The sequence below is a fragment of the Primulina tabacum genome, chromosome 1, assembly GCF_025594145.1.
Source record: "Primulina tabacum isolate GXHZ01 chromosome 1, ASM2559414v2, whole genome shotgun sequence".
NCBI lineage: Eukaryota > Viridiplantae > Streptophyta > Magnoliopsida > Lamiales > Gesneriaceae > Primulina > Primulina tabacum.
In genome coordinates this window covers 32,586,030-32,730,208 of record NC_134550.1, presented here as the reverse complement: position 1 = coordinate 32,730,208, position 144,179 = coordinate 32,586,030, and the positions used below count along the sequence as shown (strand labels likewise).

The window sequence follows — 144,179 nt, the reverse complement described above, 5'->3', positions numbered from 1 at the left end:
CTACCAATCAAACAATTGTCATGCACCTCAATATCAAACAACAACTCATGCGAGGGGTGTAGGATGAAAAATTTATTCTCTTTAAACAGATATTCATCATGAACAAAGAAATAATCATATTCATCTTTGCACCTCTCAAAACCATCATCAAACCAACACATACATCATGCAAATAGAACACACTAAATGTACTACCCATGTAATCTTCACAACCATCACCACTCAAATATAAATCATGGAAATAAGACACGTCCCATGTACTATCAATGCAATATCTCATCTCATCAAAAAAATCTAAGTCTAATGTATATAAACCATTGTAGCAAGAAAACCCCATCAACTTAGTAAATAGTGAGACATCAAAATTCATAGTAGGTACATGCAATTCATCCATGGTCTCAAATTCATAACAATCAAGGAATAAGGGTAAATTTACATCCGACCCCTTAACCACCACATTTTCAACATGCTTTCCAAGTTCTTGAAAACGGTACATCAAAGAAGTAAGATAAGGACGGAAGTCATACCTCATGGTTGTTGCGTTGGCAACTAACTTTACCTCACCTTGATTGCTCTTGAAGTCATATAAATCATCCCATGGCTTTCCAAAATCATCAACACTTGCTCTTCTCCTCATCATGAGGGCGCCCAAGTCCTGCAAAGAAGAATAAATACCGCTCGGAATTGAACCGGCTATATCATCACTAGATATATAAATCTCATCTTTGTACAAAGGTACATGGAGAGATTTAGAAAAAATTAAATCACGCTCATTTTCACTCTTTTGGGCCTTTAATTTATTTTTCTTTTCTTTTTCTTTGGCCTCTTTTTCTTTCATCTCATTTCTTTCATATTTTTTTCTTTTCATGGCCATCTCACTCTTTTGATCACTCATTCTTTCGGCCATTTTAAATTCTTTTTCACTCTCACAATTAAATTGCAGTTGATCATCAGTAATTACAACTGAAATAAATGGATCAATAAAGGTACATGATGAATCATAACATGCGTGCAACAAATTATTACCACTTTCTTCTTTCTCCTCCATAGCACACACATTAGAAGCAAATTCACCATCTAAGAATTCACCCTCCACTGCACAACATTCTATGCTCAAGTCAGAAATCAGTGGATTACCAACCTCCTCAATTCTCTCAACCTCCACTTTAGGTTCAACAACAATGCTCACATCAACTCCACACTCGACTGCATTCTTAGATTCACATTCAACTTTAGACTCCAGTACATTCATCTCCTCCTTTGTACATTGGCTAATATCATGTCCAAACTCTAGACACCAAATACATTGAATATCATAAGTACTAACATTTGAAATTTTAGATGTACCTTGATACCCATGCTTCAAAACCAACTTCGGTCTAGTTATGACCTTCTTCTCTTCACTCAACCTTCGTGCGGATGTCAAAAACTCCTTCCACAAGTCAATTCCCTGCCTACCACTCGATTGGCACTTCCTATCATCACGATCCAAATGCCATGCTCTATCCCCACCAAATCTACTACCTCGTCTCTTCTCATTAGCTAGTCCCTCAAGCCTATCCAACCTTTCATGTAAAGGCTTAAGCTCCTTCTCCCATATTCTATCAAACCCCCTTAACATTGTTTGAAATTGAAGATCGTCAACCATTATACCTGCAAGAAAAGGATAGTTTAAAACAATAAAAGTATAAAGTTTCCTCACCACAAATTCTCACTAGTCACTCCAAGGAAAATTCACTCGCACTCGTCTTTTTCCCTCACCACAAAACCTCACAAATCACTCCAATGAAAATTCACTCGCACTCGTCTTTTTCCCTCACCACAAAAGCTCACAAATCACTCCAATGAAAATTCACTCCACTCAAATATTTTTCACTCAAGTGAGAATCCTCAAGGGGGCGCCTTAAGTCTCGTGGCTTCCACGTATCAAACTTATGAGATCAATCATGTGACGCTTGAAACTCGACTCACTTAGACCACACAAGGATAAGCAACTTTGGAAATTGACTAGAATGCGACTAAATGACAAGGACAAACTTAAACGCTGAAATATAAGCGCTAAAATTCCAACAAACACCCGATTCAAATTTTTTTTTCTTCTCTCTTTTTTTTTTTTCGGGTGAACAGTACACTACAGTAAATCCGACGATGAACAGTTACGTGAACAGTAAATTCAGTCGTGAACAGTAACTTCAGCCGCGAACAGTAATTCCGATAAGATGAATAGTAAATCCGGGACGCGTGAATAGTAATTCCGATGAATGAACAGTAACTCGGGGCGTCTCCGAAGCATCGGTGACATCCGGCATTGTTTAACAATTACTTGAAAACAATTAAGCCTCGTATCGAAATACCAAAAACCACTCTTTTTCATAAATAAAACATTGTCTTTACATTAACAATAGAATAAAATACATCAGAGTTGCAAATCCGGAAGCTGAACAAAAGGAAAATAAAGTCTTGATTTCTTGTATCTTGCTCATCGGCTACCATCCCCAGAAGGCTTCTTGTTCCTCCTCATTCAGTTGCTCTTCATTTTAATCTGAAATTTGTAAGGGGTGAGTGTTTTGGGAAACACTCAGCAAGTGGGGGGTCAATCGATTTCAAATGATACATATAGAACTTAATCTTTAAAACATTTCTTTAACAAACTTTCAAATCTTATTACTTTAAACTCATCATAACAGAAACGAAACAAATATGAGACAGAGGTTACCAGACGATTCAGAGCAGTTCAGAAACAGATCAGAACAATTCAAAACAGAACAGATCGGAACAGATAGAACACTGTTACTCATCTCATTTCCATGGTAAAATTGTCCCCAATATGTTAGTCCTCTAAGGGGTGAGGCCAGAACATGGTTTTATACCCACCGGTGGGGACCAGACAGAAATGGTTTTATACCTACCATTGGGGGCCAAACGTAAATGGTTTTATACCCACCATTGGGGGCCAGACAGAATCACAATTCTCGTCCCATTTCAAATTGAATCGTAACAGTGTAACAAAGATTTCAGATTTTTATCGAACAGAACTTATCAGATTTCTCAGAGTTCAGATTTTCAGACATACACAGCGGAATCAAAGGAATTCGAAGCGTAGAAAAGAACACATAATCGATCAAAATTTTAAACAAAACAGATAGCAATTCTCGAAAATGAAGACACATATACATGCATGTCATGATATACATATTCAAGTTTAAAAATACAAACGAATATATATCAAAAGCCCACTTACTGTATTTGCAGATTTTTTTATACAACACGTCTTCTCGAAAAATCGGGCAGCACTTCGGCGTAACTTTAACGAATGTTGTTGTTGATCGAGCAGCACTTCGACGCAAGGTTCTTGTAATGGACTGCACGAACTTCCCTTCTTTCTTCCTTGCTTGCTTGGCCGAAATTTTTGAGAGTGAGGGGAAGAGGGAGCCGAATTTTCTCAAGGATTTTTGGTGCACTTTTCTATCATCCTTGAGTTGGTATTTATAGAAAAAAAGACCTTCCACCTTGCCTTGGCCGATTTCTTGGGCTCCAAGGTTGCCATCAATGTGGTTCCAAAATCTCATGTATCCTCCAAGTCCAAGACTAGTCTATATTGTGATCCAAAATACCATGCATTCTTTAAATGTTAACTTGGTTTTTTAAAGGGTCATTTCCTGTATCATCAATATGTCCTAGTCCTTAGCTCCTCCCGCAGCTCCCTCATGGGTTAACGCGAAGGTTAGTTCTTGCATATTTAATTTGTCCAAACCTTTAGCTCATCCCTTAGCTCCCTTTTTTGTCTTTTTAGGACAAGCGTGGTTGAGCTTCTTTGAGTTGAAAAATCGAGCTCATGAGCTAGGGGTTTTCTCCCCAAGAATGAATGAACTTCCTTGAGCTGAGGGTTTTAGCTTTTGAGCTGAGAGTTTCTTTTCCAAGAATCTTGGAGCTTCCTCGAGCTGAGGGTTTTAGCTTGTGAGCTGAGGTTTTCCTCATCCGAGCGACGTACCCTCAATTCTCAAGGTTTTGCATTGCCTCGGCTTCTTTTTGAGCTACTTTCCGAGCTTTTTGAGGTGCTTTGCTTCGAAAAATCCGTGTTCTCACATCCCACCCTCCTTATTGGAAGTTTCGTCCTCGAAACTTTAGTTAGCTAGACCTTTAAAGAGGTGAGGGTACCGAGTGCGCATATGTTCTTCAAATTCCTAAGTTGATTCTTGTTTCATATGATTTGACTATTGTATCTAGACATATGGAATTGTTTGGCGTCTCAGCACTTGGTCTTTGGTGTCCATTATTCAAATAGGGACTTCTTCATATTTCATTTCCTCGTTCACATTTCCTTTTATTAGTAGCTATTTTCAAGGAAAAACGCAAGGCAGCTCATGATCGACAAAAGAGCTGGGATGATTTAAAGTGAAAACCGTTGGAGTTTTAAAATGGTGCAAGAACTAACCTTTGCGTTAACCCATGAGGGAGCTGCGGGAGGAGCTAAGAACTAGGACATATTGATGATGCAGGAAATGACCCTTTAGAAAACCAAGTTAACATTTAAAGAATGCATGGTATTTTGGATCACAATAATGACTAGTCTTGGACTTGGAGGATACGTGAGATTTTGGAACCACATTGATGGCAACCTTGGAGCCCAAGAAATCGGCCAAGGCAAGGTGGAAGGTCTTTTCTTCTATAAATACCAACTCAAGGATGATAGAAAAGTGCACCAAAAAGCCTTGAGAAAATTTGGCTCCCTCTTCCCCTCACTCTCCAAAATTTCGGCCAAGCAAGCAAGGAAGAAAGAAGGGAAGTTCGTGCAGTACATTACAAGAACCTTGCGTCGAAGTGCTGCTCGATCAGCAACAGCATTCGTTAAAGTTACGCCGAAGTGTTGCCCGATTTTTGAGAAGACGTGTTGTATAAAAAAATCTGCAAATACAGTAAGTGGGCTTTTGTTACATATTTGTTTGTATTTTAAACTTTGATATACATAATATGACATGCTTATATGTATGGTCATATTTTCGAAAATTGCTATATGTTCTGTTTAAAAATTTCGATCGATTATGTGTTTCTTCTATGTTTCGAAATTCGTTGATTCCGCTGAATTCGTTTGAAAATCTGATATCTGAAAATTGTGATAAGTTCTGTTCGATAAAAATCTGAAATCTTTGTTACAGTGTTACGATACAATTTGAAATGGGACGAGAATTGTGATTCTGTTCGGCCCCCAATGGTGGGTATAAAATAATTTCTGTTTGGCCTCCAATCGTGGGTATAAAACCATTTCTGTCTGGCCCCCACCAGTGGGTATAAAATCGAGTTCTGGCCTCACCCCTTGGAGGACTAACATATTGGGGAAAATTTGACCAAGGAAATGAAATCAGTATGTCGAGGCCCGAAAATCCTTGCTTGAAAATTTGCGGAAAATTAAAAATTGGCAAGTGCTGAAACTGAGGTCCTCGGGTGCCACTACTGCCGACCCAAGCTGGCTCACTGGTCCCCGCCCTCGGCCCTGGCCTCATCAGTACCTACAACAATCAAGTCTAGTGAGCCTAAAGACTCAGCATGCAAATATCGTAGGTAACGAGTAAATACTGAAGTAAAATGTGCATGGGATAAAATATCATGTCATGAGGCATACTGAAAATAACTTGTACTGAGCAATTATAATACGTGCATAACTGAACTGAAATCATAGTAAAAATGTTTGCTCCTTGGAGCCCTGTACTGAAATAACTGGTAAAAATTTTCTGTTGAGATTATGGTCTACGCCTGTGGCCTCTGCACTGAACTGAACTGATCGGTAACTGGCTACCGGGGAGTGTAAAACTGAACTGAGCTGGCCGGTCACTGGCGACCGGGTGGTACCAAACTGAACTGATCGGTCACTGGCGACTGTATAAAATAATGCTCCCATAATAGTGAATTGACCACAAGCCATATCGCATAAATCTCAAAAATAAGTATTTTCTATTTTTCATGCACGTAATATAATTAACTGGCATAATGAAAAATCCTGTAATTTTACCAACTTGATTGGATTGGATCGTTCCCAGGCTCGCTGCAACCTAACTGTCATGAAAAATATGCAATAGCTTAAACTTGACCAACCATGCAAATTTACGTTTGAAAATGCGACAATTACGTCTACCGACTTCGTATTTAATCATGACTCCGAACTAACCCGAACCAACACTGAACCGACGTATAGTCATGATTAAAATACGCTTAAAATTATGAACTAAGTAAAATGATGAGGGTCGAAATCTAGGTGAAATGGAGGCCAAAACAAGAAACGCACTTTCGAGAGTCAATTTGGCACATCGCACCGTAAATTCTCGTACGACCTCAAAAATGATCCGAATCACAAACGGTCAAAAACACGACCTTCCTAACTCGATGAGGCACTGTTCAGTCCAAGGCCATAGGCTAAAAGCCAACCAAGAACTCAAACGAGCCTCCGAACCGACACAGCAACTTGCTGTAAATTTCCAGCAGCTGCAACCTTGCTTGCATCGCGTCGTTTGCGAGACTTTTGGCCATTGGGGCTTGAACCACCGACCAAAGCCTCTCCACAACGTCCCAAGGAATGATTTGAACCATGGCTAAGTGATGCGAACATGGATGGTCAGGCGCCAAGGAAAGCATGGGACCCTTTGGAGTTGCCGGAGGGACCAATCACGAGGGGACGATTGAAGAAGTTCAAGGAAGCGTTGCACGGACTTATGAGCAATGAAGAAGGTCTTACAAGCAAGGTGCAAAGTGCTGGAGGGTTTTTGATGCATGGAAGTGAGTTTGGAAGTCACAAGAACATTATTCAAGTGATAGATGAAGTTGAGTCCAGCAGCATCGGCGCCCGAGCGGTCAAATATTACCGCCCAAGAGCCATACTTACTGTCCGAGCGCGAGTAGTACAGAAGCCTTGGTGCTCGAGCGGTAATATTCTACCGCCCGAGCGCGAGTCAGTTTCGGGAAGAATCCTAGTTTCCTAGTTAGAGTTTTAATTATTATGGCAACTAGATTTTTTTTGTTATCTTTTGATATAAACATATGTTGCACAAAATTTTGGAGAACTTTTCAGATTCATTATTTGATATTTTTATCAAAGTTTAGAGTTTTCTCTCAAACTTTTCAAAGCTTCGCTTTGTTATTCAAAAATCAAACTTATCAAAGTTTTTAACTTTGTGGCGTTTGTCGATCGTGCTTGTGCGGATTGTCGTCGACTTGTTCTTCGAAGGTTCGTTATAATCTCGGTTGTTTATCTCGTGATTATTTGTTGCTAGACTTTTCATAGTTTAGAGGTGAAAATCACAACACACACGCTTGATTCAAAAGATCGGGACAACAACGATTCTTTGTTCGTCAGTGAATTGAGGGCGCGATTTGATTTTAATCGTGTTTGCTATTCGTTCGTACAAAGATTCACATCATTTGGTATCAGAGCTTAGGTTCATTGAAATTCAAGCAAGTTATCTTGTTATTAAATTAGCAGATCTGTATTATTTCTTCGTTTGTTTTCAGATCTGTTTTGGTCTATCGTTCTTCGTAGATTTTTTCGTGAATCTGTGATTCTCGAAATTTGTTGGTGTCTTTTTTTTTTTGGGATTTTCGAGTAGTACTCAGCAAAAAAAAAAAAAATCCCGAAAATCCACAATTATTTCTTTTTGATATTTTGTTCTATTCCTTTTTGTGAGTCATACACACTTGCCTCACACAGTAAAAAAAAAAAATTATTATTATTGATCTTCAAATTACTTCTCTACGCAGTCCAAGTGAGTCGATCACATTTGTTCACAAGCTTAAACTTGATTGTTTGATAAATTCAAATACAAAGCTTGAGCACCTTGAGAGGACTCTCGATCTTGAGTGACATTACTTGAGTGTGAGTGAATTTTCTTTGGAGTGATTATTGAGTATTTGTTGTGAGCAAAAAATAAAAAAATAAAAATTTGTGAGAAAAGACGAGTGAATTTCTTTGGAGTGACCGTGAGCATTTGGGTGAGGATTTTTTTGTTTGTACTAACGTTTTCTTGCAGGTACAAGTTTGAAATTAGATGGAGAGCGAGATAGGAGATAGTTCGAACCCGGGGTTGTCTAAGGTTCAAATGGAGGCGTTATTTGGGCATTTTAGTAGGATGATGTCGACCCAAATGGAGTCGTTACATGAAAGGTTGGATAAGCTTGAGGTTGGTGTTAGTGGGAGTAAGTCTAAACCTGAGGATTTGAGTAGAGAGGATGAGGAGTATGACTTGGGTGGAGATGAGGAGAGTCAAAATTAAAATTGGGGTAGGAATGGAAGAGGTAGAAGATACGGTAGAGGAAAAAGAGGAGAGCCGTACGGGGTAGATATGATGGGGATAGGGAAGATGGTAACATGGGTAGCATTAAGATGAAAATTCCATCGTTCCATGGGAAATCTGACCCGGAGGCGTATTTAGAGTGGGAAAAGAGGGTAGAGTTTGTGTTTGAGTGTCACCACTACTCCGAACAAAAGAAGGTGAGGTTGGCGGTGGTGGAATTCTTAGATTATGCTCTCATTTGGTGGGATCAACTAGTGACCACTAGAAGGAGGTATAATGAGAGACCTATTGAATCTTGGGATGAGATGAAGAGGGTCATGAGGAAAAGGTTTGTGCCCAATCACTACTATAGGGAGATATTTAAGAGGTTACAAACTTTGAGGCAAGGGTTGAAGAGTGTCGAGGAGGAGGTGTTAAAGGTGCCATAATATATATTAAGTTGGGAGGTTACAAGTCAAGAAGTTGAATGGATTTGAATGGCTTCTTCTTCTCTTGTTTTATTGTTGCTGTTTTTCACGATTTTGCTCAGCTGTTCCCTTCTGATTTTTCGAGCATATTAGTGTAGGACATGTGGGTAAGGAAGAGGAATGTTATAGGTGGTGTTAAAGGGTCATAATATACATTAAAATGGGAGTTACAAGTGAAGGAGTTGAATGGATTCAAATTGTTTCTTCTCTCCTTGTTAGCCGATTATTTTCCTCATTTTTGCTGCATGTTTTCGTTTATTTACTAGCATGATGGGTTAAGGAAGAATTAAGGTATGTTATTGTGTTTGAATTCACTAATAACTAATGAATTAAAGGTGAGGAATTGTATTCACTTTAAAGGCTAATGAGGTGATTTGAATGAGGTTTACCACACATGTAAAATGGGAAGATTGAACCGAAAGTGATCAACAATTTTACATGGTATAACATTGATTAAATCTTGTATTTTAAATTCTTAAGGTTTTAAATACCCATTATACATTTTATTGAATTTACACTTTAATTTAAAATGAACTCTTGTATGGCATTGCATGGTTAACAATTTAAGTATTTAAATGTTATATTTAATTTCTTGAATATTTTATACCTAAATTAATTCATCCACATTTGTTCACATATTTTAATTTAAGCTTTAATTAAATATTAACATAAAGAATTTTATTTAATAATTTAGCTCTTAATTAATTTAAATAAATCCTAAAACATTCTATTTCTTTAAATTAAATTATTCCTTGACTTAAAATAAATTTAGGAATATTTTCTTATTATTAATCTTATCTCTAATCTCCAAACTCCGGCCCGGCCTTGCGTATTTATCCTGAAAAGATAAACTAAACATCTACTTTTAAAATAAATAATCATGACTCAACAATTACAAAAAAATGCATTAAACACTTCATATATTTATAAGAATTCATTTTTTATTTAAATAATAGTAATTATGCATGGCTTATATTTTGAGTTACTAAATGATTAATTGTGTAATTTTGTTTGATTCATGATTTAAAGATTTTCAAATAAATATCGGTGGTTGGCCGGAACGGAAGACCGGAGGCGACTAAGTTGTTAAAATTTTAAAAGCTAAATTTTTATTTTTACTTAAGAAAATATTTATTTTAAATATTTTAAGAATTATTGCATTTTAAGACAAGTTTACATTAATTGGTGGGAACAATGAATTTTATGTATTTTATAAGAGTGTTTTTTGAAGTATATATTTTAAATCTTTTAATTTAAGCCAATTGATTTTATTAATTTTAATTGGCCTAATTTATTAATTAAAAAAATTAGTGTTGATTAAGCCCATTAAATAAAAAGTTAAAAACTTTTTTCTTTTTTTATTTGTTTAAACCTAAACCTACACACACCCCTAAACACCTGCACACACAAATACACAGAAACACTCACTAAGTTGCGTGAAAAGTGAATTGAAGAGAGTGCAGCGGCTAAAAAAAATTATCCTTGGGCAAGGGAAGTTATGATTTTTTACTCATTCGTTCTTCGACTTTAGTCATCATTCTTCCTCCCAGCAACGATAACCTGACTCCGTGCATATTGTTGCGTATTTTCACTACCGCAAGTATACGGTGTCAATTTTTTTACTGGTTTGAATACAGATATCGATCCCACGAAGAGTAATTATTTAAAATTATATATTAAGTACCATAATTGACATAGCAAAACTTTATTTAGAAAATCAAGGGGTTGGTTTATAATCAATTCAAAGAAAATAACAATTCCTGTAATTCTAGCCCGCAGTAGAAATTCAATGAGTAAATAAATCTAGAGATATGATTTCATCTGTTTCCCATATGCTAAATTAAAATTTACTAACATTTAATTAAATTGCACCATATTTATTAACCAAGAACTCACAATATTTTATATTCCATTTTTCAAGTGCTAAATAGAACTGTATGACCTATTACCGATTTTAATATGTCTATTCAAAATCATGTAACATGTAATAAATGCAAACAAGGTTTTCTTATGGTTTCGCCAAAGTTATTCGTCTTTTGCACGTTATAAACATTTGACGATGCGATTTCCCATGTCCTAATTTCGATCACCTCTCTCGAGTGTTAGATCTCAATTATTAAATCAGTCGAATTATGGCCAGTAATCCAAAAGCATTAAAGACAAGAAATCACAAATAAACACGATGAATTAATTCAATGAAAATTCAAAACGTCAATAACATAGGTTCGACCACGACTACGTCAATCTCTATAAAATAGAATTAGTTCATACTCGAATCTAAATTGATACAAAACCTGTTTGTATTCATTAAAAACGTAAAAGTAAAGAACTGAATTAAGAATATGTTGGCGAGAGATGAAAGTGCGTCTCCGTGTCCGGATCCAGCGTCTTCTATCTCTGTTCTTCGCGTCCCGTGCTCCGTGCGCTCTCACTTTTCTCCTTTTTTCGAGTGATATGTCGGCCACTGCAAGAAATTTTCGAACCCCCTTTTAAAAACCACGTGGTGACCTATTTGATTCTGAAAAATCGCGCCGCGCGCATATGCGCGCCCTAACACGGCGCATATCTGTGCCTATTTCTGTCTTGCTGGGGACTCTACTTCTTGCGCGCACATGCGCGCCAGATGCGCGGAGCCTTCTGCCTGTGTCGCGCATGTGCGCGCCTTGAGTGGCGCAGATGCGCCGAGCTTACTGTCATAGTCGCGCATGTGAGCGAAAATAAATCGCGCATATGCGCGGGTCTTACTGCCCTCAGTGCTTGCTTTGCTCACACTTCTTCTCCTAAGCTCCATTTTAATTCATTTTCACGCCCATGTTGAAAGGGGATTGGTTACGGTGACCGGAAGCGCAACGGAAGTTTAAAAATCGAAATTTTGCTTGGAATTTTCGGCCACCCCACATTTTGTGTAGAAAATACAAAAATAACACATGTCATACATAGGGTGTTTAATAGATATACCTATCAATCTTTAAAAGATTGATTGTGGCTCCAACTTTGTTGTTAAACAACAAAGCTCTTGAATGGCAAGAAGATCTACAAGCTTCCTTCTTGAGCACACCTTTCTCAAAATTAGGCCCACCACTTGCTAAGAGGATCCCTTCTTGTTTTGCACTAGAAAAACAAAAGGATTTTCAAAGAGAAGTGTGTATTTTTCTTCAACAATTGAAGAGCAAAATGGAGAGAAAAATTTTGAGAGAATTTCCCACAAAAATTTCGGCCAAGAGAGATCCTCGAATGGGAGTGAATGTTGTGTCATGGTCTTGCAAAAAGCAAAAAGCAAAAGTTGCATGCCATGCAATATTTTATTCAAAAGTATTCACAACTCCTCACCTCCCAAGCATGCAAACCCTAGTGGGCTTGTAACATTTACAAAGGGCCCATGGACTTTTTAATTGTCTCAAACATATTTGAGCCCAAATAGACTTTACTTGATTTTACTCAAGCCCACTAGTTAAATAATTATTTCCAATTGGGCTCTACAAGGCCCAATGTTATTTAATTAATTCAACACTTGAATTAATTTGATTATTTGGACTCTACTAGGCCCACTAGTGTTTATTTAATTCAACACTTGAATTAATTTAATTTAGTCCATAATAATGTTTATGAAAATCACAATTTTCAAATACATTATTCATTTGGCCTACTTTTAATTTAGGAACACATTCATAAATTAAAAGTTACATTTCTCTCATAGAAGTCATACTTCTATTTTTCTCTACGCTTATAAACTCATTTATAAGCCGTTCAACACATTGAACTATTTTTACTTCTCAACGGGATCTAGAAAGCTAGTACTTGTGTGGCCCTTAATGGTTCATTGATACAACTAGCCGTGGGTTCACATCTCCATGTGATTCGGACTAAACATGTCCTTATATGAGCATACCCCAATAGCTCCATTCTTACTTATCAACTCCTTGATAACAAGAACGTCAGAACTTAAGTCTGATAGTACCAAACCAATCATGTTAAACGCCTAGCAGCATCGCTTACATGATTCCCTAGGTATCAAATGATAGTGCCTGCAAGAACCATTCAATTATGGTTAGCGTACAGTACGGTCCCTTCAACTCATATATCCCGACCGATTCGACAACCATTGGTTTATCGAGAGTTGTCAATGAATCGATACTATGTGTCATGTCGTAGTTGCATCGATGGTGTGATCTATGAAACCCTTTTCATAATTACCACCATACTCTGATCAGAGATTTCAAACTACAAATACATGAAAAACACATAGGATATCCATACCTGTAGGTAAGCGGTGAATCCCCGACTACAATGCATCTACTCCTATATGTTTCGTCAGAACACCCAACCTTGCCATCTGATGACCCCATGAGAGTCGGTAAACAAGTCAAAGTGTAATTCTAGCACATAGAGTCTCAATGTTGTCCCGGTTCTTTCTACTATTTGTATATTCAAGGGCTTTATCTATGCAACTAGCATGAGTATACAGATAAAGAAGTGCCAAAATGATAAATTCAAATATTATTAAAATAAAGACTGTTTATACATAGAGTTTAATCATGAACCCTCGGCCAACACTTGGCTCGACGGGCACCTACTCTAACAATCTCCCACTTGCACTAGAGCCAACTACCCTTATGCTTCAAACCCATCGATTCGCGATGCTTCTCGAACAATGGTCCAGGTAAAGGCTTAGTTAGTGGATCAGCAACATTATCTGCGGAGCCGACTTTGTCAATCGTGACATCTTCTCTCTCCACGATCTCTCTGAGGATGTGGTACTTTCTATATACGTGTTTGGACTTCTGATGAGACCTCGGCTCCTTTGCTTGAGCAACGGCTCCCGTGTTGTCACAAAACACCGGGACAGGAGCAACTCCATTAGGAATGACGCCCAACTGTTGGACGAAATTCCTTATCCAAACTGCCTCCTTTGCTGCAGCTGATGCAGCAATATATTCCGCCTCAGTGGTGATATCCGCAGTACCGTCTTGCATGGAACTCTGCCAAGAGACAGCACTACCATTGAGCATGAATATGAATCCAGAGGTTGACTTCGAGTCATCGATATCGCTTTGGAAGCTAGAGTCGGTATAGCCTTCCAATTTCAGTTCTCCACCCCCATAGACCAAGAACAATTTATTGGTCCTTCTCAAATACTTGAGGATGTCTTTCACAACTCCAGTGTTGAAGACCAGGGTTGGATTGATATCTACTCACTACACTTAGTGCAAAAGCCACGTCAGGACGTGTAGATATCATCTCATACATGATGCTACCAATCGCAGATGCATAAGGAATGCTCGTCATCACCGCTATCTCTGCATCAGTCTTGGGAGACATAGACTTGGATAGGGACACGCCATGACACATTGGTAGATGTCCTCTCTTGGACTCATCTATCGAGAACCGCTTCACGATGGTATCAATGTATGTGGACTGGGTGAGACCAAGCAATCTTTTTGATCTATTTCTATATATCTGTATTCCCAATACAAAAGATGCTTCACCCAAGTCCTGCATCGAGAACTTACTCGCTAACCATATCTTCGTTGATTGCAACATTCCTACATCATTCCCAATGAGTAGAATGTCATCAACATACAACACCAGGAATGTCACATCACTCCCACTAACCTTCTTATACACACAGGGTTCCTCAGGATTCTTAGCAAAACCAAACTCTTTGATTGTACTATCGAATATGAGGTTCCAACTCCTAGAAGCCTGCTTTAGACCATAAATAGATCTTTGAAGTTTGCATACCATATGCTCACTTTCGATAGATGTAAACCCTTCGGGTTGAGACATGTAAATCTCTTCCTTAATATCCCCATTAAGAAAGGTTGTCTTAACATCCATCTGCTATATCTCATAGTCATACCATGCAGCTATGGCTAGCAAAATCCTTATGGACTTGAACATTGCAACTGGAGAAAAGGTTTCGTCATAATAAACTCCTTGTCTTTGAGTATATCCTTTTGCCACCAATCACGCCTTGAAGGTCAATACCTTCCCATCCGCCCCAAGTTTCCTCTTGTAAATCCATTTACACCCTATGGGAACAATTGCCTCAGGTGGATCCACGAGATTCCACACTTGGTTCGGATGCTTGGAATTCATCTCAGATTCCATCGCTTCAAGCCACTGGGATGAATCGGCATCAGATAATGCTTCCTTGAAGGTCCTTGGATCACATCCATGGTTAGGCTCATCATGGTCGTCTTCAAGAAGTAGACCATACCTCATAGGTGGTCTCGAGACTCTCTCGGATCTTCTAGGAGCTTGTATCTCCTCTCTTGGCTCTTCGGGTGTGGGTTCTACAATTGTGGTTGTCTCTCAAACCTTTTCGAGTTCTATCATCTCGCCTTTTATATCTAATAGAAATTCCTTTTCCAAAAAGGTTGCATTCCTAGAAACAAACACCTTTGTTTCTTGGGGATGATAGAAGTAGTATCCAACCGAATTCTTTGGATATCCCACAAAGTAACATAAAATGGATCGACTATCCAATTTATCTCCCACTACCTGCTTCACATAAGCAGGGCACCCCCATATTCTAAGATAAGAATATTTGGGTGGCTTACCCATCCATATCTCATATGGTTTCTTATCAACTGCCTTTGTATGGACATTGTTCAACAACATTGCCGCTGTCTCAAGCGCATATCCCCAAAAGGATGGCGGCAACTCCGTGAACCCCATCATAGACCGAACCATGTCCATCAAAGTCCGGTTACGACGCTCCGAAACACCATTCAACTGTGGTGTAGCGGGCGGAGTCCACTGCGAGAGAATCTCATTCTCCCTAAGATACTCTTGGAACTCGGCACTCAAGTACTCACCACCTCGATCCGATCGAAGTGTCTTGTTGAATCGTCCCAATTGCTTCTCTACTTCACTTCTGAATTCTTTTAACCTTTCAAAGGCTTCAGACCTGTATTTCATCAAATACACATACCCATACCTCGAAAAGTCATCGGTAAAGGTGATGAAGTAGGCATGTCCATGCTTAGTGGTGATGCTAAGCGGACTGCACACATCAGTATGGATCAAATCCAATAACCCTTTGGCTCGCTCCATATGGCCCTTAAAGGGAATCTTGGTCATCTTTCCTTTTAGACAGGATTCACAAGTCGTGAGAGCATTAATATCAGACATATCAAACATGCCAACTCCCACTAGCTTGTTCATCCTTCTTAGGGAAATATGTCCTAATCGAGCATGCCATAATTGTGCCATATTAAGAGTATCTTGTTTGCGCTTGTTTGTTGTTGTTACAGCTTAGACATTGTTAAGTGGAATATCTTTCAATTTTAAGGTGTAGAGATCGTTTTCAAGTTCTCCAGTACCAATTAAACATTCATTCTTGTAAATATTGCAAACACCTTTGCTAAATAAATAAGAAAATCCATCTTTATCTAACATAGAAATGGAAATAATGTTTTTCACCAACTCAGGTACAAATAAAACGTCTCTTAACATTAACTTAAAATCATTGTTCAAAAGTAAAGTAACATCTCCAACAGCTTTGGCAGCAACCCTTGCCCCATTGCCCATCCTCAAGAAGGTCTCACCTTCCCTGAGCCTCCTACTTCTTCCCATCACCTGCAAATCATTACAGAGATGTGAGCCACAGCCGGTATCCAATACCCAAGAAGTAGAGTTAATTGAAATGTTTACTTCGATATAGAACATACCGTTACCAGAACTCTTCTGAGCAAGATATTCCCTGCAATTGCGCCTCCAATGTCCATGCTTCTTGTAGTGATGACAGATGTCAACAGTCTTGTCAGCCTTCACTGGTGTGGCTGCCACTACGGGACCCGGAGTCTGCCTCTTCAAGGGCACGCTTTTCTTGGGACGTTGGAAAGAATGCTTCTTTCCCTTCCCAGGTGGACTGGTCTTCGTACCAGATGAAGAGCCCACAAAAAGAACCGGCTTCTCTTTCTTGATAATGGACTCAAAGGTCACAAGCATATTCACCAACTCCTCAAGGGTCGGCTCCATCTTGTTCATGTTGAAGTTCACCACAAAAGGATCAAATGAGCTAGGCAGCGATAAGAGCAACACGTCGGTGGTCAACTCCGAAGGCAAGATCAGATCCATGCCAACGAGCTTGTCCACGAGCCCAATCATCTTCAAGCCATGCTCATGGACCGAGGCCCCATCTCGCATGCGCATAGTGATCAGCTCCTTGACGGTAGCATGCCTAAGAGGCCGAGTCTCCTCACCAAAGAGCTCCTTGAGATGCAAATGAATGTCAGCAGCATTCTTTGCATCCTCAAAACGCCTCTGCAGCTCATCGTTCATAGAAGCCTGCATATAATACCTAGCCTTCAAGTCATGGTCACACCAATCCTTGTAGGTCTGCAATTCCTCAGGAATGCAGCTAGTCGGAGCCTCAACAGGGGGCGAATCAGTCAGTGTATATGCAATCTTTTCCGAGTTTAGGACGATTTTCAGATTTCTTAGCCAAGTGAGATAGTTAGGTCCGGTTAACACATGTTTTTCGAGTATGGCAGAAAGCGGATTGCGAATTGAAGACATTGTCAATTTTTTGTACTGAAAAGTAAAACAGATAAATGTTAATGTCTATTTTAAAATATTTAATAAGATATAAAGTTTGGACTTTAACTTTATAAGTTTTCGCTCCCACTATTTTGACATTTCCACTACCCTCTAGTGAAAACGGGAAACTCTTTTCCTCAGTAGGTACGTAAGATCCAATTAGCGAATTATGATTACGAATAATATCAGCCAATCACAATTCCTAAAAGGTAGTTTCCAATTGCATCACAATGCAACCCTTACGTAAACTTTTGTCTCACGTTTGATTAGGACCCAATAATATGACGTCGTTCATCTTTACGTGTCAAGCCTTACCCATCGATGTTGAACCTTAATGGACGGTCGCCATGAGTTCCCTCAATAATACGAGCCGAAATCATGGGAGTTTCACGTAGTTCACATTACCATGTCAATGGATGTCACAGCTTTCCGGTACCCAGGGCCCCCCCAATAATATGAGCCGAGCCCCGAGTACGGGTAGCGATCATCATGCACCCATTGTCGATGGAAGACATGGAAATTATAAACAAATTTATAATTCCCTTTTCGGGCTTGATATTAATTTTGAATCTTATTCAAAATGAGGGTTTTTTAATTTTGAAATGTCTCATCATTAATTTTATTTAAAAACTCGCCATGTTTGATCATATGTTTGCCGGATTCATGCAACTTTGTTATTATCATAATAATAACGCACATACTCATTATTTATAACATATCATGCATATATTATAAACAGTAAACAAAGAAGGATGATCAATCGCCTCAATACTAATGGCCCGTGTGAGCTAAACACGGGCCTAGGTCCAATCCTAGGGTAATGCAAGGGATGCAAATGCAACTATTACATTAGCTTCCAATATTTACATGTCTTTGATCTTCATAACCATCATGGCCACCATCTTCCAATCTTGATCATCCACTATACTAATATTTACAAATAAATATCCATGGCAAATAGGGATACATCTCATGGGGGGTGGGAATGATCCATAAACCAAGCCCACTTTATAAATTGATAATTAATACAATCATTCAACACAAAATATCCTAACTTACACCTAGCAAATTGGGCTTAGGCTTTTGATCATCCTTCATGCATAATATCACATATCATACACCATCAATTAATTATCACAATAATTAATTGATCCAATATTATATATCTTGATCCAATCAATAACCGCCACGATTATAAACTAAACTAACAAAGTATACAAACACATTTGTCTACTTTCAAATTAATTTATTTATAACCGAATTTCTTGTAAATCACCATTTACTATAAATATTTAAAGTCCAACTAAAAATATTTATTTCATGAGAAAATATTTGCAACTTTTGTAATTTTAAACTTAAGGGCCCAAAAATTTATTTTTTCACCAAAAACATTTTGGCCCATTCAAAATTCACAAATATGTTAGCCATCCAATGGCTCAACAACTCAAGGCCCATGACACTTTGATAATCCAAAACACTTTTGGAAACCCTAGTCGTCATCGCGGTCGCCGGAGCTCCGTCGCCGAATTCCGGCAACAAAATTTTTTTTTTTTAATTTTTAATGGGGCTGTTCGGGTAGCCCCTCGGGCTGCCCTAGCTGCCCGAAACGGGCAGCCTCTCGGGCAGCCCGAAACGGGCAGCCTCTCGGGCAGCCCGAGCTGCCCGAAGTTCCCCACAATAAGCCTCGGTTTTTGGTTGCAAAAATACACTCATGCGGTTAGAAATCAATCTCAACATAATATCTTGTAATTGCTACACAAAATCGTAACCATAGCTCGGATACCACTTGAAAGGGGATCGATTACGGTGACCGAAAGCGCAACAGAAGTTTAAAAATCGAAATTTTTCTTGGAATTTTCGGGCACCCCACATTTTGTGTAGAAAATACAAAAACAAACACATGTCATACATAGGGTGTTTGAGAGATATACCTATCAATCTTTAAAAGATTGATTGTGGCTCCAACTTTGTTGTTAAACAACAAAGCTCTTGAATGGCAAGAAGATCTACAAGCTTCCTTCTTGAGCACACCTTGCTCAAAATTAGGCCACCACTTGCTAAGAAGATCCCTTCTTGTTTTGCACTAGAAAAACAAAAGGATTTTCAAAGAGAAGTGTGTATTTTTCTTCAACAATTGAAGAGCAAAATGGAGAGAAAAATTTTGAGAGAATTTCCCACAAAAATTTCGGCCAAGAGAGATCCTCGAATGGGAGTGAATGTTTTGTCTTGGTCTTGCAAAAAGCAAAAAGCAAAAGTTGCATGCCATGCAATATTTTATTCAAAAGTATTCACAACTCCTCACCTCCCAAGCATGCAAACCCTAGTGGGCTTGTAACATTTACAAAGGGCCCATGGACTTTTTAATTGTCTCAAACATATTTGAGCCCAAATAGACTTTACTTGATTTTACTCAAGCCCACTAGTTAAATAATTATTTCCAATTGGGCTCTACAAGGCCCAATGTTATTTAATTAATTCAACACTTGAATTAATTTGATTATTTGGACTCTACTAGGCCCACTAGTGTTTAATTAATTCAACACTTGAATTAATTTAATTTAGTCCATAATAATGTTTATGAAAATCACAATTTTCAAATACATTATTCATTTGGCCTACTTTTAATTTAGGAACACATTCATAAATTAAAAGTTACATTTCTCTCATAGAAGTCATACTTCTATTTTTCTCTACGCTTATAAACTCATTTATAAGTCGTTCAACACATTGAACTATTTTTACTTCTCAACGGGATCTAGAAAGCTAGTACTTGTGTGGCCCTTAATGGTTCATTGATACAACTAGCCGTGGGTTCACATCTCCATGTGATTCGGACTAAACATGTCCTTATATGAGCATACCCCCAATTGCTCCATTCTTACTTATCAACTCCTTGATAACAAGAACGTCAGAACTTAAGTCTGATAGTACCAAACCAATCATGTTAAACGCCTAGCAGCATCGCTTACATGATTCCCTAGGTATCAAATGATAGTGCCTGCAAGAACCATTCAATTATGGTTAGCGTACAGTACGGTCCCTTCAACTCATATATCCCGACCGATTCGACAACCATTGGTTTATCGAGAGTTGTCAATGAATCGATACTATGTGTCATGTCGTAGTTGCATCGATGGTGTGATCTATGAAACCCTTTTCATAAACCCTTTTCATAATTACCATCATACTCTGATCAGAGATTTCAAACTACATATACATGAAAAACACATAGGATATCCATACCCGTAGGTAAGCGGTGAATCCCCGACTACAATGCATCGACTCCTATATGTTTCGACAGAACACCCAACCTTGCCACCTGATGACCCCATGAGAGTCGGTAAACAAGTCAAAGTATAATTCTAGCACATAGAGTCTCAATGTTGTCCCGGGTCATAAGGACTAATGGTGTACAACCATAAACTAGGACTTTTCCACTCGATAAGTGAGAATCACTTGGAAAGTCCTTTTATGGAGGATTGTTCAGTGCACTCTACAAGGAGCACTTATCTGCATGCTCGGACTTCACAATGTCCCCTACCAATGAAACATGGTACTTAAATCGGAGATACTAGTCTCGAACTCGAGCGGCCTATATCCTTCTTAGTGGCGGCTGAATCGACTAAGAACTGATTAGAATATACAGTATTACAAATATGAGTTTCATGATACTCATCATATGAGCATCTCATATTCTTTCTACTATTTGTATATTCAAGGGCTTTATCTATGCAACTAGCATGAGTATACAGATAAAGAAGTGCCAAAATGATAAATTCAAATATTATTAAAATAAAGACTGTTTATACATAGAGTTTAATCATGAACTCTCGGCCAACACTTGGCTCGACGGGCACCTACTCTAATACATGTCGTAGCCGTACATAAATTCCTGCAATCACAACAAAAATAACAAAAACGCATAATTCTGCCCAAGAAAACTAACAATCTATATGAATTGTAAGGATAATTTAAGTGCACAAAATGCACTTATCAAACCCCCCCCCCCCCCCCCCCCCCAAACTTAAAGTTTTGCTAGTCCCGAGCAAATTAAAATAAAACTTTGACTAAACTAGCCTCAACACATCCTAAAGAAAATAACTGGACGAACAAGATTTTTGGAATGAAAGGATAACCACTAGCCTCAGAGATTACTGTCCCCATTATATTGAAGCAAACACATGCCACATTACTCACAGTTCACGTGCGTGTGTGTTCTGCTATTCTCGTTTACCCACTACAAATGCCAAGATAAGTTCATAACTTTTCATCTCATAAAATTCTGGACTCCTCGACACACATGTAATTAGCAAAATCAATTAGACACACATTTACCTTCACAAATCAACAGGACTTATAGGGTAACATTTGGCTAAACAAAATGACAATATGAAGATAATAATTAACCAAACAAAGTCCAATATCATGAGATGCGCACATGTACACAATCGAAATCTAAGTCTATCGACGGCATTTTTCAAGTGTCCATAGGCTTAACTTTGGCAACTCTTCTCCACTAGTATATTGGGTACGTGTGACTCGGTTAATAGGTCTTTTAAGCTGATAACGTTAGGCTATGGCTAATGGCTATAAATGAATATAGGGAATCAAAAGTGAGAGAAACAACCCAATTTATTTTTCAACACCTATCTCGCATTTCTCATCTTTCACCTCCACTTGGATCGTCACAACATATTCACCAGTTTGTCCTCTCTGTCACATCAATACGTCATACTCTTTTATTCTTTATTCAACTTTTTTTTTCTCCCTTTCTCAACATCTCATCTTTTTTTTTCTTTTTCTTTTTTTTTTCTTTTCATAGAAACTCATTTCTTTCATTTCATCTTTTTTCTTTTTTTTTTCGATGATATTCTCATACGCGCACAAGGGAGAAGAACTTTTGTAGTGATACACAGGTTCGTTTTCTCTCAATTTTCGGTAGGTACTGGTGTATATGCTCAAAAGTTGGTAGTTGACGTAGGGATTTAGAATTGATACGAATGGGGGCTTTTGTGTGCCTTGGCACACTCCATTCGATTTTCATTAAACTCAAACATGGGACACTAAGGTATAATATGATGTTATGGGTAGGCTTGAAAGGCTCAAACGTTCCAAAAATCGCCTAAATATTCCCTAAGTTATACAATACCCGTATCTCGCCTCGAAGAGTGCCAAACCAAGTTCTAGACTACTTTCAATTTACCAATCAACAAACACAGATAGATCATGTTTTTGGGTATTCAAACAGAATGAATTACACATCTCATTCTCATTTAGGCTCAAAGAGCTAACAATTGACTAATTATTCAAGGAAAAACATGCCCAACATAATTCAAAGGCTGCCTGAATCATTTTTGTGTTAGTTAATATGTAACTCAACAACAAGCAATCACATGCAGGTTTTGGAGTCCATTCATACATTCCAAATCACAAATCACATGAACACTCTCTTGACATCAGATGTATCAACAATCATAGCAATCGTGAATTAGTGTGTAAACGGTAAAGTAAAGATAGCATGCGTTTAGATTTGTAATCAAGAAACAACATGTGTTTCGGGTCAACTCTCATCATTGTTTGGTTATTACCTTAATTCCACAACTCTAAAAAAAACAATTTAACGACTAAAAATGAACATAAAGACTAAAGTAAAATTTTTTTTAAAGCATCAAATCACCCCCCCGAACTTAAAGTATGCATTGTCCTCAATGTATAAACAGGAAAGAACGGAACAAGCATACCTCCTACGATGAGCGTCAGTGCTCGCCATCACCATCGTTGTCATCCTCGTCCATGTTCTGGGGTGGGGGCTGGTAAGGGGCTCCAGGATACTGGGGTAGCCATGCAGGTGGCAGGGGAAACATCGGATCCTCTGGACCTATAGATGGGAACCGCTGAGCAAGCACGGACGTGAAGTCCATCATGTATCCCATGAAATGATCGGTGCGGTGCTGAAGCGAATCTAGCACCTAGCGCTGCTCTACTAGTAACCTCCTCTGATCCTCCATCTTCATCCCAAGTCTACGAAATCGGTCTCCCCTGCGCTGTCTGGCTGCCTCAGGTGGTGGTGGCGGTGGAAGTTGTGGATGTGGGAGCTCCTCGTCATCTGGATACTCGTGAGGAATATAAGAGGCAGCTCCAAAGAAGGCAACAATGGAAGCCTTCGGCTTAAGCACTTGCTCATCAGGAGACAAGGACACGCCGGCCTGTCTGCATAGCTCGGTAACAATGTGAGGGCATAGAAGGGCGACCGTGGCTAATCCTGTGCCGGCTCTCATGATCGATCCATAAATTATTTTCCCCAAGTCAACAGATTTGCCCATCAAAATAGCAAAGACAAGTGCAACTTTGTCTATGATTACATCATGGTAGTGCGAGGATGGGAGAACCCGGGCCAATATGAATGATGTCCACGCACTTGCATTGGGGCCCATATCGGATTTCTTTAGATAAATTGGACCGCTCGAGCTCATTTTCCATACAGCACCTGCCTGACATACGGTTCGAATGACCTCTGAATAGTTAACCCCATCTTCTAGAAATTCACTGTACTCCTCTTCTTCGAGGCTTGGCATCTGATAGATCATGTTTATTGTTTGAGAGTCAAACAATACCAATTTACCTCGCACCAATACTTTTGACTCGTCATAGCGTATCCGCAGATTAGCATAGAACTCCCGCACAACTGAGATCACAGCATCTAGAGGAGGGTGAGAAAATTCAACCCATTGTCTTCGTTCCAGTTCGTTCACAATCACACCACGTGTTATTGATAAATTAAATCCTCTCTCCGGATGATAGACCGAGTCATAGAGCTCTCATAGATTTGCTGGGCTTCCTCATTCCAAAATCTGTGAGAATCGAAGCTTGAAGAGGAGGAAGCGCCCTTCTTTGATTTCTTTTTCGGTGCCATCAACTCAATAATCAAATATGACAACCATACACTAAACTCAACCAACAGAAACGCCAAAATCAAAGCTAATCGGACCCCAAACTTGAACGCTATAATTTCACCACACCAATTAATCCAGTAAGCAATGCAACATACAACCAGTTACATAATACTTTAGTTTAGAACACCCACTGCACAATCTCACAAATTTCCCATATCGATTGACACCAATTCTAACCAATCTCGGAAGATTTGAACAAAATTGGAATAAAAACCTTACTTGCACGAGAGAGTGACTAAAGGTCAGAGTGCGTTTGGAGTTTAGGGCTGTGGGCAGAAGTGGCGGTCAGCTGTCGGCGAGATGAGGCGACGGCGGCGGATTTCTGACGCGGAGGGTGGTGTTTTTTTGTGAGGGGGAGCGGCTGTTTTCTGATGAGGGTTCGCAAGTCCTCGTTTTTTTTAAATCTGGTCCCGCGCATATGCGCCGAAGATACTGAATCGCTTGTGAACATAACGCGAATATGCGCGTCCACGACTGGCGCATATGCGCCTAGGTCTCTACCTTCCGAGTGTCATTGACTTGTCTTCTCGCGCATATGCGCGCCCTAAGCGGCGCATATGCGCGGTGCCCTCTGTCTGTGTCGCGCTTGTGCGCGAAAATAAATCGCGCATATGGGCGAAGGCACTGTCCGTAATTTCTTCGAAATTTTTTTTTAAAAAACCTGCAAAAATAAAACAATTCAAATTAATACTTGAACAAAGAAAATTAAAATTAACAACTAAGAATTAAAATAAAATAATAAAAACGGATGCGAAAAATAAATGTGGGTTGCCTCCCACACAGCGCTTGGTTTATTGTCATCAGCAGACTGTCACTAATCCTGTTCATGGTGGGTCGTATGATTTCTTGGATGCCCTTATTGCCACCAGTTGACCTTCAACTTCCATGGTCATCTTTCCTCATTTCACATCAATGATGGCTCCAACAGCAGCCAATAATGGTCGTCCTAGAATGACGTGGACGTCCTAACTATTCTCCATATCGAGTACCACGAATTCTGCTAGAACTTTCAATTTGTCAATCTTAAGTTCAACATCTTCCACAATGCCCAATGGCACCTTCACCGATTTACCTGCCAGCTGCAAGCTTAATTTTGTGGGTTTTATCCTACTCAATCCAAGTTTCTCATGGATAGAACTTGGCATTATATTTATGCTCGCTCCTTAGTCACATATAGCTTTTTCCACTAAATGACCCCCTATTTCACATGGTACAATAAATTCACCGGGATCTAGCAACTTCTGAGGAAGATTTCTTTGTGTTCCTTCGGTAAATTCACCTTTCACCTGATCTGCAAACTCATTATTAGCATGTAGGTTCTGGAGATCTTCAAGACCTTTTTTCTTTTGAAATTCATCTTGTAATTGTAAAAATATCTAGGGGTAGGGAAGTAAAGAAATATCAATGCATTGATTTAAATCATACCTCTCAGATTTCTTACCTCGGGCTCTTTTGGTTGGAATTAGCTTTTCATCCCGAACAGGTGTGAGTTCAACCTCCTTCTCTTCTCTGCCTAACACACCAATCTCTTCATGATGTATAAAAATGGCATTCACTTCTCTTAGGTTTGGGTCTGCAGTCTTTTGAACTGCGCCTGACAGTTGAGACGTGACTTACTTCGTTATCTGCCCCACTTGCGATTCAAGGATTTTTAATGTAGCACCAATACTTGCCATATGGGTTTCTAGGTTGTCAAGCCTAGACTCAGTCCTAGCCATTCTCTTGCCAGATTCAGCAACAAAAGTCCCAACTAAATCCTCAAATGATGGCTTCCCTTCTCCATTTGATGTATTGAACCCAGGTGGAAGATTCAATACATTCTTATTATTTGCATATGAAAAATTCTCATGATTTCTCAATCCAGGGTGATAAGTATTAGGGGAAGGGTTACCTCGATATCCTCCATAGCCTCCAAAGTTCCTGTTGTTGATGTATTGGACTTCTTCAGGAAAATGTGGTTCTTCAACAACCGATGGTCCCTCAGTGTTTGATGTATCCACTTTATTCATAGTCACTATCTGTGTAGTCAATGCTGATACTTGCGCAGTGAGTGATGTGATAGGACCCACAGCATAAACTCCAGCAGTCCTATGTACTCCTGACCTCTCAGAGGCCATTGGTAGCTATTAATATTCATCTGCTCAAACAAGTCGTAGGCTTGAACAGGAGATTTGGCAAAGATCGTGCCACCTGCCGCTGCATCCACTGTTGTCTATGTCTGACCATTCAACCCATTATAGAAAAGCTCAATCTGTACCCAGTCTTCAAAACCATGATTCGGGCACCTCCGCAACAACTCCTTGTACCTCTCCCAGGCCTCATAAAGCTGTTCAATGTCAGTTTGCCTGAAAGTACTAACCGTGCAGAATTCGCAGGGGGAAAATAATTAGATAGAAATTTCATTGCCAACTCTTGCCACGTTGTGATGCTCCCCAGCGGCAATGATTGTAGCCATCCTCTTGCTTGGTCCCTGAGAGAAAATGGAAACAAACGCAGTCTAATAATATCATCAGAAACATTATTAATTTTTACCGTGTCCGTGATCTCCAGGAAAGTTCTTAAATGAACGTGAGGATCAGCAGTGGCAGTTCCTGCAAATTAGTTCTGTTGAACCATATTTATCAGTGCATGCTTCAACTCGAAATTGTTGGCGTTTATGGTCCCTCAAGCCATGCCAGAATAATGTGTGTTGATTACTGGTCTGAAGTGGTCTCTGATAGGTATGGCATCTGGCGGGTTATATCTCGCGTCCTCTCTGTTTTCAGCCATTGTTTGGATTTCTTCCCTTCTCGCTTTTCTTAGTCTTCTCGCTGTTCTTTCAATCTCCGGATCAAAGATAAGCAAATCATGACTGTGCGAATCTTAGCATGCACTGCAAAACAGAAGAGATTATAACGTAACAAAATAAATAAATAAAATAAAATATAAATTAAAGTCAAGACTACTTAGTAACGATATTAATAAGCAATTAAACAGTTTACTCCCCGGCAACGGCGCCAAAAACTTGATGCGTATTTTCACTACCGCAAGTATACGGTGTCAAGTTTTATTACTGATTTGAGTACAGATATCGATCCCACGAAGAGTAATTATTTAAAATAGTATATTAAGTACCATAATTGACATAGCTCAACTCTATTTAGAAAATCAAGGGATTGGTTTATAATCAATTCAAAGAAAATAACAATTCCTGCAATTCTAGCACGCAGTAGAAATTCAATGAGTAAATAAATCTAGTGATACGATTTCATCTAGTTTCCCCTAAGCTAAATTAAAATTGACTAACATTTAATTAAATTGCACCATATTTATTAACCAAGAACTCACAATATTTTCTATTTTCTTTTTCAAGTGATAAATAGAACTGTATTACCTATTACTGATTTTAATATCTCTATTCAAAATCATGTAACACGTAATAAATGCAAACAAGGTTCTCTTATGGTTTCATCAAAATTATACGTCTTTTGCACGTTATAAACTTTGACGATGGGATTTCTGAAAGGGATCGATTTTAGGTGTTCAAATACGCAACGGAAGTTCAAAATTATTTTCAAGAAGAAAAACCGAACACCTCTACTAAGATGTGTTGCAAATACAAAACACGAAATGTCATACATAGGGTGTTAGAGATTTTTACCTATCAATCTCTTGAGATTGATGTAATGGCTCCAACTTAGTTGTCAAACAACTAAACTCTTCAATGGATGACCAAATCTACAAGCTTCCTTGTTCTTGAAATCTTTCCTTCAAATTAGGTCCACCACCAACAAGCTAAATCCACTCTAATTTTGCACTAGAAAAATTAAAGCATTTTTCATTTGAGAAGAGGGTGTTTCCTCAACAATTGAAGAACAAAATTTTGGTGAGAATATAGAGTGAAATTTCGGCCATGACAACTTGGGAGAGAAGGAGGAAGACTTTTTTTGGTTTTTGGAAAAAGCAAAAGCAAAAAGGTGCATGTGCATACCATGCAATTAACTCAAAAGTTGTCTCCAACCCTTCACCATCCTAGCATGCTTTTTACTTGGGCTTGTAACAGTTAAAAGTCCCATGGACTTTAATTTAAATGTCTCAAACATATTTGAGCCCAATTAAACATTACTTGATTTTACTCAAGCCCACTAGTTTAATAATTATTTCTAATTTGGCTCTACAAGGCCCAATGTTGTTTAATTAATCTAACACTTGAATTAATTTAATTATTTGGACTCTACTAGGTCCACTAGTGTTTAATTAATTCAACACTTGAATTAATTTAATTTAGTCCATAATAATGTATATGAAAATCACAATTTTCAAATACATTACTCGTTTGGCCAACTTTTAATTTGAGGAAGTACACTTCCTCAAATTAAAAGTTACATTCTCCTTATAGAAGTCATACTTCTATTTTTATTTACGCTTATAAACTCCTTTATAAGCCGTTCAACACATTGAACTATTTTACTTCTCAACGAGATCTAGAAAGTTAGCACTTGTGTGACCCTCAATGGTTCATTGATACAACTAGCCGTGGGTTCAAATCTCCATGTGATTTGGACTAAACATGTCCTTATACGAGCATACCCCAATTGCTCCATTCTTACTTATCACCTCCTTGATAACAAGAACGTCAGAACTCAAGTCTGATAGTACCCAACCAATCATGTTAAACGCCTAGCAGCATCGCTTACATGATTCCCTAGGTATCAAATGATAGTGCCTGCACTTCTCCATTCCATTATGGTTAGCGTACAGTACGGTCCCTTCAACTCATATATCCCGACCGATTCGACAACCATTGGTATATTTGAGAGTTGTCAATGAATCGATACTATGTGTCATGTTGTAGTTGCATCGATGGTGTAATCTATGAAAGCCCTTTCATAATTACCACCATACTCTGTCCAGAGATTTCATACTACATACACATAGGAAATTCATACCCGAAGGTAAGCGGTGAATCCCCGACTACAATGCATGGACTCCTATATGTTTCGACAAAACATCCAACCTTGCCACCTGATGACCCTTGAGAGTCGGTAAACAAGTCAAAGTGTAATGCTAGCACATAGATTCTCAATGTTGTCCCGGGTCATAAGCACTAATGGTGTACAACCTATAAACTAGGACGTTTCCACTCTATAAGTGAGAACAACTTGGAAAGTCCTTTATGGAGGGTTGTTCAGTGCACTCTACAAGGAGCACCTATCTGCATGCTCGGACATCACAATGTCCCCTACCAATGAAACATGGTACTCACATCGCGGATACTAGTCTCGAACTCGAGCGGCCTATATCCTTCTTAGCGGCGGCTGAATCGACTAGTAACTTTTTAGAATATACAATATACCAAATATGAGTTTCATGATACTCATCATATGAGCATCTCATATTCTTTCTACTATTTGTATATTCAAGGGCTTTATCTATGCAACTAGCATGTGTATACAGATTAAGATGTGCAAAATAATAATTTCAAATATTATTAAAATAAAGATCGTTTATACATAGAGTTTCATTGTGAACACTCGGCCAAAACTTGGCTCGACGGGCACCTTCTCTAACAATTTCCCCTGTCCTAATTTCGATCACCTCTCTCGAGTGTTAGATCTCAATTATTAAATTAGTCGAATTATGGCCAGTAATCGAAAAGCATTAAAGACAAGAAATCACAAATAAACACGATGAATTAATTCAATAAAAATTCAAAACGTCAATAACATAGGTTCGACCACGACTACGTCAATCTCTATAAAATAGAATTAGTTCATACTCGAATCGAAATTGATACAAAACCTGTTTGTATTCATTAAAAACGTAAAAGTAAAGAACCGAATTAAGAACGTGTTGGCGAGAGATGAAAGTGCGTCTCCGTGTCCGGATCCAGCGTCTTCTATCTCTGTTCTTCGAGTCTCGTGCTCCGTGCGCTCTCACTTTTTCTCCTTTTTTCGAGTAATATGTCGGCCACTGCAAGAAATTTTCGAACCCCCTTTTAAAAACCACGTGGTGACCTATTTGATTCTGAAAAATCGCGCCGCGCGCATTTGCGCGCCCTAACACGACGCATATGCGCGTCTATTTCTGTCTTGCTGTGGAGTCTACTTCTTGTGCGCACATGCGCGGAGCCTTCTGCCTGTGTCGCGCATGTGCGCGCCTTGAGTGGCGCATATGCGCCGAGCTTACTTTCATAGTCGCGCATGTGCGCGAAAATAAATCGCGCATATGCGCGAGTCTTACTGCCCTCAGTGCTTGCTTTGCTCACACTTCTTCTCCTAAGCGCCATTTTAGTTCATTTTTACGCCCATGTCGTAGTCGTAAGTGCACATCATAATGCACTTATCACATACCAAGGATAATTTAAGTGCACATCATAATGCACTTATCACATACCAAGGTGGGTTTTTGGTGGGGTTTTGACAAGAGAAAAGGTTAGAAAAAAATAAAAATCGTCCTCCATTCTTCGCCGATTTTCAACGCTGCGGTATTCATATTTCGAGCATTTTAAACGCCAAGGCACGCCTTAATCTTCTTTTTTCTCATATATCACACCAAATTATATGTGAATGTTTGCATGAAAAATATGAAACACTACCTTTTATTTTCGTTTTTATGACTTGTTATGCATAAAAATAGAGTTTTATTTAAAAAAACTATTCATAATGATGTACAAAGGGGCTGCCATGGTATGGGTACTTGAAGGGATGTTTTTTCACATATTTAAGGGTCCCTAGGTGTACGTCTAAAGGTTGGAAAAGTTAGGGTAAGTGGAATGAACGAAAATTGGGTTTACATGGGCTAGGGTTAGCGTTTTTCATCCTAGGAAAGGGAGGCTGCTAGATGCTGTTTGGGTGGTGTTCAAGGGTCCTAAGGGAGGCTAGTCATGGTTCTAGACTTGTGGTGCAAGGGCTGGACATGGGGCACATAGTGTTCTTGTCGTTTTTGGAACGTATAGTGCATGAAGGGGAGCGGCTTAGGGCTGGAGGTTCTAGGCATTATAGGCTCATTCCATTAGGGTCCCTAGGGTGTGATCTAGGTCCTAGGATTGTTGGTTAGGGTCTGGACGTGATGGTTATGGCATAGGCTTGAAGGAAACCTTGGTAGGATAGATTAGGGTTTTCCAAAAATGAGAAGAATTTTCCAGCAAGGTTTAAGCTTGTTCAAGGGTTATAGTTGGCTTGATTTGGGCTGAACATAGGTTATTTAGGTGTTATTAAGCTTTGGTTCAAGTTTGGTTAAGTTTCGAGTCCATACAAGTCAAAATCGAGTTGTACATCTATGTTTAAAAACGAATCGAGGAACCAATCGAAAAGCTGTGTTAAGCCTAAGAAATATTTATGGGAGAATTCTAAGGTTATATGTTAAGTTTTGAAAGATTTGGCATATCTTTTCGAGGTCTAAGGATAAATACGAAAAATTATGCTTCTAGGGGTAAAACAGTCATTTTACACCTGAAAAATAGTTAACGTCGTGGCATTGCTCTGATTCTGTTTTATATGTTAAATTTTATATTTTAAATCTTTATGAATTTTTATGATAGAATGTTGACGCTAAAAGATATATTGCATGTTTGGTAATTGCGATTAATACGAATACGATTATATGTTAATACGTAGGCCAAGGCTCAGTAGACAGGTGAGAGTGTCGCTGATGTCCTCTCCGCTCAGTAATGTGGTTGCATGTAGATGGATCCATCATCCCAATACGAATACGAATACAAAAGTCACAATTAACGATCTGAATTCAACGAAAACGAATACGAATATGAATATGATGAATACGAATATGTTTATGATTAATATGAATATGTTTATGATAATGTGAAAATGTTTATGTTTAAGTTTATGCATCATCATGAAAATGTTATTTTACGTAAAAGTATTTTCACTGTTGCATGTGATCTTTATACGCTTTATTTGTTATCAAGATTATGGTTTGCTGAGTCTTTACACTCACTAGGTGTGATTGATGCAGGTGATTATGATAATAATGATAATGGAGGTCTTGGTGGTTGATCTGATTGGACTGAAAGTGCACATAACCCGATGACCAGCACTAGTTTTACGCACTAGACTTATGATTATGAATTATGATTTTAGGATTATGTTAAAAATGTTTTTATGACTTTTATTATGATTTTGAGTGATTTTTGAGAGGTTGTTAGTTTTAGCAATTTTTCTAAGTTATCGTTTGCAAACGATTGACAATTTAATGTTTTGAACTATTTCCTTTTGATTTTCAAATATAGGTGGTTGTTTATTTTTAAAATGTCGCAAGGCATTTTAAAGTGTATATATATATGTATCTATTTTATTTCGGCTGAATCTTGTAGGAGAAAAAAAATTTTAGTACTTTTAAGAAAACGAGTAATGGACATTTCAATATTGAAGACAAATTTAATTGGCATTGAGGAGACATGAGGACGACCTAACACTTATTTTATCAGAGTGACGCAACGGAAGCGTGGATTATTGGGATACTAGAATTAAGAGTCTAAACTTTTTTATTATAGATGATAAGAAAATTTCGGGAACGAATTCAATTTAAGGGGGATAGATCGTAACTTCTCAGAAATTTGAAAGTCCACATGAAGCACATGCATGCAAGTTATCAAATTTCTTATGTATTTTAATTAATTAATTTTTAACGCTTTAATGCATGATTTTAACATGAATATATATGTTTAATTCTAGGTTCATTAGGATTCATGATATAAGGCTTTTAGCAGTATTTCACGTTCGAACGAGGAACATAGACCGAAGACAATTTAGGAAAAAATATTTATTAAATAATTAATTTTAGTTATTTAATTTATGGTGATAATAAGTGTGATTATCGAAAATGGGTTTTAGTTGGGTATTTTTACTCGTCGGGTCATAGTTTTAATCGGTACACAAATTTTAGCGAGTCAGAAGACTTTTTTAGGATTCGGACAATATTTTTAAAAACGTACCTAAACGAAATATTTTTTTGGCGTGTTATTGGGCTTGATGGGATTATTTTATTGCTTAATGGGCCTAAGATCCTTTTAACCCCTTTTAATTTTTATTAAGGGCTCATTAGTGCATTAATATACCACTTAAACACCATTATCCAACCCTAAACCTACCTCTCAATCCCATAGACGCCCCTCCCCTCAGCAGCAGCAGCTTTTTGAAAGTTTCACCAGCTCCTTCTTCGATTTTCTCTAAAACTTTTCAAGAAAACTGTCCCCGCCTCTCCAATGCAGTTCTACGCGCATATCTCAAGGTTTTCGAACATTTAAACTCAAAGGCAAGCCTTATACCTCGTTTTTCTCATCATTCACATCATTATATGTTTCTTTGTGCGTTCATGAATGGAAAACATCATATTTAATATGTTATGTGCATGAGGACCGAAATTTCATGGAAAAACTTATTTTTTTCTTTTTAAATTATAAATGCGGAAACATAACAGTAATCTATCTATTATACATGTCAATATTAAAGTACAAGTTATGTACTACAAGCCTTTATCTCAACTAGGTTCAACAACTATACATCCAGTGCTGAATCCTATTCTGCTTCTGGGTCCGGATCTCCACGCTAACTATAATCTCTCATCCTTTTCCTGATCCTGATCCTGTCGCACCTGTTGTCAAGCACACATACAAACAAGACAACAGCCGGATAACTCCGGTGAGAATTACATTCCCAGTATAAATCATGTATACATGCATGTCATATAAACAAATATACAAGCATGAAACAAATAGTCATAACATGTATCCCAATCAGCAACATGAATCAATACAAACTCTAAATAACATGAATGAATACAAACTCCGAATCACACTCCGTGATTCTTAGACTCTAACTCGACTCTTCCTAGTCTAGGGATCCCGATCTGAATAAGAACATACACCCACCTACACTCCCGATCAGGGTGGTGGCACATTCTTATTCACGGACTTTGGCTTTTTCCATGTCGAACATCAGTAATAGAAGAAACTCCAATTATATCCACTTCGATATAACCAAACCTCCGGTGTCTTGGCGAATCAGCCACAGACTAGGCACATCAGCCCTGGCATATCGGCCAAACCTCTATGACAATGTGCAATGGCCCAGTGACGATTCCATCACTATCGGGTACCTCTGTCACGAGATCAATCGTCTACGACTAGGCGTATCAGCCCATGACTCAATTCATAAATCAATATACCAAAAATAAAAATCACATCAATTGCAATTTATCAATGCAATAAGATGAAGTATGTGATTTTGGGAAACTCAAGTCGAATCGAACTCGAGTTGTGCAATCCCGCATCAACATCAATTTATACCTTTCTCTTCTCGGTCTGACGAAGTCGAAGTCTCGAAGTAAAATCTGTCCATATCAAATCTGAAATGACAATATCAAATACATTGTATCAATGTATAACTCAATTCAAAACCTTTTCTGATCAATACTCAAATCAAACATAATCTGATCCATATCAACGATATCATGATACAATCTCAATCAATACTGAATCTGATCACAATCAATCTACTGATGTTTCCGCGGCATAACAATACAGTCTTGATAGCCCCGTCAATCTCAACATCACATATATAATACCACAACTCATAATCGATATCAATACGAATCATAATCTTCAACAATAACAAGTCGTAACATCAAATCTGTGCAATCTCAATCATATCACTTCTAAAAATCATAACAATTACATAAACGGTTCGTTCTTCGATCTGACTTCAATTATATACTGATCAGTATACCCAGAACACATAATACCAGTCAAATCACAATTTCCTCAATATCATAATTTCAAACGATATCAGAATTCAATAAAACTTACGTCCTGTTGTAGCTGTCGTTGCTAGGAACTCGGTGTTGTACTCAGATTTAAAATCGAACGGACGAATCTTGCGTAACGTTCAAATTCTCGCACGCAAGGAACTTGGAGCTTTTTCCCCTCGGTTTCCTTTCTTTATTTTCTTTTCGGATAAATGAATTGCTTGTAATATATATATATATATATATACACGTTGCATGGTTAAGGGCAAGTGGCAATTTTTCATTCTGCATGACTCGCGCATATGCGAGCCCAATCCCCGCGCATATGCGCGAGACCTACTGTCTCGGTGCATTACAACTGGTGCATATGCGCGCCTCCATCCGGCGTATATGCGCCAACTTCTCTGCCATGCCCGCGCATATGCGCCCATCCATGTCGCGCATATGCGCCAACTATTGTGGACTCAGCACTCCCTTTATGCACAGCTCGCGCATATGCGCGACCACTTCTCGTTCTGCCCTCGCACATATTCCGTGTTTTCTTTCGTCTTTTCAGTCTAAGTCATTCTATATATAATCCTTTCAATTATCACCAAATCATTTCAGATTACGGTAATCAAATTCTCGGGCCTTACATTTCTCCCCCCCTAAGATTTGATTTCGTCCCCGAACGAAATCACAAGCAATCACTCGTATCTCACAGGTAATCATATCAGATACCAAATCAGGTATAAGAAGGAGGTATAAACATGGATTAAGTAGAAAACTTACTTCAATGAAACAATTCTAGAATCTTTATCTCATCTCGGATTCTGTCTTCCAAATACATTCTTCGATATTCTAACAACTTTATTGAACAGCAGAATAGTCTTCATTCTGAATTATCTTTCTTTTTCTGAATTCTGATTTCAATCTGGAATAATACTTCAAGAAATATAATGTCATAGTACTACTTGAAGTAACTCTGATAGAATCAATCTCAGAATACTGGCTATACAACATCCGTATATATCCATCAATAGCTCATAACAAATCAACATCAACAGCTGTTATCAACTCTGTTTAATTTCAGTTAATTAATTATTCAATTTTCTGCCTCAACTATCAACGGTCATCTTCTGACGTTGGCATATTTAGTCTATCTATTCACCTGTCGTCATTCTTTTCTGAATCAGCTTCACTTCCTCAGTCATATCTCTGATCATATCAGGTCCAATTTCAAGTATCTCAGAGATATCATTACAATAACAAGGGGATCTACATTTCTTGTCGTACAACGCTTCAAACGGTGTTATCTTCATACTCGTCTGATAGCTATTTCTGTACGACAAATCACATCGTGACAATGAATCCTGCCAATTAGTGCTAAAATCAAGCACTACAACTCTAAACAAATTCTCCAGAATCCGGAAAATCTACTCTGACTATCCGTCAATTGGTGATTGATATGCAGTACTCGGATATAATCTTGTACCCAACTCTAGCTGTATGCTCTGCCAAACGTTCAAAGTCAACCAAAATCACGGTCAAATATATCAACTCTCGACACTCTGTGTGATCTGATCACTTTTCTGACAGAATCTCAGTAATATAATCATATCTATACATCTTCATGTACGAGCTAGCACTTGCAGACTGGTCAGTCTGTCACTCCTAACTCCATCAATGCTCAATTCCGAGAGGAATGCGGTAACTTCATCACGATATCCCTAGAAATTTAATCTCATTTCCATTCAGGAATCGATAAGTTATATAACCAATCTCCTGGTTTCATTCTTTTAGTATTTATCTGCCGGTAATTCAGACATTTCAATACAGATTCTGCCACATATGATCTCATCTGTTTCTATCAGGATAAATGCTGAATCAACTATTGTGCATTTCTGACAACATCAGTCATTTCAAATCCAAAATATCTGGCACAACCCATCGGCTATTCATATACAATGCAGTATCACATACCTAATATTCTGATCGATACTTTGTTCTGACTATTGATAATCAAATTCTGCCCATTCTGATCAACTTTCTGAAATGTTTTATCTTTCAAAATCAGCTCTGGTTCGGTTTGGACGGTATTGAATCTCAACTGTATAGATCTGTATCACATGCTGCTCCCAGAAAATAACAATTCTCAATCAGATTTAAACAACAGTCAGATTTAATAGCCTACTGAACTCATAGGACTGTAAATCTCTGACACGGATATCAATCTCAGCCAACTGATCGCGGTCTCAACTGTGCTAGAATCAATAAATATGTCATCTTCAGATATAACAAACCCTGCATACAATCTGTCTCAATCAAGATGCACATTTCAACAGTTTCTGTATACCACTCTCCCGTTCCCAGAATATTCAATACAATACTCAGATATTCAACAAAATCAGTCATAATCTTCGAATATATCAGAATATCATAGATCAACAAATCAGAGAATCATCAAAATATTCTGAACACAGAGTTTATCAACTCACCAATATAGCTGATACATCCCGAACGAGAAACATTCAATCAGATGTAACTCTCAGGCCGTAAATCTTTTAACTGATCTTTCAATTCTTTCAATTCAATTAGTATCATTCGGCACAAAGTTCAAGAGATAATAACAGTACCTGATATCGAGTCAAGGCTGAAATCAATCTTCCTGATTAAAGGCAAACCCGGAAGCTCATCTAGGACGACTTTAGCAACGCTTCTGTCACTAGCAATTCAGTCGATGATACGCTCCATCTTAGTAAATCAACTGAATACATAAGGAATCACTCCGTTCCTTTCGATAATCATCGAGTCATGAACATTACATATATCAAAGGTATTCTAAATCCATAATCCTTACCGTACCATGTTCATTCTTCGGCCGTTTCAGGTCCGAATCTTACCATTTCCTGGAAATCATCTGCGATAGCTCTGTACTTGGCCAACACATCAATATCAAGAATGTAGTCACAATTAGACAACACCAGTACAACACAAGCTAACTCAATCTCATTCTTATCCTATTGCAGTATCCAATGTCTCACGGAATTCACTAATATCAAACCTCTTTCCCAAAAGGTAATGAGACAAATATTACAGCAGATACGGACTCAATAGATAAAGCATATATCAATGCAATTCATTCAGAAATCATACACAGGATGTACTAATACTTCTCAATATATATATATATACGCATAATAATCATAAAAGATCGATTACCTGCCACTACATCCTCAAGTGCATCTTGGATTCATTCCTCGGTTACTACCACTACTCTAGCTTCTGGCCCTGGTTGTGTCTGAGTAGAGGATGGTTGGAAAGTGCGAACAACAGAAGATGATCTATCAATCTGAGTCACTGATCCAGATGATTCTGCTACCTGGAATCTTCGGGAACCTCTCTGTGGACAAACTCTAGCAAAGTGTCCTTGCTGTTTGCAAATGTTGCAACTACCATACACTCCTTGGCATTGCTCTGTGAGATGTCTTCCTCCACAGGTTCTACAATAGACCCCGGTATAACTCGGGCTAGAACTACTGGAGCTAGATGAACCGCTCCCTATCTTCTTGAACTGCTTCTTTCGAGCTTTCAACTGTTCTTTCTTCCCAATACTACTACTACCAACCTCCAATTTCAAAGGGGCATGTAGGAATTGGACTGGAGGTTTTTGGTGTTTTTGAGATTGGATCACATATAGCCTTTCTTGTTGTCGAATCAAACTTGCCTCGGCTCTCTTTGCTCTATTCAAGACGTTAGAAAAAGTATAGGGTCGCTCCACATTTACCAATGCAAGCATTCCAGGATTCAATCCATTGATAAACCTGTCAATTAAAACTTCATCACTCCCAGCAACGTGAGGTGCAAAACGTAGCAAAGTAGAGAATTTAGCAACATATTCTTCAATGTTTAGCTGTCCCTGTTTCAAATTTTCAATCTCTGCCCTCTTGTCCTCTCGATACGCACCCGGGAAAAACCTTTTATAGAATTCAACTTTAAAGGCTTTCCACGTAATCATTGTACCATGCAGTTCTAAGGCTTCTTTGGTTGCGATCCACCAACTCTTTGCGACTTCCCGTAACTGGTTCCCAATCAGTTTAACTCTCCGTTCAACTGGGTAATCGAGTGAATCAAATAGCATCTCGATATCGTCAAGCCAACTCTCACAATCAGTCGTCGTCTCAATACCCCTCAAAATCTGCGGTTGCAAGGACTGAAACCTTATCAACTGTGTTTCCTATCAAAGTTTCTGACACATCCATCTGATCGGTCAAAGTATTTCCTCGTTCTGGAATTCGTCGAGGAGGGATATCTGATGATCACTAGAGTTAGCAATCACATGAGACAAATCCGTCTCAGTCCCTTTCTGATCAGCTTACCTTTGATCAAGAATTGGTTCTGATTCATTCTCAAATAATATACATTACCAAATCAAATCAGATATTCAGGTAACATGTATCTTTAAAAATAGTAAACACATATTGCAATATTAGCATATACAATGTAATTCAACATTATAATAAATTACATGCTACCAATCAAATGCAAGGAAAGAAAACTCATTCTACCCCGCTCACTAGCTTCTGTCTTAGTCTCAAGAACCTACAGTTCTAGACCTATTGCTCTGATACCACCTGCTGTGGGGACCCGGATGCTAATTCATGTCTTAATCATTATTAATGTCAAATATAACAATTAAGAAAAGTGGGACTAAATTTTTTTCTTTTTAAATTATAAATGCGGAAACGTAACAGTAATTCTATCTAATATACATGTCAATATCAAAGTACAAGTTATGTACTACAAGCCTCTATCTCAACTAGGTTGAACAACTATACATCCAGTGCTAAATCCTATTCGGCTTCTGGGCCCGGATCTCCACGCTAACTATAGTCTCTCATCCTCTTCCTGATCCTGATCCTGTCCCACCTGTTGTCAAGCACACATACAAACAAGACAACAGCCGGATAACTCTGGTGAGAATTACATTCCCAGTATAAATCATGTATACATGCATGTCATATAAACAAATATACAAGCATGAAACAAATAGTCATAACATGTATCCCAATCAGAAACATGAATCAATACAAACTCTGAATCACATGAATCAATACAAACTCCGAATCACACTCCGTGATTCTTAGACTCTAACTCGACTCTTCCTAGTCTAGGGATCCCGATCTGAATAAGAACATACACCCACCTACACTCCCGATCAGGTGGTGGCACGTTCTTATTCACGGACTTTGGCTCTTTCCATATCGAACATCAGTAATAGAAGAAACTCCAATGCTATCCACTTCGATATAACCAAACGTCCGGTGTCTTGGCGAATCAGCCACAGACTAGGCACATCAGCCCTGGCATATCGGCCAAACCTCTATGACAATGTGCAATGGCCCAGTGACGATTCCATCACTATTGGGTACCTCTGTCACGAGATCAATCGTCTACGACTAGGCGTATCAGCCCATCATGACTCAATGCATAAATCAATATACCAAAAATAACAATCACATCAATTGCAATTAATCAATGCAATAATATGAAGTATGTGATTTTGGGAAACTCAAGTCGAATCGAACTCGAGTTGTGCAATCCCGCATCAACATCAATTTATACCTTTCTCTTCTCGGTCTGACGAAGTCGAAGTCTCGAAGTCAAATCTGTCCATATCAAATCTGAAATGACAATATCGAATACATTGTATCAATGTATAACTCAATTCAAAACCTGTTCTGATCAGTACTCAAATCAAACATAATCTGATCCATATCAACGATATCATGATACAATATCAATCAATACTGAATCTGATCACAATCAATCTACTGATGTTTCGAGGGCATAACAATACAATCTTGATAGCCCCGTCAATCTCAACATCACAGATATAATACCACAACTCATAATCGATATCAATAAGAATCATAATCTTCAATAATAACAAGTCATAACATCAAATCTGCGCAATCTCAATCATATCACTTCCGAAAATCATAACAATTACATAAATGGTCCATTCTTCGATCTGACTTCAATTATATACTGATCAGTATACCCAGAACACATAATACCAGTCAAATCACAATTTCCTCAATATCATAATTTCAAACGATATCTGAATTCAATAAAACTTACGTCATGTTGTAGCTGTCGTCGCTAGGAACTCGGTGCTGTACTCAGTTTTAAAATCGAACGGACGAATCTTGCGTAACGTTCAAATTCTCGAACGTAAGGAACTTGGAGCTTCTGTCCCTCGGTTTCCTTTCTTTCTTTTCTTTTTGATAAATGAATTGCTTGTAATATATATATATACACGTTGCATGGTTAAGGGCAAGTGGCAATTTTTCATTCTGCATGACTCGCGCATATGCGCGCCCAAGCCCCGCGTATATGCGCGAGACCTACTAGTCTTGGTGCATTACAACTCGCGCATATGCGCGCCTCCATCCGGCGCATATGCGCCAACTTCTCTGCCATACTTGTGCATATGCGCCCATCCATGTCGCGCATATGCGCCAACTATTCTGGACTCGGCACTCCCTTTATGCATAGCTCGCGCATATGCGCGACCACTTCTCGCGCATATGCGCGAGAGTGGCAAAAGACCTCGCGCATATGCGCTGCTCCTTGTCGCGCATATGCGCGAGGTGTTCTGCCCTCGCACATATTCCGTGTTTTCTTTCGTCTTTTCAGTCTAATTCATTCTGTGTATAATCCTATCAATTATCTCCAAATCATTTCAGATTACAGTAATCAAATTCTCGGGCCTTACATGTTAAGAGACGATTTACAGCAGGATTAGGGAAGTTTTAAGGGTTGAGACCAGGTCTGAAGCGTGCGGCTTAGGGTCGACCGGATTGTGTTCTTGGTGGTTGTTATGGCTAGATCGGGTAAAGGCGGAGAGAGCAGCGTACATGGGCTTAGTCCAGCCATGGTACAGATTGTTAGAGTAGGTGCCCGTCGAGCCAAGTGTTGGCCGAGGGTTCATGTTTAAACTCTATGTATGAACAGTCTTTATTTTAATAATATTTGAAATTATTATTTTGGTACTTCTTTATCTGTATACCCATGCTAGTTGCATAGATAAAGTTCTTGAATATACAAATAGTAGAAAGAATATGAGATGCTCATATGATAAGTATCATGAAACTCATATTTGGAATACTATATATTCTAAACAGTTCCTAGACGTTTCAGCCGCCGCGAAGAAGGATATATGCCGCTCGAGTTCGAGACTAGTATCTGCGATGTGAGTACCATGTTTCATTGGTAGGGGACATTGTGATGTTCGAGCATGCAGATAGGTGCTCCTTGTAGAGTGTACTGAACAACCCTCCATAAAGGACTTTCCAAGTGGTTCTCACTTATCGAGTGGAAACGTCCTAGTTTATGGTTGTACACCATTAGTCCTTATGACCCGGGACAACGTTGAGACTCTATGTGCTAGCACTACACTTTGACTTGTTTACCGACTCTCAAGGGGTCATCAGGTGGCAAGGTTGGGTGTTCTGTCGAAACATATAGGAGTCGATGCATTGTAGTCGGGGATTCACCGCTTACCTTCGGGTATGGATATCCTATGTGATTTCATGTGTATATAATTTGAAATCTCTGATCAAGTATGGTGGTAAATATGAAAGGGGTTTCATAGATTACACCATCGATGCAACTACAACATGACACATAGTATCGATTCATTGATAACTCTCGATATATCAATGGTTGTCGAATCGTTCGGGATATATGTGTTGAAGGGACCGTACTGTACGCTAACCATAATTGAATGGTTCTTGTATGCACTATCATTTGATACCTAGGGAATCATGTAAGCGATGCTGCTAGGCATTTAACATGATTGGTTGAGTACTATCAGACTTGAGTTCTGACATTCTTGTTATCAAGTAGTTGATGAGTAAGAATGGAGCAATTGGGGCATGCTCATATAAGGACATGTTTTGTTCGAATCACATGGAGATGTGAACCCACGGCTAGTTGTATCAATGATCCATAGAGGGCCACACAAGTACTAGCTTTCTAGATCCCGTTGAGAAGTAAAATATAGTTCAATGTGTTGAACGGCTTATAAATAAGTTTATAAGCGTAAGAAAAAATAGAAGTATGACTTCTATGAGGGAAATATAATTTTAATTTATGAATGTTTTCCTAAATTAAAAGTTGGTCAAATAAATAATGTATTTGGAAATTGTGATTTTCATAAACATTATTATGGATTAAATTAATTTAATTCAAGTGTTGAATTAATTTAACACTAATAGGCCTAGTAGAGTCCGAATAATTAAATTAATTCAAGTGTTAAATTAATTAAATAACATTGGGCCTTGTAGAGCTCAATTGGAAATAATTATTCAAATATGTTTGAGACAATTAAATTAAAGTCCACGGGCCTTGTAATTGTTACAAGCTCACTCAAATTGCATGCTTGGGAGGTGAAGAGTTGGGGAATACTTTTCATTAAAAAAAATTGTATGGCATGAAACTTTTGCTTTTAGCTTTTTACAACCCCAAGGAAACTCATCCTCCCATTATTCTAGATGCATATGGCCGAAACTTCATAGTTGTTTTCTCCCTCATTTTTGTTCTTCAATTGTTGAAAGAACAATTCTCTTCTCCAAAGAAAAATGCCCTACATTTTCTAGTGCAAGTGTAAGGTGGATCTTTTAAGTTTGGTTGTAAGGCCCCAGATTTTATTACCGTAATCTGAGATTAATCTGAAATGATTTAATTATTAATTGAGATGATTATGGATAAAACGGATCAGATCGGGAGAGCCGAAAAGAAGATTTGACATTTTGTGCAAGAAGAGTTCGGCGCATATGCGCGACGTGTATGGGCGCACATGCGCGAGGAAGACAGAACCATGCGCGCACATGTGCGGCAGGAATGCGCGCACATGCGCGGAACGTCAGAGAGTTCGGCGCACATGCGCGGCGGAAGGCGCACATTTGCGCGAGCCATGTGAGAAGCCGAGGGAGAACTCCAGAGAGTTCGGTGCATATGCGCGATGTGGATGGGCGCATATGCGCGAGGTAGGCAGAACATTGCGCGCACATGCACGACTTGAAGGCGCGCACATGCGCGGGGTGTCCAGAATGTTGGGCGCATATGCGCCGAGATATTACGCGCATATGCGCGAGAGCCACTGTGAAGACACGCGCGGAGACTTAGTGTCTCGCGCATATGCGCCAATGTTATTCGCGCATATGCGCGAGACGTGTTATTGAAAGAAGCAAGCCACGTTTTATAGAATGCATGAGGTGTATATATATATATAAATACAAGCATTCATCGTAGAAAATGAAAGAAATTGAGAGAAAGAGTGAAGTTTTCTTCGACGTGAAGGATTTGTGATTTACGGAAAATCCGTCCGTCAGATTTTGAATCCGACTTCAGTACTATGTTCCTATCAATGCAGGCTACCACTGGACGTAAGTTTTGTTACGTTTAGATACAGTTTGAAATTATGATGTTGTCAGAATTGAATAGGAATCATATATGGTGTTTCTGATACAGTGGACATCGTATAATCAAAGTCAGATTAAAGAACAGACTGGTTATGTAATTGTTATGATTTTTGGAATTTATTAATTGAGATTTGATATCAGATTTGTTTTGTTATTGAAATTATGAGTTGCATCGATATTGATTATGAGTTCTGGTTTATTTCTGAGATATTGGGATTTACAAGGTTATTGAGACTGCATTGTTATGTCGTCGAAACCTCAGTAGATTGATATTGATCAGATTTACGATTGACTGAGATTGTATTGTTGTACTCTATGTCGATTGACATTGAGCAGATAGTATGTTGATTTGAGTATTGATCAGAACATGTTCTGAATTGAGTTACATATTGATATTGTGACTGTTTGGTATTGTTATTACCCGATTGAGAATGGATAGAGTTGAATTCAGGACTTCGTCTTCGTCAGAGCGAGAAGATAAAGGTATAAATTAATGTTAAGTTGGGATTGCACAACTCGAGTGAGGTTTGTCTCGAGTCTCCCTAAATCACATACTTTACCTTATTGCATTGATATTTGCATTGATTTGACTGATGTACTTGTTCTCTTGCTTTATAGATAGCAGGTATTAGACGAGTAATCTTGTGACAGAAGTGCATGATAGTGGTGGGATCGCCACGGGCACATTGCACGATGTCACAAGATAGTGTATTGGCGATAGTGCCAAAGTCTGTCACCGGATGTTTGGCTATCGATGTGGATAGAATTGTAGCTTCTTCTATTACTAGGTGATCGGTACTGTATCGATGTGGATAGAATCGTAACTCTTCTATTACTGATAATCGATATCATATCGATGTGGATAGAATCGGAGTTTATTCTATTACTGGTGATCGATACTCTATCGATGTGGATAGAATCAGAGCTTCTTCTATTACTGGTGATCGATACCCTATCGACGTGGATAGAACTGGAGTTTTTTCTATTACTGTTGGTCGATATGGGAATGCCAACTTCTGAAAACCGGGATCCCTAGACTAGAATTGAGTCTAGTCTTAAATTTGACGTCATGAGTTTAATTGACAGTTTATATCGAGTTATGTTGATTATGTTCATGAATATGGTACATGGTGAATTATGTTCCTGATGATGGAACATGTTTAGAATAGGATTTATTCTTGATATGGATTTATATTCTGATTTGAATACATGTTAGACATATCTGTTATATGCTTTTATATTGTTTTATGATTGCATGTATACATGATTTATACTGAGAATGTAATTCTCACCGGAGTATCCGGCTGTTGTCTTGTTTGTATGTGTGCATGGCAACAGGTGGGATAGGATCAGGGTCAAGAAGAGAACGAGGCTGGACTAGATAGCGTAGAGATCCGGGCTTCGAAGCAACTTAGGATTCAGCACTGATATATAGTTGAACCTAGTTGAATTCTTGTAGATAATATAAGATTTATATGTTTATGTTTAGTATGTAATCTGAATTATATTACATTACGTTTCCGCTTTGTATTTTTTAAAAATAAATTTAGACCCTGTTTATTATAATTGTTTAAATTATTCCTAAAGACGATTAAGGAATGAATTAGCGTCTGGGTCCCCACAACAGGTGGTATCAGAGCATTAGGTTCCAGAACAGTAGGTTCTAGAACTGTAGGTTCTTGAGATTGAGATAGAAGAGAGTGAGCGGGGTAGATTGAGTTTTCCTTCCTGCATGTGATTGGTAGCATGTGATTTACTTATAATGTGGAGTTACATTGTATATGCTAGCATGATATTATGTTTACTGCTTTTAAATACATGTTACCTGAATACTTGAGTTGATTTGGTAATGTATTTGATTTGAAAATGAATCAGAACCAATTCTTGATCAGAAGGTAAGCTGATCAGGAAGGGACTGAGAATTGATTTATCTCATGTGGTACTAACCCTTGTGTTAATCAGATATCCCTCCAAGAAGAATTCGAGAATTGGGTAGTACTTCGATTGATCAGATGGATGAGACAGAAACTCTGATGGAAACACAGTTGAAGAAATTTCAGTCGTTTCAACCGCCGATTTTGAGGGGTACTGAGATGTCAGAAGAGTGTGAGAATTGGTTAGATGATATGGAGATACTGTTTGATTCACTTGATTATCCAAATGAACGGAGAATTAAACTGGTGCCCAATCAGTTACACGAGGTCGCTAGGAGTTGGTGGATTACAACCAAAAGTGTATTAGAACAGCGGGGTACGGTGATTACGTGGGAAGTCTTTAAAGCTGAATTTTATCGAATATTCTTCTCAGGATCGTACCGAGAGGACAAGAGAGCAGAGTTTGAGAATTTGAGACAAGGCCAACTGAATATTGAAGAATATGTTGCTGAAATTCTCTACTCTACTGCGTTTTGTTCCTCAGATAGCTGGGAATGATGAAGCTGTAACTGAGCAGTTCATCAAAGGATTGAATTTAGAGATAGTTGCATTGATAAATATGCAGCGACCTTACCATTTTGTTGATACTTTGAATAAAGCAAAAAGAGTTGAGGCGAGTCTGATTAGACAACAAGAAAGGTTGTGTGCAATGCAACCCCAGACACAACAATCCCCTCTCCGATTGGATAGTGGCAGTACGAGTGGGAAGAAAGATTTGCTGAAAGCTCGAAAGAAACAGTTCAAGAAGTTAGGGAGCGATTCATCTAGCTCCAGTGGTTCTAGTCCCGAGTTATACTGGAGTTTATTGCAGGACTTGCGGAGGGAGACATCCCATGGAGCAGTGCCAGGGAGTGACTGGTAGGTGCAATATCTGTAAACAGCAAGGACACTTTGGTAAAGTCTGTCCACAGAAAGGTTCCCGAAGATTTCAGGGAGCAGAATCATCTGGTGGTAGTGATCGAGGAACAGACCCAGGACACACGTGATGATATAGTGGCAGGTAATAATCTTTTATGATTATGTTGCATATGTATTGATATATATTAATGCATTCCCTACGATTATCTTTGACTGAGTTTTATTGATATATGTTGTACCTGCTGGGTCTGTATTACTGTAGTATTGATCTTTTGACCTTTTGGGGAGAGGAATTGATATCAGTGAATTCTGGGATATATTGTGTACTGCAGTAAAAAGAGAATGAGATTGAATTAGATTGTATTGTACTTGTGTTATATTATTCTGATTACATTATTGATATTAATATGCTAACAAGTACAGAACTATTATAGATTCTTGCCAGGAGATGGTAAGATTCGGACCTGAAATGGCCGATGAACGAATGATGCACGGTAAGGATTCTCGATTTTGAATTCTTTGATATCCGTATTATGTATGATTCGATGATTATCGAAAAGAATGGAGTAATTCCTTATGTATTCAGTTGATTACTGAAGTTGAGCCTATCTGGGAATGATTTGTAAGTAGCAAGAGAGTTGCTATAGTCGTTCCAGATGAAATTCCGGGTTTGTCTTATATCAGAGAGAGCGACTTCAGCCTTGATTTGATATCAGGTATGAATTTCATTTTAGACTTCTATACAGAATGATATTGATTGAATTGAAAGAATTGAAATGTAAGTTAGAAGATTTACTGCATGAGAGTTAGAGTTACATCTGATTATGTGTTCCTCTGCGAAATACTTCAGTTCTGTGTATGGGTTAATAAATCCTGTGTTCCGAAGTATTCTGATGACCTTATGCTCGTTTTATCTATGATATTTTGATATATTCGCAGCGTATGATTGATTGAATCGAACAGTTGAAATTTGTATTGAATATTCTGGGAACTGAGATTGTTGTATACAGAATTGTTCGGCTATGAATCCAGATTGCAACAGATTGTATTCAGAGTCTGTGATATCTGAAGATAGTATACTGATTGATTGTAGCACAGTTGAGACAGTGATCACTGGATGAAAACGACATTGATAATGGCAGAACTTCAGCACGTTTAAGCCGGCTCAGAGCTGATGTTGAAAATTACAGCATTTCCGAAGTTTGATCAGATTGTTCAGCACTTGATTTCGATAGTCAGAACAGTGTGTCAATCAGAATACCATGTAAGTAACGCTTTATTTTATATAATTAGCTGATTTGTTTGTGCCAGATATTTCGAATTTGAAATAACAGGTATTGTCAGAGGCACACAGTAGTAGATTCAGTATTATTCTGGTAACAGGAAATGTGTGATAATTCGAACGGACAGTTTTGATGTAAATAAACGAAATCAGTTATGTCAGAATTTGTATTGAAATGTCTAAATCGCTGACAGATGAAGACAGGAAGATAGAAACCAGGAGATTGAATATACAGATTATTGATCCCTGAATAGAAATAGGAGTATAATTCTATGGATCTGGTGATAGACTTACCGAAATCGTGCCAAGAATGTACCAGGATGTGGTTATGATTGAACGATTGTTCAAATCGGCATATGTATATTGTACAGGATGACGTACAGATATGACAAGACGACTGAGAGGTATGTCAGAAAAGGGGTCAGATGGTATTGAATGCCAGAGTTAATTATATCATACCGTGATTTTTGGTTGATTTAGTACTGTTGGCAGAATGTATAGCATGATTTTTTATCTATGGTTTATAGATTGACGCATAGTCGGAGCGAACTATCTAGATACTGGAGGATATCCAGGAACTGTAGTGCTGGATTTTAGCACTAGTGACCTGATGTCTTGTCACTTTATGAATTATTGTATAATGATAGCTATCAAACGAGTATTGAGATAGCTACAGACGAGACATTGTACATTGAGTACTGCAGATTTCCGCTTAATGGTAATGATATTACGGTGATATCTGAGATTGAATTTGATAACAGCTAATGATATTGATTTGGTATGAGCTGTTGATTGGTATATACGGATGTTGTATAGCCAGTATTTGCAAGTAATTTTATCAGAATGGTTTGATAGAATGAATTTTCGGAAGTAACCTCTAGTATACATTTCTTCTTTATATGATTTGATTGCCTGTTATTTCGAGGACGAAATCATATCTTAGAGGGGGAGAAATGTAAGGCCCGAGATTTTATTACCGTAATCCGAGATTAATCTGAAATGATTTAATTATTAATTGAGATGATTATGGATAAAACGGATCAGACCTGAGAGAGCCGAAAGAAGATTTGACATTTTGTGCAAGAAGAGTTCGGCAGCATATGCGCGACGTGTATGGGCGCACATGCGCAAGGAAGACAGAACCATGCGCGCACATGCGCGGCGGAATGCGCGCACATGCGCAGAACGTCCAGAGAGTTCGGCGCACATGCGCGGCGGAAGGCGCGCATCTGCGCGAGCCATGTGAGAAGCCGAGGGAAGAACTCCAGAGAGTTCAGGCGAATATGCGCGACGTAAATGGGCGCATATGCGCGTAGGTAAGCAGAACATTGTGCGCACATGCGCGACTTGAAGACGCGCACATGCGCGGGGTGTCCAGAACATTGGGTGCATATGTGCCGAGATAGTACGCGCATATGCGCGAGAGCCACTGTGAAGACACGCGCGGAGACTTAGTGACTCGCGCATATGCGCTGATGGTATTCGCGCATATGCGCGAGACGTGTTATTGAAAGAAGCAAGCCACGTTTCTTAGAATGCATGAGGTGTATATATATATATATAAATACAAGCATTCATCCGTAGAAAATGAACGAAATTGAGAGAAAGAGTGAAGTTTTCTTCGATGTGAAAGATTTGTGATTTACGGGAAATCCGTCTGTCAGATTTTGAATCCGACTTCAGTACTGTGTTCCTATCAACGCAGGCTACAACTGGACGTAAGTTTTCTTACATTTAGATACAGTTTGAAATTATGATGTTGTCAGAATTGAATATAAATCATATATGGTGTTTCTTATACAGTGGACATCGTATAATCAAAGTCAGATTAAAGAACAAACTGGTTATGTAATTGTTATGATTTTTGGAATTGATTAATTGAGATTTGATATCAGATTTGTTTTGTTATTGAAATTATGAGTTGCATCGATATTGATTATGAGTTCTGGTTTATTTCTGAGATATTGGGATTTACGGGGTTATTGAGACTGCATTGTTATGTCGTCGAAACCTCAGTAGATTGATATTGATCAGATTTACGATTGACTGAGATTGTATTGTTGTACTCTATGTCGATTGACATTGAGCAGATAGTATGTTGATTTGAGTATTGATCAGAACATGTTCTGAATTGAGTTACATATTGATATTGTGACTGTTTGGTATTGTTATTACCCGATTGAGAATGGACAGAGTTGAATTCAGGACTTCGTCTTCGTCAGAGCGAGAATATAAAGGTATAAATTAATGTTGAGTTGGTATTGCACAACTCGAGTGAGGTTTGTCTCGAGTCTCCCTAAATCACATACTTTACCTTATTGCATTGATATTTGCATTGATTTGACTGATGTATTTGTTCTCTTGCTTTATAGATAGCAGGTATTAGACGAGTAATCTTGTGACAGAAGTGCATGATAGTGGTGGGATCGCCACGGGCACATTGCACAATGTCACAAGATAGTGTATTGGCGATAGTGCCAAAGTCTGTCACCGGATGTTTGGCTATCGATGTGGATAGAATTGTAGCTTCTTCTATTACTGGTGATCGGTACTGTATCGATGTGGATAGAATCGTAACTCTTCTATTACTGATAATCGATATCATATCGATGTGGATAGAATCGGAGTTTATTCTATTACTGGTGATCGATACTCTATCGATGTGGATAGAATCAGAGCTTCTTCTATTACTGGTGATCGATACCCTATCGACGTGGATAGAACTGGAGTCTTTTCTATTACTGTTTGTCGATATGGGAATGCCAACTTCTGAAAACCGGGATCTCTAGACTAGGATTGAGTCTAGTCTTAAATTTGACGTCATGAGTTTAATTGACAGTCTATATCGAGTTATGTTGATTATGTTCCTGAATATGGTATATGGTGAATTATATTCCTGATGATGGTACATGTTTAGAATAGGATTTATTCTTGATATGGATTTATATTCTGATTTGAATACATGTTAGATATATCTGTTATATGCTTTTATATTGTTTTATGATTGCATGTATACATGATTTATACTGAGAATGTAATTCTCACCGGAGTTATCCGGCTGTTGTCTTGTTTGTATGTGTGCATGGCAACAGGTGGGATAGGATCAGGGTCAAGAAGAGAACGAGGCTGGACTAGATAGCGTGAAGATCCGGGCTTCGAAGCAACTTAGGATTCAGCACTGATATATAGTTGAACCTAGTTGAATTCTTGTAGATAATACAAGATTTATATGTTTATGTTTAGTATGTAATCTGAATTAAAGTACATTACGTTTCCGCTTTGTATTTTAAAAAAAAAAATTAGACCCTGTTTATTATAATTGTTTAAATTATTCCTAAAGACGATTAAGGAATGAATTAGCGTCCAGTTCTCCACATTGGTGGTGGGCTTGATTTTGAAGTAAGGAAGCTTGTAGATTGTCTTGCCTTTGAAGAGCTTAGTTGTATTTCAACTAAGTGGAGACATCATCAATCTCAAGAGATTGATAGGTAACGATTCCTCAACACCCTATTAATGTCATAGTTGTGTTTTTGTATATGTTACATGCTAGTACATGAGCTGTTCAAATTTTTCTTTAAAAATTTTCCGTTTTCATGCCTTGAAAACATTTTGAACTTCCGTTGCACATTTGAACACCCTAAAACCGATCCCCTTTCAAGTGGTATCAGAGCTAAGGGTACTAGTTTGTGTAGCATATACATAATATTATATTGAGGTCGATTTCTTACCGCATGAGATGAAATTTTTGCAACAAAATCAAGGAATTGTGGGGGCAATTTCGGGCAGCATGTTTCTGCCCGTTTCTGGCAGCTCGGGCTGCCCGAGGGTCTGCCCATTAAGGGTAGCAAGGGCAGCCCGAGGGGCTGCCCGAACGTCCTCCTCAAAAATAAAAAAAAATTTTGTTGGCCGGAATCCGGCGACGGCGATGACGACTAGGGTTTCCAAAAGTGTTTTAGATTATCAAAGTGTCATGGACCTTATATTGTTGGGCCATTAGATGGCTAACATATTTGTGAATTTTAAATGGGCCAAAATGTTTTTGGTGAAACATGTGTTTTTGGGCCCTTAAGTTTAAAATTACAAAAGTTGCAAATATTTTCTCATGAAATAAATAATTGAAGTTGGACTTTAGTTATTTATAGTAAATAGTGATTTACAAGAAATTCGGTTATAAATAAATTAATTAGAAAGTAGACAAATGTGTTTGTATACTTTGTTAATTTAGTTTATAATCGTGGCGGTTAGTGATTGGATTAAGATATATAATATTGGATCAATTAAGTATCACAATAATTAATTGATGGTGTATGATATGTGATATTATGCATGAAAGATGATCAAAAGCTCAAACCCAATTTGCTAGGTGTATGCTAGGATAATTTGTGTTGAATGATTATAATAATTATCAATTTATAAAGTGGGCTAGGTTTATGGCCCGTTCCCACCCCCATGAGATGTATCCCTATTTGCCTTGGATATTTATTTGTAAGTATTAGTATAGTGGATGATCAAGATTGAAAGATGGTGGCCATGATGATTATGAAGAACGAAGACCTGTAAATATTGGAAGCTAATGTAATAGTTGCATTTGCATCCCTTGCATTTCTCTAGGATTGGACCTAGGCCCGTGTTTAGCTCACACGGGCCATTAGTTTTGGGGCGATTGATCATCCTTGTTTTTTTTACTGTTTATAATATATGCATGATATGTTATAAATAATGAGTATGTGCGTTATTATTATGATAATAACAAAGTTGCATGAATCCGACAAACATACGATCAAACATGGCGATTTTTAAATAAAATTAATGATGAGACCTTTCAAAATTAAAAACCCTCATTTTGAATAATATTCAAAATTAATATCAAACCCGAAAAGGGGAATTATAAATTTGTTTATAATTTCCATGTCTTCCATCGACAATGGGTGCATGATGAACGCTACCCGTGCTCGGGCTCGGCTCATATTATTGGGGGAGCCCTGGGTGCCGGAAAGCTGTGACATCCATTGACATGGTGATGTGAACTACGTGGAACTCCCATGATTTCGGCTCATATTATTGGGGAACTCATGGCGACCGTCCATTAAGGTTCAACATCGATGGGTAAGGCTTGACACGTGAAGATGAATGACGTCATATTATTGGGTCCTAATCAAACGTGAGACAAAATTTTACGTAAAGGGTTGCATGGTGATGCAATTGGAAACTACCTTTTAGGGATTGTGATTGGCTGATATTATTCGGGATCATAATTCCCTAATTGGACCTTGCGTACCTACTGAGGAAAGGAGTTTTCCGTTTTCACTAGATTGTAGTGAAAATGTCAAAGCAGTGGGAGTGAAAATTTATAAAGTAAAAGTTCATACTTTATATCTTACTAAAATATTTTAAAATAGTCATTAACATTTATCTATTTTACTTTTCAGTACAAATTTGACAATGTCTTTGATTCGCAATCCGCAGTCTGTTATTCTAGAAAAACACGTATTAACCGGACCTAATTACCTCACTTGGCTAAGAAACCTGAAAATCGTCCTGAACTCGGAAAAAATTGCATACACACTGACTGAGTCACCCCCTGTTGAGGCTCCGACTAGCTGCACTCCTGAGGAATTGCAGACTTACAAGGAATGGTGTGACCATGACTTGAAGGCCAGGTGTGATATGCAGGCTTCTATGAATGATGAGCTGCAGAGGCGTTTTGAAGATGCAAAGAGTGCTGGTGACATTCATTTGCACCACAAGGAGCTCTTTGGTGAGCAGACTCGGCCTCTTACGCATGCTACAGTCAAGGAGCTGATAACCTTGCGCATTCGAGATGGGGCCTCGGTCCATGAGCATGGACTGAAGATGATTGGGCTCGTGGACAAGCTCGTTGGCATGGATTTGATGTTGCCTTCGGAGCTGACCACCGACGTGTTGCTATTGTCATTGCCTAGCTCATTTGATCCTTTTGTGGTGAACTTCAACATGAACAAGATGGAGCCGACCCTTGAGGAGTGTGTGAACATGCTTGTGACCTTTGAGTCCACCATCAAGAAAGAGAAGCCGGTTCTTTTTGTGGGCTCTTCATCTGGTACGAAGACTGGTCCACCTGGGAACGGAAAGAAGCGTTATTTCCAACGTCCCAAGAAGAACGTGGCCTTGAAGAGGCAGACTCCGAGTACCGTTGTGGCAGCCACACCAGTGAAAGCTGACAAGACTGTTGACATCTATCATCACTACAAGAAGCCAGGACATTGGAGGCGTAACTGCAGGGAATATCTTGCCCAGAAGAGTTCTGGAAATGGTATGTTCTATATTGAAGTAAACATTTCAATTAACTCTACTTCTTGGGTATTGGATACGGCTAGTGGCTAACATCTCTGTAATGATTTGCAGGCGATGGGAAGAAGTAGGAGGCTCAGGGAAAGTGAGACCTTCTTGAGGATGGGCAATGGAGCAAGGTTTTGCTGCCAAGGCCGTAGGAGATGTTTGCTTGCATTTAAACAATGATTTTAAATTAATGTTAAGAGACGTTTTGTTTGTACCTGAATTGGTTAAAAACATTATTTCCATTTCTATGCTTGATAAAGATGGATTTTCTTGTTTATTTAGCAAAGGTGTTTGCAACATTTACAAGAATGAATGTTTAATTGGTACTGGAGAACGTGAAAACGATCTCTACACCTTAAAATTGAAAGATATTCCACTAAACAATATCCAAGCAATAACAACAACAAACAAGCGAAAACAAGATACTCTAAATTCGGCACAATTATGGCATGCTCGATTAGGACATATTTCCCTAAGAAGGATGAACAAGTTAGTGGGAGTGGGCATGTTTGATATGTCTGATATTAATGCTCTCACGACTTGTGAATCCTGTCTTAAAATAAATATGACCAAAATTCCCTTTAAGGGCCATGTGGAGCGAGCCAAAGGGTTATTAGATTTGATCCATACCGATGTGTGCGGTCCGCTTAGCATCACCACTATGCATGGACATGCCTACTTCATCACCTTTACCGATGACTTTTTGAGGTATGGGTATGTGTATTTGATGAAATACAAGTCTGAAGCCTTTGAAAGGTTCAAAGAATTCAGAAGTGAAGTAGAGAAGCAATTGGGACGAAGCATCAAGACACTTCGATCGGATCGAGGTGGTGAGTACTTGAGTGCCGAGTTCCAAGAGTATCTTAGGGAGAATGTGATTCTCTCACAGTGGACTCCACCCGCTACACCACAGTTGAATGGTGTTTCGGAGCGTCGTAACCGGACTTTGATGGACATGGTTCGGTCTATGATGGGGTTCGCGGAGTTGCCGCCATCCTTTTGGGGATATGCGCTTGAGACAGCGGCACTGTTGTTGAACAATGCCCATACAAAGGCAGTTGATACGACACGATATGAGATGTGGATGGGTAAGCCACCCAAATATTCTTATCTTAGAATATGGGGGTGCCCTGCTTATGTGAAGCAGGTAGTGGGAGATAAATTGGATAGTCAATCCATTTTATGTTACTTTGTGGGATATCCAACGAATTCGGTTGGATACTACCTCTATCATCCCCAAGAAACAAAAGTGTTTGTTTCTAGGAATGCAACCTTTTTGGAAAAGGAATTTCTATTGGATAGAAAATGGGAGATGATAGAAATCGAAGAGGTTCGAGAGACACTCAAAATTATAGAACCCACACCCGAAGAGCCAAGAGAGGAGATACAAGCTCCTAGAAGATCCGAGAGAGTCTCGAGACCACCTATGAGGTATGGTCTGCTTCTTGAAGAAAGCCATGATGAGCCTAACCATGGATTTGATCCAAGGACCTTCAAGGAAGCGTTATCTGATGCCGATTCATCTAGGTGGCTTGAAGCGATGGAATCTGAGATAAATTCCATGCATTCGAACCAAGTGTGAAATCTCGTGGATCCACCTGAGAGAATTGTTCCCATAGGGTGTAAATGGATTTACAAGAGGAAACTTGGGGCGGATGGGAAGGTATTAACCTTCAAAGCGCGATTGGTGGCAAAAGGATATACTCAAAGACAAGGAGTTGACTTTGAGGAAACCTTTTCTCCCAGTTGCAATGTTCAAGTCCATAAGGATATTGCTAGCCATAGCTGCAAGGTATTACTATGAGATATGGCATATGGATATCAAGACATCCTTTCTTAATGGGGATATTAAGGAAGAGATTTACATGTCTCAACCCGAAGGGTTTACATCTGTCGGAATTGAGCATATGGTATGCAAACTTCAGAGATCTATTTATGGTCTAAAGCAGGCATCTAGGAGTTGGAACCTTAGATTCGATAGTACAATCAAAGAGTTTGGTTTTACTAGGAATCCTGAGGAACCCTGTGTGTATAAGGTCAGTGGGAGTGCTGTGACATTCCTGGTGCTGTATGTTGATGACATTCTTCTCATTGGGAATGATGTAGGAATGTTGCAATCAACTAAGATATGGTTAGCGAGTAAGTTCTCGATGCAGGACTTGGGTGAAGCATCTTTTGTATTGGGAATACAGATCTATAGAGATTGATCAAAAAGATTGCTTGGTCTCACCCAGTCCACATACATTGATACCCTCGTGAAGCGGTTCTCGATGGATGAGCCCAAGAGAGGACATCTACCAATGTGTCATGGCGTGTCCCTATCCAAGTCTATGTCTCCCAAGAATGATGCAGAGATAGCGGCGATGACAAGCATTCCTTATGCATCTGCGATTGGTAGCATCATGTATGGGATGATATGTCCTGACGTGGCTTTCGCACTAAGTGTAGTGAGTAGATATCAATCGAACTCTGGTCTTCCACATTGGAAAGCTGTGAAAGACATCCTCAAGTATTTGAGAAGGACCAATAAGTTGTTCTTGGTCTATGGGGGTGGGGAACTGTTCTTCTTCTTGGTCCAAAGCGATATCGATGACTCGAAGTCAACCTATGGATTCATATTCATGCTCAATGGTGATGCTGTCTCTTGGAAGAGTTCCAACCAAGACAGTACTGCGGATTCCACCACTGAGGCAGAATATATTTCTGCATCAGCTGCAGCAAAGGAGGCTGTTTGGATAAGAAATTTCGTCCAAGAGTTGGGTGTCATTCCTAATGGAGTTGCTCCTGTCCCGGTGTTTTGTGACAACACGGGAGCCATTGCTCAAGCAAAGGAGCCGAGGTCTCATCAAAAGTCCAAACACGTATTGAGAAAGTACAACATCCTCCGAGAGATCGTGGAAAGAGGAGATGTCTCGATTGACTAAGTCGGCTCCGCAGATAATGTTGTTGATCCGCTAACTAAGCCTTTACCTGGACCATTGTTCGAAAAGCATCGCGAATCGATGGGTTTGAAGCATATGGGTAGTTGGCTCTAGTGCAAGTGGGAGATTGTTAGAGTAGGTGCCCGTCGAGCCAAGTGTTGGCCGAGAGTTCATGTTGAAACTCTATGTATGAACAGTCTTTATTTTAATAATATTTGAAATTATTATTTTGGCACTTCTTTATCTATATACCCATGCTAGTTGCATAGATAAAGTCCTTGAATATACAAATAGTAGAAAGAACTCATATGATGAGTATCATGAAACTCATATTTGGAATACTGTATATTTTAAACAGTTCCTAGTCGATTCAGCCGCCGCTAAGAAGGATATAGGCCGCTCGAGTTTGAGACTAGTATCTGCGATGTGAGTACCATGTTTCATTGGTAGGGGACATTGTGATGTCCGAGCATGCAGATAGGTGCTCCTTGTAGATTGCACTGAACAACCATCCATAAAGGACTTTCCAAGTGGTTATAACTTATTGAGTGGAAACGTCCTAGTTTATGGTTGTACACCATTAGTCCTTATGACCCGGGACAATATTGAGACTCTATGTGCTAGCATTACACTTTGACTTTTTTACCGACTTTCAAGGGATCATCAGGTGGCAAGGTTGGGTGTTCTGTCGAAACATATAGGAGTCGATGTATTGTAGTTGGGGAATCACCGCTTACCTTCGGGTATTGATATCAAATGTGATTTCATGTGTATGTAGTTTGAAATCTCTGATCAGAGTATAGTGGTAATTATGAAAGGGGTTTCATAGATTACACCATCGATGCTACTACAACATGACACATAGTATCGATTCATTGACAACTCTCGATATACCAATGGTTGTCGAATCGGTCGTGATATATGTGTTGAAGGAACCGTACTGTACGCTAACCATAATTGAATGGTTCTTGCAGGCACTATCATTTGATACCTAAGGAATCATGTAAGCGATGCTGCTAGGCACTTAACATGATTGGTTGGGTACTATCAGACTCAATGAACCATTGAGGGCCACACAAGTACTAGCTTTCTAGATCCCGTTGAGAAGTAAAATATAGTTCAATGTGTTGAACAACTTATAAATGAGTTTATAAGCGTAAGAAAAAATAGAAGTATGACTTTTATGAGGGAAATAAAATTTTAATTTATGAATGTGATCCTAAATTAAAAGTTGGCCAAATAAATAATGTATTTGGAAATTGTGATTTTCATAAACATTATTATGGACTAAATTAAATTAATTCAAGTGTTGAATTAATTTAACACTAGTGGGCCTAGTAGAGTCCGAATATTTAAATTAATTCAAGTGTTGAATTAATTAAATAACATTGGGCCTTGTAGAGCCCAATTGGAAATAATTATTTAACTAGTGGGCTTGAGTAAAATCAAGTAAAGTTTAATTGAGCTCAAATATGTTTGAGACAATTAAATTAAAGTCTATGGGCCTTGTAATTGTTACAAGCCCACTCAAATTGCATGCTTGGGAGGTGAAGATTTGAGGAATACTTTTCATTAAAAAAAATTTTATGGCATGCAACTTTTGGTTTTAGCTTTTTGCAACCCCAAGGCAACTCATCCTCGCATTATTCTAGATGCATATGGCCAAAACTTCATAGTCCTTTTCTCCCTCATTTTTGTTCTTCAATTGTTGGAAAAACAATTCTCTTCTCAAAAGAAAAATGCCCTACATTTTCTAGTGCAAGTGTAAGGTGGATCTTTTAAGTTTGGTGGTGGGCTTGATTTTGAAGTAAGGAAGCTTGTAGATTGTCTTGCCTTTGAAGAGCTTAGTTGTATATCAACTAAGTTGGAGCCATCATCAATCTCAAGATATTGATAGGTAACGATTCTTCAACACCCTATGAATGTCATAGTTGTGTTTTTGTATATGTTACATGCTAGTACATGAGGTGTTCAAATTTTTCTTTAAAAATTTTCGATTTTCATGCCTTGAAAACATTTTGAACTTCCGTTGCGCATTTGAACACCCTAAAACCGATCCCCTTTCACAGACCCTGGTGGGTCAGTGTCAAGGCTGGAAATGGTGCATGAGCTGCTGGACGCAAGGTTGGGGGTGGTTCGAAAGTTATGTTGCAAGTTGGGTTGTTTCATGGGTAAGCCGAGTGATCGGACATGTAGAGGCTGTAGGCATGGTTTTGGTTGTTCCAAAGGGATTTTATGGCTTGGTCTTGGTCTTAGGATAGTTGGTTTGGGGCTGGTCACGTTGGTTTCGGGCCTATGGTCGAGTTGTGGGAGCTATGTGCACTAGGGTTCGAAAATTCTCACGTGCAGAATATTCTAACAGCTGATCGAGGGTTTTCAAGAGCTTTAAGGGGTCTGAAATGTGTTATTTAGGGATGGTAGGGTGTCAATATGTTGTGGTAAAATTTGGGAAAGTGTGGTCAAATTTCAGGTTGATTCGGACCCCGATCTAAGTTTTAAAACGAATCGTATAAGTTATGAAACAGACTCGAGTTTATATCTAAGAAATGATTATAAATATGTTTTGAGGTGTTTTAAGGTATTTGGTTGGCTTCGGATCAAAATTTTGATGTCCAGAGGTAAAACGGTCAATTAGGGGGTCGAGTTAGCTGTCTTGGCAGCGCCCTGATCACAAAAATTTCATGTTTTAAATGTTTATGATATCACGAACATGACTTTTTAGGGAAAAATGAAAAATACATTGCATGCTTGATTTTAAGGAAATTTATGTACATGCTTGATTTTTATAAGTGATGAATACGATGACATGTTTTTGGAGCAAGGGAGTTGGTTGTGACAAATATGATGATACGATAATACGATGACATGTAAGGCCAATGCTCAGTGGATATGTAATACTGTCACTGATATCCCCGCCGCCGGGTACCACTGTTATACATAGAGGGATCAATCGACTAATACGATGATAAGAAAGTCACAACTATCGAATGGAATTCACATAAAGAAAATTGAACACGTATATGTTGACATGATGAGATATGTTATGGACACGTTATATTTAAGCTCATGCTTTTAAGATTTTGAAAGTTTTTGAAAATTACAGAATTTTTCACGGTTGCATGTTATAAATGTAGAGTAGGTGCCCAGCGAGCAAACTTGTGGCTCGGGCTTTATTGAGTTTAATGTAAAACATTCTTTATTTTAATAATATTTTACGATTATGACATTATACTTTATCTGTATATCCATCAAAGCTTCATAGATAAAGTCCTTGAATATACAATAGGTACCATGAGGTCTGCGTCCCAACGTAAGATCATGAAACTCATTAGGAAGAGTAACGTATATTCTAAACATGTTCATAGTCTAATCAACCGCCTAAAACAAGGATAAAGATCGCTCGAGCTTGAGACTAACATCTGTTTTGTAAACACCATGCTTCATTGGCAAGGACATTGAGATGTCTATTCACACAAATGGGTGATCATATGATGATGCACTGAACAACCCTCCCTCGGACTATCTAAGTGGTTCCCACTTATCGAGTGGAATAGTCCGTAGTTATGGTTGTACACCATTAGTCCTTTGACCCGGGACAATGTAGGGGCTATACGTACTAGCATGCACTTTGATCCGTTTACTAACTCCATCGAGGGTCATCAGGTAGTGAGGTTGGGTGAAGTTTCGAAATACATAGAAGCAAATGCATTGTAGTCGAAGATTCATCGTTCGCCTACGGGTGAAGATATCCTATGTGATCTGATGAGTTAATAGTGCAAGGAGTCTCTTGCCAGAGCAAGAAATGTGATTTAGGGAAAGGTGATTTTTTAGTTGCACATCGAATTCATATGCAACTCTCGATATACCAATGGTTGCAGATTCGATCGGGATATATGTGTTGAAGGGACCGTACTGTAAGCTAACCATGACTAAAGGTTCTTGCAGGCACTATCCGTGATACCTATGTGATCATGGGGCGATACTACTAGACGCTTTTACCATGATCCGATTGGTGCAATCAGAAATAAGTTCTGACATTCTTGATCAAAGAGTTGATGAAAAGAATGGGGTTAACTAGGGTAAACTTGAATAAAAATAAATGTTATTCTAAATCACATGGAGATGTGAACCCACAGCTAGCTGTATCCCTGAACCATTGAGGGTCACACAAGTATCGGATTCTGTGTTCCCATTGAAATAGTCAAATTTCAAGGAATTGGAATTTAGCGACTATAGTTTGATGGAAATCAAACAGAAAGCTTATAAAGGAGTTTATGAGCTGATTCCATATGATGGAAGAAATAAAAGTTAGCATGATTGCTAGATAAGGAAGGAGACTGGAACTGCCTGTTTTTGTGAAGGTGTTCACTAAAACTGGCAGTTGCCAAATATGATAACTGCTATATATGGTAAGTTCTAAATTTGGTAAATGAAAATTTTGATCTTCGAAATTTTCGATTTTCATTATATGAACAAGATTTGTAATCCTTGATACATCGGCGCTTTCGGATCATCGATCGGGGTTATAATGAGTTTGGAATCATTTTTTTAGTGAATTTGGAATTTACTAATTAAATGATTATTCTAGTAGTGGTGAATACTAAAATGCACAAATTCCAATAAATATTCTAGAGATGTCTAGAATTTTAAATTAACCAATGAGTTAGTTTATAAATTAAATAATTGTTATTTAATTTAATATACATATACATATACATGTATATATTTTATATGGTGATATACAATATGTGTATATGATATTATTATATCGTGTATTATTAAATGTTAATAAATATGTTATATATTAATTATATTGGAGTTTAAATATAATGAAATTATTATAGTCCTTGTGGAAGAGGGACTCCTAATTAGATTAGGAGTCTCACTCTATAAATACACCATTAGGGCTCATTGTTGGATGATGAAGTTTTTGCACACAAAAGAAAAAGAAAATTTCTCCAAATTCCTTTCAAAACACACGGCCACCCTTTTTGAAAGAAAATAGAAAATTTGGCCAATTGTTTAATTCCATCACGCCGTGCCGCCATCGCTGCACAATCTCCGGATTTTGGAAATTCGGAGTACGTAATCTCAACGCATAAATTGCTTGCGATTTCTAGTGCAAATAAAGCGAGGAGGACAGTCTTCGATCGTGGACCCAATTAGGCGATCAAAGGAGAAGAACCATTCGTAGGGATTTACTAGAAGGGCTATATCCGTTTAAACATCGGAATAGTTTGGAGTTAAGCGTTAAGAACGCAAATGTATGATCCTAAATGCCCTATGGATGGTTTTGAACACACGACGCCCAAGCAAAAATATTTTAAACTTCCGCTGCGTCTTGGGTGCGAGAATACCATGTCCCAACAGTGGTATCAGAGCCGGTAATTCTCAATCGTGTGTTTTAATTAAATTGTGTTGAGTTTATTATTTCTAACCACGTAAGAATTTTTATGAGAAACGCCCTTAAAAATTATTTTTGAAAAATCTGTTTTCGAAAAAAAAAATTAACTCTTCACGTGCAGTGTGAACAGTGCCCGCGGGCAGCGTGAATTGTGTCCGCAAATCTGTTCACGGGCAGCGTGAACAGTACCACGGCAGGTCAGATTTTTTTTTAAATAAATTTCGGGCAGCTTAGTCCGAGTGAACCCGAAAAGTTCGGGTCCGGGGCGATTTTCTATTTTTTAAAATTTTGGTTAAATTGATATTTTATGAATATACGGACGGTTTTACCCCTACAATATTTTTTATAAAATAAATTATTTACAAATTAAATAATTGAAATATGACTTTAATTATTTATGGTAAAATATGTTTTACAAGAAATTTAATTATCTGAAATTAAATAAAAGTGTTTATTTAATTTGATAATTATGGTGGTTAGTGATAATTTACGAGATACACAATTTATTGATAATATGTGATATTATCGTATTTATATAATATATGATATTATATGTTAAAAGGATGATAGAGAGCTAAGACCAATGTGCTAGGTGTATGTTAGGATTTTTTACATGTTGTAATTTTTAATTATTTGATAATTATAAAGTTGGCTTGGTTTATGGCTCTTTCCCACCCCTAAAATTTGTATCCCAATGTGCCATGAAAATTTAATGCAAATATTAGATTTAGTGAGAGATCAAGATTTGAAGACGGTGGGCCCCAGATCCTCGAAACGAGTTTTGATGATCGAAGACATGTAAATTTTGGAAGCTTATATTTTTTATTTATGATGTATGTGATATATTATAAGTAATCAGTATGTGGGTTATTTTTAATATAATGACAAGAGTTGCATGAATCCGACAATCATACAAACAATCATGGCACGAGTTTTAAAATTAATGATGAGACAAATTTTAAAATTAAAATCCCTCATTTTGGATGAGATCCAAAATTTAAATCAAACCCATTAAAAAGATAATTAAAAGAAAGTTTAATAATTCCTTGCCTTCCATCAACGGTGGTCCCATGATGAACGCTACCCGCGGTCAGTGTCTGGCTCATATTATTGGGGAGGCCTGGACGCCGGAAAGCTGTGACTTCCACTTACATATTTGATATGAACTACGTGGAACTCCCATGACTTCGGCTCATATTATTGGGGGATCTCATGGCGACCGTCCATTAAGGTTCAACATTGATGGGCCGGGCTCGACATGTGAACAGAAAGGGGATCATATTATTGGACCCTCCTCAAACGTAAGGCAAAATTACGTAAGGATTGCAAGGAGTTGCAATTGGGCTCTACCTTTTGGAAGTTATGATTGGCTGATATTATTCGGGATCATAATTTTGCAATTGGAACTTGCGAACTCACTAAGGAAATTGGATTTCTCGTATGTCACCAGGGGTGGTGAAAATGTCAAAATAGTGGGAGGCAATTCGTAAAAACAAAATTCCATATTTTACGTCTTACAAAATATTTTAAAATAGTCGGTAACGTTTGTTCTGTTTCCATATCAATATATTTACGATTTCGTCACGTAATCCATTTTTATCATTAAAACAAGCTAACCGAACACTAATTTTCATGATTGGCTGGGAAATTGTTCTAAATTCGGAGAAAATAGCATACACACTAATGTCAGTTTGCTGAACTGACAAAGCATGCAAGATGGTAGGACCATATGATGCAAGCTAAAGTGTAATATGCTTGCTTCTATGTCAAATTTAATTGTAGAGACAGTTTGAGAAAATTTTGAATGCTGTTGACATTCAAATACACATGCAAGAGTTGTATAGTGCATGAAACTCGCATAATGATGCACGCCACTTTCAAGGAACACATGACTAAATGCATACAAGATGGAGCTATTACCCATGAGCATGGTGTAAGTATGATTGGGCCTGATGAGAAGGTTGTGGGCCTGGAATTTGACAAAGCCTGATAAGTCAGAACATGTTTGCTTCACTGCAAGAAGTCTGGACATAAGAAATTATCTGGGCCAGAAATTTTTTGGCAATGATAAGTGAACATCCAAGTAACACAATTTCAACAACAAACAAAACAAGATAGTCTAAATAAAGCACATTTGTGGCACGTTAGGCTAGGACATATTTCTCAAAGAATGATTCACAAGCTAGTGAGAGAGGGCATGTTTGACTCGTCAGACATAAACTCTCTACGAGACATGTGACTCCTGTCTGAAAGGAAAAATGACCAAGGCCCCTATTCTATGGAAAGTGGAACGTGCACATGATTTGTTGGATTTGATCCATACAGATGTACGTGGCCCGCTAAGTGTTAGCACAAAATATGGTCATTACTACTTTATCACCTTTACCGATGACCATTCGAGGTTTGAGTATGTGTATTTGATGAAATACAAGTCTGAAGCCTTTGAAAAGTTCAAAGAATTTAGAGCAGAAGTCGAGAAACAGTTAGGAAAGATTATTAAAACACTATGATTAGATCGAGGTGGAGAATACTTGAGTACTGAGTTTTAAGACAACCTTAAAGAGAATATGATTCTCTCACAGTGGACTCCGCCTGCCACACCCCAGTTGTATGGTGTGTCTGAACGTTGTAATCAAACGAGATGGACATGGTTCGATCTATGATGGGATTGACTGAGTTGCCGTCATCCCTTTGGGGATATGCGCTTGAAAGAGCGGCAAGGTTGTTGAATCAAGTCCACACAAAAGACAGTGGATAAAACTCCATATGAGATATGGATGAAAAAGCCGCCCAAATATTCTTATATAAGAATAAGGGGATGCATTGCTTACGTGAAGCAGGCAGTGGGAGACAAAATGGATAGTAGAGCCAATTTGTACTACTTTGAGGGATATCCAAAGAACTCTGTTGGATACTACTTCTATTATCCTAGTGAAACAAAGGTGTTTGTTTCAAGAAATGTCACCTTCTTAGGGAAGGGTTTCTATTAGATAGAAAAGACAGGATGGTAGGTAGAACTCGATGAGATTCGAGAACCACCCACTACACAAGTATTAGAATCCATACCCCAACAGCCAATCAAAGAAACACAAGCTCCTTGGAGATCCAAATGGATCCCAAGACCGCCTAATATGTTGAGCCTGCTTCTTGAAGAGGGCCAAGGTGAGCCCATTCTAGCATATGATCCAAGAAATTTCAAGGAAGAATTTTCTGATGCCGATTCATCTAAATGACTTGAAGTCATGTAGTCTGATATGGAATAAGTATTCGAACCAAGTGTGGTCCTTAGTAGATCCACCTAAGGAATTTTTTCCATAGGATATAAATGGATTTACAAAAGGAAACTTGGAGCGAATGGGAAGGTGGTGACCTTCAAAGCTAGATTGATAGCAAAAGGATATACTCAAAGGCAAGGTGTTGACTATGAGGAAAGCTTTTCTCCAGTCGCAATGTTCAAGTCCATTAGGATACTTCTAGCCATAGCAGCATGGTATGACTATGAAATATGGCAGATGGATGTGAAGTCAGCTTTCCTTAATGGGGAGATTAAGGAAGAGATTTAAATGTCTCAAGCTGATGGATTCACATCAGTAGGAAGTGAGCATAAAGTATGCAAACTTCAGAGATCCATTTATGGACTCAAACAGGCATCAAGGAGCTGGAACCTCAGATTTGACATCACTATCAAAGAGTTTGATTTTGTCAAAAATCCTGAGAACCTTGTCTATGAAAGAAGGTTAGTGGGAGTGCAGTGACATTCCTAGTGCTTTATGTTGATGACATACTACTCATTGAGAATGATGTAGGGATGTTGCAGTGAACTAAAGTATGGTTAGCTGGTAAGTTCTCCATGAAGGATATGGGTGAAGCATCATATATATCTGGAATACAGATCTATAGGGATAGATCAAAAGGATGCTAGGGCTCACCCAATCCACATGTATCAATATCATACTGAGGAGATGTAATGCCCTAGATTTTATGTGGATAAAATGAAAAGATGAAGTGTTGCTTGAAGAAAGAGACCGCACCCGCGCCTAAAGAAGCACCGCTCCCGCAGTGGATAGGCAGAAAGTTGGCCATTTTACAGTAGGGTCACCGCACCCGCGGTCCAAGAAAGAGTGCACCCGCAGTTGATGGACAGAGAGTTGGAGATTATTTACAGAAATGACAACGCACCCGCGGTCGACGTTTATGCAAATGTGGATGGACCGCCGAAGCTTGAGCGCAGCCGCGGTTCATGAACTACCGCACCCGCGGTCATACCTGTTACTTGAAAAATATGACACTTGCCCCTCAACATGCAAGATATATATATTATGTGTCTTCATTTCCTCTCCTGGACAGCTGAGAATCGAGAGGGAGAAGGGATCAAGGAAAAGGAAAGTTCTTTCACTTTTGAAGCTAGCTTGTATAAGATTTTTACATCCAAACTTTAATCCGATTTTGGTTTTGAGTTCCTCTCATCACTAGCTACAAGAAGATGTAAGTTTCATTCAATTCCAGCACATTTTGATATATATGTGTTAGGAGAAGGATGAATTGAGTTCTATAATATGTTCTTGAGATTATTGATATCGTAGAAACGCAACCGGATCGAAGAACGGACGTTGTATGCTATAGTTATTATTTTCCAGCATGTTTAGAATTAAATATGCAGATTTTGAGTACTATCATGTGCTTATGATGATGATTATGAGTTGAGAATTATGAATTGGTGATATATGTTGAGAGATGGATTGACCGGTATCGAGAAATTACGTCGTTATGCCGTCAAATTGTACCGAGATCAAGTATTGAATTGGATATGTGTTGATTGAGATTAGAGATTAATAGAATATGTATCAACATTTCCATTTCAGATTTGGTATTGACAGATTCGTCTTTGAGACTTTAACATCGACAGACATTGTGCGACGAAAGGTATAATTCATGTTTTGTTTGGGGAAGACACAAATCAAATGAGATTCAACTTGAGTTTCCCAACCAAATCACATACTAGAATTGTTGTTTATCTTTTGATATGAATTTGATTTGTTTATAGATTTATATTCAAATCTCGTGATATGATGATGTCTTGTTTATAGATTTATATTCAAGCCTTTGAGATAGGAGAGTCATTGGCAGACTTGCCAAACTAGATGTTCGGTGGTATCGACACTTCGGACCAGATTCAATCCGATTGTAGACATTCGATACAGATATGACCGAAGTCTAGGAATAAGACGTACAGTTACCCCGATTGGGAGGGTAGGTAACAGCCATTGACGTCTTATTCACACCAGGATCCCTAGAGTAGAGTCGATTCGAGTCAAGACATGATTTAATTTAAATTGCATGTTTAGATAGATCGGTTTCATAGACTATGGAGCCATTATTATTGCTTTGAGTCATGATTTATGATTATGTATCAGCATGTTTACATGTTTTATACTGGGATTTGTTCTCACCGGAGTTTCCGGCTGTTGTTATGTCTGTATGTGTGCATAAAACAGGTGGGGCAGGATCTGGGTCACGTCAGAGATAAGATCAAGATAGCGTGGTGACTACTGGCGCAGAAGACCACTAGTGATGTGTACTAGATTTGTACTACTTGTAGTTTATGGTTTGTATTAAACACTAGTAATGTGTTTGTAGTAGAACATGACATGTATATTATATGTGTTGTAATCAAATAAAGAAAGATATTATGCTTAGTATTTACATTTGAATTAATGTTAAAAAGCGAAAATTTGACCTACATTTTAAATAAAGATCCAATTAATCCCGAAAAGAATGAAGTTAGAGCCCGGGTCCCCACAACAGGTGGTATCAGAGCAGTAGGTTCTGTAGACTGAGATAGAATAGAATGAGCGGGGTAGATTGAGTCTTCTTCCTTGCTTTTGATGTGCTAGCATGATTTAATGCTTTCCCTATTATATGTTGTATTGTATCTGAGTTGATTTACAGTATATACTTGTAAAGACTGAATCAGAACCGATTCTGGATCAGAGGTATATTATCAGATGAGGGCTGAGACAGATTGTATAGATTGTATCCTAATCTGTTTGATAATCAGATATGCCACCTAGAAGAATACCACAACCAGCTGCAGGTCAAGTGCCAGAGCAGTGGAGTACGTCAGGTACCCAGATGGACCTAACCGCTACCTCGATGGAGACTCTATTGAAGCGGTTTCAGTCATTCCGACCCCCGACTTTGAAAGGCACTGAGAATGCAGCGGATTGCGAAAGCTGGTTGGATGAGATAGAGATGTTATTTGAATCACTTGCCTATACAGATGAACGTAGAGTGAAGCTGGTTGGGCATCAATTGCAAGAAGTGGCCAAGAGTTGGTGGCTAACGGCGAAATGAGCCTTAGAACATCGAGGTATTGATATTACTTGGAAAGTCTTTAAAGATGAATTTTATCAACGTTTTTTTCCAGTGTCATACCGAAAAGACAAAGGGGCAGAATTCGCCAACTTGAGACAGGGCCAGTGGAACATAGAGGAGTATGTTGCCAAATTTTCGTCCTTGCTTCGATTTGCACCTCATGTAGCAGGGAATGATGAAGTAGTTGCCGATCAGTTCATAAATGGTTTGAATCCGGATATCTTCACTTTAGTGAACACGGGGCGACCCAACACTTTTTCTGAGGCGCTGAATCGAGCGAAGGGAGCAGAGGCTGGCTTGATTAGGCAGCGAGGAGCTTCCTATAGTGTTCAGGTTCAGAGACCGCCACCGTTCGCCGCACAGTTTCCACCACCTCCTCCTCGATTTGATAGTGGAATCAGTAGTAGTGGGAAGAAAGATTCTTTGAAAGCTAAGGGTAAGCAGTTCAAGAGAGAAGGGAGCAGTTCATCGAGCTCCAGCGGGTCACGACAGAGAGGTCCTGGCCAGAGTAAAGATGTGACAGGTGTGTATTGCACTATTTGTGGAGGCCGACATGCCACAGAGCAGTGTCATGGAGTGATGGGCAGATGTAACATATGTAAGCTACAGGGACATTTCGCCAGAGTCTGTCCCCAGAGAGGTGCCCAGAGATTTCAGAGTGCAGGGTCATCAGCATTAGTGACTCAGCCTGAGAGGCAAGCTTCGTCTGTCCATTCCTTCCAGCCCACGCATACAAGTCCCAACCTAGAGCCAGATGTGGCCAGACAGTGAGCCAACCTCCCAGACAACAAGCTCAGGTGTTTGCGTTGACGGAAGAGCAAGCCCAAGATGCACCAGACGATGTGATTGCAGGTAACTGTTTTCTTTGCGGTTATCCTGCATATGTATTGATAGATACAGGTGCATCACATACATTCATATCAGAACGTTTTGCATTGACACATGCATTGCCTGTAGAGTCATTGTCTACCGTAGTGGCTATTTCTTCTCCGTTGGGAAGTGGTCTTATATCTGTAACTTCAGTTAGACATTGCTTACTACAGTTTGAAGGACATGAGATCGATTTAGAATGTGTAGTACTTGGTTTATATGATTTTGATTGTATTGTCGGGATTGACATGTTGACTAAGTAAGAGCCACCGTAGACTGTTTTCACACGATTGTCAGATTCATACCTGAAATGGCAGAGGAGTGGAAATTCTATGGTAAGGGTTCCAGATCTCGGATTCCCTTAGTATCTGCTCTGACTATGAGTAGATTGTTGCAACAAGGAGCAGAAGGGTTCCTTATTTATTCAGTAGATTTACTGAAATCGAGCCCGGCATTGGCAGATTTGCCAGTAGTACGGGAGTTTGCAGATATATTTCCTAACGAGATTCCAGGGTTACCTCCAGCCCGAGAGGTAGATTTTAGCATTGATCTTATTCCAGGTACCGTTACTATATCTCGAGCTCCGTATAGGATGGCGCCTATAGAATTGAAAGAATTGAAAGCACAACTAGAAGATCTTCTAGCCAAGGAACATATCAGACCCAGTGTATCTCCTTGGGGCGCACCAGTGCTATTTGTGCGAAAGAAACACGGTTCTATGAGCTTGTGTATAGATTACAGGCAACTGAACAAGGCAACGATAAAGAACAAATATCCTTTGCATCGTATCGACGACTTATTTGATCAGTTGCAGGGATCATCTATCTATTCCAAGATCGATCTGAGATCTGGAAATCACCAGCTGCGAGTACGAGATATTGATATAACAAAGACATCATTCCGAACCAGGTATGGACATTACGAATTTATTGTCATGCCTTTTGGTTTAACGAATGCTCCAGCGGTGTTCATGGGACTAATGAACCGTGTCTTTCATATGTATTTAGATGAATTTGTGATTGTTTTTATTGATGATATTTTGGTGTACTCTAATAATCTGAATGAGTATGCCAATCATTTGATAATTGTGTTGCAAACACTAAGGAATGAAAGATTATATGCGAAACTGTCAAAGTGTGAGTTTTGGCTGAGACAGGTTGTCTTCTTGGGTCATATCATATCTGGATATGGTATTTCTGTGGATCCGAGTAAAGTGGAAGCTGTGATCAGTTGGCCGAGACCGACTTCGATGCCTGAGATACGCAGTTTCATGGGTCTAGCAGGGTACTATAGACGACTCATCAAAGATTTCTCCAGCATTACGAAGCCGATTACCCAGTTGACGCAAAAGAATACACCATTTGTGTGGTCGGAGGATTGCGAGTCTAGCTTCCTAGAGTTGAAGAAGAGGCTGACCAGTGCACCTGTCTTGATGAATCCTTCAGGTACTGGCAATTTCGTTGTATATTGTGATGCATTTCACAGAGGGCTGGGATGTGTTCTTATGCAGCGGGGTCATGTAATCGCATATGCCTCTAGACAGCTGAAGCCACACGAGATTTGATACCCCATTCATAATCTTGAATTGGCGGCTATCGTATTTTCATTAAAGATTTGGCGTCATTATCTTTATGGTGAGAAATTTGAAATTTACTCTGACCATAAAAGCCTGAAGTATCTGTTTTCTCAGTCAGAATTGAATATGAGGCAGCGTAGATGGCTTGATCTACTGAAAGATTTTGATTGCGAGATCAAGTACTATCCAGGGAAGTCAAATACAGCAGCAGATGCCTTGAGTCGAAAGGTTTGTGCCCTATCCTTATCGACGATAGGTGTTTCGAATTTAGTTGAAGATTGTTGTTTTTCTGGTTTAGCATTTGACACTGATAGTAGACCATTAAGACTTGCCACGATTCAAGTTGAGCAAGATTTGATTATGAAAATCAAAGAAGCTCAAAGAACAGATCATAATATACAGAAGTCAATTCAGATGGTCAGATCAGGACATCAGTCTGAATATCAGGTACATGATTTTGACTTGTATGTGAATAACCGTATTGTAGTGCCAGATGTTTCAGAGTTGAAACAACAGATATTTTCAGCAGCGCACTGTAGTCGGTTCAGCATTCACCCTGGTGGCAGAAAGATGTACAACGACTTGAAGACACAGTTCTGGTGGAAACAGATGAAGACAGATATTTTAGAATTTGTGTCTAAGTGCTTGAATTGCCAACAGGTGAAGGCTGAGAGAAAGAAGCCCGGAGGTTTACTTCAGAGTTTGTCTATTCCAGAATGGAACTGGGATCACATTTCCATGGATTTCGTGACGAAGTTACCTCGATCATCTTGGGGCTGTGACGCGATTTGGGTCATTATTGATAGATTAACCAAATCAGCGTGTTTTATTCCATACAGAATGACATACCGACACGATCAAATGGCTGAGATATATATCAGAGAGGTAGTCAGATTGCATGGTGTGCCGAAGTCCATCGTATCAGACCGTGATCCACGATTCGCTTCTCACTTTTGGCACAGTCTGCAGCAGGCTATAGGTACGACATTGCACCTCAGCACTGCTTATCATCCCCAGACAGACGGACAATTAGAGCGGACTATCCAGACTTTAGAGGACATGTTGAGAGCTGTAGTGCTAGACTTTGGCACTAGTTGGCAAGATTCACTACCGTTATGTGAATTCTCGTACAACAACAGCTATCAAACGAGCATCGAGATGGCACCGTTTGAGGCATTGTATGGCAAGAAGTGCAGATCTCCATTGTACTGGGATGATATATCTGAGGTACCAGAACTTGGGCCTGATATGATTCGAGAGATGACTGAGAAGGTGAAGATAATTCAGAAGAGAATGAAAACAGCACAGGATAGGCAAGCCAAATATGCCAATATCAGACGTATACCGCTTGTATTTGAAAAAGGGGACAGAGTATTCTTGAAGATTTCTCCCTTCAGAGGCATTGTCAGATTTGGCAAGCGTGGGAAATTGTCTCCTAGATACATCGGTCCATACGAGATTCTTGAGAAGATTGGCGATCGAGCATATCGACTGGCTCTTCCTCCTTCTCTATCCGGGATACATGACGTTTTTCATTTATCGATGCTGCGTAGATACATGCCAGATTATTCTCATGTCATTCGGCCTGACGAAGCTGAGCTGGATCAGACGTTGAGTTATGTTGAACAACCGATACAGATTCTCGATCGGAAAGAGAAACAGCTCAGAAAGAAGACTATTCCACTAGTGAAAGTCCAGTGGAGTCGTCATGGCACCGAGGAAGCGACTTGGGAGACAGAAGCAGATATGAGACACAGATATCCCGAGTTATTCTCATGATGTGAGTATTTATTCAGCTTTTGGATTTTAATGTTGCTATTACTTACTTTGTTTAATTGATTTCACGTTCGAGGACGAACTAATATCTAAGAGGGGGAGAAATGTAATGCCCTAGATTGTATGTGGATAAAATGAAAATATGAAGTGTTGCTTCAAGAAAGAGACCGCACCCGCGCCTAAAGAAGCACCGCACCCGCGGTGGATAGGCAGAAAGTTGGCCATTTTACAGTAGGGTCACCGCACCCGCGGTCCAAGAAAGAGTGCACCTGCGGTTGATGGACAGAGAGTTGGAGATTATTTACAAAAATGACACCGCACCCGCGGTGCAGACTTGACCGCACCCGCGGTCGACATTTATGCAAATGTGGATGGACCGCCGAAGCTTGAGCGCAGCCGCGGTTCATGAACTACCGCACCCGCGGTCATACCTGTTACTTGAAAAATATGACACTTGCCCCTCAACATGCAAGATATATATATTATGTGTCTTCATTTCCTCTCCTGGACAGCTGAGAATCGAGAGGGAGAAGGGATCAAGGAAAAGGAAAGTTCTTTCACTTTTGAAGCTAGCTTGTATAAGATTTTTACATCCAAACTTTAATCCGATTTTGGTTTTGAGTTCCTCTCATCACTAGCTACAAGAAGATGTAAGTTTCATTCAATTCCAGCACATTTTGATATATATGTGTTAGGAGAAGGATGAATTGAGTTCTATAATATGTTCTTGAGATTATTGATATCGTAGAAACGCAACCGGATCGAAGAACGGACGTTGTATGCTATAGTTATTATTTTCCAGCATGTTTAGAATTAAATATGCAGATTTTGAGTACTATCATGTGCTTATGATGATGATTATGAGTTGAGAATTATGAATTGGTGATATATGTTGAGAGATGGATTGACCGGTATCGAGAAATTACGTCGTTATGCCGTCAAATTGTACCGAGATCAAGTATTGAATTGGATATGTGTTGATTGAGATTAGAGATTAATAGAATATGTATCAACATTTCCATTTCAGATTTGGTATTGACAGATTCGTCTTTGAGACTTTAACATCGACAGACATTTTGCGACGAAAGGTATAATTCATGTTTTGTTTGGGGAAGACACAAATCAAATGAGATTCAACTTGAGTTTCCCAACCAAATCACATACTAGAATTGTTGTTTATCTTTTGATATGAATTTGATTTGTTTATAGATTTATATTCAAATCTCGTGATATGATGATGTCTTGTTTATAGATTTATATTCAAGCCTTTGAGATAGGAGAGTCATTGGCAGACTTGCCAAACTAGATGTTCGGTGGTATCGACGCTTCGGACCAGATTCAATCCGATTGTAGACATTCGATACAGATATGATCGAAGTCTAGGAATAAGACGTACAGTCAACCCGATTGGGAGGGTAGGTGACAGCCATTGACGTCTTATTCACACCAGGATCCCTAGAGTAGAGTCGATTCGAGTCAAGACATGATTTAATTTGTATTGCATGTTTAGATAGATCGGTTTCATAGACTATGGAGCCATTATTATTGCTTTGAGTCATGATTTATGATTATGTATCAGCATGTTTACATGTTTTATACTGAGATTTGTTCTCACCGAAGTTTCCGGCTGTTGTTATGTCTGTATGTGTGCATAACAACAGGTGGGGCAGGATCTGGGTCACGTCAGAGATAAGATCAAGATAGCGTGGTGACTACGGGCGCAGAAGACCACTAGTGATGTGTACTAGATTTGTACTACTTGTAGTTTATGGTTTGTATTAAACACTAGTGATGTGTTTGTAGTAGAACATGACATGTATATTATATGTGTTGTAATTAAATAAAGAAAGATATTATGCTTAGTATTTACATTTGAATTAATGTTAAAAAGCGAAAATTTGACCCACAGTTTTGAATAAAGATCCAATTAATCCCGAAAAGAATGAAGTTAGAGCCCGGGTCCCCACAGGAGATTCTCTATGGAGGATTCCATGAGAGTATATCTCTCAATGTCTCATGGTGTGAATCTATCCAAGTCTATATGCCCTAAGACTGATGAAGAGATAAAAACCATGAGCCGCATTCCATATGCGTCTACCATAGACAGTATTATGTATGGTATGATATCTACTCGGCCTGATATTGCATATGCACTGAGTGTTGCAAGCCGATATAAGTCGGATCCCGATCTACTGCATTGGAAAGCAGTAAAGAACATTCTTAAGTACTTGAGAAGAACTAAGAATTTGTTCTTGGTACACGGGAGTGGAGAACTAAAATTGGAGGGCTACACTGATTCTAGTTTCCAATCAGATGTGGATGATTCAAAGTCGACCTCTATATTTGTATTCAAACTCAATGGTGGTGTTGTCTCTTAGAAAAGTTCCAATCAAGACACCACACCGGATTCAACCATTGAGGCCGAATACATAGCTGCATCTGCTGTAGTAAAAGAGGGTGTTTGGATAAGGAATTTCATCCAAGATTTGGGTGTCATTCCTCAAATAGTTGATCCAATCCCGGTCTACTGTGACAACACGGTGCCGTTGCGCAAGCAAAGGAACCGAGGTCTCATCAAGCAATCCAAACATATACTGAGGAAGTTCCACATAATCCGGGAGATAGTGGGAAGAGGAAACATTTCGGTAGAGAGAGCCTCCTCCACAGATAACGTTGTTGATCCACTGACGAAGCCCCTGCCAGGACCATTGTTTGAGAAGCATCGCGAAGCAATGAGTCTAAGATCTATGGGTAGTTGGCTATAGGGCAACTGGGATATTGTAGAGTAGGCGCCCAGCAAGCCAAATTGTGGCTCGAGCTTTATTGACTCTAATGTAAAACATTCTTTACTTTAATAATATTTTACGATTATGGCATTATACTTTATCTGTATACCCATGCAAGCTACATAGATAAAGTCCTTGAATATACAATAGGTACCATGAGGTCTGCGTCGCAACGTAAGATTATGAAACTCATTAGCAAGAGTACCATATATTCTAAACAGGTTCCTGGTCGAATCAGCCGCCTAAAACAAGGATAAAGGTCAGCTCGAGCTTGAGACTAGCATTTGTGGTGTAAGCGCCATGTTTCATTGGCAAGGGCATGGAGATGTCCACTTACACAGATAGGTGATCATATGATGATGCACTGAACAACCCTCTCTCAGACTATCCAAGTGGTTCCCACTTATCGAGTGGAATAGTCCGCAGTTATGGTTGTACACCATTAGTCCTTTGACCCGGAACAATGTAGGGGCTATACGTACTAACATGCACTTTGATCCATTTACTGACTTCATCGAGGGTCATCAGGTAGCGAGGTTGGGTGTAGTTTCGAAATACCGTAGGAGCAAATGCATTGTAGTCGTGGATTCATCGTTCGCCTATGGATGAAGATATCCTATGTCATCTGATTAGTTAATAGTGCAAGGAGTCTCTGGCCTAGAGCAAGAAATGTGCTCTAGGGAAAGATGTTTTCCTAGTTGCACATGTCATGCCACTATTAGTATTCAAAGATAAATCACATCGTTATCGAATTCATATGCAACTCTCGATATACCAATGATTGCAAATTCGATCGAGATATATGTGTTGAAGGGACCATACTGTACGCTAACCATGACTAAAGGTTCTTGCAGGCATTATCAGTGATACCTAGGGGATCATGGGGCGATGCTACTAGACGCTATTACCATGATCCGATGTACGCAATCAGAAATGAGTTCTGACATTCTTAATCAAAGAGTTAACGAAAATAATGGGATTAACTAGGATAAACCCGAATAAAAATAAATTTTATTCTGAATCACATGGAGATGTGAACCCACAACTAGCAGTATCCCAGAACCTTTGAGGGTTACACAAGTATCGGATTCTGTGTTCCCATTGAGATAGTTAAATTTCAAGGAGTTGGAATTTGGCGACTATAATTTGATAGAGATCAAACAGGAAGCTTATAAAATAGTTTATGACCTGATTCCATATGATGGATGAAATGAAAGTTATCATGATTGCTAAATAAGGAAGGAGAGTGGAACTGCTTGTTTTTGGGAAGGAGTTTAATAAAACTGGCAGTTGCAAAATATGGTAACTGCCATATATGGTAAGTTCTAAATTTGGTAAATGAAAATTTTGATCTTCAAAATTTTTGATTTTCATTATATGAACAAGATTTGTATCCTTGGTACATCGGCGCTTTCGGATCGTCGATCGGGGTTATAATGAGTTCGGAATCATTTTTTTTAGTGAATTTGGAATTTACTAATTAAATGATTGTTCAAGTAGTGGTGACTACTAAAATGCACAAATTCTCATAAATATTCTAGAAGAGTCTAGAATTTTAAATTAACCAATGAGTTAGTTTATGAATTAAATAATTATTATTTAATTTAATATACATATATATGTATATATTTTATATGGTGATATAAAATATGTGTATATGATATTATTATATCATGTATTATTAAAGGTTAATAAATAGATTATATATTAATTATATGAGAGTTTAAAAATAATGAAATTATTAGAGTCCTTGTGGGAGAGGGACTCCTAATTAGATTAGGAGTCTCACTCTATAAATACACCATTATGGCTCATTGTTGAATGATGAAGTTTTTGCACACAAAAGTAAAAGAAAATCTCTCCAAATTCCTTTCAACACACGGCCACCCTTTTTGATAGAAAAGGAAAAATTTGGCCAATTTTTAATTCCATCACGTCGTGCCGTCGTCGCTGCACCTTCTCCGGATTTTGGAAATTCGGAGTACGTAATCTCAACTCATAAATCGCTTGCGATTTTTAGTGCAATCCAGGCGAGGAGGACAGTCTTCGATCGTGGACCCAATTAGGCGATGAAAGAAGAAGAGCCGTTCACAGGAATTTACAAGAAGGGCTATATCCGTTTAAACATCGGAATAGTTTGGGGTCAAGCATTAAGAACGCAAAGGTAATATCCTAAACGCCCTATGGATGGTTTTGAACACACGACGCCCAAGCTAAAATATTTTAAAATTCCGCTGCGTCTTGGATACGAGAATACGATGTCCCAACAATATATGTGTACTTGCTCTCACGATTCAGGTGTGTTGAGTCTTTAGACTCACTAGGTATGAATGATGCAGGTGAGCATATTGATGAGGAGACTGGAGGCGTCGAAGGCTAAGTAGGCGGAGCTGGGGGCGCACATGAAAACCCGAGGACCTTGCATTTCTTCCGCGTAATATGATTATGAAACATGGGTTGAAGCAACATTTTAATGATTATGAATCATGTTTAAAATTGTCGAGTTGTCAGGCTCTTGGCATTACGCTCAAGTTTGACTTTTAAAACAGAAGACTAGGAGATTGATTACATTTTAAGATTTTGCGTAATTGCAGTTATTTTTTAAGTGAATTGGATGAATTTTAAAATGACTGATTAAGTTATTTAAATGTTTATGAGAGTGATTATTTTCGGTCATAGGTTAAAAAATATATATTTCACCCGCTATTTTAAGTAGTAAATGTTTCACATATGGTGTTATCCTAACCTCAAATCTGGTTTTGAGATTACTTTAGCTCCCTTCAATGGGTCGAACAAGTCATCTTTTCTATTCAATGGGTATTTGTTCTTAATTATAATTCTATTCAACTCTACGTAGTCGATGCACAACCTCATGCTGCCTTCTTTCTTTTTTACAAACAAAACTGGAGCCCCCCACGGTGATGAACTAGGTCGGATCTGCTTATTGTCAAGAAATTCCTGAAGTTGTTCCTTGGGCTCCTTCATTTATGCTGGAGCCATGCGGTAAGGTGCCTTGGTTATTGGGGCAGCCTCGGGAACACGGTTTATCACAAATTCAATTTCACGACCTGGCATTAAAATTGGCAACTCTTAAAGAAAAACATCAGGGAATTCTCGTATTATAGGGATGTCGTCGAGTTTTAACTCTTCATTTTCTTTGGCTTCATTGTTGAAGGCCAGAAAAGCTTCATTCCCCTCCTTCACAATCTTCCATGTCCAAGAGGCAGAGAGAACAACTTTCTCCTTAGATTTTCGATTTCATACGTCTCCTTGATACCAAACTTCTGCATGATCTGGACGCTTAAGTGTCACACTCTTACCATTGCAGTACACAATGGCGTGGTTCCTTGCTAGCCAATCCATACCTAATATAGCGTCAAAGCCCGACATGTTGATTTGTATCAGGTTGGCACTGAGTTTGCATCCTTTCAGGTCAATTTCACATTCTTGATAAATGGTGTAGGATACCAAGGTATTTCCTCTGGGGGTTGCAACTTTGTATGGTTCAGTCAATAACTGACTTTTTATTCTTAACTTTTTAGAAAATCACTTTGATTTTAAGGAATGAGTAGCACTACAATCAAATAATACATAGGCAAGTAAGTGGCTAATAAAAATGGTACCTGCAACCACGCCGTTTGAAGTGTCAGCCTCCTACTTTGTCATAGCAAACACTCGGGCTTTTGTGCCTACTTTGTTTTCCTTGTTGCTAGTAGATGTTGGGGGTACTTTCCTTTCCTTCTGGTTTTGGGCATTGGTTCATGCGGTGCCCAAATTGTCCACACCAAAAACCTGGTCCCACAGTGTACCTGCATTCACCATCATGCTTTCTCTTCTACTTTGGGTAGGTCTTTTGGCTTCTTTCTTGTGCTGAAGTGGTGCTTGCCCGTGGTATTCTGCTCGAATAGTGGCTCCCATCATGTCTTCAAAATTGTTCGTCTCTCAAAAGGCTAGTGCAGACTGAATTCGGCTTGACAAGCCTTTAGTGAAGCGGCGAACTTTCAGTGTCTCGTCACACATAATTGTAGGTGAATAGGTTCACAAGAAGTGGAACTTGGATGCATAGTATACCACCATCATCTTTGGCGTCCGCTTCAAGCTTTCGAACTCAGACATCTTTTGCAATTTCACTGCAGTTGGGAAGTAGTGTTTCAAAAAGGCTTCATGTGAGGTCCTCATGGTTGAAGCCACTAGGGTGTTGATTGTGTTGGTCGTTACCCTTTTCCTCAGGGTCACGTGGTATTTATAGCGATAGTTGCGGTTGGCGCGGGGTGGTCTGCTTGCCATATCCTACCAGGAGTGTAGTTAACTAAGATGGTTTGTTGTAATAGCAAGCAACATAGAGGAAGGTGTAAATGGAAAAAGAGACTAAGCAATGGTAAATAAGTAATTCATTTATTTGAAAATAAAAAAGTTGAAATTTTTAATAAAATACATAATAAGCATAATAACGATACTAAATTGATATCTTAACACTATTAATCGTAAAATAATATAATAAACCACCAATCCTAATAAAAACATTAAAACTCTTGTTGACTAATATTAGCAACTGGGTTGTTAGCACTAGTCTATATCGTTCTTGTTTCTTGGGTCTTCCTTGGGTGCTTTCTCCTTGCCCTCTTCAGTAGGAGATTCGTACTTTGGGTCTTCTTCTTCCTTCGGGTTGGTTGTCGTCGTTGTAACTCTTGTTCTACCAGCTAGTGTTGTAGGGCGGTCATTTGACGGGTAAGCACAACAATAGTATTGTAATACCCGAAAATCAGTAAACGTAAACCTCATGCATGATTGAAATAATTTAGGGCGGTCATTTGACGGGTGAGCACAACAATGGTATTGTAGTACCCAAAAACCAGTACACTTAAACCTCATGCATTATTGAAATAATTTAATTAATATTTAGGTAATGCATACTATATATTAAATTATTATTATTATTATTATTATATATATATGCAATATAAAATGCTTTCTCAAGTTTTTTCTTTCAGATGAATATTCGATGTCGATGCTAGAAAGAAATCAAAGACGATTAAAGTGTTAGAAATTTAAAGTTATATCCTTATAATTTTTATATTAAGTTTAGAAAATAGGAATTTAAAGGATTTACGAATTTTAGCATTTAATAACTAAATTTAATTTATCAAGTGAAATAAAGACATTGAGCATTTTAATTAGCAAGTTTTGAAAATAAGGAAATTAAATATGTCAATCGAAATAAAATATTTTAATAATTATTTTTATGACATAATTACTTAAATTAGTAGTATTTAATTATGGGTAGAATTTTAAATTTGTAAGATTCTTAATTTCAATATTGGAGGGCTTAATTAGTAATTTTAAATGGTGATTTAATTAAACTAAACATTAGTCATTAACTTATTTAAATTTTAGAACGAGTGCACCCCATATCACAACACAACTCACGCGCACACACAACACACACAAACACACACAAAGAACACATAATTCGGCCGAATTCATCACTAGGGTAGGAGGATTTTTGGTTGATTTTTCTTCAACAAGCAGCCTAGTCGATCATCACACTACCATAGTTGATATATTTTGTCACTTTTCAAGCCATTAAGCACAAAAAACCTTCCCCAGTTCAGCCTTCGTTCTTCCTTGCAACGGTTTTCGATATTTCGTGCGCTTGTAACGCAAATACATGTCTAAACCTTTCTTCTATGCATCGATCATTTTATATACTTTATTTTGATGCAAATTATGCATTAAAATTTTTTGGTTTGATTATATGTATGCTAGAACATTATTAAATATCGTTTCAATACGAAATATGAATGAACTTCAACGTTTTTATCGAGTTTGGATCGTAGGCTTCGTTGGGTAGTGCTTAGGGCTTGCTGCTATGTATGGATACGCTATGGGATGTGTTTAGATGTCATTAAGGGGTCATGTATGGGCCGATAGGCTGCTGGTGAGACAGAAACCCAAACAAACGCAGCCGTGCTCATAGGGGCCTGGCCATAGCTGTGGGCATCGGGTTCAGTATAGGGCTAGACCAGGGTGCGTGGCTAGGGACTAGACATGGTCTTAGGGTAGGAATGATATGGGTTAGATATGGTATGGTTGGTTGTCTAAGCTGCTGGAGCCGAACTTCTTGTTGCACGCGTAGGTGAGGCTGGCGAGTTAGGGTGCACGGTTTTGGGTTGTTTAAGGGGCTGTGGTGTGTTATGGGATGGAATGGGATGGAACAGAGTTTTAATCGATGGCTAAGGGTCGAGTCTAGGGCTTGGTTTAAGCTTGGTTCGAGTTAGAATCGATATGAATTCGTACGGAACGCCTAGATGCCATAGCGTCACTCGTTGGGCAGCTTATGTCTATGTGGTTTGTTGTACATGATACGGGGTTCGAACATGGTTCAGGATGGTATATGGCCTTGGGCTGTAGGTTATGATGTATTTTATGTATGGGTCGAGTCCTGAGTCGATTCGTACGTCCTAAGTAGTTCTATTTAATTCGGTAGTCGTATGTCTCCGAGTGTACCATTGGGGATATTTTGGGCATTAATTTTAGTATGTTAGGGCAACATGTCCAAGGATGATCCAATGAGGTTCAAGATTTTCTTAATTATGTATGACGCGTAAAATAATTTTTTTTCAGACATGCGATTTGTCTTGTGGCCAAATTACGTTTCAGGTTTGGAATCCAGAGAACATGTCTGAGGATCTCTCCAACATCTTCGGAGGAATTATTTATGTTAGAGAGTGGACATCCAGTCCAAGGGCTATGGTGATTCCTGCCGGCCTAGTATTGTGGTTTAGTTTAATTAAATGATTTGTGTTATGGGCCACTTTCATTGAACAGAACTCTACACAAAATGATTTACGATTACGATTATTACTAAGAGCATGAAAATATGATTTTATGAAAATATTTATGCAGAAAAGTCGCGTTATACATATTTATGCTTATATTATGCTATGTACGAGCTTTATTTAAATTTCATGGATTTTTTTATGTATTATTTGTTATTCACGGTTTATACATTATGAGTCATTAGACTCACTAGACTTGACCGATGCAGATGATGTAGTTGAGGAGGCTGGAGGTGGTGACCAGTGAGCAAGCTTGGGCCAGTGGCAGTGCAAACCCAAAGACCTTGTAGTTCGCAAGTTTTTATGATGCACATTTTAAAACTATTTAGTATGCTTTTATTGCATTGGTTTTGGTGACTAGTATTCCGAAACTTTTTATATTATGTTATAATTTTTCAAATTAGGTGGATGTTTTAAAATTGAGATTTTGATGGTTGTGGTATTTCAAATGAAGGAATTTTAATAATAATTTTATTTTAGTATGAGTGATGACCGTTAATATATTTTATGAGCTATATTTATAATAAATTATTTAATAAGAAAATTTTAAATTTTTTTCGCAAATATTAAAATATTAACATTTTAAGACACGATTCGTCACATGTATTAAAGCAATTCTCCAAAATCCTACTAGTGTCCCTTTGATAGCGATCAAACTTGCCTTGCATCACGGTGGTCTGTCTTCTCTCCTCCTCACATCAAACCACTAGCTCTTGGTAAATATCCCGAACTTCTTGAATTGTCGTCTCTTGCTCGGGTAAGTAGTATGCAAACCGCTCTACATTCTATTGGTGGTGCTTGACCTCATTCTTGAGGTCTCTTAGATCCTGTCAGGATTGTTCCAAGGTTCCTCGAAGTGTGCAATTTTCTCTTGTCTCGGTTCGTAGTGTGTGTTCGAGGGTGCAGATGAGAGATCGGGAACGAGAAATCGGCATCTACTATATTAATATCAAGTAAGTCACGTTAGAGTACAAAATTGTAACTAGAGTTAGTAAGGTATAGGGATTTTGAATAGTTGTTGTTGTTGTGTTTTTTTAATAATAATTAAATTAATTAATTAATTTAGTATTTTTTAAATTAAATTAATTTATTAATCACCCCCTTCTTAATTAAATTATTTAATTATTACTCTTTTTTTCTCGTAATCAATTAATTAATTGATTATTATATTTATATCCTAATAAACAGTTCAAATCTATACCTACAATCAGAATTGTAAATCGTGATTTGGTATATTCATTATTATTATTCATTTTATTCATTTTTGTTAGATCATTAATGATTATTGTTTGATATTCTTATCTCAATATAAAAATACGTGCACTAAATAGTAAATCCTCACTGCTCTTCCCTTACCTCGTTCGAATTTTTAACATATTATAGTCCTTATATTATTATTATTATTATTATTATTATTTTATTACTAATATTTCTGGTGCAAACCCATAAAAGAAGACAAGCTTATAGTTATAACAAACGGCAATTTGATATCCAGCCAGAAATTTAATTATTGAGTTTGTTATTTTAATCTCTAGATAATGCCAAAGGTTATATTTAAGACTAAACAAAGATTAGAGATTATTATCCTAAACTCCATAAGTACCTTTCTCTTGCTTATGTTCTCAACTGAATTTCGAACAATAAGTGGACACGTCTGACTCGTCTAATTCCAATGATATTAACCACCGAATCCTATTGTAGAACCCGTAAATTAGACTACGTATAAATCATGCATAATTCTAGTGTTAAATATGATTTTATTTCATGAGAATTTAAATTCTTTTTCTTTAAAGTTAATTATTTTATGCAATAGTTTAATTGTTATCTTTTCAGTTAATTAAGTGAGGCCGGACTGGAGTTGGAGTTTTGAGATAAAATTTAATATTAAGAAAACATTCCCATAATTTATTTTAGCTAACTAGTAAGTTAATTTAAGGTAAAAGAATGTTTAAGGAATTATTTAAGTAACTTGAGGTAAGTAGGAAATAAGTTCATTTAGGTTCCATAATTAATGTGTTAATTCACTAAATTATTTAAACGATAGATGAGGCTCTAACTATTTAAAATACACTAACTAAGCAATATTTCCCCTCCACTTGATAGCATGATTCGGCCACCCCATAGGTGATTAAGCATTTCTTTGACAACTCACCACCTTTGACTATTTCCTTGTTATTTCTTAGTATGATAACCCTTTCACTTTTAATCACCATTAATTAATAATAAATCATTATCCTTGCCTTGTCTTAGCATGGTAGAATCGGTCATGCCTCCATTATCCCTCCAAATATCTTTTGAATATCAAACCACTTCCTCATCCAACAATTCAAAAGGAGCAAGACATGGTCATGCCATTTGAATCCCTTTTATATTGCAACTCCCCTTCATCTCTCCTAACCATTATTCCCCCTCCTCACCACCGAAAATTAGAGTAAATTTCAGTGCAAAAATCGTGAGAAAACCATAGAGAAACTAGAGTGAAAAATCGAGTAGAAACAAGAAAAGAAGATCACTCCGCCTCCTCCGCGCCGCATCGTCATATTCGTTCGTTTTCTTTTCAAAACGAAACCAAGGCATGTCTATATTTCATTCACTCCTCAATCAAGCCATATTAATATTTTAAAACATCATACTCAAGATTTTTTTTTGAAGCAAAAACCGAAATGCATAAGAAGCATTTTTCGAAAATTCATGTGCAGATTTTCTGATTTCTTTCATACTTCACGGGTTGTGTGTTTGTGTGGTTTCAGGCGGTTGGCTCATGTCCAGGCTCCCAAGGCTGCATCTAGACATGTACTAGGACATGTTAGGATCATATTGGTCCAATAGTTCAAGCCCATGCATGCTGGAAATCAGATATGACAGCAACTCCCTCCTAGTGTCACTTGTGGTTCGATTTTTTTGTTACCTTGCTGTCAAGGGGAGAGTTTCTGATCTTGGCTGCCCTAAGGGCCAATAGCCATGGTTAGAACACCTCCCTATCATGTCTAAGACGTGAACAAGTCGCCATTTCGAGGCTTGGTCCATGGTGGAATTGGTTTTCAAATAAAAGAAACAAGAACAGCCCCCTCCCCTTCGGCCCTTTTGAATTCTGCTTGTGTCCCTCGGTTTTTGGTGGTTTGCAGTGGACCTTGGTTGGCCTCTGGCCCTTAGCCCTGGTTCACACCATACCCCATGATGTCTAGATCAAGCCATGGTCAACCATATGGCCACTGGTATGATGCATGACAGCAACAAAATAAAATTTCAGAAACATCACATTACAGATTTTGAGTTCTCGGTTGAAGCTTGGTGCTGTCCTAGGTGTTGGATTGGATTGTGTTTGGCCTAGGGCCCTTAGCCATGGTTCAATCCACACCTTAGGATGTTGGGAAGAGGCTCTGGTCAGTGGTTCATACGCCCAATGACCAATAGTCTCGCAAACGAAGCGATGAAAGTACAGGTGCGGTTGCTGGAATTTCTGGACAGCAACTTGCTGCTTCGGTTCAGAGGCTTGTTCGAGTTCTTGGTTGGCTTTTAACCTTTGGCCTTTGACTAGACAGTGCCTCATCGAGTTAGGAAGGTCATGTTTTTGGCCGTTCGTGATTCGGTTAAGTTTAGAGGTCGTACGAGAAATTACGGTGCGATGTGCCAAATTGACTCTCGAAAGAGCGTTTCATGTTTTGGCCTCCATTCACCAAAATTTCGGCTCTTACAATTTTAGGAGCATTATTTCGTCATTTTAAGTGTATTTTAATCATGACTAAATGATGGTTCGGTGTTGGTTCAGGTTGGCACGAAGTCATGATTAAATACGAAGTCGTTGGGCGTAATTGTCTCGTTTTTGGATTCAATTACAAAGTTTGGTCAAGAAAATCATTTGCATATTTTTCATGTTAAATTTAGGTCGCAGCGAGCCTGGGAACGGTCCAACCCATATGGTAAAAATAATACAGGATATTTAATTATGTCATTTAATTATATTACGTGCATAAAAATATAAAATATTCATTTTTTTGAGATTTATGCGATATTGCTTGTGGCCATTTCACTATCATGAGATTATTGTATAATCCGGTGGTCACTTACCCGTTCAGTTCAGTTCCACCCAGTATACTATGGTATTAGTCTGATCAGACGATTATTACTTCACCCGGTGGTCATTTACCGGTCAGTTCAGTTCAGTTCAGTGCAGGGGCCACTTGCGTAGAACATAATCTCAACAGAAAATTATTACAAGCTATTTCATTACAGGGCTCTATTGAGCAAGCATTTCACTTATGATTCTCAGTTCAATTATGCACGTATTATAATTGCTCATGATAAGTTATTTTTACGTTATGCCTCATGACATGATATTTTTACTCCCATGCAATTTTATTATATTACTTACTCGTTATTTACGATATATGCATGCTGAGTCTTTAGACTCACTAGACTTGATTGTTGTAGGTACTGATGAGATCGGTACCGAGGACGGGGACCAGTGAGCTAGCTTGGATCGGCAGTAGTGGAACCCGAGGACCTCATTTACAGCATTTACTATTTTTATGCTCAAATATTTTTATCAGTTGTTGGATTACTTTAACTTGTTATTTTGCGAACAATAATTTCTTCCGCTGCTATTTTGAACATTAAACTTGATTTATCAATTTATTGTATGAATGAGGAATTTTAATTATTTTTTTTTAAAAAAAGAGAATTTTTAAATTTTTCCGCAAATTTTCAAACACGAATTTTCGGGCCTTTATAACTGGTATCAGAGCAATGGTTCTGTAAAGGGTTGTACTACTACTGACCACGAGAAGCTCATGGAGTCACGTCTTCGGTCTGTAAGTTTTACATTTACGCATTTTATTTAAAGCATGAAATATTCGGACAGCATGTTTTCATGAAATATTTTACGTCCAGATTTTTATTGTTCAGTATTTAAATTTAAATAAATTATGGAATTATGCATATTGATTACGTATGTGTTATGTATGGAACAGTATGCCCCCTAGACGCATCCTTGAGCGTACTAGAGAGGATGAGCCTCGCCAGGAGGACGGCATGAACCAGAGGCAGGAGAGGGAATTACCATCTCCACCTCCAGCTCCACCTGACATGAATGCCCAGATGCTAACTGGGATGACTCAGTTCTTCGCACAGTTTGCGGGGAACAATGTTGTGGCAGCCAGGCCGACAGGGCCTGAGGCTACTTTTGAGAGATTCATGAAGATGCGTCCTAAGGAGTTTTCAAGGACGACGGACCCCATGATTTCCGAGGGCTGGATCAAGTCCCTCGAGGTTATCTTCGAGTTCATGGAGCTTGGAGATGCAGACAGAGTTCGATGTGCAACCTATTTATTCGGAGGAGATGCCCGCTTATGGTGGGAAAGAGCGTCGGTAGCCCTGAACTTGGCTACGCTGAGCTGGACACACTTCACGGAGGTATTTTACTCCAAATATTTTACTGATGAGGTGCGTTCCACGTTGACCAGGGAGTTCATGACCCTGAGACAGGGAGATCTGACTATTACGGAGTTCATCTGTAAGTTTGAGAGGGGTTGCCATTTTGTGCCCCTAATTGTGAATGATGCTGGAGCAAAGTTGAGACACTTTCTGAATGGACTACGGCCGATCTTGCGCCGTGATGTTAGGGTGGCTGGCCCTACTACTTATGATATTGCCGTCTCCAGAGCTCTAGCTGCAGAGCAGGACCAGCGTGACATTGAGAGGGATCGCCAGGGGAAGCGACCGATTCCAGTATCACACCGCCCTCCTCCTCCTCAGCAGTAGCATAAGAATAAGAGGCCTTTTCACGCCCCGCCTAGAAACAGAGGTCAGCAGCAGTAGCGGGGACGCCCAGCCCCGAGGACTTTTGAGCATCCAGTCTGTCCCAAGTGCTCACGCCGCCATCCTGGAGCATGTATGTATGGTTCCAGGAAGTGTTACAAGTGTGGTAGCCCAGACCACTTGCTGCCGTAGTGCCCTCAGAGGAATCTGCCTAACCAAGGCAGAGTTTTTGCTCTCCATGCTACGGAAACGAACCCGAAGATCATGCTTAGGACATGTACCTTTACACTTTAAGTTTATATTTGGGAGTTAATGTTTTTAAGTTAAGATTTTGAACATAGAATTGCAGTAGGATTGCATGCTCTACTCAGTATTATTTTGGAAATTTAAGCTAGAAGAACTTTGACCTTTGCATGTCTATAAGTTAGTTGTTGTGATTATTGGGTTCAGCTTACTATTCCAACCTTTCAGGGAGAATATTTATATCTGGTTCCGCTACGAAGGCCTTGATAGATTCAGGGGCCACTCACTCATTTATTTCGGAGGTCTTTGCTAATTTCCTCAAGGTTAAGACCATTGGGCTAGATGTAGCCTATTCAGTAGTATTGCCTTCTGATGAGGAGATAGCAGCTACCAATGTGATCCGAGACATAGATCTTGAGCTTCATGGCAACCTCGTTTATGCACATCTGATCGTGTTGCCGATGCCGGAGTTTGACATCATTCTAGGGATGGACTGGCTATTGCGGAACAGAGTTTTGATTGACTTTCGACGGAGATCTGTTCTAGTCCGACCGCCTGGAATGGCGCAGTTCTGATTTGAACCAGACAGGTACTTTCCCTTACCGCGCATTATTCCTTATGTCAAGGCTAGGAAGCTCATGCATAGAGGGTGTCGGGCATTTTTAGCAACTTTTATATCTGTCCCCGAGCCACCAAGTCAGTCAGCCGCAGATATTCCGATTGTTAGAGACTTCTTAGATGTTTTTCCTGAGGACGTCTCTGGTATGCCACCCGAGAGAGAGGTGGAGTTTTCTATTGAGCTTATGCCAGGTACGGCTCCAATATCCAAAGCGCCGTACCGACTAGCACCGACAAAAATGGCAGAACTTAAGAAGCAAATTCAGGAACTTCTGGATAAGGAGTTCATTCGCCAGAGTTTTTCACCATGGGGCGCGCCAGTCTTATTTGTGAAGAAGAAGGATGGCTCTATGAGGCTTTGCATTGACTACCGGGAGTTGAACAGGGTTACAGTGAAGAACAAATACCCACTTCCGAGGATTGAGGATTTGTTTGACTAGTTGCAGGGAGCTTCGATATTCTCCAAGATAGATCTGCGTTCCGGTTATCACCAGTTGAGGGTGAAAGATGCCGATGTTTCCAAGACTGCTTTTAGGACTCGTTATGGCCACTATGAGTTCCTTGTGATGCCGTTCGGTCTGACGAATGCGCCAGCGATCTTCATGGATCTCATGAATCGCGTATTTCAGCCGTATCTTGACCAGTTTGTGATAGTATTCATAGACGACATTCTCGTCTACTCCAATAATCAAGAGGATCACAGCAGACATCTTACCACAGTGTTGCAGACCTTGCAGAAGCATAAGTTAGTCGCAAAGTTCAGTAAGTGAGAATTCTGGTTAGAGAATGCGGCATTCTTAAGCCATATTGTTTACAGCAGCGGTATCGAGGTAGATCCAGCGAAGTTTGCAGCAATCAGAGATTGTGTTGTGCCGCAGAATGCATCAGAGATCCGCAGTTTTCTTGGGCTAGCAGGATATTATCGGAAGTTCATTAAGGGATTCTCCTCTATTGCCATTCCACTCACATCATTGACCAAGAAGAATGCTAAATTTGTGTGGAGCGAGGAGTGTCAGAAGAGCTTCGATACTTTGAAGCAAGCTATTATCTCAGCACAAGTTTTGGCCATGCCGTCAGGGCCCGGAGATTTTGTGTTGTATACCGATGCTTCGAAGCTCGGTTTAGACGCAGTGTTGATGCAGCATGGGAAGGTGATAGCACATGCTTCTCGACAACTGAAAACCCATGAGAAGAATTACCCTACCCATGATCTAGAGTTGGCCGCCGTAGTTTTTGCCTTGATGATTTAGAAGCATTATTTGTATGGAGAGAAATGTCAGATCTTTACTGATCACAAGAGCCTCAAGTATTTCTTTACGCAGAAGGAGCTGAACATGCGTCAGAGGCGTTGGTTGGAGCTTGTGAAGGATTATGACTATGACATTAACTACCACCTGGGTAAAGCTAATGTAGTTGCGGTTGCATTGAGCAGAAAAGTCGCGGTGATGGCTCATTTGTTGATTCAGAGACCTCTTCAGCTTGAGATGCAGAGGTTTGATCTAGAGTCATATCCTCAAGGTAGAGTTCCTCGTCTATCTACTTTGACGATCCAGTCTTCCCTTATTGACCGTATTCGCAGTGGTCAGCCAGCAGATGAGCAATTGGCAAAGTGGAAGCAGAGGGATGAGGCCAAAGACAGTGTCTTATCTTCAGCCAGCGACGGTATTGTGAGATACCGAGACAGGATATGGGTTCCCAACAGTGGTTCTATTCGAGCAGATATCTTATCAGAGGCCCATATATTGCCGTACTCTATTCATCCTGGGAGTACAAAGATGTACAGAGATCTGCAATTATTGTATTGGTGGCCAGGAATGAAGAAGGATATCAGACGGTTTGTATCCGAGTGTCTGACGTGCCAGTTAGTGAAGGCAGAGCATCAGAGACCAGCAGGTTTGCTCAAGCCTCTTCCCATTCCCGAGTGGAAGTGGGAGAATATTACCATGGACTTTGTGACCGGATTGCCGAAGTCAGTCAGAGGATCAAATGCTATCTGGGTGATTTTAGATCGTCTTACCAAATCAGCTCACTTCTTGCCTATTAAGACGACTTTCACCATGATTCAGTATGCAGAGTTGTATATCTGAGAGATAGTCTGACTGCATGGCATTCCCGTTTCTATCGTGTCTGACAGAGACCCCAGATTCACTTCCTCGTTTTGGAAAAGTTTGCATTCGACCATGGGTACGAAGTTGCTGTTTAGCACAGCTTTCCATCCGCAGACAGATGGACAGTCAGAGCGAGTTATTCAGATTTTGGAGGATCTTCTCCGCGCTTGTGTTATGAATTCTCTGGGAGTTGGGAGTTGAACTTGCCATTAGTGGAGTTCACCTATAACAACAGCTTCCAGTCGTCTATTTGTATGGCTCCGTTTGAAGCACTGTATGGCCGTAAGTGTAGATCTCCTGTTCATTGGGATGAAGTAGGAGAGAGAGCAGAGTTGGGTCCAGAGATTATTTAGCAGGCTGCCGATGTAGTAGTCAAGATCCGTGATAGGATGATGACTGCTCGGAGTCGATAGAAGAGTTATGCGGATCAGAGGAGGAGAGATCTAGAGTTTGCCATGGACGACCATGTCTTTGTGAAAGTAGCACCTATGAAGGGTGTCATGCGGTTCGGAAAGAAAGGAAATCTCAGTCCGAGATTCATTGGACCATTTGAGATCCTCGACAGAGTTGGGACGCTAGCTTATCGTGTGGATCTTCCGCCGAATCTGGCCGGAGTACACAATGTGTTCCACGTCTCTATGCTGAGGAAGTATATGGCGAATCATTGGCATGTCTTGAACTTTGAGCCGTTGCAGCTTACTCCGAACATGTCTTATGAGGAGAGACCAGTACAGATCTTAGACAGACAGGAGAAGAAGCTTCGGAACAAGCTGGTTAAGCGAGTGAAAGTCAAATGGCTTAACCATTTAGAGGAGGAAGCTACGTGGGAGTCTGTGCTAGAGATGAGGAGTCGGTACCCCGAGTTATTCGGTGAGTTTTAATTTCGAGGACGAAATTTTTTTAAAGGGGGGAGGTTGTAGAACCCGTAAATTAGACTACGTATAAGCCATGCATAATTCTAGTGTTAAATATGATTTTATTTCATGAGAATTTAAATTCTTTTTCTTTAAAGTTAATTATTTTATGCAATAGTTTAATTGTTATCTTTTCAGTTAATTAAGTGAGGCCGGACTGGAGTTGGAGTTTTGAGATAAAATTTAATATTAAGAAAACATTCCCATAATTTATTTTAGCTAACTAGTAAGTTAATTTAAGGTAAAAGAATGTTTAAGGAATTATTTAAGTAACTTGAGGTAAGTAGGAAATAAGTTCATTTAGGTTCCATAATTAATGTGTTAATTCACTAAATTATTTAAACGATAGATGAGGCTCTAACTATTTAAAATACACTAACTAAGCAATATTTCCCCTCCACTTGATAGCATGATTCGGCCACCCCATAGGTGATTAAGCATTTCTTTGACAACTCACCACCTTTGACCTTTTCCTTGTTTTTTCTTAGTATGATAACCCTTTAACTTTTAATCACCATTAATTAATAATAAATCATTATCCTTGCCTTGTTTTAGCATGGTAGAATCGGTCATGCCTCCATTATCCCTCCAAATATCTTTTGAATATCAAACCACATCCTCATCCAACAATTCAAAGGGAGCAAGACTTGGTCATGCCATTTGAATCCCTTTTATATTGCAACTCCCCTTCATCTCTCCTAACCATTATTCCCCCTCCTCACCACCGAAAATTAGAGTAAATTTCAGTGCAAAAATAGTGAGAAAACCATAGAGAAACTAGAGTGAAAAATTGAGTAGAAACAAGAAAAGAAGATCACTCTGTCTCCTCCGCGCCGCGTCGTCATATTCGTTCGTTTTCTTTTCAAAACGAAACCAAGGCATGTCTATATTTCATTCACTCCTCAATCAAGCCATATTAATATTTAAAAAAATCATACTCATGATTTTTTTTTGAAGCAAAATCCGAAATGCATAAGAAGCATTTTTCGAAAATTCATGTGCAGATTTTCTGATTTCTTTCATACTTCACGGGTTCTATGTTTGTGTGGTTTCAGGCAGTTGGCTCATGTCCAGGCTCCCAAGGCTGCATCTAGACATGTACTAGGACATGTTAGGATCATATTGGTCCAATAGTTCAAGCCCATGCATGCTGGAAATCAGATATGACAGCAACTCCCTCCTAGTGTCACTTGTGGTTCGATTTTTTTGTCACCATGCTGTCAAGGGGAGTGTTTCTGATCTTGGCTGCCCTAAGGGCCTATAGCCATGGTTAGAACACCTCCCTATCATGTTTAAGACGTGACCAAGTCGCCCTTTCGAGGCTTGGTCCATGGTGCAATTGGTTTTCAAATAAAAGAAACAAGAACAGCCCCCTCCCCTTCGGCCCTTTTGAATTCTGCTTGTATCCCTCGGTTTTTGGTGGTTTGCAGTGGACCTTGGTTGGCCTCTGGCCCTTAGCCCTGGTTCACACCATACCCCTTGATGTCTAGATCAAGCCATGGTCAATCATATGGCCACTGGTATGATGCATGTCAGCAACAAAATAAAATTTCAGAAACATCACAGTACAGATTTTGAGTTCTCGGTTGAAGCTTGGTGTTGTCCTACGTGTTGGATTGTATTTTGGTTGGCCTAGGGACCTTAGCCATGGTTCAAGTCACACCTTAGGATGTTGGGAAGAGGCTCTGGTCGGTGGTTCAAGCCCTAATGACCAATAGTCTCGCAAACGAAGCAATGTAAGTATAGGTGCGGTTGCTGGAATTTCTGGACAGCAACTTGCTGCTTCGGTTCAGAGGCTTGTTCGAGTTCTTGGTTGGCTTTTAGCCTATGTCCTTGGACTAGACAGTGCCTCATCAAGTTAGGAATGTCATGGTTTTGGCCATTTGTGATTCGGTTAAGTTTAGAGGTTGTACGAGAAATTACGGTGCGATGTGCCAAATTGACTCTCGAAAGAGCGTTTCATGTTTTGGCCTCCATTCACCAAAATTTCGGCTCTTACCATTTTAGGAGCATTATTTCGTCATTTTAAGTGTATTTTAATCATGACTAAATGATGGTTTGGTGTTGGTTCGGGTTGGCACGGAGTCATGATTAAATACGAAGTCGTTGGGCGTAATTGTCTCGTTTTTGGATTCAATTACAAAGTTTGGTCAAGAAAATCATTTGCATATTTTTCATGTTAAATTTAAGCCGCAGCGAGCCTGGGAACGGTCCAACCCATATGGTAAAAATAATACAGGATATTTAATTATTTCATTTAATTATATTACGTGCATAAAAATATAAAATATTCATTTTTTTTAGATTTATGCGATATTGCTTGTGGCCATTTCACTATCATGGGATTATGGTATCACCCGGTGGTCACTTACTGGTTCAGTTCAGTTCCACCAAATATACTGTGGCATTAGTCTGATCAGACGATTATTACTTCACGCGGTGGTCATTTACCGGTCAGTTCAGTGCAGGGGCCACTTGCGTAGAACATAATCTCAACAGAAAATTATTACATGCTATTTCATTACAGGGCTCTTTTGAGCAAGCATTTCACTTATGATTCTCAGTTCAATTATGCACGTATTATAATTGCTCATGATAAGTTATTTTTACGTTATGCCTCATGACATGATATTTTTACTCCCATGCAATTTTATTATATTATTTACTCGTTATTTACGATATATGCATGCTTAGTCTTTAGACTCATTAGACTTGATTGTTGTAGGTACTGATGATGTCGGGACCGAGGGCAGGGACCAGTGAGCTAGGTTGGGTCGGCAGTAGTGGAACCCGAGGACCTCATTTACAGCATTTACCATTTTTATGCTCAAACATTTTTATATGTTGTTGGATTACTTTAACTTGTTATTTTGCGAACAATAATTTCTTCCGCTGCTATTTTGAACATTAAACTTGATTTATCAGTTTATTGTATTAATGAGGCATTTTAATTATTTTTTTTTAAAAAAAAGAGAATTTTTAAATTTTTCCGCAAATTTTCAAACACGAATTTTCGGGCCTTTATAGCTATGCTCAGTTATCCTATCACCATCTTTTCAAATTTTAACTATTCTTATCAGTGCTAATTACAATTTTTAATGAAAAAAGTTTAATCTCGATCTTAACTTTGAATTACTAATTCGAAATTCAATTTTCGTAAGCTAAAATTTATGATATCGAATAATATCAGTCAATTATAATTTTTAAAAGTTAAAATCTAATTGCATCCTTATACAACCTCTCCGTGTTTCGCCTAATATTTAATAAAGATCCAATAATATGACGCTGTTTATTTTGACATGTCAAACCAAACCATGAATATTGAATTATAGTGGACAGTCACCATGAGTTCCCTCAATAATATGAGCCGAAGTCATGTGTGTTCCACTCAATTCACATCATATTTCTGGTGGAAGTAACAGCTTTCGAGCATTCAGGCCTCCCCAATAATATGAGCTAGACACTAACCGCGCATACCGTTTATCATGCAACTACGGTTGATAGAAGGCAAGAATAAATTAATTATTTTAATTTTTACTTTTACATTTTGATATAAATTTTGAATCTTATTACAAATTAGCGATTTTAATTTTTAAAATTGTTACATCGTTTAAATTTAAAATCGCATGCTAGAATTTGTAGGCTCGCAAGATGCAACTATATTATTTAATAATATACATATATGAATACTACTAATATCGTATATATATCATAATATGACATTCAATAATAGAAGTAAGGATGATCGATCACCAATACTATTAGATCCATGTGAACCAAATATGGATCTAGACCACAAACTAGGTGAATGCAGGGATGCAAATGCAATTTATTACAAGATCTTCCAATATTTTACATATTTTCATCTTGTGCATCGGACCCATCATCTTTCAGTCTTGATCTCCCACTGATTTTAATAATTATATTTGAATATCCATGACATATAACATATGCATCTCATGGGGTAGAAATGAGCCATAAACTAGGTTCACTTTAATTGTGACATCAACTACCAAAATATTATTAGAATAATTTTTTTAAAAGCTCTTTTCGAAAATACTCAAACACATGCACGCAATAAAAGCAGTCAATCATGCATTTTTAAAAGTCATTTAGCCACTGAATAAAAATAACTGTAGTTAAATAAATTTAAATACCATCCACTCCTAGTCTACTGTTTTGAAAGAACTCAACACTTGTCAAAATCATCAACATATGAAAAGATGCAAAGCGTATAAAACATTGTTCCACCCCTTACTCATAAACATAAAGTGCGAAAGGATGCAAGGTCCTCGGGTTATCGTGCCGACTCCCAACTCCGCCTACTTAGTTTTCAGAGCCTCCAGTCTCTACATCATCATGCTCACCTGTATTAATCACACCTAGTGAGTATAAAGACTCAACACACCTGAACCATTATAACAAGTACACATACATATCATGCAACATTGAAAAATACTGTAATTAAAATAGGCTTCATGATCTTAAAAAAACCTGAACTTAAACATTACATGAAATAACATAAACATATTCGAATCATATCTCATCATGTAATCATATAAGTGTTCAGTTTCCTTTATTGAATTCAGAGCATTAGTTGTGACTTTCGTATCAGATCTAACTCGATAGATCCATCTATGTATAACCACAATACCCCGCGGCGGGGACATCAATGACAGTTTTACCCATCCACTAAGCATTGACCTTACATGTTCGTGTTCGTGTTTGTTTAGTCACAACCAACACACCTCCTTCAAAACATGTCATCGTATTCATCACTTATAAATTTCATGCATATACATGTTAGAGTAGGTGCCCGTCGAGCCAAGTGTTGGCCGAGTGTTCACAATGAAACTCTATGTATAAGCAATCTTTATTTTAATAATATTTGAAATTATTGTTTTGGCAAATCCTTATCTGTATACCCATGCTAGTTGCATAGATAAAGACCTTGAATATACAAATAGTAGAAAGAATATGAGATGCTCATACGATGAGTATCATGAAACTCATATTTGGAATACTGTATATTCTAAACAGTTCCTAGTCGATTCAGCCGCCGCTAAGAAGGATATAGGCCGCTAGAGTTCGAGACTAGTGTCTGCGATGTGAGTACCATGTTTCATTGGTAGGGGACATTGTGATGTCCGAGCATGCAGAGAGTGCACTGAACAACCCTCCATAAAGGACTTTCCAAGTGGTTCTCACTTATCGAGTGGAAAAGTCCTAGTTTACGGTTGTACACCATTAGTTCTTATGACCCGGGACAACATTGAGACTCTATGTGCTAGAATTACACTTTGACTTGTTTACCGACTCTCATGGGGTCATCAGGTGGCAAGGTTGGGTGTTCTGTCGAAACACATAGGAGTCGATGCATTATAGTCGGGGATTCACCGCTTACCTTCGGCTATGGATATCCTATGTGTTCTCATGTATGTGTAGGTTGAAATCTCTGATTCAGAGTATGGTGGTAATTATGAAAGGGGTTTCATAGATTACACCATCGATGCAACTACGACATAACACATAGTATCGATTCATTGACATCTCTCGATAAACCAATGGTTGTCGAATCGGTCGGGATATATGAGTTGAAGGGACCGTACTGTACGCTAACCATAATTAAATGGTTCTTGCAGGCACTATCATTTGATACCTAGGGAATCATGTAAGCGATGCTGCTAGGCGTTTAACATGATTGGTTGGGTACTATCAGACTTGAGTTCTGACGTTCTTGTTATCAAAGAGTTGATAAGTAAGAATGGAGCAATTGGGTTATGCTCATATAAGGACATGTTTAGTCCGAATCACATGGAGATGTGAACCCACAGCTAGTTGTATCAATGAACCATTGAGGGCCACACAAGTACTAGCTTTCTAGATCCCGTTGAGAAGTAAAAATAGTTCAATGTGTTGAACGGCTTATAAAGGAGTTTATAAGCGTAAGGAAAATTAGAAGTATGACTTCTATAAAGGAGAAATTAGTTCAATGTGTTGAACGGCTTATAAATGAGTTTATAAGCGTAAAGAAAAATAGAAGTATGACTTCTATGAGAGAAATGTGAATTTTAATTTATGGAAGTGTTCCTAAATTAAAAGTTGGCCAAGTGAATAATGTATTTGAAAATTGTGATTTTCATAAACATTATTATGGACTAAATTACATTAATTCAAGTGTTGAATTAATTAAACACTAGCGGACCTAGTAGAGTCCAAATAATTAAATTAATTCAAGTGTTGAATTAATTAAATCATATTGAGTCTTGTAGAGCTCAATTTAAATTAATTATTTAACTAGTGGGACTTGGGTAAATTCAAGTAATGTTTAATTAGTGTCAAATATGTTTGAGATAATCAAATTTAGTCCATGGTTTTTTAATTGTTAAAAACACCATATAATATTGCATGCATGAGAGGTGAAGAGTTGGAGACAACTTTTTCAAATATCAAGGCTTGGCATGCTCCTTTTGCCTTTTGCTTTTTGCAAGACCAAGACAAGTCGTCCTCTCCCAATTTTTGAGATGCAAGGGCCGAAACTTACACACAAAAATTCTCTCAAATTTTTCTCTCATTGTGTTCTTCAATTGTTGAAGAAAAATACACACTTCTCTTTGAAAAATCTTCTTATTTTTCTAGTGCAAAATAAGAAGGGTTCTAGCTTGGATCAAGATATATAATATTGGATCAATTAATTATTGTGATAATTAATTGATGGTGTATGATATGTGATATTATGCATGAAGGATGATCAAAAGCCCAAGCCCAATTTGCTAGGTGTATGCTAGGATATTTTGTGTTGAATGATTGTAATAATTATCAATTTATAAAGTGGGCTTGGTTTATGGCCCGTTCTCACCCCATGAGATGTATTCCTATTTGCCATAGATATTTATTTGTAAATATTAGTATAGTGGATGATCAAGATTGGAAGATGGTGGCCATGATGATTATGAAGATCGAAGACATGTAAATATTGGAAGCTAATGTAATAGTTGCATTTGCATCCCTTGCATTACCCTAGGATTGGACCTAGGCCTTTGTTTAGCTCACACGAGCCATTAGTATTGGGGCGATTGATCATCCTTGTTTTGTTTACTGTTTATAATATATGCATGATATGTTATAAATAATGAGTATGTGCGTTATTATTATGATAATAACAAAGTTGCATGAATCCGGCAAACATACGATCAAACATGGCGAGCTTTTAAATAAAATTAATGATGAGACCTTTCAAAATTAAAAACCCTCATTTTGAATTAGATTCAAAATTAATATCAAGCCCGAAAAGGAGAATTATAAATTTGTTTATAATTTCCTTGTCTTCCATCGACAATGGGTGCATGATGAACGCTACCCGTACTCGGGGCTCGGCTCATATTATTGGGGGGCCCTGGGTGCCGGAAAGCTGTGACATCCATCGACATGGTGATGTGAACTACGTGGAACTCCCATGATTTCGGCTCATATTATTAGGGGAACTCATGGCGACCGTCCATTAAGGTTCAACATCGATGGGTAAGGCTTGACACGTGAAGATGAACGACGTCATATTATTGGGTCTTAATCAAACGTGAGACAAAATTTTACGTAGAGGGTTGCATTGTGATGCAATTGGAAACTACCTTTTAGGAATTGTGATTGGCTGATATTATTCGGGATCATAATTCGCTAATTGGACCTTACGTACCTACTGAGGAAAGGAGTTTCCCGTTTTCACTAGAGGGTAGTGAAAGATGTCAAAACAGTGGGAGCAAATATTTATGAAGTAAAAGTCCAAACTTCATATCTTACTAAATATTTTAAAATAGTCATCAACATTTATCTGTTTTTACTTTTCAATACAAATTGACAATGTCTTCGATTCGCAATCCGATATCTGCAATACTCGACAAACACATATTAACTGGACCTAATTACCTCACTTGGCTAAGAAACCTAAAAATTGTCTTGAATTCGGAAAGGGTAGCATATACACTGACTGAGTCGCCCCCTGTTGAGGCTCCGACTGACTGCACTCATGAGGAATTGCAGGCTTACAAGGAATGGTGTGACCATGACTTGAGAGCCAGGTGTTATATGCTGATTTCTATGAATGATGAGCTGCAGAGGCGTTTTGAGGATGCAAAGAGTGCTGCTGACATTCATTTGCATCTCGAGGAGCTCTTTGGTGAGCAAACTCGGCCTCTTAGGCATGCTACCGTCAAGGAGCTGATCACTTTGCGCATGCGAGATGGGGCCTCGGTCCATGAGCATGGCCTGAAGTTGATTGGGCTCGTGGACAAGCTCGTTGGCATGGATCTGATCTTGCCTTCGGAGTTGACCACCGACGTGTTGCTGTTATCATTGCCTAGCTCATTTGATCCTTTTGTGGTGAACTTCAACATGAACAAGATGGAGCCAACCCTTGAGGAATTGGTGAATATGCATGTTACGTTTGAATCAACCCCATCAAGAAAGAGAAGTTGGTTCTTTATGTGGGTTCTTCATCTGGTACGAAGATTGATCCACATGGGAATGGAAAAAGCGTTCTTTCCAACGTCCCAAGAAGAACGTGCCCTTGATGAGGCAATCTCCGAATCCCGTTGTGGCAGCCACACCAGTTAAGGCTGACAAGACTAGTGATGTTTGTCATCACTGCAAGAATCCTGGACATTGGAGGCGAAATTGCAAGGAATATCTGGCCCAGAAGAGTTCTGGAAACGGTATGTTCTAAATTGAAGTAAACATTTCAATTAACTCTACTTCTTGGGTATTAGATACCGGTTGTGGTTCACATCTCTGTAATGAGTTACAGGTGATGGGAAGAAGTAGAAAGCTTAGGGAAGGTGTGACCTTCTTGAGGATGGGCAATGGAGCAAGAGTTGCTGCCAAAGCTGTTGAAGATGTTTACTTATTGTTGAAAAATAGTTTTAAGTTAATTTTATGAGATGTTTTGTTTGTACCTAATTTTGTGAAAAACATTGTTTCCATTTATATGTTGATAAAAATGGATATTCTTGTTTATTTTGCAAAGGTGTTTGCAACATTTACATGAATGAATGTTTGATTGGTACTGGTGAACTTGAAAACGATCTCTATAACTTAAAATTGAAAGATATTCCATTAAATGTCCATTCAAAGGCAGACACCATATGAGATATGGATGGGTAAGCCACCCAAATATTCTTGTCTTAGAATAGGGGGTGCCCTGCTTATGTGAAGCAGGTAGTGGGAGATAAATTGGATTGTCGATCCATTTTATGTTACTTTGTGGGATATCCAAGGAATTCAGTTGGATATCATTTCTATGATCCCCAACAAACAAATGTGTTTGTTTCTAGGAATGCAACCTTTTGGAAAAAGAATTTCTATTAGATAGAAAAGGCGAGATGATAGAACTCGAAGAGGTTCGAGAGACACCCACAGTTGTAGAACCCACACCCGAGGAGCCAAGAGAGGAGATACAAGCTCCTAGAAGATCCGAGAGAGTCTCGAGACCACCTATGAGGTATGGTCTGCTTCTTGAAGAGGGGCCATAATGAGCCTAACCTTGAATGTGATCCAAGGACCTTCAAGGAAGCGTTATCTGATGCCGATTCATCCAAATGGCTTGAAGCTATGGAATGTGAGATGAATTCCATGCATTCGAACCAAGTGTGGAATCTCATGGATCCACCTGAGGGAATTGTTCCCATAGAGTGTAAATGGATTTACAAAAGGAAACTTGGGGCGGATGAGAAGGTATTGACCTTCAAGGCGCGATTGGTGGCAAAAAGATATACTCAAAGACAAGGAGTTGACTTTGAGGAAACCTTTCTTCAGTTGCAATGTTCAAGTCCATAAGGATTTTGCTGGCCATAGCTGCATGGTATGACTATGAGATATGGCAGATGGATGTCAAGACAACCTTTTTTAATGGGGATATTAAGGAAGAGATTTACATGTCTCAACCTGAAGAGTTTACATCTGTCGGAAGTGAGCATATGGTATGCAAACTTCATAGATCTATCTATGGTCTAAAGCAGGCATCTAGGAGTTGGAACCTTAGATTCGATAGTACAATCAAAGAGTTTGGTTTTACTAAAAATCCTGAGGAACCCTGTATGTATAAGAAGGTCAGTGGGAGTGTAGTGACATTCCTGATGTTTTATGTTGATGACATTCTAATCATTGGGAATGATGTAGGAATGTTGCAATCAACTAAAATATGGTTAGCAAGTAAGTTCTCGATACAGGACTTGGGTGAAGCATCTTTTGTATTGGGAATACAGATCTATATAGATAGATCAAGAAGATTGCTTGGTCTCACCATAGTCCACATACATTGATACCATCGTGAGCGGTTCTCGATGGATGAGTCCAAGAGAGGACATCTACCAATGTTTCATGGCATGTCCCTATCCAAGTCTATCTCCCAAGACTAATGCAGAGATAGCGGCGATGACAAGCATTCCTTATGCATCTACGATCGGTAGCATCATGTATGGGATGATATCTACACGTCCTGACGTGGCTTTCGCACTAAGTGTAGTGAGTAGATATCAATCAAACCCTGGTCTTCCACACTGGAAAGCTGCAAAAGACATCCTCAAGTGGTTGAGAAGGACCAATAAATTGTTCTTGGTCTATGGGGTGGAGAACTGAAATTGGAAGGTTATACCGACTCTAGCTTTCAAAGCGATATCGATGACTCGAAGTCAACCTCTAGGTTTGTATTCATGCTCAATGGTGCTGCTGTCTCTTGAAAGAGTTCTAAGCAAGACAATACTGCGGATTCCAGCACAGAGGCCGAATACATTGCTGCATCAGATGCAGCAAGGGAGGCTGTTTGGATAAGGAATTTCCTCTAAGATTTGGACGTCATTCCTAATGGAGTTGCTCCTCTCCCGGTGTTGTGTGACAACACGGGAGCTTTAGCTCAAGCAAAGGAGCCAAGGTCTCATCAGAAGTCCAAACATGTATTGAGAAAGTACCACATCCTCCGAGAGATTGTGGAAAGAGGAGAAGTGTCGATTGACATAGTCAGCTCCGCAGATAATGTTGTTGATCCACTAGCTAAGCCTTTACCTGGACCATTATTCGAGATGCATCGCGAATCAATGGGTTTGAAGCCTATGGGTAGTTGGCTCTAATGCAAGTGGGATACTGTTAGAGTAGGTGCCCGTCGAGCCAAGTGTTGGCTAAGTGTTCACAATGAAACTCTATGTATAAGCAATCTTTATTTTAATAATATTTGAAATTATTGTTTTGGCAAATCTTTATCTGTATACCCATGCTAGTTGCATAGATAAAGACCTTGAATATACAAATAGTAGAAAGAATATGAGATTCTCATACGATGAGTATCATTAAACTCATATTTGGAATACTGTATATTTTAAACAGTTCCTAGTCGATTCAGCCGCCGCTAAGAAGGATATAGGCCGCTAGAGTTCGAGACTAGTATCTGCGATGTGAGTACAATGTTTCATTGGTAGGGGACATTGTGATGTCCGAGCATGCAGATAGGTGCTCCTGGTAGAGTGCACTGAACAACCCTCCATAAAGGAATTTCCAAGTGGTTCTCACTTATCGAGTGGAAAAGTCCTAGTTTCTTGTTGTACACCATTAGTCCTTATGACCCGGGACAACATTGAGACTCTATGTGCTAGAATTACACTTTGACTTGTTTACCGACTCTCATGGGGTCATCAGGTGGCAAGGTTGGGTGTTATGTCGAAACACGTAGGAGTCGACGCATTGTATTCGGGGATTCACCGCTTACCTTCGGGTATGGATATCCTATGTGTTCTCATTGATTACACCATCGATGCAACTACGACATGACACATAGTATCGATTCATTGACAATCTCGATAAACCAATGGTTGTCGAATCGGTCGGGATATATGAGTTGAAGGGGACCGTACTGTACGCTAACCATAATTGAAAGGGTCTTGCAGGCACTATCATTTGATACCTAGGGAATCATGTAAGCAATGCTGCTAGGCGTTTAACATGATTGGTTGGGTACTATAAGACTTGAGTTCTGACGTTCTTGTTATCAAGGAGTTGATAAGTAAGAATGGAGCAATTGGGGTATGCTCATATAAGGATATGTTTAGTCCGAATCACATGGAGATGTGAACCCACGGCTAGTTGTATCAATGAACCATTGAGGGCCACACAAGTACTAGCTTTCTAGATCCCGTTGAGAAGTAAAAATAGTTCAATGTGTTGAACGGCTTATAAAGGAGTTTATAAGCGTAAGGAAAATTAGAAGTATGACTTCTATAAAGGAGAAATTAGTTCAATGTGTTGAACGGCTTATAAATGAGTTTATAAGCGTAAAAAAAAATAGAAGTATGACTTCTATGAGACAAATGTGAATTTTAATTTATGGAAGTGTTCCTAAATTAAAAGTTGACCAAGTGAATAATGTATTTGAAAATTGTGATTTTCATAAACATTATTATGGACTAAATTACATTAATTCAAGTGTTGAATTAATTAAACACTAGCGGACCTAGTAGAGTCCAAATAATTAAATTAATTCAAGTGTTGAATTAATTAAATCATATTGAGTCTTGTAGAGCTCAATTTAAATTAATTATTTAACTAGTGGGACTTGGGTAAATTCAAGTAATGTTTAATTAGTCTCAAATATGTTTGAGATAATCGAATTTAGTCCATGGTTTTTTAATTGTTAAAAACACCATATAATATTGCATGCATGAGAGGTGAAGACTTGAAGACAACTTTTTCGAATATCAAGGCTTGGCATGCTCCTTTTGCCTTTTGCTTTTTGCAAGACCAAGACAAGTCTTCCTCTCCCAATTTTTGAGATGCAAGGGCCGAAACTTACACAAAAAAATTCTCTCAAATTTTTCTCTCATTGTTTTCTTCAATTGTTGAAGAAAAATACACACTTCTCTTTGAAAAATCTTCTTATTTTTCTAGTGCAAAATAAGAAGGGTTCTAGCTGGCAAGTGGTGGGCTTGATTTTGAAGGAAAGGAGGAAGCTTGTAGATCAACTCATCCATTCAAGAGCTAAAGTGTTTACACTTTAGTTGGAGCTATACATCAATTCTTGTGATTCATAGGTAAAATTCTAAACACACTATGAATGTCATTTTTGTGTTTTGTTGTATCTGCTACACATTATAAGGGGTGGCCGAAAATTTAGATGAAAATTTTGATTTTTTAAACTTCCGTTGCGCTTCCGGTCACCGTAACCGATCCTCTTTCAATACGTACTTTTTCTTAAAACCAAGCATGCAACGTATTTTCTTGTGTTTTCAAAAAAATTCATATTCATATTAAACATATACATTTTAGACATGCAATCTAGGTTATCCGAGCGATGCCAGGACTGCTAGCTCGACCCAGGTGAAAAATGATCATTTTGCCCTTGGAAAGCCTAATTAAAAATTTTACCCCTGGACCTCAGAATTTTGACCAGAAGCCAACCAAACTTAGCGAAACACCTTAAAACATATTTTAACCATATCTTAGACGTAGACTCGAGCCCATGCAATAACTTTTATAATTCGTTTTAAAACTTGGACCCTAGTCCAAGTTTTAATCCGAAACTCAACCAAATATTTCCAAACCTAAACCAACACTTACTCACACCCTACCAGCCCCTAAACAACGTGATTCTATCCAATTATGCCCCTCTAAACTCGGCTTCAACTTACTGAAAAAAAATTTTCTGAACTAAATACTCGAACCCTAGTTATACCTAGCTCCCCAAACTTCGACCCTAGGCCCGAAACCAACATGACCAGTCCTTAGCAACCCACCTTAGCACCACGACTAGACCTACGTGCACCTGACTGGACCTTTCAGATCGAGCCATGCACGCAAGAACGCATCACCTCCCGAATCCTACTCTTCACGCATCTACACGCCAAAAATGACATGGTTGTACCTTCGCCCTTCGAGCCAGCCTAGCAATGACCTCCCAGGACCGAGACTTAGAACCTCTCACGTCTGAACCACGGCCTGGAGCGCGCCTGAACACGGATGCCTCAACCCATCACTTGATCGAACCATCCCAAGCCTTACAACAATGAAACCCGATCGACCCCTACATGGTTTGATCCAAAACCGATCCACACACCTAGACACCTTCGAACTTGGAGCAACGCAGCCCGTAAACAACGTGACTTGGCAGCCCCCTAATATACGAGCCAAAAAACGGGAGTTTACATATAAAAGTGAAGTATTTTCCATGACATTTTGGTCCACATACACATAAAATGATAAATATGATTTTTCTCATGCATAAACACACAAATAGACATATAGGGCGTGCCTTTGCATATTTACGCTCAAAAACTCAACAAAAATTGCGTATAACGGACATCGGAGGGACGAGGAAGAGTTACTATAAATTTTTCTTACAAGAGTCGACCACAAGAGTTGCTGCTGGAATTTTGAGAGGGGCGGCCGAAGCTATGGGAGGGTGATATTAGGGTTTGAAGGTAGGGTTTGTTATGATATAAATGTTTAATGGGCCCACAATTAGAAATAATAAAGATGCGTAGGTGTTTAGGCCCAATATATATTAAATTAGGCCCATTAAGCACAATAATATCCTTGTAAAATATTTCGTTTAAATATGTTTTTTAAAATATTGCTCGAACCCTCAAAAAGTCCTCCGTTTTGCCAAAAAGTGTATGTCGGTTTAAAATATGCCTCGATGAGTAAAAATACCTTAAAGCCCATTTTCGAAATGTAAAGCCCCAGATTGGACGACTGTCCTCACTGTATCAAGACGAGTCTTTCTAGCGTGCTTATGTTCACACTTACACACACCCTAGAAAACTTCCCAGGGGGTCATCTATCCCAGAATTGCCCCAAGTCAAGCACGCTTAACTTTGGAGTTCTTATGTGATGTGCTACCGAAAATAAGATGAACCTTCTTGATATGAGTAGTACATATCAAATCTTTTAAACCCTCCTAAACTGCACAGTCCCATCCCTGAACAGTTTCGAAATCCCTCTCCTTCTGGTGTAAGATCGGTTAATTTATGTTCCCTCCGCCTAGAATCTTGCTAGGAGCCGCTCATTGTCCGTGCAACCTCATGGCACCGACGATCACTCTCAGCCCTCTTCGGCCTCGGGCCTCACATGCCCACAAGCTTTCGCTTGGTTCGTCACCGAACCACACTGTACTAGGAGAGGTCGGCTTTGATACCAACTGAAACGTCTCGTTCATTTTAAAATTCTATTGAACATTTTTTTTAATGCAATGATTGATACCATGCCTACATAAATCCAAAAAATTTGAAACATGCATTTTGTAAAATCCTCCACTGTTGTATACAATAACGACAGTAAAATTATGAAAAGAGCAACCAACTTAAACCATTACTGTTTTAAAAATATAAAACGTCTAGCATGTGAAAAATATGTCAAAACTCTCAACAAAATAAAATAATCCACCATTTAAAGAAACTGTTTAAACATGTTCCCATAAAATCATATTCTTGTTGAAGAATACAAGGTCCTCGGGTTAACGTGCGCCACAAGTTCCGCCCATTCAGTCATCATCACCTCCAATCTCCTGATCAAAATGCTCACTTGCATCATTCACACCTAGTGAGTCTAAAGATTCAACACACCTGTAACGTTAATAGCAAATACATATACATAACAAGCAACATTGAAAGTACTGTACTCAACATACATTTCATGTTCGTGGTAAAATCGTATGCATGATCGTGACCTGTCAAAACATGTTAATAATCATAGCATGTATCATCGTATCAACATATACGTGTTCATTTTCTTAATTTGAATTCCGTTCGTCAGTTGTGACTTTTGTATTATAATGTCATTCGATGGATCCATCTACGTGTAACCGAGGTGCCCGGCGGCGGAGGCATCAGTGACGGCATTACCCGTCCACTGAGCCCCAACCTTTCGTGTCATCATGTCATCGTGTCATCGTATTAGTCCAAACCAACTCCCATCCTTCAAAACATGTCATCATATTCACCACTTAAATAAAAAGCATGCATATACATAATTTTTCCTTTAAACCAAGCATGCAACATATTTATCGTAATTCCATAAAAATCATGACCATGATGCATGAGCATTTAAAAACATGATAAGATTGTGCTAAGGGCGCTGCCAGGACCAAAATCTCACCCCGAGGGCAAAATGATCATTTTGTCTTTGGAAACCCAAAAATTACCGTTTTACCCCTGGACTTCTAAAAATTGACCCGAAGCTTACCGGACCATTTTGCCCCTGGAAACCCAAAAATTATCGTTTTACCCCTGGACTTCTAAAAATTGACCCGAAGCTTACCGAACCCCTTAAAACATCCCATAACATATTTAAATGTATTTCTTAGACGTAAACTCGAGCTAATTTCAAAAATTAATCGATTTGTTTCAAAAACCTAGACCGGGGTCCCGGTTTTAATCCGAATCGACTCGAAACTTAACAAATTTTTCCCAGATTGAACCATAACTTAAACAACTCATTCTAAACCATTTACTACTTATATTATTTCCTTAAATCCATAATCTTTCGGCCAACACCTACTGTCCCTAGTTAAAGTCTCGGCCCCCCTTTTTGTGCAATATATAACCCACACATGGCTCCCACCCTTAAATATTTCGGTCCACCCCCTACTAACCGATGTACAGCCTTTAAGGCTCACCTGTAAGACCGTAAGGAACCTTCTAAATTAAGCCAACCCAAAGAATAATGCTGGTTCACAAACCATACGCAGAAACCGATCGAACCTATCACACTTTATCTCGATCAAGCTATACCTCCAAGGACCGAGCTTCTCCCTCAACCGTCCATCCCCTCCACTCATCAGCCTCCTCGTGAGTTGCAGCAACAAGAAATTCGGTTCCTCCAATTCCTTCAAGCTAGAGCCTTCCCACGCTCCTCGGACGTGCATTTTTCTAGCTTTTGTTTACAAAATCATCAAGGCATGCCTTCTAACTTTACTTTCTCATCATTCATATCATAATACATGTTTTTGATGGATCTTGCATGATATATTAAGGACCTAACAATCTTCTTATGTGTTACTTTGAAATACACGAAATTACATGATTTTATTACCATATAACCATCGATCTATGTTGTTTGAAGGAGCTGTCATGGAATGGATCATATCGACGTGATCTATAGAAGGTTTAAGAGTTATTTAATGGGTGGAAATGAAACTGGAGCGGGTCTTGTAGTGGGCCAAGCGAATTTGGTATTATGGGGAAGAAATGGGTTCGATAGGTGTTAGGAAGGGTTCGGCCGTGCATTGTACCCAGGATTGCTTTGCCATGACCTATATGTCCGTGAGGTCTTGGATTCGAATCCTGGAAAGGTAAAAGCTCCAGTGCCTAGGCTGGAGAAGTTCTATGAGTAATGACGCATGGGAAAGCCCGTGAGGGAAAAGGCCCTAGTGGGAACCCAAGATTGGACAAGGCCCCTGAGGGAGACCAAAATCGGGATAGCCCATGGTCGTTACAAAAAAAGGCGCATTTTTTTGTAACGATCAAGGGCCATTAGGCTGAACCAACATGGGCCTCGACCCACACCCACGCACCACTACTGGTCATGGGTCGTTAAGATGGTCCACCATGGGCCTCGGCCCATGCCCATGCACCGTCACTCATAGAATATTCCACTCCTGGAAAGTGGTTTCTATCGCCTCCCCCAACACTTGAACCCAGGACCTCCAGGCATAAGTATCTAGATTCTTAAAGTGTTGGTACCAATTGTGTGGGGCCCCGGGTCCGACATCTAATATTAATAATTATAAATGGAACAAACCAAATGATTTAGTAAAATATATAATTTGATGTTCACAAACTGATATAAACATCTTCAAAATAATTTAAAGGTCTCAAATTTTGAATATAAGTTTCAACATGCCAAAATAAATTAGTGTCCAAATTAATCCAAACATCATCAAATAGCTCCTAAGACCCTAGAATCCCACTCTAACTCGTATCTCCTCGCCTGGAGCTGGACTCTGGCATCCCAAGCCTCGCCTCACCTACCATCAAGCACATGAAAACAAGAGGTACCGGACATGCCGGTGAGTATAAACCCAGTATGATACAATCAATAACATATGAGAATTAAATTTTCAAATAGTTCATATAAATTCATAAAGATGCAATATAATGCAGTTCATGATCATAAGCTGTGGGCTATCAATAAATCTCAAGATCAAGTAAATCAACTGGTCATAGGGTACCCAAGGACAGAGAATCTCCCAGCAATATCCACTGACTCATCCACTCGAGGTGGGTTGTTGTGTTCTACAATCCCAAGACTATGGCGCGCCTATAGAGAGTGTTCAGACCATAGCAGCGAGCTCCTCATACACTATGCCAACTCAAATATAGCCCCATACGTCCAACAAATCAATATATCAAGGCGACCTCCGCCATATCAAATCTGAATCGACAATTGGCTCAATATGCAATGTAATGATGCAAATCAATGTCATCATTTCGATATCATAATAAACTCATCTCAATACAACAATCATCATCAAATCACAAATAATTCATCGAGCCATAGAATTTTCAATTTAAAAATAAAAATGATACTTTTACCTCGTATGTTACCGACCTTAACATACCTTTCAAATATTACCAAAAAGAGATCGAAATGTGTAGTTGAGAAGTCTTAAACCTCTGAATTCTGCTATAACTCAAGAACTCGGATCATTTATCAAAACAGAGTAGTTTCTGTTCAAAATTCATAACTAATTCAATACTACTTCAAATCAAGATCCGCAAATTGGATATTCAAGAAAACTCAAATCCCAACAATTATGTAAAGAAGTAATCCGTATCATTTCTTAACCGTAATATGCCATAAAAACATTCATTGAATCATTTTGTCAAACACGTGGCGTGCGTGCTAAAGAGTTAGCTCCTTTACTTTGCCCTTGGCTTCAATTCCATTTCTTTTCAAAATATCAATACATACAATATACATAATCAATGATTTAAAGGAGCTAAAATCAATTGAATCTTCATTTATCATAAACATAGCTCATGAGATGCATTCCAAAGAAGAATCTACTTACAACCAAATAGAGATACACTAGTCTTGGCACTTGGTGATGATTCTACAAGATCAAACCATAATAGAATCCATTAATATCGTTTTCTTAAGCTTTCAATCCCCCGTAAGTCGAAAAATTACCAATACAAACTTACAACTCAAGGAATCCAAGAACAAGACAAAGTAATAACTTACCTTGATCATTCTATTAGCGTAGATGCAGATACCAATTTGGATTGAAGGAATAAATCAAGAGATGATAGGAGGGAAAGAAGAAAAATGGAAGAACCCTAGCTTCTAACCGATGGAGAGGAATAAGAATGACAAGAAAATGATACAAAACCATTCCCCAATCTAATATATGCCATCCAAACCTCAAAACACGCTTTTTAACATGTGCTGGGCGCGGTGACGCAAGATCCGGCGCACCCGCGCGCCCCATTCTGCCCAAACAACAAAACTTCAGCATTGGGCGCGCCATCGCGCGAGATCTGGCACAGGGGCGCGCCGCATTCTGCCTAAAAACGAATTTTTAACTTCCGAATTTACAAAAGTGGTCAACATAAAAGTTGTAGCCCTATGTCTTGGCTTGCATCTCCAATTGGCCTCATGTCATTTGGAGGTCTGGGTAAAGAGTTATGCTCAATCTCCCAACATGTGTCAATGCAGGAACGACGATACACACGACACACTTCGGGCCACTTTTGTCTCGTCTTCCCTAATGATTTGACCAAAACTCGAAACATGAAAGTTATAGCCTTATGTCTTATCTTTCTAATGAAAGTATCTTCACATCATTTGGATCAATATACAAAACATTATGCAAAAAACCACAACTACTACCATATTTTTCATACCGTTTCTGCATTTCCATTACCTATTTAGCTCAAATTCAACCTTTGATTCTACCCATCTATTATCTATTCCATTCTATAACATTCATTACCATTCATACCATAACGTAAAGTCATAAACAATCACAACTACTGCAACATTTTTTTATTTCTTATTTTTTAAAATTTGGGCATTACAAATTGGGCTAGTAGCTCAACTGATACCAACACTTTAAGAATCTAGGTACTTATGCATGGAGGTCATGGGTTCAAGTGTTGGGGGAGGCGAAAGAAACCACTTTTCAGGAGTGGGATATTCTATGAGTGACTGGACCATTCTAACGACCCATGACCAGTAGTGGTGTGTGGTTATGGGCCGAGGCCCATGTTGGTTCAGCCTAATGGCCCATGATCGTTACACGAAAATCCCACATTGTTACATCATATATAAAATAATTAAAATAATTATTTAAAAAAAAAATTCCTTAACTGTCCGTGATCTCTGTTCCTCGTTCGAGCGTGAAATACCGCTAAAAGCCCTAGTAACATGCAATCTTAATGAACCATGAAATAAAACACATATTCATGTCATAATCATGTATTAAATGCATTATAATAATTAAAAACACATTTTAATAAAACCCTAAATTTGAATGCAGTCTGATTACGTCGTTTGAATTTCTAGACCTTACATTAATAATATCAAATATTAACAAAATGAATAAAATAATAAAATATCATAATATACATCTATTGCATTGGTCAAGACTCTCGATCATCATTCATGCATTTAATATCGCATATTAACATCAATTAATTAAATAAAATTTATGAACTGATTAAATCATTCATCTAATAATTTTATCAATAACCACCACAAGTATTAAAGAAGTTAATAAATTAAATAAAAACGTTTTTATTTAATTTCTAATATATTCAATAATAATTGATTTCTTGTAAAAATTATTTTTAACATAAATAATTAAAATTAAATTTTAATTATATATTTTATAAGAAAATTATTAATTTACAAAAATTTGCTTTAAAGAAAAATTGAACAAATTTTCATAAAATATCAATTTTATCCAAAATTTTGTAAAATAATAAAATCGCACCCTAGGCTCGAAAAAATCAAGCCCTTGACACAACACAGTGCTAGGGCCCGAGATGTTCCCAGGCACCTGCCCAAGCTGCCCGCCATTGCCCGATCAGATTGGACAGTTGGGGCACAATGTGCACGCAGGTCGCTGCGCGGCCGCCGCGATGCGCACACGATGCACTGCTCGCAACTGTTCCAGGGAGCTCGAATTTTTTTCGCTGATTAAAATCAAAATTTTATTAGTACATCAATTTTCTTAAAAATTTTGTTGTATGGTTAGAAATAAAATACTCAATATGAAAATGAAACCATATGATATAGAGAACCTTACTTTGATACCACTGCTGAAAATCGGTATTCTCGTATCCAAAACACAGCGAAAGTTTTAAAAAAAAATTTATTTGACATTCAAATAATATCTTTTGACACTCGTATGGTTTGAACAAAATAAACATTCATAGGACGTTTATGAATATACCTTGAGTGAATAAATCACTTGGCACCAACTATTACGGGATTATCGGAGATAGCTCTTGTAGTATTTCCTACTAACAATCTTCTTGAAATCTTCTTTTTTCAATCTCCAATCAAGTCCATGACTAGAATAATTGTTTATCCTCTATGAAATCTTCTTTCTTCAATATCCAATCAAGTCCATGACTGAAATAATTGTTCCTTCTCTAAATTACATTAGATAACTTTGAAGAAATTTAACATTAAGATCAAAAACAAGTTGAGAGCTCAAACCTTAAAATTCCTTTTGGGTGGCCGAAAATTGAGAGGTTTTTGGAGACAGTTTTCGAAAATCACACACTTGTGTGGCGGCTAAGGTATGTTGCCTTTCAAACATGAGTTCTTAAACAAATTTCTTTAATTATAGGTTTAAGGTTCCATGATAAAATAAAACACTTATGTGCTTAGTTAATTGATTTGACTAGTCCAACTGCTTTAATTAATTAATATTTCAAGTCCATTAGGAACTTTATTTAATTAGCATGTTGGACTTATATTCCTACAAGACCTTTATACATACTCCCAATATAGTTAATTTAATATTTTATAAACTCAACCTTTGAGTTTTATATTTTAAACTCTCAACTTTCCATAAGTTCAACTCCTTGAATTTATTCTCTTCAAATTTTAATTATCATAAATTTCAACTCCTTAAATTTATTATCTCATAGTTTTATATAAATTAAACATTTTAAATTTATAGTCTCAAGGGGAACAAATGATCCAGTGCTTGTGTAACCCTTAATGATTTAGGGATCTAGTTAACCATGAGTTCACAACTCTTTGTGATTCAGGACATTGTCCTTTATTCGGACTTACCCTAACTTGCCCCATTCTATGTATCAACATTTGATCATGAGAATATCATAAGTCATTTTCTGATTAAACTCATCGAATCACAGTAAGAGCGTCTAGTTGTGTCGCCCTATGATTCCCTAGGCATCACTGATAGTACTTGGAAGAACTAATCGTTTATTTTTAACATACAGTATGGTCCCTTCATCTTATATATCACGATCGAATATGAAACTATTGGTTCATCGAGGGTTGCATATTAGATTTGATATTTATGTGATATATTCATTAAAGATTCATAGTGTCATCGTATGTGCAACTAGAGAACTCTTGTCCTTAGTGTACATCTTACATTCTGGCAAGATATTTCATGCACTACTATTTCGTTAGATCACATAGAATATCCACACCCGTAGTGGTGAATTCTCGACTATAATGCACTAGCTCCTACACATGTCGCGATTAAACCCAACCTCGCCACATTGTGACCCTTGCGTAGTCGGTAAACGAGTCAAAGCACAATGCTAGTATGTAGTGTAAGGCCCAAAATACGATAAATAAGCCAACTACATGCAAATCTAGGAAAAATTGAAAATGCTTAATTAAATTATTTTAATTGCATTTAATAAACGTGGTAGACATGTTTACATGTATAAAATATGGTTTTCTACTAGGATGCAAAAACCTGTGTTTTTAAGGGTTACTAGTATTTAAGCCGTGCGATGCACGGGATGATATTATTCAAAATTAGTGAAAAATGAATAGATATTTAAAATGAAAAAAAAAATATAATTATAAAAAATAAAAATAAAAACTATTTTTCGCTAATTTTAAAAAAAATTCTTAAATACAACGCATGTCGATTAATTTTTTTGGCTAATAATCATTATCATATATCAAAATTTTAGATTGTGTTAGCCTAAGTCAATGACATGATGCTTATCGTATTTAGTGTATTGATTTCGACCACCAACCTTAATACATATTTAATTTTGTAGTTTTCGAGAAGCTATATATTATTATTTTTTATCATGTGATAAAAAAATATTTTTAAATCACATTCAATAAAATAAAAAATATTTTTAAATCACATTAAATAAAATTAATGAGAAATATTTTTTAAAAAATTAATAATTTCGTCTAAATCACACATTCACAAATAATTTTGTGACATAACACGTGTTTGACACATTTGAATGATAAAAATAATTGTTTCATCAATATCTTTATCCAAATAAGTTGTTATTTTATCTACAAAATCTCTTCATAATATACACAACAATCTATTATTCCGAAAGAAAAATGAAACATTTGATCATTAGTAAATTATGTATAAATCAGAAAAGTTATTTTATTAATATTTACTATGTGTATTCCAAATAATATCAATAAATTTTATAATGTGTCTTCTAATAGATGTGTACTTTTTTTAAAATTGGTTTAATCATTTTCATTACGGGACATTTAATATTAATATATATCCGTGAACTTTGTAATATAGAAGAAGATTATCACGATAGTAATACGTAATAATAAAAAATTTTGTACAAATCGAAGAAAAAAATATTTTCTACTGCTCGATCATGAAAGACAGATTTCAAACTTAATGTCTCGTTGTTCTCGTTGTTTCTATATGTAGGTAGTTCATAACAACGAACAAATCTAAATTTAAACAAAAATTACATCTTGAAATGATTCAACTCATATATGATGCTGAAAATAGGAGTCATTTCAGAATTCAATTTTGGAGTAGATAAATTTAGTAAGATAAATAGAATAAAATTGGTTTATAATATTATATGCAATATTACATTACTTATAATTTAAAATTAAAATAAGACATCCCAAGTGACAAAAATTATACATTGGATGCTTTTGATAGAATTATATCATACATTACATATTTCAAATTATGGAAATCTCGAATTGCATGCATTGAGTGTCAAACATTTCTGATTATTGAGGGTAATATACATGTTTATTGAGAGTAATTTTATGTTTATTTGAAACTCTTTTGAATCTATCTCTTTTAATTTTCTTGTGCTCTCTTATTTGAATTTTTAATAAGATAATTCAAGATATACAATATACATATGGTTTTGGAAGAAAACTACAATACATTAATTCTTTAAAATTAAGGTAATTTCTAAATGATATGCATTTGGGATAAAAAAAATTATGATCATTAAATTGTAATTTAATGTCCATTGGAAAACCTTGTTGTAGTGATAACTTTTAACACTTAATCAATTTTTTTTTAGAAAAAATAAATAAACTAATTAATATTGTATTTCTTTTTTAGTAAGTAATTTGAGCAGGAAATTACTTAAAATAGCAAAATGTATTTTTGAATTATTTACCTCATGAGTGATACTGAACATTGCAATCATTTGTTTTATAAATTTATTTATACAAATTTTTATTTAAATTGATTGATATAATCAATGTAAAAAGTTTAATATAGTTTACGTTTTCAATAGAGTTTAGTTTCAATTTTAGTAAAAAATAATAAAAAAACATATAATACATAAATTACGTTTGAATTAATATAGAAATTAATTAAATTCAAATTTGAATTAAATGAGTTGAAATAATCAATGCAAACAATAATTGAGGTGATCATTTATTGCAGTACACATATGTCAATATTCATGATATATCTTTCTTTTTTTAGAAATGAAATTTTGGCGGGAAATTACTATTTTTGGCAAAACTCTGCTTTTATATATATACTAGTATCTAATCCATGCGATGCACGAGATGAAATTAATTACTATGCTAAATTTTATAGAATTTTAAAATACAAAAAAAATGCTTATAAATTAGATAATTAAGAAACAAATTTCTTCACATATTATGAAAAGTTTCTTTAAATACAACATTTGTCGTTGAATTTTTTTTGCTACTATCGTTATCACATATAAAAATTTTTAGACCTTTAGGGTTTGTAACTCTGGATACAGCGACATAGAACTGACCATGACTAAAAACTGGTTTTTCAAAAGAGGTCCTACATGAGATAAAGATTGCCCCTGAATTTTGTTGATTGTCATTGCATATGAAACAATCAAAGGAAATTGTCTTCGTTGGAATTTGAAAGGAAGTCTTGGATCAGAAGGAGTCAATGACAATCTTGGAATAATAACTTTATGACCCGCATTAGTCCAGTTAGAATCTTTCCTTCCAAACCATGATTTTCAAGTCTTGTCAAAATCAATCTAGTTTCATTGCATAGTCCAATAGAATGATCTATGTTTCGTAGCAACATAACCGGAGTTCCTACCTTCAAGTTTAACTCGTGATTTGGTACTCCAGAACAGCTTATTGCATTTAAGAACTCGGAGGTATGCACATCATGTAATAAGTCACTATTTTTATCGGAATGACACGTTGTATCAGAACTCAAATACAATCTTCCCTCTGAATGGTTCATTGAAATCATGTATTCATTTACTGACTGAATGACATCAAGAGTCGGGGCCAATATAGCTCTTTGCTGGAAATATTTTGCATCATTGACATTATTTCGAAACAACGGATATGTGCTCTCAACAATTGTTGCAATAGGATCATTGTAATCTTTCAACAAAAGTTCATCTAGAATATCAATTGTTGCATAACCATCATTTTATTCTCCAATTTTTCCATCTACTAAATTAGCAATCAAATCCGAAAATTTTTTCATTTCAGCATATTCTTGATCAGAACCCAAATTCTGCAGTTTCATGTTTTTCGTCAATCTAAAAAACTTTGCAATGTCTCCAAAGGTACGATGAATTAATAGTGGCTAGAACAATATCTTGTCTACTACCTTTTGCAAAAACAGGCAATATTTGTCTAAAATCACCACCAAAAACAACTTTTTTTCTTCCAAAAGGCATATGAAGGCTTGAAGGATTGACGAATCCCATTATATCTTTCATACTTTTATCCAGAGCTTCAAAACAAAACTTGTGCGTCATTGAGCCTCATCCCAATTGATAAGTTTAGATTTTACTATAAGTTCTTCAAGAGGACTTTCTTGCTTGATATTGCATGTTGATTCCTCAGTAGGATTAAATGGAATTGAAAAGCGAGAATGAGCAGTTCGTTCTTCCACCAAGGAGTAGAAGAGATGCTATACCACTGAATGCCACATTCAAAACAATTTCTCCATTTTATCTCAAGCATGCCGACAGAGTTTTCCAAATAAATATTTTTCTAGTACCTCCATATCCATATACAAAGAAAATCCCTCCCGTATTCAAATCAACAACAGTCATAATCGTATTATATACTTGGCGTTGTTGATCGTTCAAATTATTTAGGAGATTATGATGTTCTCTGAACAGAACTCTTCTATCAAACCGCATCTCATCATGTATTAGGCTATTTCTAGAAGAATGAAAATATTCATCACTTGGAAATGACACTGATTGAAATCCACGTAAACTCTTTCCATAGCTTCGCAATAGTTTCTCAATTTCAACCAACGCATGACTTTTAATTTCATCCTCATTCAATTCCAATTCTACAAAAGAAATTAATTTAAAATATATAAATGCTTTCAGCTTGCAAAAATATAAAAAATCATAAAAATATAGTGAAATATTGGTGCATACCTTGATGATGCAGCAAGTTACGTTGTTTGTATAAAATATCATCCGATAAATATGTCCAACAAGACTCCCAAACTACATCAGGTCGACTAATACTGTCTGATGACAATAGAGTAGCAAATAAAACTCTCAAGGATTGTGCTGAAGCCCAATGACTTGCCTCAACGATGCCATCAATGTACTCCTTATCATCATTCAACAGCCCTAATGCATAGCAAGCATCACGAAATGAACGGTATTGAACGCCGTTGACAATAGATATATCATCATAGCACGTGGGACCACGAACTACATTGAGTAGAAATCTTAAATAGTACATATCACCACAACCCGGAGGAACATAAAAAATACGTCCAATTGAAAATCTCTTTTTTCTAGGAACAAATTCTCGTGTATCTCTTTTCCAAACAAACTTCATTGGAAATTCAGCATATAGTAATTCTCTTGCCTCTGGATATTTCTTATTAGCTTCCATCCATGCAAGAAACATGCTTTGATTAACAGTAAGTCGTTCAAGAACAGTATCGATTTGATCGATATCAGAAAAAATAATATTTTGTTCATTCGGAAGATGAAAGCTCAAACGCTCAACAGGTGGGTCTCTGTATTGAATCTCAAATCCAAAAATTCTCCACGCCGCCTCACACGGGGAAATGTATCTGCAGTCGTAGTACATATTGACTTCATCAACAATTTTTCCAAAATTGTCATTATCCGAGCTTTGATAAAATGATGCAGTCACACGATCATGTCCTTTATTTATATACTTGAACAAATATTTGATCGCTCGAGATTGGTTACACCATTCGGCATTAATACGAGCTCCGTACCGAATCAACAAATAATGATTATGAGGAACAACAAAAATGTTATCTAGATTAACACCATTCTTTAGAATTGTTTGTGCATTATCTCTGCGTCTATAGACTGGGTATCCATCCTCATCAATTGATGTTACTTCAACAAACTTTTTCGGAAAATTCTTTGTGCAACGACCATCGGACATGCATGCGGATTTCTTTCTTGCATCTCCACATGGATCGTGCATCATGAGATCACATACTGCACCGTAATAAACTGGATCTTCCTTTTCGTAAGGTATTTCAGCAGAAATGATACCATTGATTGCCTCTGGTGTTGGATATTTGTCTTCTTTACAAAGGAAAAGCAAAATGTGGGCGTGCGGTAATCCTCGCTTTTGAAATTCAACGGTATATATAACTGCAACAATTTAAGATGAATAATTAGTTATATTTAGTAAAATATTTAAATTTTCTAATATTCATGCTAATAATAAATAATATATAGTTGCAAAAATTTAATTATTTTACCTGCCTTAACATTTCTAACAAATTTATTGTTTCGAAGATCTTTAATCAAGGCATCTAACTTTATTTTAAAAATTCTGCAAACAATATCCGGACGGTCTTCAGGCTTCAACCCACGTTCCTCGACAAATCTCACAATTTCTAGCCATTTTGGGTTGCATGTAAATGTTATAAACAAATCTGGATAACCGGCCCATTTGCATATAGCCATCGCATCTTGATAGTTCTGAATCATATATCTGGCCCCTTCAGTAAACGTAGAAGGCAATATAATACGTTTTCCTTGAGTGGACGGATTTGTTTCACCGCGCAGAAGTGCATCATGAAGACCTTTGTACATCTCAACTGTTTTTGATTCATCCGGATATATGTCAACCTTGAAGATTCAACGATTGTGTATGCATCGACAACAAATTGTTGAAAAAGCCTTCTAGAAGATAAAATAGTTGAGCATTCGCAATCCCTATCTTGAAGTCGATATGAAAAAAATTCTCTTATACTCACTTTTTTTCTCCCTACAGAACTTGATTTAGATTTTGAGAATGAGATATCTTCTCTATAACCGTCCTCACCATAGGGAAAAAATAGTGGATATTGGAGAGCAAGATATGCAGGATTTAGTTCATTGATACGTTTAAGTTTTCCCGTTTGTGTTTCGACTAAAATATCTCTATCACCTAGAGACTCGTCGAAATCTCCCACAATCAATGCTGCAACTTCAGAAGCAGAAGGAAGATTATATCTTCTTCCATCACCACACCTTCTACCAATCAGCTTTAATTTATTATCATATCGTCCTTCTCCATCATTATTTCTTTGGTCATCCTAAAAGACTTGACCAAAACATTGTTTTCATCTAACATGACCTTCAAATCTGAAATTATCTTGAAATGAAGATTATTTGTGTCGCTGTTTTGTCTGTAAAAATATATTGATGAGGCGTAATTTAATTTAGTTTTTATGAACTGATTCATAAACATGATAAAGTAAAATAAATATATTTTGTAGATATACCTGACAGCAGAAATCCGATTTGAAATTTCATTTTCTGTGTCGTAAATGTATAGCTGAGCAAACTTAGGTGATACACCTTGACATGGAAGTAAGCTTCCGATTAAATGATAATTTTGACCATGAAGTTTAAAAACTGGAGGAGAGCCGCCTTGATTTAGACTTGAATCTATCTTTCCTCCCATCGACGTGAAGCAAAACATGTTGTTGTATGATCGGATGTTTTCACAAAAGTGTTTGCTCTTGTCGCTCGTCCCATACAATAAATCATGTAATATTTGAGGTGGTTTCTTAAAAAATGGAAGTTGTATTTTTCCTTGGATACAACATAAAGAGTACTTAGGACTCTGAGATTTATTATTTGGACACAACCTCTCTTCATACCAAAACATCGCACTACAAAACTCACATTTGTATGATGTATCGCCTATATCCCAATAATCTATGAATACAGTGTAGGAATCAAACATATATTAGTAAAATAAAAAATTGATATTTGAAAAATAAAATGAAAAAATTTTTAAAAATGTATTTACAAATAGATAGAAACACAAAAATATAATCTTACCGATTGATGGCACTGAAATAATTAGTAATTGATTATGGCAATCTTGTCGATTCTCTGATATGGTTGTTAAGTTTGTAGGTACTGGAACAGATATGTCAGCTTTAATTATTGGTATAACGAAATAAATATACAAAAATTTAACTCATGCAGTGAAATTAATTACTATGCTAAATTTAAAAGATTTATAAAATGCCAAAAAATATTTAATTACTGTGCTAAATTGTATATATTTTTATAATGTGTGACATGTCTCTCGATGGAACATGTCCAAAAAATTTCATTTTTATTTTATCAAAAGATCGAACACAAAAAAAATAAAGAATAAAAAATAAAAAAAGAAAAAAATACACATTTGATTACAAACAGGACAAAAAAATTATTTTTTTGGAATTAAAGTGAGAAACAAACTTCATTTTACCAAACGATGTTTTCACTCTTTGATCGGTCGTAAAAGAAGAGAGATGAAAATCATCATCATTTGTCAGGTCAGTTATCGCTGAAAGTTTTGTGGATTAGTTGGAAAATGTTTGAGAAGTAAAATTTGCATACAATTGGCTTAATGCACAAGTGCACAAACTAATATTAAAAAGAAATGAAAAACATAAAATATTATCTGGTTGAATCAAAAATATCGTACCATTTGTGATATCACAAAAAAGAGATCTTGATCTTGTAAAAATCATCTTCTTAACTGAATCATCTAAGCTACATCGTTGAGATGTTCTTGGTCTAAAATCCAAATTTTCTGTTGACAATACAACAAAAGTATAAAGATTAAAAACATATAATCATAATAAAATTATTTATGTTTACAAACATGATAATCAAATTTTAGTTAAATAAGATAATTACATTTCGTGTTTTTACTAAACTAAAATCGATCCGACTAAACAGTTCAACTTGCCAACCTGATAATTATGTTGAAAACATATAACCATGATAAAAATTTAAATTTAAAAAACTTAGATATGAATTATTTTTTTAAATAAGATAACTATGTTTCATGTGTTTATAAATTTAAATTTAGTAGTCCGATTGTTTCTAAATGATTAATTAATGTAAAAATAATAAGTTTTTAGAAAATAAATGTTACATGTTTAAATTTTAAATTTTTTGTGATAACAATATACAAAAACTTGAAGAATAAAAAAATAACTTAATTGTTTCAAACTCCACTTTTCGATATTTTTTACAATTGTCAAACCTTGAAACCAATAAAAAATAAAAAATAAAAAAATTGAAAGTTTTAATAAATCTTAATTTATAAATTTCAAATAATTAAGTTACTTTTCAAAGTGTGTATCCATAATTTGATGCAACATATTATGGGTCGAAATGTGTCAACATGATCCCGAACCTACCCTACCCTACCCGAATTTTATTTCCAGGACATATTCATAGTCTAACCCGAACCTGAAACCCCAATCTGACTTCAAATTTTTCCTTTGAATTATAATTGTGTTCGTTTTTTGCATCTCATAACAAAACTTAGTATTGTATAAATTTAAATAAAATTTAAGGCCCATACCAACTTGAATTTAAAACAAATTTCATATAAACAAAGGCCCAATATAACATATAATATTTGGACATATGCACATTGTGTGCTTAAGCCCAAAGAAAAATTTTAACCTAATTATTGTAATATATAAACAATACAACGGTAAGAGCTTCCATTTTGTGCACCATTTCTCTCCACTTTTAGTTTTCCCATGTCTGAAAATACAAACTTCCACCGTTTTTTTTTAGTTTGTAATTTTTTTAGCACAACATTTGTTGACAACATGATTAGTAGTTGGATCGATTTCAAAGATTCTCAAGAGACATGTTGCACATATTTTTCGGAATTTCAATAGCTATTCGAAAAGCTATTTTATACATTTTGCATTCGGATTTGAACCTGGAGCTTTGTTTAAAGCTATTCCACACTTCAGATCTAAGAAATTATATGATTTCTTTTATGTTGTTGGATCGATTTTCGGTTTGATTACGTTGTAATTTTTTAGGGTTTGTGTGCTCTTGAGAATAAACATTTGTTGACAACATGATTAGTAGTTGGATCAACATTTGTAATTTTTTACGGTTTCAATGATTTCTTTTATGTTGTTGGATCGATTTCGTTTTTTTAACTAAAAGCTGTTTTATACATTTTTCATTTTGATCTAAATCTGGAGCTTTATTTAAAGCTAGTCCACACTTCAGATCTGAGAAATCATATTATTTCTTGTATGTTTTTTTAACTAATCGGTTTTATTTTGATTAAAAGATATGTTATACATTTTCATTCAGATCTGAACCTGGAGCTTTATTTAAAACTATTACACACTTCAGATCTGAAAATATTCTTTTTCGGATACAACAATCTCAATTCAACTTAGATCTCGGTGACTATCTCTTGATATTTTTTTTAAAAGTTTTTACATATAAAATAAACCTATAAAAAAATTTATTTGGATAGATTAAGGAAAAGTCTCGTGCATTGTTGTTCTCGTATTTTTTGACTTTTCGAATATAATAATTAATTTTTATACATATTATATTCGGATTATATTTCTTTATTAATCTTTGTTCATATTGTACATACATTTCGAAAGAGTTGGTATGATTTAAATTTATATTTTGGCAACTGTTAAACATGGAAGACGTAAAAATCTTGTTTTTTATATATATTTTTGCAGTTTCAAACTCAGCGGGAAAGAAAACATTTGGATTATTTCCACACAAAAGAGAAATATAAGGTAACTTTCCTGACCATAATTTATATCTAATATAAAGTCAGATATCAATACATGAGAAAGATACCGTTTGTCTAGGTATTATTCTTGGTGCGCTTGTTATTAATAACCGTAGATGTTGTCAACTTTTCATTTTGTATTTGAGTTTTTGAGATGTGTTTCTGTAAGATGGTGGAGTCAAATTTCTCTCGTTGTGTCCAGAAAATCTGTCAAAAAACATATAAAATTAAGATTTGATATGTAAACTTATTTCATTCAAAAAGTAGTTTCAAGATACAAAATTGAAAAACATACCGTTTATCTTTAGCTTCTGAGAATTTTGTTTTTCTACTTGTAACTTGTAAGAGTAAAAGCTACTTTATAGGAGCTTTTTTTGGAAAATGGTGCTCGTGCTTGGGGGTTGTGCATATGTGGTTGGCTTGTGTAAATATTTTAACATTGGGTTGTGTTTATTCTTTCTTCAATGTATTGAAACTCTAAATAATTTAATGAGACAATTATAATTATTTTCATAGTATTTTATTTTTTAATCTGTAATTATTGATTGCTTTATTAACCCAAATAAAACCTAAGTCCATTTTCCAATTCCAGTTAAAATTATCTTCCGAAATTTTTTTCAATTTCAACTAATAATTATTGAATGTATGATTATTTATAATGATCACTTCAAACTCTTAAATAACTAATGGGATAATTATTTATAGTATTTTTATATATTATGGCTTTAAATATTATCTAAGAACTTAATTAATCAGCCAAAATAAAGTAGTTTTCAAAATCTCAACTTTCGTAATTTTAGTTTTCATAATTCTTTTGTTAGAATAATTTTTTAAGTTTTTGTTCCGTTGTATTGTACTTACTTGTATGCCCATTGATTGTTTTGGGCATAGACATAATAATGGTGATGTTGGAATTGGGTATATGTTAACTCTTTTGGTTAAACATAAAATCAAATGCAACTATTAAAAAGCAAATTCTTATAAAGACAACAATCCAACAACCAACATAGCTGTGAAACATATCATGAAGAAAAATAAAGCATAACGATAACTTCAGATAGCAAATCCGAACCACTGTTCTTAATTCACCGAAGATTAACTCTAAAATAAGTTAAAATACATAATTTAATCTTTCGCTTGGTTGATTGTTGATTTCATTTTTTTGTCGGGAGCTGTTGAAGAGAATTCATCGATTAGAGATCTCTTCAATGTTGAATCATTGAAAACATCGCTTGAAATGATGGTCTTGGCTGTTGATTTCGAGGAGTCGTTACTTCATCTTCAGATGAACTAATCTATAATTTTTAAAAATGAACAGTCAGAATTTTGATGTTATGAAATGATTTAAACTTGAAACTTTACCTCCTTTATGTCTCCAATGTCTTCACTTTTTAATTTTGAAAAAAATCAGATTCCTGTAAAACAATAAATATAATGCTGCATGTATTAGAATCTAGATGTCTCTTGAAAAATATAAATTCTGACATGTTTAAAGAAAAATCAATTTACCTGACTTTCAAAAGTTTCTCCACAATATTTTTCAATGGCAGTGGGGTCTACAGTGACTTTCATGACAGTATAGGTTCCCAAAAATCCATGAGTCTGATTTGGTCCTGCTTGTACTTTAAAAAGAACTTTGCGATCCACTAAATCCTCAATTGCTTTAGAGATTTTTTCTAAATTTGATAGCTGAAATGTAAAATAAATTTATCATAACTTGTATTATATCAAAACAGAAGTAAAAAATAAATATACAAAAACCTCTTCCTTGACATCATTCCTCAAATCTAGTGCTGTCTTCCCTATAAGTCCAACACATTCTCGATCCCAAAGTAAGAAAACAACGTTTACAGCGTTGTCAACAACTCGAAGATGAATCTTAAACCTTTTAATCCAAAAATGAACAGTAATCATCAAAGAATATATTCGGTAAAAGAAAAAAAAAATTTTAATTATCAAACCTTAAATTTCCAGTCACATCAAAACGAACACACCTTTCATAATAAAATTTATCACCCACTGGTGTCACTTTCTTGGGACATTTCTTACATGAAAAATATGACCATTCACGAAAAGATTCAACACCTACAATTTTTGCGAAAACCCAAAAACTTCCGACCTAAAAAATTACATGGAAAATGATATCAAATTTAAAATTTATCATACAAATTTTTTATTTTGTAATGAGTATATTTATGAAATTCTCTTACATGATTATCTTCAAAAATTTGTTCTATACTTCGAATATTATTTTTGGAAAGCTCCTATAAAATTTTGTTAGTTGATGCCAATGAAGCCAATGAAATGGTGCTGACTGTTTTTGGTGTATTGATTTCGTTGACCAACCTAAATGCATATCCAATTAGTTAATTTCCATGAAGATCTATATTATTGTTTTTTATTTAATACTTAATAAAAAATAATTATAAGTAAATTAAAAAGAATGGAGAAATACCTTTTTCGGAATTCAGCAATTTCATCTAAATTTCCATTGACTATCAAGTTTGTGATATGGTATACATTTGATACACGTATTTCACCTCGAAATTTTTTTGCTCAACACATTTGATGAATAATTATTACAAGTTCCTCACCCATATTTTTCAAATAGGCTGTCATTTTATCAACAAAATCTCCCCATAAAGTGCATGGTAACCTATTATTCCTGAATAAAATGGACATATTAGATGGTTAGTGAAAAATGTATAAATATGCAAATTATTTTATTAATATTTATTTTGTGTCTTCTAAAACAATGTCAATAAGCTTTCGCGGACGTCCTTCGATTTCTTTGTTTTGCGGGGAATCTATTGCCACCAATCGTCCAATGACATCTATCCAAAAAAATTCAAAAGTGTAAGAAAATAATATTAGTTAAAATGCCCATGAAAATGAAACTATAAATTCTCATACCAAAAAGGGTTGTCTCATCCGTTACATCTGATGCAGTTGATAGTGCATGAAAAGATTTCAATTCATACATCAAATTGGGGGATGTATCTTCGAAAATTTCACAGACATTAGTGTTTGCAATAAAAATAATTTTGTATTTGTTCTTTGTGGTCTTGAACATCATTCCATTTTCTGCAACTACCATACTTTTTATGGCAAAAACATGCCCTTCCCTGAGAATTGGTTTCAACCTTTGCATCACCTCATCCTTTTTAATGCTAGCATGTATGCGTGAACCCTGTCATATATGAGAAACTTTCATAATAGCTAATACAGAATAATTTAAATTGATGTCAAATAGGGAAATAAATATTCTTACTTCTCGATCATGAAAGACATATTCTAAACTATATGAATCCTTTTGAAATACAGGTACTTCATAGCTTCGAACCAATCTGAGTTTAAGGCACCATTGTGTCTTCGTAGGGTTCACCTGAGAGATGGAGCTGAAAAATGGAGGCATTTTTGAATTTGAGATTTGAGAATCGTGAGATTGATTTTGATAGAATATGTAAAAAAGACTAAGGTGTTTACACCTTAGTTGGAGCCATCATCAATCCATTGTGATTGATAGGTAAATCCTTAAAACACCCTATGTATGACATTTTGTGTTTTTGTATTTGCTACACACCTAGTACATGTGGTGCTCGAATTTCTCTTGCAAAACCGAAATTTTTGAGCTTCCGTTGCGTTTCAAGCACCTAAAATCGATCCTCTTTCAAGTGGTATCCGAGCTAAGGTTACTATTTTGTTGTAGCAAATACATAATATTATATTGAGGTCGATTTCTAACCGCAAGAGATGATTTTTGCAACAAAATAAAAGGCCATGTGAAGGGTTATTTCGGGCAGCTCGGGCTGCCCGAGGGGTTGCCCATTTCGGGCAGCAAGGGCAGCCCAGCCCCCGAAACCCTCTATTTAAATTTTTTTTTTTTTTTGCATGTTGGCCGGAATCTGTCGACGGCGATGATGGCTAGGGTTTTCAAAAGGTGTTTTGAAATATCAAAGTGTCATGTGCCTTGAGTTGTTGGGCCATTGGATGGCTAACATATTTGTGAATTTTAAATGGGCCAAAATATTTTTTGGTGAAAAATGTGTTTTTGGGCCCTTAAGTTTAAAATTACAAAAGTTGCAAATATTTTCTCATGAAATAAATAATTGAAGTTTGACTTTAGTTATTTATAGTAAATGGTGATTTACAAGAAATTCGGTTATAAATAAATTAATTAGAAAGTAGACAAAGGTGTTTGTATACTTTGTTAATTTAGTTTATAATCGTGGCGGTTAGTGATTGGATCAAGATATATAATATTAGATCAATTAATTATTGTGATAATTAATTGATGGTGTATGATATGTGATATTATGCACGAAGGATGATCAAAAGCCCAAGCCCAATTTGCTAGGTGTATGTTAGGATATTTTGTGTTGAATGATTGTAATAATTATCAATTTATAAAGTGTGCTTGGTTTATGGCCCGTTCCCACCCCCATGAGATGTATCCCTATTTGCCATGGATATTTATTTGTAAATATTAGTATAGTGGAAGATCAAGATTTGAAGATGGTAGCCTTGATGATTATGAAGATCGAAGACATGTAAACATTGGAAGCATACGTAATAGTTGCACTTGCATTCCATTCATTTCCCTAGGATTGGACCTAGGCCCGTGTTTAGCTCACACGAGCTATTAGTTTTGGGGCGATTGATCATCCTTGTTTTGTTTATTGTTTATAATATATGCATGATATGTTATAAATAATGAGTATGTGCGTTATTATTATGATAATAACAAAGTTGCATGAATCTGGCAAACATACAATCAAACATGGCGAGTTTTTAAATAAAATTAATGATGAGACATTTCAAAATTAAAAACCCTCATTTTGAATAAGATTCAAAATTAATATCAAGCCCGAAAAGGAGAATTATAAATTTGTTTATAATTTCCATGTCTTCCATCGACAATGGGTGCATGATGAACGCTACCCGTGCTCGGGGCTCGGCTCATAGTATTGGGGGGGCCCTGGGTGCCGGAAAGCTGTGACATCCATTGACATGGTGATGTGAACTACGTGGAACTCCCATGATTTCGGCTCATATTATTGAGGGAACTCATGGCGACCGTCCATTAAGGCTCAACATCGATGGGTAAGGCTTGACACGTGAAGATGATCGACGTCATATTATTGGGTCCTAATCAAACGTGAGACAAAAGTTTACGTAAAGGGTTTCATGGTGATGCAATTGGAAACTACCTTTTAGGGATTGTGATTGGCTGATATTATTCGGGATCATAATTCGCTAATTGAACCTTGCGTACCTACTGAGGAAAGGAGTTTCCCGTTTTCACTAGATGGTAGTGAAAATGTCAAAACAGTGGGAGCGAAAATTTATAAAGTAAAAGTCCATACTTTATATCTTACTAAATATTTTAAAATAGTCATTAACATTTATCTGTTTTACTTTTCAGTACAAATTTGACAATGTTTTGGATTCGCAATCCACTATCTGTTATTCTCGAAAAACACGTATTAACCGGACCTAATTACCTCACTTGGCTAAGAAACCTGAAAATCGTCTTGAACTCGAAAAAGATTGCATACACACTGACTAAGTCGCCTCCTGTTGAGGTTCCGACTAGCTGCACTCCTGAGGAATTGCAGACTTACAAGGAATGGTGTGACCATGACTTGAAGGCCAGGTGTTATATGTAGGCTTCTATGAATGATGAGCTGCAGAGGCGTTTTGAGGATGCAAAGAGTGCTGCTGACATACATTTGCACCTCAAGGAGCTTTTTGGTGAGGAGACTCGGCCTCTTAGGCATGCTATAGTCAAGGAGCTGATCACTTTGCGCATGCGAGATGGGGCCTCGATCCATGAGCATGGCCTGAAGATGATTGGGCTCGTGGACAAGCTCGTTGGCATGGATTTGATGTTGCCTTCGGAGCTGACCACCGACGTGTTGCTTTTGTCATTGCCTAGCTCATTTGATCCTTTAGTGGTGAACTTCAACTTGAACAAGATGGAGCCGACCCTTGAGGAGTTGGTGAATATGCTTGTGACTTTTGAGTCCACTATCAAGAAAGAGAAGCCGGTTCTTTTTGTGGGCTCTTCATCTGGTACGAAGACCGGTCCACCTGGGAAGGCAAAGAAGCGTTCTTTCCAACGTCCCAAGAAGAACGTGTCCTTGAAGAGGCAGACTCCGGGTCCCGTTGTGGCAGCCACACCAGTGAAGGCAGACAAGACTGTTGACATCTGTCATCACTGCAAGAAGCCTGGACATTGGAGGCGTAACTGCAGAGAATATCTTGCCCAGAAGAGTTCTGGAAACGGTATGTTCTATATCGAAGTAAACATTTCAATTAACTCTACTTCTTGGGTATTGGATACCGGCTGTGGCTGACATCTGTGTAATGATTTGCAGGTGATGGGAAGAAGTAGGAGGCTCAGGGAAGGTGAGACCTTCTTGAGGATGGGCAATGGGGCAAGAGTTGCTGCCAAAGCTGTTGGAGATGTTTCTTTAATTTTGAACAATGATTTTAAGTTTGTTTTAAGAGATGTTTTGTTTGTACCAGACTTGGTGAAAAATATTATTTCCATTTCTATGCTTGATAAAGATGGATTTTCTTGTTTATTTAGCAAAGGTGTTTGCAAAATTTACAAGAATGAATGTTTAATTGGTACTGGAGAACTTGAAAACGATCTCTACACCTTAAAATTGAAAGATATTCCACTAAACAATGTCCAAACAATAACAACAACAAATAAGCGAAAACAAGATACTCTAAATTCGGCACAATTATGGCATGCTCGATTAGGACATATTTCCCTAAGAATGATGAACAAGTTAGTGGGAGTGGCATGTTTGATATGTCTGATATTAATGCTCTCACGACTTGTGAATCCTGTCTGAAAGGAAAGATGACCAAAGTTCCCTTTAAGTGCCATGTGGAGCGAGCCAAAGGGTTATTGGATTTGATCCATACCGATGTGTGCGGTCCGCTTAGCATCACCACTAAGCATGGACATGCCTACTTCATCACCTTTACCGATGACTTTTCGAGGTATGGGTGTGTATATTTGATGAAATACAAGTCTGAAGCCTTTGAAAGGTTCAAAGAATTCAGAAGTGAAGTAGAGAAACAGTTGGGATGAAGCATCAAGACACTTCGATCGGATCGAGGTGGTGAGTACTTGAGTGCCGAGTTCCAAGAGTATCTTAGGGAGAATGGGATTCTCTCGCAGTGGACTCCGCCCGCTACACCACAGTTGAATGGTGTTTCGGAGCATCGTAACCGGACTTTGATGGAAATGGTTCGGTCTATGATGGGGTTCACGGAGTTGCCGCCATCCTTTTGGGGATATGCGCTTGAGACAGCGGCACTGTTGTTGAAAAATGTCCATACAAAGGCAGTTGATAAGACTCCATATGAGATATGGATGGGTAAGCCACCCAAATATTCTTATCTTAGAATATGGGGCTTCCCTGCTTATGTGAAGCAGGTAGTGGGAAATAAATTGGATAGTCGATCCATTTTATGTTACTTTGTCGGATATCCAAAGAATTCAGTTGGGTACTACTTCTATCATCCCCAAGAAACAAAGGTGTTTGTTTCTAGGAATGCAACTTTTTTGGATTATTAGAATCGATTTGGGAATAAGGATAACCTAGTGTAATTAGGTTATATGCTCTACCTTAGATGTAATTACGAAATGATTTTAGAAACCATAGAAATTGGTATTGATTTTTGTGCCTTAATTTATGTAAAGGATATAATAATTCCAAATAAAAGTTTTATGGCCTAAAGTGCAATTTTCGAAAATTGAGGGACCAAAATTGAAAATCCGAAAAATTAAAGGATCAATATGCAAATTTTGAAAATCTTTGGGGACTAAAATGCAAATTTCAAATAATTGAAGGTTAAAATTTCAATTAATCAGAAATTATAAGGGAAAATTTTTAATTGTCCTAGGAACATTAGGATCCAATCAATATTGTTCTTGAAAATTTTGGGAAATTAATGATACAAATTCCTTAAGCTTCAACAAGAATAATCTAAAACGCTTTCGCCGCAGGGAGGATATTCATTCTAGGAGTAGCTACCTATGCACTGCTAGATTCAGGTGCTACACACTCTTTCATATCCAAGACCTTCATCAAGCGACTGAATATTATTCCTGAGGATATTGGATTGGGTTTCAAAGTTTCTATTCCTTTCGGTGACCAAATGATCACGTCTAGTATTGTGAAGAATCTGAAGCTTCATTTATTTAAAGATGCGGTTCGGGCATATCTTATTGTACTCCTTATGCCTGAATTTGACATCATAGTGGGTATGGATTGGTTATCAGCGAATGGAGATTCGATTGATTTTCGTCAGACATCAGTGTCTATTCGACCGCCTAATGGGACATCTTTGGTCTTCGAGGCGGCGAGGAACAAGAAAATACCGCACATTATCTCTTGTATATGTGCGAGGAAACTTATGAGACGAGGATGCCAAGCTTTTCTAGCATTTGTCACTACAGCAAATGCTCCTATCAGTCAGAGGTTAGAGGATGTTGATATTGTCAGAGACTTTCCTAGCGTATTTCCTGATGACGTTTCTGGCATCCCACCTAACCGTGAGGTGGAATTTTCTATTGAGTTGATGCGGGGCAATGTACCTATTTCTAAAGCACCTTATCGTCTAGAACCCACTGAAATGAAAAAATTAAAAGATCAAATCCAAGAATTGCTAGATAAGGGTTTTATCCGCCCTAGTTACTCTCCGTGGGGCGCACCGGTATTTTTTGTGAAGAAGAAGGATGGTAGTATGCGACTCTGTATCGATTATCGAGAGCTAAATTGAGTCACTATCAAGAACAAGCATCCTCTGCCAAGAATTGAAGACTTATTTGACCAGTTGCAAGGAACATCGATATTCTCTAAAATTGATCTTCGTTTTGTGTACCATCAGTTGAAATGAAAGAGTCTGATGTTCATAAGACAACGTTTCGAACTAGATATGGTCATTACGAGTTTATGGTAATGCCTTTTGAGTTGACCAATGCACCGACGATCTTCATGGATCTCATGAATCGCGTATTTAAGCCGTATCTAGATCAATTCAAGATTGTCTTCATTGATGATATTTTGATCTATTCAAAGAGCAAAGAGGAGCATACTCGTCATTTGAGGACAACACTGCAAGTACTACAAGATAGAAAGTTATATGCAAAATTCAGCAAGTGTGAGTTTTGGCTGGATAGAGTGGCATTCTTAGGTCACATAATTTCTAGTGACGGCATTGAAGTTGATCCAAGTAAAGTGGAGGCAGTGAGAGAGTGGCCAGTACCGAAGAGCGTTACCGAGATTCGCAGTTTCTTGGGACTAGCTGGCTATTATCGCAAGTTCATTCAAGGATTCGCATCTATAGTGGTACCTATGACCGCCTTGACAAAGAAGAATGCAGAGTTTGTATGGGGATCCGAGTGCCAAGACAGTTTTGAAAAGTTGAAGCAAGCCTTGATTTCTACGGCAGTGTTCGCTATGCCATCGGGGCAAGGAGAGTATGTTCTTTATACCGACACTTCTAAACTTGGTTTGGGCGCAGTTCTGATGCAAAATGATTGAGTTATAGCCTATGTGTCGAGACAGTTTAAAGTTCATGAAAAAACTGCCCCACTCATGATCTTGAGCTTGCAGCGGTAGTTTTTGCATTGAAGATTTGGAGACATTACTTGTATGGGGAGAAGTGCAAGATTTTCACCACCTATAAAAGTTTGAAATACTTCTTCACCCAAAAAGAATTGAATATGAGACAGCGACGATGGCTCGAATTAGTGAAAAACTACGACTGTGAGATTAGCTATCATCCGGGAAAAGCTAATGCAATGGCAGACGCATTGAGTCGAAAGGCAGCAATTATCACTTAATTATCACTTCAAAGACCGTTCCAGTCTGAGATACATCGGTTTGAGCTTACAGTATATGCTAGGGGCGAGACACCTAATCTTGCCACCTTGACAGTTCAGTCGACTTTGAGAGATAGAATCCGTGAGGGACAGTATACTGACGAACAATTGCAAAAGTGGAGATTGAGATATGAAGCCAAAGGTCGGAAGTTATATTTTTAGGTGGATGGTATAGTTCGCTATCGAGATCGTTTATGGGTTCCTAGTGACGACTCTTTGAGGGAGCCATTATGAAGGAAGCTCATGACACACCATATTCCATTCATCCTGGAATCACGAAGATGTACAAGGATTTGCAGTTGTTATATTGGTGGCCAAGCATGAAGAGAGATATCCTGCGATTTGTATCCGAGTGTTTGACATGTCAGCAAGTAAAAGAAGAGCATCAGAGGCCAGCGGGAAAGCTTAAGAGCCACTTCCTATTCTCGAGTGGAAATTGGAAAATATCACTATGGACTTTGTTGTGGGATTGCCGAGGACTTGTAAGGGGTATAATGCTATATGGGTGATAGTGGATTGTCTTACGAAATCAGCTACCTATCAAGACAACATTCACCATGACACAGTATGCAGAGTTATACATTCAAGAGATAGTTCGCATGCAAGGGATTCTTTTATCTATTTTTTCTGACAAAGATCCGAGATTTACATTTTCTTTTTGGAAGAGTCTGTATGCAGCGATTGGGACAAAATTATTAATAAGTACAACATTTGATCCTCAAACCGATGGTCAGTCAGAGAGGGTTATTCAAATTTTAGAAGATATACTGCGAGTTTGTGTGATCGATTTCCAAGGAAGTTGGGAACCAAAATTACCTCTAGTAGAGTTCACTTACACTAATAGCTATTAATCATCTATTGGGATGACTCCTTTTGAGGCATTTTATGGAAGGAAATGTAGATCTCTTATTCATTGGGACGAGGTTGGCGAAAGAAGAGAAATTGGTCTGGACTTGATAAAAGAGACCGCCGAGCTAGTAGTCAAAATTCGAGATAGAATGAAGACTGCACAAAGCCGACAGAAAAGTTATGCTGACAAGAGACGAAGGGACCTAGAGTTTGCAGTGAGAGACCACGTATTTGTGAAAATAGCACGTATTAAAGGTGTCGGGCAATTTGGCAAGAAAGGCAAACTTAGTCCAAGATTCTTAGGGCCATTTGAGATTTTGGAGAGGATTGGAACACTAGCCTATAGAGTGGCACTGCCACCGATACTTTCTGGAGTTCACAATGTGTTTCATATCTCGATGATGTGAAAGTACATGTCAACCGCAACACATGTACTAAATCACGAACCTCTGCAATTAACTCCAAATATGATTTATGAGGAAAGACATGTCCAAATCTTGGGAAGGAAAGAAAGAAGATTCCAAAACAAAGTCATTTCAATGGTCAAGGTCAAGTGGCTAATCACTCGGAAGAAGAAGCTACTTGGGAAACCGAGAGAGACTTGAGGAGTCGCTACCCAGAGCTATCCGATAAGTTCAAATTTCAGGGATGAAATTTTATTTAAGGGGGGGAGGAATTGTAAGGTCAAAAAATTAGTAGACGTAATCAACTGCATGTGAATTTAGGGAAAATGAATAATAGTTAATTAATGGATTTTAAATGTTAAATTGATTATGTGATATTTTATATGATGGTTTAGTAGTGTTTCTACTTAAATACATTAAAATATATTTTAAAAGGTTATTCGAGTTGCGATCGAGGAACGGAGACCGATGTTTGAAAAATGGAAAATAATTTTATTATATAATTGTTTATAATTATTTAAAATATGGCTGATGATTTTTTTTATTTTTGAAAATAAGGAGTTTTGAGGTGATTTTATACGCCGAGACATAATTTTTATCGGTGTTGGATTTTCAACAAAAATACGAACGTTTTCACAACTCGTCTAATAATTTCATAAACTTTATTAAACAAAATAATTTTATTTAGCACTAATGGGTTAATTGGGCCTAATTAACTTTGTTAATAGGCCTAAGCTAGTGTTAGTGTCCTAAATTAATTATTTAAAGCCTAAAACCTACCCCATAACTCCATTATCACACTCCTCCCCTAACCCAAAGCATCACAATTCTTTTCTTTCATAATACACGACACACATAAGGAAAAATCAAGGGAAAAGCATCGGCTCTTTGTGAAGGAATTTCGGCCAAGCGAACGTGTCATCGTTCTTTGATTCGTCAATGTAAATTCGTGCGTTTAAAATGCAAAGGCACGCCACATTCTTCCCTTTACTCATCCATCACACCATAGTATTTGTATGATCATGAAATGCGTGGAAAAACAAGCCACACTTCTTATATTTTCGTAATTATGCACCTACATGTGATGAACTCTTGTTATATGTTCCAAAAACATGTTTTATATGTACCTAAAGGGGCTGCCATGTAGGGTCATGTTTTACACAAGTTTAAGGAGTCTTAGAACACCCCAAACACGGTGCACACTAGACAAGTACAAGCTGGAACCGAATTGAACAATATTGTGGCATGGGTGATTGGTTTCAAGGGAAATCTTTGCATGGCTTGATTCGTTTGCAACCAGAGATGGGCTAATGCCATGCTTGAGTCAAAAAAGGAGTCCTATCCATGATAGGACTCAAGAGTCTCGGCTGCTAGGAGCTAGTACTCCACCCAAGAGCCACAGGGAAGTGGCGCCTGTTGACAGCAGGGCGCAGGTGAAAATGCTAGGCCAGGGGGATTTGGGCTGGGCTAGGTCAAGTCACTAGGGTCCTAAGAGGGTGCAAAAGGGTCTGGTTTAGGGGCTGGTCTAGTGGCTAGAGTCCTAGGTGCATATCGAAGAGTCCTAGTGCTTTGAGGGTTCTCGGCCATGGCATGTGTTCTGGTTTTGTGCCTTCAGTTGGGGTTTGGGTTCGAGCCCTAAGGGTTCTAAGGGTCCATAAAAGGTCTGTTTCGAAGTTGGTCCAGGGTGATTTGGGTGTGGCTCGGTGAAAAATGATTATGGCTCGAGGGTTAGCTTAAGGGTTCGAATTAGGGTGTTCTTTGGTTTAAAAATTGAAACAAGGCTCAACAAGGGTCAAGTCTTGGTTCACGAGGGCTAAATAATTATTAAAAGTCTAAGTTTTTAATATGGGAATTTTATATTAAATTTTGATTTAATTTGGGATTTAAAACGCATACGATTGACGATTTTATGATTCAAACTATTTTCCTTTGGATTTTTAAATGTTAGTTGGTTGTTTTATTTAAAAAATATTTTATAAATATTTGTATGTAATTCGGCCGAAATTGTAAGGTTTTAAAAAAAAATTTCCGGTACTTTTTAAGAAAATGAGTAGTGGACGTTTCACACTTACTACCGATAGGCAAACTGATACTCATGAGGAATATCAAGAGAATGTACGACCTCCCAATGGGGATGCTGCTACCCATGTTCTGGAGGATATGGCACGTTTCTTTAAGCAGCAGGCTCAACAGGCTCCGAGGCCACAACACGATATGCATGATCAGTTCTAGAGACTTGGTCCGAAGGAGTTTTTATGCGCCACCGACCCATTTGCTGCCGAGGGTTGAATTAGATCAATTGATGTGCAATTCTGTTACCCGAATATGGGAGATGCTGATCGAGTTAAGTGTCCTACTTATATGCTGCAAGATGATGCTTCTCTTTGGTGAAAAAGAGCTGAACATGGTGTTAATTTAGCCACCCTCACTTGGGTGTAATTCAAGAGCACCTTCTATGAGAAGTATTTTACTGCTAACGTCCTAGGACGCTTGAAGAGAAGTAAGGTAGACATTTATGTGGCTGAATTCATTAGGAGGTTTGATAGGGGTTGTCACTTTGTGCCACTCATTTCTAGAGACACTACTGAGAAACTAAGGCACTTCTTGGATGGCCTTCGACCTACTATACGTCGTGATGTGATGTTGATGCGATCGGCAGATTATGTAGTTGCCATTGCTTGTGCTTTACAAGCTGATCAAGCCTTGAAGGATATTGATTTTGAGATGAAGCGCAAGAGGCAGCAAGTCCAGCAGAATTCTCAGTCGAATAAGCGAAAATTTACGGGACCTCCCGAAGCTCAAGGGCGGAAAAAACACCAAGGACAGTTGAAGAAATAGTGACAACTTTAAGCTACCACAATTTGGAGCCCCAAAACCTGAAGAGAGACCATTGTGCAAAGAATGCAATCGCCCATACTTTGGCAAGTGCATGTGGGGAACATACAAGTGTTTTATTTGCAAGGAGGAAGGACATAAGCCATTGTTTGCCCAAAAAAGAAAGCACCAATTATTGGCAGAGCTTATGTCATGCATGTTGAGGAGGTTGAAGTAGATCCAGACACGACTCTGATTACTAGTAACCTAGTTGTTTAACGTTTTTACATTGCTTTTATTGCATGCTCTACATGAGTAGAATTTAAGAGATGACATTGAAAATTATTGAAATTGGGCATAAAATATTAGCTTTAATAATGTAAAGGAATGAATTGAACCAAATTAAGAATTTTCAGGCTTAAGGATGGAGGAACGAAATTTAAGGACAAAAATGCAAAAACCGAGAGCTAAAGGGTTTAATTGAACAAGGCCAAAAAATCAAGGGTTAATCTATAATTTTAGGAAGTCCAGGGATTGAAATTGAGATGACCGAAAGTTTTCTAAGGTGAAATCTGGATTTTTTGAGAATTCAAGGACTAAGTTGCAAAATTTAAGAAGTTCACGGGCTGTTTTACGAATTTTAGAAAATCAGGGCCTGTTTTTGTAATTTTTGGAATTTGAAGGATCAAAACAATGAATTTCTAGAAGCTTAAGGCCTGAAGTTATTGAATTCGAAAATTTATTGGGATAGAAATGCAATTTTTGAGATTTTAAGGACTAAAATGAAGAATTTCGAAACTCTAAGGGTTGAAAAGCAATTTTCGAAATTTCTTGGATAAATTTTGTTTTTTTCTGAGAATTATTGGGGAAAACTTGCAAGATTTTCATTGATCATAAAAGCTTGAAATATTTCTTTACCGAAAAAGAGCTGAATATGAGGCAACAAAGATGGTTAGAGTTGGTGAAGGATTACGACTGCGATATTAGCTACCATCTGAGAAAAGCTAATGTAATAGCGGATACTTTGAGTAGAAAAACAACAATTATTACTCAATTGATAGTTCAAAGACCATTGCAAGCAGAGATTCAGCGATTCGAGTTTGCCATGTATGCTAGGACAGAGGCTCCTAATCTTTCTACTATGATAGTACAGTCGACTCTGAGGGATATAATCCGTGAAGGTCAGTCTTGTGATGAGCAGTTGTAAAAATGGAGACTGAGAGATGAATCTAAAGGTCGGAAGTGTATTCCGAGGAGGATCGCGTAGTTTGATATCGAGATCGACTATGGGTTCCTAGTGGCGATTCGCTAATAGAGGTTTTTATGAAAGAAGCTCATAATACTCCATTTATACTGGAAGTTGAAAATATTTTAAATATTATATACTATTGTTTTTTTGTATTTTTCTATATATTGCACAAGTTTAGTTTTGAAAAAGTCTTATTAATGAAAAACGGTAACCTATTATATATGTAAGAGTCTAAATTTTTATGTTTGACTCAAATCCCCTGATATCTCAGGTAGGAAGCGTGCTAGATAGGAATATCACCTATATTTGAGGATCGGTCGATCATAACTCAAATAAGTCTGAATACTAAAAGTTAATAAGAGAAAAAATGAAAAAATTATAATTCAGATTTGACTTTCAATTGCCCTTTTCTATTGGGAAAGTCCAAATACATATCCCTTATGCGAGAGTATAATAACTTCGATTATACAAAAACATTTATAGATAGTTTCACATATTAATTTTGTGATATGAATCTTCTACTCGGCTCATGATTTTCATCCTGTATTATTCTACTTATGCACATTAAAAGAGAAGCCATATGAGATGAAAAAATCACATATTGTTAAAGTCTGACAAGAGTGTATTTCTCCTTAATCACAATAGTGTATTATTCTCCCTAATCACAAGAGTGTATTTCATTCTCCCTAAACTCATGACTGGTATTGGACCAAATAAGTCCATATGCATCAGTTCTAAGCATCGGGTTGAAGATTTACAACCTTGGTTTTTAAAAGAGGATCTAACTTGCTTTCCAAAATGATAAGCTTAACAAATTTTATCTTTTGAAAAATCACTTTTGGGAAAACCTGTTACCAGCATGTACTTGCTCAGTTGTGCAATGACTTTGAAGTTTAAATGGTTTAATCTCTTGTGCCATAAACAATTATGAGTTGATTAGAGGCTACCAAAAAAACTGGCTTATTGGGTTAATTGCTCCAACTCACTTTTTATGTGTTTCCACATTTTTTTCCTATCATGATTAGATCACTAGATGCATTTTTAACTGAACATGCATGCTTACTGAACCCTACTGAATAGTCATTATCACATAGCTGACTTATGATAATTAAATTGTATTTTAAATTGTCAACAAGTAATACATCATTGATGATTATGTTACTATGGATAACTTTAACCTTATCCACTGTTTTACTTTTAGAAACATCACCAAAACTGATCTTAGGTCCAGAATATTTGATAAGTTGGGATATTAGTTAAGCATTTTCAGTCATATCTCTTGAACATCCATTGTCCAAGTACCAGATTGAGTCTTTGATCAGTTTACCTGTAAACTGCAATAAAAAATAAATAATAAATTTAGTACTCAAATCTATTTGTGTCCATAACTGATTAGTCCTTTGGAAACCCAGATTTAGATCAGTCGATCTGATCTACCAGTATCTGTGTTTCAAATAACATTTCATGATTTGTGTTTGAGTTGTGAATGCTGTGAAGTTGACACAACATGGGTTTGTGATCTTTTATCCTTGTTGTTCATTCGGTATTGCTTCTGAACATGCTTGCTACTATAATAGTTGTAATAATACTTCTGGCTGACATTCTTTTGGCATAACTGGGCCTTTTGGATGAACAGTTATTTGATTTAGTTGTACTTTTGGGACTGTACCCAATTCCATGTTGCCTTGCCTTGCTCATATTTTCAAATTATTTTTCAGTTGGTTTTTCTACCGTTTTCTTGAACTCGGGATTTTCATGTACCATAATCGATTTGACAGTCAATGCATTTCCCTTTGCTTGTATTTTGTTTTGGCATTGTACCACTTGTTGAGGGTTCATCTTGGCTACCAAAGCTCAGACCAGTTTTATCTCCAACTGGTTTCTGTAACCCCTGCATTCAAGTTAGTGTAACTAAAGACTTGTTCCAAGCCTGAATTACTTCAGTCAGTTTAGAGTTTTCAGCTCTTAGCTGATGAATGAACATAGCGCTTTCTTCATTTTTGGCTTTTAGCTCAACAATATTCTCCTTGACATTTAAGCTTTCAACCAATTTAATACTATCATATCACCATTGTCAATTGAGGGATCATCTTGCTTTACTTTAGCTTCTTCAAAGGAGATAGCTAGTTTGCGGTACTCATTTACCATTTCATGCAATGTAGAGATAAGCTCTTCTTTGGTAAAGTCAGTTGAGCTAAAATCAAATACCTGATTATTGCAGGACTCCAGCTCAGCATCATCAGCCATGAGGCATTTCACCTCTTCTTCATCACTTGAGCTGCTATAACCTTCAGTTTCATATGCTTTGCTATTTGAATCATCCCATTTTGACTTGTTTTCTTCCGCTACCAAAGCTTCGTACTTCTTCTTGGATGACATCTTTTCATCCTAGAACCTTCTTCTGTGCTCGAAGAGCTTTTTACCCTTTTCAACCGATCTCCTATTGTCCTTTTTGGGCTTTGGACAGTCAGTAATAAAGTTGAAACAAGTATTTGGTTCCTCCTTGGGTTCACTCCTTTGATAGTTTCTTTGATAGGAAGCCTGGTTCTTTCTCATTAACTTCTCAAATTTTCTTACAAACAATGACGTGGCATCATTGCTTAACTGTTTTGCTGAATTTTCAGTTGAAACTGATGGTTCTAGTTTCATTGCACTTAAATCAGTTGTAATTGGTAGAATAGTTGGCTCGCCTTCTCTAGTTTTCATTTCAAATTCGTAGGCTTTGAAATCTGTAAAACGATCTTGCATTTCCACCCTATTCAAACCCATATATTCTGTCATTACTATTGTCTTAACATCCAACTCCTTGTGAAGATTGTGCATCACTTTCAGGGCAATCTCTTTATTTGAGTGCACTCTTGCAAGTGCATTCAGTTCATTTACTGTGTTGCTGACTCTTTCATCAAAATCATTCATAGATTCTCCAGCTTTCAAATTTTATATTGTCAAACTTCTGAACAACAACAGACAATTTATTTTACTTTGTTTGCTCATTTCCGTCACATAGTTGATTCAGATTCTCCCAGATTTCTTTAGCTGATTTGCACATCTTTATCTTGTTGAATGTGTTCTTTTCTTGAGTCTTGTATAGGATGTGCTTGGCTACATTATTTTTCTTTTGTCTTCAGAAGTGCACTCATCTCGTGGCTTTTTTATTATGTGTGGTGCTTCATCAGTCAGAGCAACACCTGTGTTGGCTTTCATGATTTTCATTGGTCCATCTGTGATGACGTACCACATGTCTGTTAGAGTAGGTGCCCGTCGAGCCAAGTGTTGGCCGAGGGTTCATATTTAAACTCTATGTAAAAACAGTCTTTATTTTAATAATATTTGAATTTATTGTCTTGGCACTTGTTTATCTGTATACCCATGCTAGTTGCATAGATAAAGTCCTTGAATATACAAAT

General features: G+C 37.7%; 1 protein-coding gene across 1 annotated transcript; it reads right to left on the bottom strand.

The window, feature by feature from the left end:
- Positions 1-26,458: 26,458 nt before the first annotated feature.
- Positions 26,459-122,426, bottom strand: LOC142507875 (uncharacterized). Its single transcript, XM_075619516.1, has 10 exons — positions 122,245-122,426; positions 122,097-122,148; positions 121,735-122,055; positions 121,234-121,606; positions 119,906-121,123; positions 119,512-119,814; positions 119,116-119,241; positions 118,759-118,901; positions 26,657-26,716; positions 26,459-26,572 (listed from the first exon to the last, which is right to left on the bottom strand). Exons 1-10 carry the CDS (start codon positions 122,424-122,426, stop codon positions 26,459-26,461), a joined length of 2,892 nt encoding a protein of 963 aa, XP_075475631.1.
- Positions 122,427-144,179: the final 21,753 nt, after the last annotated feature.

Excerpts from the sequence above, each read along its gene's own strand:
- LOC142507875 (XM_075619516.1), bottom strand. The coding sequence starts at position 122,426 with ATGGGAGGAAAGATAGATTCAAGTCTAAATCAAGGCGGCTCTCCTCCA. Across the intron at positions 121,124-121,233 it reads TGTTAGAAATGTTAAGGCAG|TTATATATACCGTTGAATTT; the intron begins GTAAAATAATTA and ends AAATTGTTGCAG. Across the intron at positions 119,242-119,511 it reads CTTTGTATATGGATATGGAG|CTCTGGATAAAAGTATGAAA; the intron begins GTACTAGAAAAA and ends TTTGTTTTGAAG.